At 41.7% G+C, this 144,179-nt stretch overlaps 2 protein-coding genes and 1 non-coding gene across 6 annotated transcripts; 1 reads left to right on the plus strand and 2 right to left on the minus strand.

Moving 5' to 3' along the window:
* Window positions 1–35,681: 35,681 nt before the first annotated feature.
* On the minus strand, window positions 35,682–100,219 carry Mbtps2 (membrane bound transcription factor peptidase, site 2). 4 transcript variants are annotated; one of them, XM_038316612.1, is made up of 11 exons: window positions 100,013–100,219; window positions 95,141–95,289; window positions 93,122–93,317; window positions 83,635–83,738; window positions 80,217–80,344; window positions 68,615–68,733; window positions 65,525–65,705; window positions 63,408–63,502; window positions 62,849–63,044; window positions 46,310–46,371; window positions 35,682–36,052 (listed from the first exon to the last, which is right to left on the minus strand). In XM_038316612.1, exons 1-11 carry the CDS (start codon window positions 100,085–100,087, stop codon window positions 35,957–35,959), a joined length of 1,401 nt encoding a protein of 466 aa, XP_038172540.1. In that variant the 5' UTR covers window positions 100,088–100,219; the 3' UTR covers window positions 35,682–35,956. The 4 variants fall into 4 exon arrangements, with proteins under 4 accessions (XP_038172540.1, XP_038172541.1, XP_038172537.1 ...); XM_038316609.1 differs by lacking the exons at window positions 35,682–36,052; window positions 46,310–46,371 and adding exons at window positions 57,212–58,877; window positions 60,832–60,907 and having other exon boundaries at window positions 100,013–100,216; XM_038316613.1 differs by lacking the exon at window positions 46,310–46,371 and having other exon boundaries at window positions 100,013–100,217.
* On the plus strand, window positions 50,068–50,174 carry LOC119805685. The gene has a single exon (XR_005283983.1). It is a non-coding gene; the product is annotated as a U6 spliceosomal RNA (small nuclear RNA).
* Window positions 71,520–75,636, minus strand: Yy2 (YY2 transcription factor). The gene has a single exon (XM_038316614.1). It carries the CDS (start codon window positions 75,017–75,019, stop codon window positions 73,910–73,912), a length of 1,110 nt encoding a protein of 369 aa, XP_038172542.1. The 5' UTR covers window positions 75,020–75,636; the 3' UTR covers window positions 71,520–73,909.
* Window positions 100,220–144,179: the final 43,960 nt, after the last annotated feature.

The raw sequence follows: 144,179 nt of genomic DNA on the forward strand, positions 1-144,179 counted from the left end.
CTCACTAGCCACTTTTCTTAGGGGAGGCTGGCGGGAAGGGAGGCGACTGGGAAAGCGTCCATAGCTAAGATGGTACTTCGGTGGTACCCTTTTCGGTGTGCTCCTATTTTGTTCCTATCGATAGCCACCTGTTTGTTGCCTCCTTCTCTGGAAACCAGGTCCTCAATTTTGTGACTTCTGCTCTGTGGTCCTTCGGAGTCAAGTCACTGGAACACAGTTGTCCTGTGTGAAAAACAGCAGAAGTACATGTGCTGGCCACACCCTTCATAACCTGCTCAGCACGGGGGGGGGGGGGGGGGGGCGGAAGGGGGTAAGCCACCTGCCTGCACTTAGCTTCACTATCAGCCATCCCCTGCTTGGATTTCTAAAGAATTTTTGAACAGAAGGTATTGAGGTCGAGTGAAAAGGATGTAGCTGGTCCTGCTCAGCAGATGACCGTGGGCTCCCGACTGAAACATGTCCTCCCCCAGAAACTGTATTTCACCTTGAAAAATGTGAAATAAGCAGAGATGAAGAACTTTAGGGTGCTTTGCCATTAATGATGGCAAAAGAGAGCCATGAAGAAAAGTGGAGTTTAACAAAAATGCCTCAGGAAGAAAATAAAATATCAGCAATAAATGGTCTTGATATAGGATCAATGTTGTTGAGATGATGTTAGCAGTTTACCACAAAGGTCTTCCAAAATCTACACAATCCTAGCAAGACTATTTACAACTTTTTTATTTTTTTTGGTTTGGTTTTTCGAGACAGGATTTCTCTGTAGCTTTTGGAACCTGTCCTGGAACTAGCTCTTGTAGACCAGGCTGGCCTCAAACTCACAGAGATCCGCCTGCCTCTGCCGCCCAAGTTGCTGAGATTAAAGGCGTGCACCACCACCACCTGCCCATTCCTAGCAAGACTATTAAAGACAGGGCATGGGAGCCGGGTGAGTAGTGGTAGCACACGCCTTTAATCTCAGCACTTGGGAGGAAGAGGCAGGTAGATCTCTGTGAGTTTGAGACCAGCCTGGTCTACAGAGTGAGTTCCAGGACAGCTAGGACTACACAGAGAAACCCTAACCCTAACCCTTGGAAACACAAAACAAACAATAAACAAAAACAAAAGTAAACAGAAACCAAAGGCCTCTATAAACGTCTCCAACCTATTTTGGATTTTGGATTTGAAGCATGTTCTCATGCCTGAATTTTTGCAATCTAGGCCCCTAACTTCGAGGGCTGTTTCAAAACTAATCAGTTAGGCTGTGATTAGCAACTGTATTATAGTTGACCAGTTAAATGTAATTGGTTAGCTGTTATGACATCAAAGAGCGCTACCACTCATCTTGCAACAAAAGTGCGAGGAATTCTCTAAAGTTACATTTTAGTCTTTGTGGTGGTTTGAATGAGAATGACCTCCACAGGATCATATGTTTAAATACTTGGTCTCCAGTTGGCAGAAGAATTCGAAACTTGTGTCCTTTTTGGAGGAGACAGATCACTGTGGGTGGGCTTTGAAGTTTCGAATGATGGCTCTGTCTCACGCTTGTGAATCACGATGTGAGCTCTGAACTACTTCTGCCGGCCTGCCTGCTGCCGTTCTCCCTGCCATGCTGGTCACAGACTCACCCTCTGAAACTGTAAGCCCCAAATGAACAGTTTCTACTATAAATTACCTTGGTCATGGTGTCTTCGCACAGCAATAGAAAAGTAACAAACACAAATATAAAATGCCCCCCACACACACACATGCCTAAGTTGAAGGCCTGGTCCTCAGGTAGTGACACTCTTTGTCACCAAATGTAATAGAAACTTTAGGAGGCCTAGATAGCTAGCTGAAGGAAGTAGATCACTATGGGTGTGTCTTTTGGGGGTATCTTTTGCCTGACCTCTTGCTGGTCTTCTCTGCTCCCTGGCTACCATGAGGAAAGCAACTCCACTCCTAAAGCCCTTCTGCCATGATGTTCATCTGCCTGATGGCCCCAAAACAATGGAGCCAGCTAACCATGATGGAGACCATAAGCCAAAAGAATCTTTTTACTCTCTTGAGTTGTTTATGTTAAGTACTGTGTCACAGCAATGAGAAATAACCCATTAACCATTTGAAACAGCTTCCTGGTTGACAATGTTTTCCACTGGCAAAATGTGGATAGTCTGGATTATTCGTGCACACCAGGCTGGCCTTTTCTGCTCTTGACCAAAATGGAGGACTGAAAAAGTAATAAATGCCTTACTGTCCAGGACCTGGTCATGTGCTCACAGACAGATGTATGCGATGAGAAACAACTCCCCAAACACTAAAATCCAGTAAACCACTCTGTAAACAGCCAGGACAAGACACAAGCAAAGCTACTCCATAATCATGTCTCCACAGAAAGAAAACGTGGACATTGTTCAAAGCACAAATATGACCAGACATCCCCCAGTCTTGCTAATAGTAGTGCCTCCTGCTTCTCTACCAACCCCACGTTTATCCTGGCTCTTGTTTGCCCCCACTTCCAGAGATATTTGCTAAATTTTCAGCCATAGACATAGCCCTGGCAGCATCCAACCCTGACTCCCTGAAATGCTCCCCAAACCACCTGATGCAAATCCCCTAAGTGAGCCTCTCTCTTTCTCACTGGCTCAGACGTCCCAAGGTCCCCAAGTCGTATGTTCTTCTAAAAGCATGATGTAAACAGCTTGTTGAACTCCAGAGATATTCCTGAGAGAATGCTGCTAGAGAGTAGTGAGCATGTAGACAATAGCATGACATTGCAGCTTAAAAGAAAAAAAAGGGAAAAAGAAAGGAAGGGAGGGAGAGAGGGAGGGACGGAGGGAGGGAGGGAGGGACGGAGGGAGGGAGGGAGGGAGGGAGGGGAAGGGAGGGTGGGAGGGTGGGAGGGAGGGGGAGGGAGGGAGGAAGGGAGGGAGGAAGGGAGGGAGGAAGGGAGGGAGGGAGGGACGGGGGAGGGAGAGAGAGAGGGAGGAAGGGGGTAGGGAGGGAGGGGGAGGGAGGGAGGAAGGGAGGAAGGAAGGAAGGAAGGAAGGAAGGAAGGAAGGAAGGAAGGAAGGGAGGGAGGAAGGGAGGAAAGATAAGAAACCTGTTTAGCAAAATGCTATTTAATGTCAGGCCTTAGTTCTACCAGAAAGTCACTTCCGCAATGGGCATACTTGCTCATCAGTCTTTGAGCTATGTTGGATATCAGCAGCAGAGTTTTTGCATAGTCCGAGGAAGACCTACACTTTGCACGGTTAGCAACAGAAACTACTTGGAAGAAGAATGTCCACGATGGTGATGGTGGTGATAGTTACAGTGGAGGAAAGGCTAAGGTGCTTAACAGGAAATGTCCCTAAGCTGTAAGAGCCACTGGAAAGTCATCCATCCTACTGTTGTCCTAACCAGGCCTCAGAAAGGGGTGGGAGGGTGGGAATGGGAGTAAGTGGCAGCCCTAACATGGTGTGGGAGGTCCATCTGTCTGTGTGTTGCCGGGAAGAACAATCAGCTTCCTTCCGACACTAAGAAGCTGCCTGACTACCAAAAGCAGTAATTTGCCATTTACTGCTTATATTTCTGCTTTTTAACCATTTTGCATGGGACCCCTGGATACACACACACACATATGCCCCTCCTCCTGTGTACAACTGAGGTGAAATCACTTCCTTTCTTCAAAATTTGGCATTCAGTATTAGGCTTAGAATGGCTGTAAAAATCTGGATCACTCCCTCACCATTTTTCCAGATGAATATGGGACTCGCCCAGCTATTTAAACACAACAGTATTTAAAATGCTGATTAAAACCCGTGGAAGTAAAAGAGAGGATTGGATCTTTGACACAGTGATTCACAATTTCAGCTGCACACAGGAACCACCGTGGGACTTTAAACACATGACTGCTGCCTGGGCCCCAGTCCTAGTACTTCATGAAATTAGTCTTAGGCATAGCCATTGCACTGGAATTGTTAAAACATAAAGAAACAAAAGCCAAGGGAGTCCCATATAGAGTCAAGAGTACCACTGCCAAATCCTAAAGCAGTGTATGTCATAATAGCTGTCACCCCACTTCACATTCACACAGATAGCCAGAATAAACACATGTGAAAAGACAGAAAGTAAGGAGTGTGGGGATGCAGGGTAACTCTTGTGGGTGTTACTGTTGGGGATGTAACAAGATGCATCCATCCTCTGTGGAAAAGAGTTTGGCTTAGTGTTGTTGCTCAGTGGTAGATTGCTTGCCTAGCACTCAAAAGAGGAGGAGAGGGATGATGAGATAATCATCATATGATCCAATACTCCCCTCTTGGGATACGTACACAAAATAATTGAAACTAGGTATTCGTGAGAATGAATGTTTATGGAAGAATTATTCACGATGTCCATCCATAGACGGAAAAAAGTGATATATTTATACAATGAGACATTTACCATTTGATTGTAAAATAGGGAGTGGGGGTGTCCTGATATGAAGAAGAAACCAAAGCATCATGTTAAGTGAGAAAGCCACAGAAGATAACCTATTTAGGTGAAAAAATTCACAACAAGTAAGGCTATGGAGATGTGTGGGTGTAAAATGGGTAAGTCTTTGCTATGTTATAGGTACAGATTTCCTTTTAGGGTGATGTCTTGTAACTAAATGGGGCCAGCAAAACAGCTCAGTAAGGAAAGAGGAAGGGTGCCTGCTGCCAAGACTGGCAACCCAGGACCCAAATGGTAGAAGGAAAGAACTGACTCCCAAAAGTTGTCCTCTGACCCCCACATCCATGCAGTGGCATGGGTAGAAGCCCAGGTTCTTTGAACACACACACACACACACGATACAATAAATACACACATTTACACACACCATATACATACATATTGCAAAGAATACATAAAAATATGTAAATTTAAAAATCTTAATAGAGCTGGGCATAATGGTGTAAGCCTTTTTTAAATTGAAGATAGTTTTTATACAGTATATTCTGATTATAGTTTCCCTTCCCCCAAAACTCCTCACAGATCCTTATCCTCCCCACCTCCCTACCTACCCAAATCCATGTCTCGTTTTGCTCTCTCTCATTACAAAATGAATAAGCATCTAAAATAATAATCATGATAATAATAAATTAAGATAAAATAACAGCAAACAAACCTGAATAGGACAAAATGAACAAAATAAGTAAAAAAAAAACACAAGAAACACACATGGAGGCAGAGACACACACATTTGCACATACAGAAATCCCATAAAACACAAAACTGGAAACCATAACATATAAACAAAACACCTATAAGATTTCAAAAATGCCCAGATAAAGCATTATATTAAAAAAAACAATAGCAACAACAAAATGCCCGACTCCAAAAGTACCGTTGAGTTGATTTTGTGTTAGCCATCTACTGCTGGGCATGGCGCTGCCCTTAAGTGTAACCACACTTTTGTTTGTATACCAGTGGCAGTCCCTTGGAGAATACTAACTTTTCCTTTGCAAGTGGTTATCAATTGGAGTGAGCTTCTAGGTTAGGGATGGGGCCATTTCTCCTGGGACCTGTACAGGTCTCACGCTGGAGCACAAGCCTTTAATCTCAGCACTCAGGAGTAGAAACAGGCAGATCTCTATGAGCTGAAGGCCTACCTGGTCTTCTTATCAATTTCTAGGCTAGTCACGGCTACACAATCAGATCTTGTCTCAAAATTTTTGTTTATGAAACCTAAATAGAACTGTACATGGTGGTGCATGCCTTTAGCCCCAGCACTCAGGAGGCAGAGACGGGTTGATCTCTGAGCTTGAGGCCCTAGAGTGAGTTTCAGGGCAGCCATGGCTACACAGAGAAACTCTGTTTCAAAAAAGAAACAACCCAAAACCTAAATAGATGTGACAGTTATACAGTATTGCAAAGCACACTAATCCTTCAGGAGACCGAGCTCCCATAGGCTAATTTTCTCTTTGAGGAGCCTGACCCTTCCCCCACTGTTAGATAGGGGCCCTCAACAGGGGTTTGGGCAGGGAAACACATTCGAGTGGCTGCACAGCTCCACCATTTGGAAATTTTAATAAATGAGCTTCTCCACCTGAAGCAAATTTTAAGAAGAGCAAATGACTGATGGGCCAGAGTTTAATGAGAAGTTGACTAACAGCACGAGGACCGTAGGGTAGTCTGTCTAACACTTCCGCGCCTTTACAGACACACATGCGAAATTACAGGAGCTGAGGATTTAAAAGCCCAGTGGTAAAGCACATCCTCTGCGAGCATGAGGCCCCTGGGCTGAATTCCCAGCACCAAGAGAGGAGAAGCTAAATAACTTAATCTTTATAATAACTCTAAGAGATTGGGATTATTATCCTCGTTTTGCGAGTGGGTTAACAGGTAGAGAAAGTTCACATACCTGTAAAGTGGTAAGAGCCAGGACCCAAAGCCAGACAGAAGGCTGCAAGATAGGGCTGTGGGCCTCCTAACTCTTCTAGTTCTGATTGCTTGGCCTCAGTTGTTCTAAACAGCCTCCCTTTTGAGTTCCCCAGCCACCCCTGCGCCCCTCCCCCATGGATGAGAGTCTGTCTCCCAGGCACCAGTAGGCACCTGCTGTCTCTCAGGATGTGTGTGTTTGGAAGAGATGCCCCATCTAGCTCTTCTCTGGGGGCTCAACCCCATGTCTGGAATGAAATTCCAGCCTGACCTATTACCAGCTGAGTAACAGGGACAGTTCATCACCTTACCTATTACTAGCTGAGTAACAGGGACAGTTCATCAGTCCCTTTGTGCTTCCTTCCCCCTCTCTAAAATGGAGCTAACAAAAGTACTTTGGTTCATAAGGTTGATATAAGAATTAAATTATGCACTTAAGAGGCAGAAGCCGGAGAATCTCCAAGTTTGGTGCCACTCTGGCCTACAGAGCGAGTTCCAGGACAGCCAGGGCTACATGGAGAAACCCTGTCATTAAAAAAGAACTTTTCAAAAAAAAGAATTAAATTTGTAAATGTATGGCAGGCACTGAGGGCACTCACTATCTGACACATGGACGTGTATCTGATAAATGGTAGGTACATTAAGGAGGACATCAGTGTTACTAAGGTGACATACCCCTTCAGGACTCCATACATTTAACCCTGTGTTCAGAGGACTTGGCCTGGTACATGGCAGGGCCTCAATATCTGTGACTCTTGAAGTGAACTGAGCATGCTCCTCACCCAAAGGACCAAATTTTCTGTGGCAAGAACAGTGAGGGAGATAAGAATCTCAAGCAATCCATGTTCCCAACAGGAGGAGGTTTATGCACGTGTTCCGTTTGTATCCCTGATCCTCAAGACTTCTGGGCAGGCCACAGCCCATTCAGAAGTCCCAAAGGTTTCCTTTTCATTACTTCAAGATCAGTGGTTCTCAACCTTCCTTCTGAGACCCCTTAATACAGTTCCTCATGTTGTGGTTACTCCAGCCATAAAGTTATTTTCGTTGCTACTTTATAACCGTAATTTTGCTACTATTAGGAATCTGATATGCAGGATGGTCTTAGGCAACCCCTGTGCAAAGGTCATTGGACCCCAGAGGGTCACGACCCACAGGTTGAGAAACTCTGTTCTAAATTATTTCTTATTAAATAGAAGTTCATGAGACATTTTAAGGCACCAATAATTGTCATTTGTGTTACCAGTGTTTTGTGCAGAATTCAAATACAAACCACAAAAGGGTGAGGAGTCAGTTCATGCTATTAACTTGTGGCCGTTGCCCAGACCTGTGACCTCACAGTCCCTACGGTATGTCTACCTGCCCCCAAAGGTTCCTGCAGCATGAGAACACCTGGCCACACACCTCTCGGCTCTGAGGTAGGGCATCAAGTCAGAGAAAAACTAAAGCAACCTTTCTGAAGAGAATCTCTACTTGCGACGCTGTTAAGTCCTTTTTTTTCCACATGAAATGACCTCCAAGCTACTGGGCTTCCTCCTTTCTCCTTACTTGAAGCAAAAAAAAAAAAAATGGTACAGAGAAGGCAGAGGTTTGCTTGTTGGGCTACAGTACTATCATGACATACATGGAAATGGTTCTCCACAAGTCCCTGGGTTGGAACACGGTTTCCAGTTGTTTGGGGAGATTGTGGGAGCTTAAGGAGGCAGTGTCTAGCTGGAGGAAGTGGGTTGCTGGCAGGGTGTGTCTTATAGGTTATAGCTACAGGGTGTTGTCAGTTCCGGTTAGAACAATCTCTGCTTCCTGATCTTGTGAGATGCTACCAAGGAGGCAGCGAACGGCCCCACCCCCAGCCCCAGCAGTCACGCCTTCCCAGCCAGGGAAGCCTGGATCCCTTGAACGACATACCAAAATAAATAAACAGCAATGAGAAAACTAACTAGATTACCTAAACACTTATTCCCAAGTAATGATGCAATAAAAAATGTAACAAAGCAAATCAAGTGGAGAGTGTGGTGGTCTAAAACTGAGCTCGCTGGCTTCTCATCTGAGTACAGCCTTCGATGCAGCTGTGCTTGAAGAGGAACCAAACTGCTTCGGCTCTAGAAAAAGAAAAAAGACATTGTGGTTGGATCAACACCTTTCATTGGCCCTCTAGGGTCCAAATCCTGCTTCTTTCCCTGATTTTGGCAAGTGACCTCACCTTTCTAAACCTAGGACTCTTCACCTGGAAAGAAAAGATAATGGTACTTCTTCTCCTGCGGGTTTCGAGAACTAAGTAAGTAAATGGAACCGGAGCACCCAGAATAGTGTCCAGGACAAAGAAATCATAGGAAGGAGAGCTGGTGTTATTAGTAAGCAGAGGCTGATGCTCAGCTGCTCCTTTCCTTTGCCATCATCCAAAAGATGAATTCCTGGCAGCTTAGAGAGTAACTCGAGTTTCAGTTATCTTTTCCCTCCAGCAGAGCGGAGGGATTTTCTAAAGCCCATGGAGGCTCTCCTTATCTTCACATGTCTTTGACACAATTCAATAGGCAAGCACAGTCCCAGGAGGTGACTGATATGTGATTGGCTGTGAGGCAGCATTTTGTAGGATGGCAGCACCCTGCCTTTCCCCCTGGTGTGGTCTCTCACATCCAGTGGCAAAACTCCACGTGCAAACTTTTAAAGGCTCAACTCTAGTGCTCAACTCCCCAACATACATAAAGCTGAATGTTCGCCCCTCCAGACACCCCTAGGCTTCAGCAAGCCAATGAAGAACATTCACCATGGATTGGACGCTAATCCCCCAAGAACTTGAGCTGTTTCCTTGCCAACACTCTTCTACGGCGAGACTACAGATCTAAAAGGGTGAGAGACAAAACCAAAGTCAGCAGCGCTTTAGTTAAATAAAGAATCAAAAACTAAAACCTTAGCGACCCAAGTTTCTAGAGCAGGGCTCTTCATTAAAACTAACCACCTCTCCACCCTACCCGCCCCCACTACAGGGTTTCTCTGTGTAGCCTTGGCTGTCCTGGAACTCACGCTGTAGACCAGGCTGGCCTTGAACTCACAGAGATTCTCCTGCATCTGCCTCCTGAGTGCTGGAATTAAATTTGTGCCCCACCACCATCCAGCTTAAACTAAACTTTGATCACATTGTTTTTTATGCTTTAACTTCCATCACTGAAAGACTAGAATGAGCCACAAAATTTATACAGTTCTGATCCTCAGAACCCAGTAAGGAGTATTCCATACGTAGATATAAGGCTAAGTATTATAACTCAGTGGTACAGTACCGGCCTAGTTTGTGCAATAGCCTGAATTCAATCATCACTACTGAATGAATGAATGAATGAATGAATGAACAAGTAGATAAATAAACAAACAAACAAATGCCACTGAGACTGAGTGACTAGTTCAATGCACCATACCATTCTGCAGCAGAGCTCTCTGGAGCAGAGAGAGCACGTGGGTCAGTATTGACTCAGTCAGTTAGCATTTATAGTCTGCCCCGTGACTGCTCAGACCTAGAAATGAAGGCTGGGGAAAAAAAGTGCTGAATGATTCATTGAATATTAAATATTCTTCTTCCTGTTCTTGGATCCCATTGCAGCTCCTTCAAAGCAAGGGAATTTATGCATGTTGACACAACTTTGTTTTAAAATCTCTGACTCCAGTTTCAATGTCTTCCTTTTGGCACAATCACTCCCTTGAGGGCCCGTCTAAAATCCGGATGTAGCCATCACTGCTAGCATTCACTCTGCAAAAGACAAGTCACTCTCCTCTGAGCCCCAAGTCTCTTCTCACTATATGGCGTATTGCCGGAGCTGTTACCATGTTAAACATATGAGTGCTATGCTAACATTAATATTTAAAATGTATTCATAATACCTAGTACTTAGTTCTTTAAGCGCTAAAAGTCTCATTTTTCAAGCTCTTTAATAATATATTCTTTTCTCTCTTTTGTCGAAAAGAGAGTTTGTTTCAAAGAATAACTGTTGACATTAGCACTCTACAAGTAAAAATACGTGATATTATTTTGAGCTTGCTTTGTAGATAGGTGTGCTGGTGTATGCTTTTAATCCCAGTATGTGGGAGGCTGAAACAAGCCTACCTCTGGGAGTTCCAGGTCAGCCTAGTCTACATAGAGAGTTCCAGGCCACTCAGAGATTCATAGTGAGATCTTGTTTCCAATAAATAAATTAATTAAACTTGATCCCTTAAAAAAATCTAGGTGGGGCTGGAGAGATGGTCTAGTGGTTAAGGGCACATGCTGCTCTTGCAGAGAACCTGGGTTCAGTTCCCAGCACCCAGATGACTGCTCAAATGATATGTAATTCCAGTTCTACGGGACCCGATACGCCCTTCTGCCCTTTCTGAGCAGCAGACACACAAACGGCACACATACATACATGCAAGCACTCACATGTATCATATATAACATAAATAGATACACTTTTAAAATCTAGATTGGATGCACATTAATTCTCTGTAACAAATTCAAATTAATATAAATGTGATGGCACATGCCTTTAGTACCAGCTACTTGGGAGGCCAAGGCAGTTAAATTCTCTGAGTCTGGGACTGAGGCCAACCTGGGCAACACAGAGAGATCCAGTCTCAAAAAAAACTTTAATAATTATAACAATAATTTAGAAACTTCGGGTTGTCATGCTTATACTAAAAGAAATGTTCCTTCAACACAAAATACCTACAGAATGGGGAGGAGTCCCAAAACCTCTGCTATAATAAAGCAGTCATGTGACCAAACAGATATTGTGTACTTTCTGCTGGGATCATTAAAAAGGAGCCACCCAGCTTCCTTTCTGTGCTCTTCTTGTCAAAATTGCACAGCCAGGCTATGGAGATGACCCAGCAGATAAAGGTGCATGCTGCCAAGCCTGCCAATCTGAGTTGGAGCCCCAGGCCCCACAAGGTGGAAGAAGAGCTCTGACTGCCTGTAAGGTATGCTCAACTCTCCACACCAACTTTGGCACTCACACGCAATAAATAAGTAAATGTCAAATAATTTTTTAAATATGCAACCTGATTCTAGGCATAATGTAACATCAGAAAAATGCAGATAAGTTATTGTCCATAAAAGGAATGGCCTTTAACTCTTACTACATAAGTCAAGGTCAAGAAATTCAAAGAAAGGCCAAGGAACCATTTCCAGATGAAGAGATTAAAGAACGGTCCCAGCTGAATCGCAGCATGCGGTTCAGAATTGCATCTTGGATCTAGAAAGCGAAAGAGCCATAAAAGTTATTATCAGGACATCTGAGCAAAGCAGAGCAAGGAATATGGATTACACAACTTGTGTCAGTGTTAAGTTCCCTGGCTTTGATCAGTACACTCTGATTAAAGAAAAAAAATCCTTGTTTAGAAATCACACACTATCATTTTCTCCATCCAATGCCAGGTGAAGGTTCTATGGTGATATGCAAGATATTCATGAGTATGGCAATAGGATCTGGACATTTCTGGCACCCTCTCCTCAGGGGGAACCCTGATGGCTCTTTGTCTTGGAGAGGGGTGGAGTGGGGGTATGGGTGGAAGGGAGGGGAGGGAAGGGGGAGGAGGAGGGGAGGAGATGGAAATCTTTAATAAAAAAAAATGAGAAAAAAAACAAAAATAAAATAAAATGTTAAAAAAAAGAAATCACACACTAAACCATTTCAGCAAAGGGACATAATGTCACTAATTTACTCTACACAGTATGGAGACGATATGAGCGTGTACAAATAGTCTGAAGCAGTGGTTCTCAACCTGTGAGTCAAGACCCCTTTACAAGTCAAACGACCCTTTCACAGGGGTCGACTAAGACCATAGGAAAACACAGTTATTTACACCACGATTCATAACAATGGCAAGATTACAGCTATGAAGTAGTAACAAAAATAATTTTATAGTTGGGGGGGTCACCACAACATGAAGAACTGTATTAAAGGGTCACAGCTTTAGGAAGGTTGAGAGTCACTGGTCTAGAGAAAGAAGTGAATAAAACAGATTGTCCATACTTGTTGAATCTACGTAAAGGGTATATAAGATTTTAGCATCTCTTTTGTGCATGTATTTAGAACTATGTGGATGAAAATCAAAGGTTATGTTGTCAAGTGTCATAGCGCACATCTGTAATCCCAGCACTTGGGAAATGGAGACAGCATCCGGAGTTCAGGGTCAACCTTGGCTCTATGTTGAGTTCCAGGTCAGCCTTGACTGCATGAGACTGTCTCAAAAACAAAATGAAGGTGGAGGTAGAACTATGGCTTAGCATTTGAGAGTACTGGCTTCTCTAGAAGAGCAGCCAATTTCACTTTCCAGAACCTACATGGTGGTTCACGACCTCAGCTCAGGAGATCCAGAGCTTTGTGGCCTCCATGGGCATCCATACACAAGTGGCACACACACACACACACACACACACACACACACACACACACACACACACACACAAAGACAAATATACCTAAATAAAAAATCAAACAAAAACCAGTGAATATACACAATGTAAGATATTACAGCTGGGCATGGTGGTATGTGCCTTTAATCCCAGCCAGTACTGAGGAGGCAGAGGTAGTTAGGTCTCTGAGTTCAAGGTCAGCCTGGACTATATAATGAGTTCTAGGACAATGAAAGCTACACCGTGAGACCTTGTCTTTGAAAAAAAGAATAGCACAAAACACTAATGCTCCTAAAGTGTATACAACAACGCGTTTCTAAGCCATGAAGATATGCTGAAATCTCTAAGCATAAGTGAACTAGACTTAGGGAGAGCATTTTTTTTTCTCAAGTACAACACTGGGGAAAAAGAACAGGAAAATTAAGATGCTATCAGAGCCTGTTCGTTGATTTCATTGAAGAACTCAGCACCTCCTTCCTCAGGCAGTTCACCTCAGCTTACTCACGTCTCTTAAATGTCCACTGTGCCACAGCCATGGTCTCAATACTTGCCCCGATTCTGGGCCTCTTTGAGAATCGTGCAGGCCAGCCCAACTCTGTGCCTAAGTTTTCTCAACTCCAGTCATTTTTGATACATTGATGGAGCAGAGACAAAGGGAATAGAGGGGGAAGGCAGCTCATGAAGGACCCCTCAGAATATGAGGCTATGCCCATTATTGGTCCTTCAGGCTGCTATTCATCGTGTGTGTGTGTGTGTGTGTGTGTGTGTGTGTGTGTTGCGGTGGGCTTGCACAAACTATGCAAGGGCTCTACAAGTCCAGTTCCAGTCACCTCAAAGCTGAAACATTACCATGTTTGTAAATAGTTGATGGAGGAGTGTCATCTGTCTATTGGTTAATAAAGAAACTTCCTTGGCCCTTTAATAGGACAGAAAATTAGGTAGGCAGAGTAGACAGAACAGAATTGTGGGAGAAAGCAAGCAAAGTCAGGCAGAAGCTTCAGGCAGACGCCATAGCTCTCCTCTCTGAGACAAACATAGGTTAAGATCCTTCCTGGTAAGCCACCACCTCGTGGTGCTACACAGATAACTAAATATGGGTTAAAGCAAGATGTAAGAATTAGTCAATAAGAGGCTGAAACTAATGAGCCAGGCAGTGTTTAAAAGAATACAGTTTCCGTGTAATTATTTCAGGTAAAGCTAGCTGGGTGGCGGGAAGCAGTCTGCGGCTCCCATCACAACAGAGTGGGTAAAGCTAGCTGTGTAGAAGCTGGGCAGTGGGAAGTGGCCCACTGTTCCTTCAACAAATAGTAAATTAAAAGGGAGTTTTCCCCACTACCCATGTTGCTAACCACTACCAGACACTTTAGACTCTTCTTTGGCTCTTTCCTCTCACTTCCCACATTCTAAGAGTCATTAAATCTTCATTAAAAACCCATTTTATAGCCGTCATCCCTCCTTTTCACTTATCTAAATCTAAGCCTTTCTTCTTTATTTCTATCCTGCACAATAACAAATGCCTCCCTTTAATTGAAGGCCCACCTACCTGTTTCAATAGTTCCAGAATACAAATGTAATGATGCAACAGCTCCCTCGCTAAAACCCAAAGGCTGCCAACTGACTTCAGAACAAAGGCTGAATCCTATATATGGCTTAATGACTTTTTGTGGTCTGGCTTTAGGCTGCCTTTCCTCACTCAATTAATATTATTCCTCTGAAGACATGGGGCTCTAACCTGCTTAGTTACTACAAGTCTCAGACACAATGTGGTCTTTAATGAGCTTATAATAAGGAAAAACCACCACCCAACATTTAGAAATAAGATTGCTTAGTAAGTAGTAAAAAAGATAACTCCACGTTCTCTCCCTGTTTTATTGGTATGTTACGTAAGTACAACTGTGTTTTCTGAAGCAGAGCAGTGTGGTCCAGTAGAGCCATATAGCCAACTTAAAATTTCCCAGTGTACACATTCAAAAATAAGTAAAGGGGCAGAGAGATGGCTCAGCAGTTAGAAGCACTTGTTCCCCTTGCAGAGGACCAGGATTTGATTCCCAACACTCACATGGTGGCTCACAGACATCTGTAACTCCAGTTCCAGAGTATGCTGACAGTTTATGTTAACTTGATACATGCTAGAATTGTCTGAGAGGAGGGAATCTATTGAGAAAATGCCTCCATAAGATCAAACTGTAGGCAAGCCTATAGGGCATTTTCTTAGTGATTGATGGGGCTGGACCCAGCCCATTGTGGGTGGTGTTATCTCTGGGCTGGCAGTCCTGGGTTCTATAAGAAAGCAGGCTGAGCAAGCCATGAGGATTAAGCCAGTAAGAAGCATCCCTCTCCATGGCTTCTACATCAGTTCCTGCCTCCAGGTTCCTGACTTTCTTGAGTTCCTGTCCTGACTGCCTTTGATGATGAACTGTGATTCGGAAGTAAAAGCCAAATAAACTTTTTTTTCCAAGTTGCCTTTGGTCATGTTTCTTCACAGAAATAGAAACTCTAAGTCACAGGGTATTTGATACTCTTTTCTGATCTCTGTTGGCACTGTACACACATGTTGCACATGCATACATGCAGACAAAACACTCACACAGAGAATGGTCTTTTATCCTGTCACTTGTATTATTTTAATAAAATGCTGAATGACCAGTAGCCAGGCAGAAAGTAATAGGTGGGGAGACCAGGCAGGAAACAGAGGCAGGTTACACAAGAGCAGGAGAATTCTGGGAAGAGGAAAGAGTCAGTATGCAGTCATCACCCAGATGCAGAGGACGCAAGATAAGCACACCTCGCTGATAAGGGTACCAAGCCACCTAGCTAATACAGAAAAGAATTATGAGTTAAGATGTAGGATGTAAGAGTTAATAAGAAGCCTGAGGCCGGGCGGTGGTGGCGCACGCCTTTAATCCCAGCTCTCGGGAGGCAGAGGCAGGCGGATCTCTGTGAGTTCGAGACCAGCCTGGTCTACAAGAGCTAGTTCCAGGACAGGCTCTAAAAAACTGCAGAGAAACCCTGTCTCAAAAAAACCAAAAAACAAACAAACAAACAAAAAAAGAAGCCTGAGCCACTAGGCCAACCAGTTTATAATTAATGTAGACCTCTGCATGTTTCATTAGGACTGAATGGGCAGGACAGAAACTTCTGTCAACAACCATCCAGGCTCTGTCAGGTGTGGGCCTCAAGGTAGCTCAGTCACTGGTTGACCACTCCCACAAGTTCTGCACCACCTTTAGCACAGCACATATTACAGGCAGGACAATTAGTAGGTCAAAGTTTTTGTGGCTGGGTTGGTGTGCCAGTCCCCTCTGAGAAGCCTTGACTGGTTAGAGAAGATGGCTGGCTTGGGCTCTGTATCTGCCATTACTAGGAGTCTTCATTAGGGTCACCCTTGTAGATTCCAGGGAGTTTCCACTGCACTAGGTTCCCATACCACCAGAGTCCCATAAGAACAAGTTACACAAGTTACACAGCCATAACACATATGCAGAGGACCTAAGTCAGACCCAAGAAAGATCCATTTTTGTCACTTCCGTCTCTGTTATCCCTTGTGAGCCCCCTGCTGAGTTGATTTTATGGACTGTGTTCTCATGGTCTCCTCAACCCCTCTGGCTCCTACAATATTTCCTCCCCTTTTCTACTCTGGCTGATGTTTGACTGTGGGCTTCTGCATCTGTTTCTATCAGTTGCCAGAGGAAGCCTCTCTGATGATAGTTGGGTTAGGCACCAATCTATGAGTATAGTAGAATGTCATTAGGAATCATTTCATTGACTTTTTTTCTGTCAGTCATATTTGATTTTATCCTGGGACTCTGGGCTGTCCAGACTCTGGTTCCAGCCAACTCTTTTTTTTTAAAGGGAAATGGAGAAGTGAATTTCGGGGATAGAGGATGTGTAGAGGCGGGGGATTGGAGTGGAGGAAGAGGAAACTTGGGTAGGGATGTAATGTATGAGAGAAGAGTAAAAAAAAAATCTTTAAAAACAATAAAATTGCTTCTTAGTCTCTTGACTAAGATCAAGAGTTAAAAAGAAGTGAAAAGAAAAAAGTAAAAACAGTTAAAAAGAAACCGAGAGGGCCAGTAGATGGTTCAGTGGTTAAAAGCCAGATGTGATGGCTTACGTCTGTAATCCTAGCACTCCTACACTGAGATGGAGGCAGAGAAGGGAGAATTGGCCAGAAACTCAAAGGCCAATTAGCCTGGAATGCACAGTGAAGGGACAGAAACTGTACAGGCCCTGCTCAAACAAGATGGAAGGTGAAGCTCGCCTCCCAAGAGTTGTCCTCTAGCCTCACACACATTCCAGGGCAAGCAAGTGCCTAAACACACACACACACACACACACACACACATACACAGAGAGAGAGAGGGGGGGGAGACAGAGAGAGAGAGAGGAGACAGAGAGAGACAAGAGAAGTTAATGTTAATACTTATTATTCTACCTAACCTATTCAACATATTGTTTATTTTGGGGTAAGGGTTCGATACAGGGTTTCTCTGTGTAGCCTTGGCCAGCTATCCTGGAATTCACTCTGTAGATCCACCTGTCTCTGCCACCTGAGTGCTGGGATTAAAGGCATGTGCCACCACCACACAGCTGTTAGCCTTTTAATACGCACAAAGAATAACAAGATCTTTTAGATTTTCTTTTCATCCCAAGCCTCTGAAATTACATGGTATCACCTCTAGAACATCTTTGGATGTTACATCTTCATGGAAAGGATTTCATCTGTAGTTATTCTTCATGAAGTTTCTACTGGGGAAGAAAAATGCACGTTTATATGCTCAAGTTGATTTAATATACCTAAAAATTTCCAGGAACTAAACTGAGTAGCCAAAATAATTTTCTTTTAACATTTATATCCTACATGACAAAACTTGATGTTTTTCAAAGAATTGATTTGACTTTGAAGCATAAGGATGTACAATCCACCTTTTGTAGGGCAGCAAGAGGTGAATACTTGCTGTCCATTTTCCTGCCCATTATAAAGACTCATGCTCACAGCTCCTGTAACAAAAGACAAGTTAACAAGAAAAATGTGGTAAATGAATTGGCTCATAGATGAGCTTGAAGAATCAAAGGACAAGCTTGAATTATCTGATTTATTTGGTTTTTCAAGAAAGCGTATCATGTAACCCAGGCTGACTTCAAACTTGCTGTATAGCCAAGGATGACCTTGAGCTTTTGATCCTCCTGCCTCCCAAGTGTTGGGATTACATGTGTGCATCTATAAGCCTAGTTTTATACAGTACTGGGGGATCATGCATGCTAGGTGAGTATCACCCATGTTCTATTCCTTCCTTGATTTAGCAGAAATGTGTAGCTTGACAAAAAGGGTATAAGTAAGTAAAAATAGATTGAGATAGAAACCCACCAATGCTTGTTTCTCAGATTCTCTCTGGTCTATTAATTAAAGCATTTCTTTTTTTCTAGGTATGAGGCATGGCCCATTTTAGAATTTGGTATCATAATTGACTATCACCCCCCCCCCAAAAGTCAGAAAATTTCTCTATGGCCACCTCTTCAGAAGAAAGTTATGAGAAGTTAAAGAAAAAAAATAAGTTTCATGACTGGCTTTGAGGAAGTGATATTCTAGCTTTTGTGACCTATCTTGGGCAAAAGGAAATATAATCTCTATGGATTGCTCCAAATAAAAATAAAGGATGTGCCAGGCAGGTGGGAGGAGGTCAAAAAGAGAAGTTACCTGTGAGGCTAGTCCTGAGGTTTCACTTTGGGGTGTGGCTCCCGAGCATGAACACGTCTACTGTCATATCTGTTCAAATTCAACAGCGCACTAATCTGTAGTAGCACACTATTATTTATTTTGTATTCACAGGAATATTTCATGATTGGAGAGCAATTCCAAATTTATCAACTTTCTCTTCCTAGTCAGGGCAAACAATTTGATAATGGTGGTTATTAATTAAAACTTCCAGAATATTTTATTCTTGTTGGAAAAAATGTACAAAACTACTAGTATTAATTTGTAATGTTAAAAAATGTTGAAATTCACATGAATTCTTAGACCTGTCTAGTTAAGTCAGGAATAAGCTTTCTGTTTTGTTGGCACTTCAGATTATCTGGCTCATAAATCCTGTTGTTATATTTGCTTTGATTATTGGGTATTTATTTAGTGTACATTCTTTTTGTTTCAAGAAAATCTTGAATTCGAGTTAATAGCCCAGTAAAACCTTGTAAAACTCTTTGTGGCTCAACAAACAAGCATTGGCAATGAACACAGGATTAAATCCATTGTCTGTTTCTTTCAACAGTTCCATAAACTAGTGATGAGTCACATTATTTGCACATATGCTGAACAGTTTTAACAATGATGTCCATGATGCTCTTCATAGAGTCTACTGCAGGGAACTGAAGCCAAGTATTTTCAGTACGTACTACACAGTAATATGAAGTCACCAGAAAAATACCACCCACAATAAAAGTAGAATTGTCCACTTAATCTGGAACACCACCCATTTTCCATTATATCTAATGGAACATCTTTTTTGGCAGATGTAAAAGATTTTAAAAATATCTGTGCCATAGCCGGGCGGCGGTGGCGCACGCCTTTAATCCCAGCACTCGGGAGGCAGAGGCAGGCGGATCTCTGTGAGTTCGAGACCAGCCTGGTCTACAAGAGCTAGTTCCAGGACAGGCTACAAAGCTACAGAGAAACCCTGTCTCGAAAAAACCTAAAAAAAAATATATATATCTGTGCCATATGATTTTAAGGCTATGAGTTACCATTTCTTTGTGAATAGGGAACTTCTTTGGAGTCAAAACATACATTAACTCAACAATCTCATATATCACAAAAATCATTTATTGCTCAAGAAAAGTACTTGAATTTTTAAAATTCATTTATTTATTATTTTACGTATTTGAGTGTTTTATCTGTGTATGTGTGCCATGTGTATACAGTGCCCTCAGATGCCAGAAGAGGGCATCAGATCCCTGGAGACTGGAGTTACAGACATTTATTTGCCATCTTGTGGGTGCTAGGAATTGAACCCCAGTCCTCTGGAAGAACAGCTAGTATTCTGAACCACTGAGGCATCTATCCTGCCCAGGTATTGACAATTTTTAAAATGTTGAGTATATTTATCCTGGACAGTAGTCATATATTCTGTAGGAAATTAATTTGAAGTTCAATTATTTTGTTTCTGTAAAATATTATGTAATTATTAGGATGTTTAACCTGATACGGTTCCTACTAAAACTAGAAGCAGTGTCCTTAGCAAACAGAGGACTCACCATTCTAACCCAACAGGAAAAACTGAAAGTTAAGACTGCACTCTTTTTACTTCCTTTAAATCTTGCAATTTGATTTTTTTTGCTTATTTTTTTGAGACAGGGTTTTTCTGTGGCTTTGGGGCCTGTCCTGGAACTAGCTCTTGTAGACCAGGCTGGCCTCGAACTCACAGAGATCCATCTGCCTCTGCCACCAAAGTGCTGGGATTAAAGGTGAAATTTGATTTTTTTAAGATTTATTCATTCATTATGTATACAGTGTTCTGCCTATATGTGTCCTTGAAGGCCAGAAGAGGGCACCAGGTCTCATTACAGATGATTGTGAGATACAATGTGGTTGCTGGGAATTGAACTCAGGACCTCTGCAAGAGCAGCCAGTGCTCTTAATTGCTGAGCCATCTCCCTGGTCAAATCTTGCAGTTTGAGATCAGAATCTCAGGTCAGCAAACCTGTGTAAAATTTGTTTCATTCTATTTTAAGGTTAGACTCCACTGAACTACAAATAGAATCAAGTATTTTATTATTAATTTATTAAATGTATATTTATTTTAAATCCCTCCTCTCCCATTCCCTTCTCCACCTCCCCTCCATGACCCCCAATTCACCCCTCCTCTGCTTTTGTACAAAAAGGGCCAGGCCTCCCATGGGTGTCAACAAGAATCAAGTTTTTTTTTAAAAATTGCACTTAGATTCCCACTTTCTCTGCTAGCTGTGAAGTCCATCCTCTGATCAGTAAACACAGCCTTTTCTCTGTGTTTCTATCAAATCCAGGTGGGCACTTCCACAGAGAAGACATCACCTTGAAGCAGATCCTCCTTGCACTGCAGAAAAATAAATCGGGGGCGGGAGAGAGGGTTCAGAGGTTAAGAGTACTTGTTTCTCTTGCAGAAGACCTGGTTTTGATTCCCAGGATCCACACGATGACTCCAGTAGCTGCAGTTCCACGAGAGCTGATCCCCTCTTCAGACCTCCAGAGTCACTGGGTATTTAAGAGTTACACGGACATGAATGCAGGGAAAACACATGTGCACAAAATGAAACTAAGTACAGAAATCTAAAATAATAGCCAAATGAGTTAGGTACTGTGACATATACCTATATTCTCCAGCTACTCTGGTGCTTGAGGCAGGAGGATCATTTGAGCTAAGAAATTTCAGACAAGTCTGTATAATGTAGTGAGAGACCATGTGTCAAAAAACTCAAAATGGCAAAATAAGATGAGTCACTGCACAGATTAGAAAACTACTTTTTTTAATTTTTGAAAGGCAATTTAAAATTCATAAAACTACTTTAATGCGTTCCAAGCTTTAAGTAAATAAGTAAATAAATATATTGTGGATTGGGGTGGTCCAAATTCAGAGAAAGCAGTTAAATTACAAAAAGGTGAGTCAAGATAGCTGGGATATTGTATTGTCTATTCTTGCAGCTTCTCCCTAAGTCCAGAGCTGAGTCAATGAATTGTTTTGTCTTATTATGTCTTGCTGCTCTGTGACCTGGCTGGGATCAGCTGAACCATCTGTTTAGGGTTTCTCATGTGCCGTCATGATGGTGTCTTGGACTAGACAGACTTGACTGGATTGCACTTTTTTTTTTCTCTGTAGCTTTGGAGCCTGTCCTGGAGTTAGCTCTTCCTAGACCAGGCTGGCCTTGAACTCACAGAGATCCCTGACTCTGCCTCTGGTGTGCTGGGATTAAAGGCATGCGCCACCACCGCCTGGCCTTGGATTGCACTTCTACGATGGCACAGTAATTCCTATGGCAGAGCTCCTGTATGTTTTGCATGATATTTCTTCCTTGGGTGCTGCCGACTTTGGGGTTTTTGTTTGTTTTGTTTTGTTGTTGTTCTCAGACAGGATCTCTCATCGGGCCCTTGGGTTCCCTGATTAGGCTAGGCTCCCCAGCCAGCAAGTCCCTAGGATCCTTCTGTCTCAACCTCCCTGCACTGTGGTGATGAGTGTGCACCACCAAATCTGGCTGGTTTTACAGCCTGCTGGAATTATTCGGTCCTCATGCTAAACTACCTTTCTAGCCTCTGCTCTTCTTCTTTCTGAGACAGTGTCTCATGGAGTCCAGGCAAGCTTCAGACTTGCTGTGTAGATGAGAATGGCCATCAACTTCTGCTTTTTCTACCTCCAGTTCCTGAGTGTTGAGATTACAGGTATACCACCATGCCTAGGTTATATAGTGTTGTTATGGGCTGAATCCAGAGAAAAAGAATAAAAATTATCTGTGGTATGTACTGGAGAGTTGGCTCAGTGGTTAAGAGTGCATGCGTGTGAAGAGACATCGTGACCATGGCAACCCTTATAAAGGAAATCATTTAATTGAAGTGGCGGGTTACAGTTGCAGAGGTTTAGTCCATTATCACCACGGCAGGCAGACATGGTGCTGGATGGAGAAGGAGCTGCTATGTGTCCATATGTTGGCAACAGGAAGAGGACTGAGACACTGGGTGGTATCTTGAGCATATATGAGACCTCCAAGCCTGACTCCACAGTGACACACTTCCTCCAAAAAGAGCTCACCTACTCCAACAAGGCCACACCTTCTAATAGTGCCACTCCCTTTGGGGGGCATTTTCTTTCAAACCACCACAATGTAGCACTTGCAGAAGACCTGTATTGCCTTCCTCACACAGGGTAGCTCACAACTGTTGTAACTACAGCTCCAGGAGATCCAATGTCCTATTCTGGCCACCATGGGCACCTTGGTACACATACACACACACACACACACACACACACACACACACACACACACTCAACATTTTAAAAACTTGTGATGTGGCCACATGCATGCCCCAAGCCCCAACACTATAGGGGATTGGGAGTTTTCCTTGCCAGTTTTCAGTCTTGCTTTGGTCCAGTCTCACTATGCTCCCTTTCCCCTCTTTGGAATGGCAATGTATAGTCTGTATCCTTGGATATCGGAAGTATGTAATTTGCTTTTCTGCTTTTGATTTCACACGGGGTTAGAGTTAACAGACTGCGTAGAGTCTCAGAGGAGACTTTGGACTTTTAAGTAGTCTTGAGACTGGGAGGACTTTTGAAGTTCTATTAAATACATTTGGCATTAAGATATAGCTACAAGCCTATGGGTGCTAGGGAATGGAATGTGGACATGGGGGAGTGGAGCATAGAGGATCATGGGAGCTTTCTGGTCACCAGCTAGCTCAGATTCAGTGAGAGACCCCCACCACAAGGGAATAAGATAGAGAATGATAGAACAGGCTGTCCTTGAATTCGGAGATCTGCTGCTTCTGCCTTCCAAGTATTGGGATTAAAGGTGTGCATTACCATGCCCAGCCTATGAATGAGCTATAGTTTTCTATATTGACATGGACACATATGGAAAATGTTTTCAGTGGCAGAGATGGAACCCAGAAGCTGCACATTCTAAGCAGATGCTCCGCTACTATCATCCCCAGACCCCATACACACAGTTTCAATTGGTCTCTCTAGAGAACGCCTCAGAAACTAGATAGTCATCAGTGACAAGGTCACACTGACATTTGAATCACTTCATATCTCATTTGAAGTGCAACCTTGTTGGCAAGCTAAAACATCCATACCTTCAACTTTCCAAATAAATTATTTGAGAAATATTTATTTTGTTTTATAATTACCATTACTTTTACTTGCCTTATTTCTGTGTGTGGTTGGGTCCTACACGTACCAGGTGAAGATGAAGTTGGTCTTGTTCAGCCCCTCCTTGGGGCACAGCCAGTACAATTTGCTCATCTGTGGCAGCAACCAGTGCATGGAACAGAACACAGACTTGCCCACCTTCTGGTCAAGCATGGCCACCTCTTCCAGGTTGTCTCCAAGCATCTGTAAGGTCCTGTAGTCCTTGTGGCCTGGAAGAGAGGCAGGAAGGCAATTCAGGCCTCCATGTCCTTGATCTACGGGCTCCTGCAACCAAGATTCCATCAGATCATGTTCTAATACTAGAAAATCAACGTCTGGATACCAATGGCAAACATGCCCAACAGTCCTTGGCATGGTATGCCTGCTTATAGTGGATGGGCTGTCACAATCTGGCAGGAACATGTACTGGATCACCTTCAAAGTTACCAAACTTTCTTACACCTGTAAGAATGGCCAAGATTAAAAACACTGATGACAACTTTTGCTGGAGAGGATGTGGGGTAAAGGGAACACTCCTGCATTGCTGGTGGGAGTGCAAGCTGGTACAGCCCTTTTGAATGTCAGTGTTGTTATTTCTCAGAAATTTAGGAAACAACCTTCCTCAAGACTCAGCAATACCACTTTTGGGTATGTATCCAAAGGATGCTCAATTGTGCCACAAGGACGTGTGTTCAACTATGTTCATAGCAGCTGTGTTTGTCATAGCCAAAACCTGAAAACAACTTAAATGCCCCTCGACCGAAGAATAGATAAGGAAAATATGGTACATTTACACAATGGAGTACTACACAGAAGAAAAAAATAATGACATCTTGAATTTTGCAGGAAAATGGATGGAGCTAGAAAACATTTAGAGTGAGGTAACCCAGACACAGAAAGACAGTTATCACATGTACTCACTCATAGGTGGTTTTTAAACATAAAGCAAAGAAAACCAGCCCACAAATCACAATCCCAGAGAACCTAGACAACAATGAGGACCCTAAGAGAGACATACATAGATCTAATATACATGGGAAGTAGAAAAAAACAAGATCTCCTGAGTAAATTGGGAGCCTGGGGACCTTGGGAGAGGGTCAAAAGGGAGGGGAGAGGCAGGGAGGGGAGCAGAGAAAAATACAGAGCTCAATAAATATCTATAAAATTAAAAAACCCCACAAAGTACCAGGCTTGAGGGAACCCTTATTTTGTTTTTGATTATGTGCATGCATCTGTATCTGGAATGCACATGCATGTCAGTTGCCCTCCGAGGCCAGAAGAGGGCTACAAATCCCCTAGAGCTGGGTTCTTGCCGTTCTCTTGGAGGTCTAGAATTCATGTCCAAGCATCCACATCAGGTGGCTCACAACTGCCTACAACCCTAGCTCCAAGTGATGTGATGGCCACTTCTGGCCTCTAAAGGCAACCACACACACATGCATCTACCCCCATACAGGCATATACGCATATGCGTAATTTTTCAATTTCAAAAATTTTTTCTAATGAACTTACAGAAAAATATAGGATAAGTAACTCCAGAAATCCCATATTTTACATGTCTGCTGTTTGATACTGATGTAGTCATTTAATGTGTCTGATCCCCGTTTGTGCCAGACTTTTTCTTTTGGACCATCAACCAGCTCCCAAATCATGACACAGAGACTCCTTATTAGTTATGAATGCTCAACCTAGCTTAGACTCATTTCCCGCTAGCCTTTTAACCTGTTTCTCTTTACCTTTTGCCTCAGGGCTTTTTACTTTTTTTTTCTTCTTCCTTCTGTATACCCTACTTTCATTGCTTCACGCGTCTGCTGGTGGCTGCCTGGCGGCTGCCTGGCTTCTCACCCCAAGTACGTTCCCCTTTTTCTCCCTCTCTCCTCCTTCTTCTCCCTGTTATTACATTCTTTGTGAGCCTTGCTTTCTCCTCCTATTTATTCTCTCTCCCTGCTAGCCCCACCTATCCTTTGCCTGCTAGGTATTAGCCGTTCATCTTTTTAGTAGACCAATTAGGTGCTTTAAGCAGGCCAGGTGAAACAAATGCAACACATCTTTACACAATTAAACACACATCCTTCCATCACTAAACAAATGCAGCACAAACACAGGTAACACATCTTTGTCCAGTTAAAATAATAGTCCACGGCCCCCATCTATAAGCACGTTTAGTTCCCTTTCCAGTTGGGAAAATTCTACATTTCTAAAACTTTCTGTCTTTCTTCTGGGTAGGGTCTTTGGAATTCTGTCCTTAGCATTACATCAGCCAGTCATTGGCTTTTATTTATCAAATGCTGAGGTGAAGATGAATGTGAGCAAATAAGAAGGGATGGTGGGAAGGTGTTTGACTCAGTTGTTCCTAATGTGAGCTTTGAAAGTTGAGTAGGAGCTGCTTAAGTGAGGAGAGAAGGATGTTCCAGGTAAGATGAGAGCCCATAAGACCCAGTTTGCTTAGGGAGCAACAACAGTGCATGGCCTGGAGAGACTTGATGGACATATAAAAGACATCAGGGCTGTCCTGAGTCTGGGCTTCTTAGTGTAAAAGAAATCCCAGAGTGACACAGTTATGTTTGTCGTAGTGTTTGGTTGGTTTTTTGAGACAGGTTTTCTCTGTAGCTTTGGAGCCTGTCCTGGAACTCACTTCTATAGACCAGGTTAGCCTCAAACTCACAGAGATCCACTTATGTCTGCCTCTCTAGTGCTGGGATTGAAGGCTGTGTTTGTGCTTTGTAAAAAGAGCACTGAGAGCAGAGAGCCCTGGGGGCAGAGAGCCCTGGGGGCAGGGAGCACTAGGGGCACGGAGCACTGGGGGCAGAGAGCACTGGGGGCAGAGATCACTAGGAGCAGAGAGCATTGGGAGCAGAGAGCACTGGGGGGGAGAGAGCACTGGGGGCAGAGAGCATTGGGGGCAGGGAGCACTGGGGGCAGGGAGCACTGAGAACAGAGAGCACTGGGGACAGGGAGCACTGGGGGCAGAGAGCACTAGGAGCAGAGACCACTGGGAGCAGAGAGCACTGGGAGCAGTAGCAGGCATGAGGGAGACATTTAGCAACACAGCTCCTACTGCAACCCAAATCTAATTATGTTGCCATCAAGCCTCTTAGGAGCAATGCCCTGAATACATTTTAAGTGCTTATTCAGTACCAAGACCAAAACACTCATGACAGAATCAGAAGTATCCAAACAGTTAGCTTTAGATACTCTTTCATTAACTCGGGCCCCATTACCTGCAGTCAATCTGAATACAATGAAATATTTTCAACTTTGAAAGTCTAAAATCTAATGTGAAGCTCCATAGCTTCCATTCTAAATACCTAGTCTAACTATATAGAAATTCAATGAGTTGCATAGACTTTTGGATCTAGTTAATTTTGTTGTGTGGTGTTTTTATTTATATGAAAGGGCTTTTATTAAAAAACAATAACGTTTACAAAAATTTTAAAGGAGCAATATATATTGTTTTATTTTTTTCTGGAAAAGTTTAAAAAGTTTCACCATTTCCTGCAGCCATATAACGGTCATGCTCTCACCTCCATACCATCTGGTCTCTACCCCGCCCCCACACAAACTGCTCTCCTCTCTCTTTCCAAGTAACCCCACACTTCCACTTTTATGGGTTGATTTATTTCTCCTTTTTTGGTGATCCAGTGAGTTTAATTAGGGTTGCTTACATGAACATGGTCATGTACTGGAGCACAGGCAATTTGCCCGTGGCTACGTCACAATGTATGTTTTGAGAAGCCAATGGTAGGCACTTTCAACAGACTTTGATGGAAACTTTAAGAAAGAAGGTGCCACCAGGCACATTACTTTCTTTCTTAAACTTAATCCCAGCACTTGAGAGGCAGATCTCTGAGCGTTTTGAGGCCAGTCTGTTCTACAGAGCTAGTTCCAGAATAGCCAACGCTACACAGAAAAACCCTGTTTCAAAAAAAGAAAGGAAGGAAGGAAGGGAGAGAGAGAGAGAGAGAGAGAGAGAGAGAGAGAGAGAGAGAGAGAGAACCTAAATTACCTTGATGCTCACATCCTTCATAAATGCAATTATGAACTAGCGCCCCAAAAAATTGACTCTGGTAGGCCTGCTATCTTTTACAAAAATAGATTCTGTGAAACCATATCTTATAGCTACAAGAAATGATGTTTCTCCCAAAATTATTATTTTTTAAAAATAAGTTGTTAATAGCATGCTTGCCTTGAAAAATATTTTGGCTGGGTGGTGGTGGCACATGCCTTTAATCCCAGCACTTGGGAGGCAGAGGCAGGGGGCTCTCTGTGAGTTCAAAGCCAGCCTGGTCTACAAATCGAGTTCCAGGACAGCCAGAGACATACACAGAAACCCTGTCTCGATAAAAAAAAAAATGAGGTTGTGCAGGCCAAAGAAATCTGCAGTTCTCAGAATCACTGACTTGCGATTCCTCAAGCTACCTCCGATCCAAATATTTCAGAAAGCTTTTGGACTGCTTGTTAAAGTCTCTGCAAAGAGCAGACGAATCTGCATTCCACACTGTCAGGAGCATGATTAATTAGCTGTTTGGATTAGCCAGCAGAATGTGTGTTCTTGGCTTGCTGTGACACAGGTACTTGCGTTTCTGAGCTTTGGTCATGCTTCTTGAGTTGTTATGCTTCTTGAGATGTTTCTATGTGCCTTCTTGTAGGAAAGAAAGAAGAAAGAGAGAGGGGGGGGGGAGTTTTCTCATGGCCACACCATCACACAGTGTTTTAGAGTCCCTCCAACTTTTAAAAAGAGATATCTTTTCAAAGAAAACCTTTGCATGTGCTCTCGTGTTTCCTTAGCTGAATAACCTTGATCTGGAAGTGTGCTCGAGTTACACGCTATGTCTTTGACAGAAAGTTTCTGAGCAATTGAGCTTTTTAATCAGATGATCCTGCTTTGTACGGAGAAAATGGAATTCCATGGGTATCTTGCTTCAGAGCAGGCTTTGTTCTATTATAGCTCTTATTTGCTTTGATTTCTCTCTACCCAAGAGGAGAGACTTGGAAAAAATCCGAGGACGGAGAACGGCCTTACAAATGAGCTGTTAAGAGATTTAAAAGAAAAAAAAAAAATCACATCTATTTTGAAAAACTACTGTTGGGATTTGAGCCAACTGAATATGTGCTGTCAGCGCAGTTACGTTTACCATTTCAGTAATCTAATAGGCTAGCATTCGTTTCATGGGCTATGATAACCTGTATCACAATGGAAAAATAACAACCACGTGCTTTGTGATTTTGTTTAACCAGATGAACCTGCTTTGGTAATGGAACTGTTAGCCCAAGTTGCTTTATTTAATAATTCTAAAGAAATTGTACCAGAAATATCCTTAACATCTGTAGGTTCAGATAACAATTCACTTGTGTTTCTAAGGCAGAATTAGGGTATTTATTTGTTTATTTGCAGTTTTGGAAGATCAACCCAGGGCCTCCCGCATGTTAGGCAAACACTCTACAATAAACCTTCAACTAAGGAGTGGCTTTGGGGCTCCTTATTCCAATAGTGCTTACCCAACTGGGTTTGTGTATCTGAAAATGGGGAAGATGTATACATTGCTTAACTATGTTAAGAGAAATTACTTGACACTTGGAAACAAGGGGAAAAGATGGCTTCCCATCCTTTTAAAAATCCTGACCGAAGCTTCTTTTAATGGTCTTTAACTCCAGGTCTTATGCAAGGATTACTCAGGTCTCCGCAGAAATGAACTGTTGCTGGACTAAGGCCCAGTCACATTAACTTGGATGAGTTGGCCCAGAAGAGATGGGAATGATATCCGTGCAGGAGGTGATAGCCCTAAAGGGAACGACTTAATTATACAGTTTTTGCCTTTCATTTAGTAAACTTATTTCAGTATTCAGTTCCTTTTGAATTCTCTTTTGAACTAGATTTACTTTACTGCTGTGTCTCTCATGAACACATAACGCCTATAACATGTGTTAATTCTATATTGAGTCATATATCTATAGACGTATCTGTACATGTAGGTTGGCTGATTTTTGCTTTGTTTTGGTTATTTGAGACAGGATTCCATTTAGCCCAGGCTGGATTTGAGCTTGCTATGTAGTCAAGGATGGCTTTGGTCTCCTGATCTTTCAGCTTCCATTTCTCAAGTGCTGGAATCACTACCATGCAGGTTTGGGATCATATTTTTAAAAATTATATATTCTCTTCATGAAGGAAACTGGTTTCACAAGATCTCCTAAGTAATTTACCTTGACTTAAGTTCATCTAATCTTACTTCTCTAGGGAATTAATTTGTAAGAACTGAACCATTGTGAGCTGAAGAGATGGCTCAGCTGTAAGAGCTACTCTCCCAGAAGACCCAAGTGTGATCCCCAGCACCCACGTGGTAGCTCACAACCATCTCTAACTCCAGTTCCAAGGGATCCAATGCCTCTTTGGGTGTTCATGGACACCAGGCATACATGTGGTACACAGACACATAAGCAATCAAAAAGTCATACATAAAAATTCATAAAAAATAATTTAAAAGAATTTAACCAATGCATGACATGAGATCTCCAAATTATGAGACCCATTTCTGGAAGCATTCTCATAGCTTCATCAAGCTTATTGTCCCAGGAAATAAAGAACAGATAGGTGCTGCCTAGAACACAGAGTTCATTCACTAGTTTTGAAATTCAAAGCTGATTTCTTGATGTGTTTTCAGCATGATGCTGAACATAAAACCCAGCCTTTTTTAAAAAAAGTTATTTATTTATTTATTTATTTATTTATTATGTATACAGTGCTCTGTCTGCATGTGTGTCTACAGACCAGAAGAGTGATGGAGGACTTTCATTGGTTAATTAATAAAGAAACTGCTTGGCCCAAAAGGTCAGAACATAGGTGGGTGGAGTAGACAGAACAGGATGCTGGGAGAGAGAAGACAGTCGCTTCAGGCAGTCGCCATAATGAGTTGCCATGCTTCTCCCCTCCAAGACAGATGCAGGTTAAGATCTATCCTGGTAAGCGACCACCTCGTGGTGCTATATAGATTACTAAATATGGGTTAAAGCAAGATGTGAGAAGTTAGCCAATAAGAGGCTGAAACTATTGAGGTCTTTAATCCATTTGGACTTGAGTTTTGTGCATGGTGATAGATATGGATCTACTTTCATTCTTCTACAGGCTGACATCCAGTTATGCCAGCACCATTTGTTGAAGATGCCCTCTTTCTTCCATTGTGTACTTTTGGCTCCTTTATCAAAAATCAGGTGTTCGTAGGTTTGTGGTTTAAGATCCGGGTCTTCTATACGATTCCATTGGTCAACTTCTCTGTTTTTATGCCAATACCAAGCTGTTTTCAATACTGTAGCTTTGTAATAGAGTTTGAAGTCAGGGATGGTAATGCCTCCAGAAGTACCTTTATTGTATAAGAATTTTTTGGCTATCCTGGGTTTCTTGTTTTTCCATATAAAGTTGATTATTGTCCTCTCAATCTCTGTGAAGAATTTTAATGGGACCTTGATTGGGATTGCATTGAATCTATAGATTGCTTTTGGTAGAATTGCCATTTTTACTATGTTGATCCTCCCAATCCACGAGCAGGGGAGATCCTTCCATTTTCTGGTATCCTCTTCAATTTCTTTCTTCAAAGACTTAAAGTTCATGTCAAATAAATCCTTCACTTCCTTGGTTAGAGATACTCCCAGATATCTTATGCTATTTGTGGCTATTGTGAAAGGTGATACTTCTCTGATTTCCCTCTCTGCTTCCTTATCCTTTGTGTATAGGAGGGCGACTGATTTTTTGGAGTTGATCTTGTAACCTGCCACGTTACTGAAGGAGTTTATCAGCTGTAGGAGTTCTTTGGTGGAGTTTTTGGGGTCGCTTATGTATACTATCATATCATCTGCAATGAGAAGATAATAAGAAGGTGAACTCCCAAAAAAAGATATAGTAATCCTCCTGGATATTGGAAGTAGACACGATCGCCAGGCAAAAATTGGGAACTTGAGGGTTGGGCGAGACTAGGCCAAGGGAAGATGGGGAGAGAAAAATGTGAAGGGGAGAACGGGGGGAGCTCGGAGGAATGGGGTGCTTGAGATATAGGAAGGGTGGATATGGGAGCAGGGAAGCATATATCTTAATTTAAGGAGCTACCTGAGGGTTGTCAAGAGACTTGACCCTAGAGGGGTTCCCAGGTTTCCAGGGAGACGCCCCCAGGTAGTTCCTTGGGCAGCTGAGGAGAGGGAGCCTGAAAAGGCCAGTTCCTATAGCCATACTGATGAATTTCTTGCATATCACCATAGAACCTCCACCTGACGATAGATGAAGAAAATGACAGAGCCCCACATTGGAGCACCGGACTGAGCTCCCAAGGTCCTGATGAGGAGCAGAAGGAGAGAGAACATGAGAAAGAAAGTCAGGACCGTGAGGGAACCTCCATCTGGCGACAGATGGGGAAGGTGACTGAGCCCCATATTGGAGCACTGGACTGAGCTCCCAAGGTCCTGATGAGGAGCAGAAGGAGTGAGAACATGAGGGAGAAAGTCAGGAACGAGAGGGGTGCGTTCACTCATGGAGACGGTGGGACAGAACTAATGGGAGATCACAAACTCCAGTTGGAATGGGACTGATGGATCATGCGACCAAACCCGTCTCTCTGAATGTGGCCAACAGCGGGGGGCTGACTGAGAAGCAAAGGACAATGGCTCTGGGCTCTGATTGTTCTTCATGGACGGGCTCTGTGGGAGCCTTCTCAGCTTGGTCGATCACCTTCCTGGACCTGGGGGGAGTTGGGAGGACCTTGGTCTTAGCATAGAGTGGGGAACCCTGATGGCTCCTTGGCCTTGAGAGGGAGGGAGGGGAGGTATGGGTGGAGGGGAGGGGAGGGAAGGGGGAGAAGGAGGGGAGGGAAGGGGGAGGAGGAGGGGAGGGAGGGGGGAGGAGGAGGGAAGGAGATGGAAATTTTTAAATATAAAAAAATAAACCATGAGAAAAAAAATAAAATAAAAAAAAAAAAAGAGGCTGAAACTAATGGGCCAGTGTTTAAATGAATACAGTTTCCGTGTAATTATTTTGGGTAAAGCTAGCTGGGTGGCGGGACTCAGCCCCGCCGCTCCATCTACAGAAGAGGGCACCAGATCTCATTACAGATGGTTGTGAGCCACCCTGTGATTGCTGGGAATTGAACTCAGGACCTCTGGAAGAATAGTCAGTGCTCTTAACCTCTGAGCCATCTCCCCAGCCTCAAACCCAGACTTTTTCAATTAAGGCATTTCTAGATTAAAAAATTTTCTTTGCAATACTACATGTCTTGTGGGTAGGCTAAAAAGGAGGTAGCCCTTGTTGTAAAGAGGAAAGAAAAGACACTCCTCACCCCTTTCTAGACTCAGTTGTAGGGAAAGAGAGCACAGTCTGGAGACAAGTCCCAATTTCCAACTGTCCCAATCTCTCTGCTCTGGGTTGAAATCTCCGTGCTCCAGGCAAGAAGTATGACAGCTGCATTGCTGAGAAGGCATAGGACTGGAGGATGGAGATCTAGATCCTTCTCTTTGGGGAGGAGGGAAGGAGATTATCATCTGCAGTTTTCTACCAGGTCATAGAAGCCATCTTCATGACCTACCTGATGCCTTCTTGGACAGGTGCAGAGGAAGGAATAGAACCATTCCAGGGCTGAACATTTAACTAAGCCATCCAATTAGACTATTTACCCACAAAGACATTTTAAATCATGGATCCAATTGAGGTTAATAAATTGGACTCCATCTTATCCACTCCATCCCTCCTTCAACACAGAGGGCAGAAGCCTATAAGGACATTAGAAAACAAGGAAAGGAAAAAGCAAGTTGTATTTTCTTCAGAGTGTGTCCTGAAGAAATTGAAAATCCAGTTCACTGTGTGTGATGTGTGCTCCCCATCCTTGTTCTGCCTCAGTAAAGGCACTGCTGGCTTCTGATTTCACAAAAACCCAAGTCCTAGTGTGTTTGTGACTTCTGATCTCAATTGGACACATCCATGTGCTTTCTACAATCCTTGCATTTACCCAGTTAAAGCTGGCCACAGACTGGAGTAGCAAGTGCCAGGAATATGACCACTGTGATTATTGAATTGGTACTCTCTCTTTATAGTTCTTCTAATATTTGTTTACTGTGTTCTGAATGTCATTTGTTGTCATTCAACAGATACAGCCTGTTCTTTTTCACTTCCTGGCTCCCTGATGTTGGCGCTGTACCTAATTGTGGCCACTCTATCATAAGTTTAAACTTTAGTTGGAAGCATTTAACTGATGATACATTATCTTTATTGAGTTAATTTTCCTTCTAGTGCAGCAGCTGCGAAAATCTGACATAGAGGTTGAGCTACAGACTCAGGAATCACTATGGTGGGCAGGACTCCCAGAAAAACTCTATAACAGACATATAGTATGAATGGGAAATCATTCTTTGTTGTTTTGGTTTGGTCTATCTTATCTAGGACAGGTGTTTTAAAGAAATAAAGTGACTGACACAACAAGAATCCCGTCTGTCTGTCTGTCTGTCTGTCTGTCTGTCTGTCTGTCTGCCTCTCTATCTCTGAAAGCTGGGTCTTACTGTATTACCTTGAATAAAACCTGAAACTCACTACAAAGACCAGGCCGTCCTGAAACTCACAAGAGCTCAGCCTGGCCTGCCTCTGTTTCTCCAGTGCTGGGATTAAAGGCATGTACCAACATACCCAGCTGAATGGTGCTTTCTCTTAATCCAATGGCTCTCAACCTGTGGGTCTTGACCCCCTTGGTGGGGGTTCAAACAATCTTTTCATGGGAGTTACATATCAGATATCCTGAATATAAGATATTTACATTATGATTCATAACAGTAACCAAATTAGTTATGAAATATCAACGAAAATAATTTTATGGTTGGGGTCACCACAACATGAGAAACTATTGAAGGGTTGCAGTGTTAGGAAGGTTGAGAACTACTGTCTTACTAGCTCATTTTCTTTTTAAGGAAAAGAAGTAACTACAACTAGGAACGTGAAGAAAACAAAATGTAAGAAAATTAGATTCATGGAAGGCATTGTAAACATTTTCAAATATTTTCTCTTTTAAGTCAAATGTCCCTCATCTTTCCTTAAGAAATATTTAAAAATTTAAATAAGAAAAATCAAAATTAATCTAAAATCTTCCTATGATTCCACTATTTAAAGATAAGTCACTTTGGAGGGAAAAATCCTTTCAAACTTATATGTACATATTATATTAATTACTTTTCCGTTTCTGTGATAAAAACACCAACACCAAAAGCAATTTAAGGAAGAAGTTTATTTCAGTTTACGGTTCTCATGGGATAAAAATCAGTCATGGCAGGAAGACATGGCAGCAAGTTGCAGGCATAGTGAGAGGAGCAGGAAGCTGAGAGGTCACTCTTCAACCACAAAAAAGCAGAGGAGTGAACTGGAAATGGGACCAGGATATGAACTCTTGAAGACCACCTGTAATGAGTGTTTCTCTGTCCTGCAAGCCAGTTCTCAAACAATGACACAGAGACTTCTTAATTATGAAAGCTCGGCCTTAGCTTAGGTTTGTTTCTAGCTAGCTCTTACAACTTGAATTAACCTATTTCTATCAATCTACATGCTGCCACGTGACTGTGGCTTTTATCTCTCCTTCTGCACTTTCCTCTGTGTATGGTTGGCAACTCCTCCTTCTTCCCAGATTTCTCTCTCTGCCTTGAAGTCCCGCCTCCTGCCCAGCTATTGGCCATTCAGCATTTATTAGACCAATCACAGCAATACTTCTTCACACAGCATACAAATATCCCACAACACCCACCCCAGTGATGCTTTCCTCCAGAAACACTGTACCTTCCTGTGACCTTCCCCAAACACTAACAACAACTTGTGACAAAATGTTCAAATAAGGGAGACATTTTCATTCAATCTATCACATTCTCCTCCCTGGCTTCCACAGGGTTATGATCGTATCATAACGCAAATTGAATTTAATCCAACCTTAAAAAAAAACCCATAGTCCTTTACAATCTCAATATTTTCCAAAAACCCAAATTCTCTTCTGAGACTCAAGATAATCTCTTAAGTGTAACACCCTGTAAAACCAAAAAAAAAAAAGAAAGAAAAAGAAAAAGAAAAATGGAATTACTTACTTCCAAAATACTATGACACAAAATATACAATAACATTCCAAAAAGGATGAATGGCGGCATAATGAGAAAATACTGGATCAAAGCAAAGCTAAAACAACAGTACAAATACCAAGTCCTGTACCTTCATGTGTCGTATCTGAGATTTTAGTTTTAAAGCACTTAGATAGCTCTGCCCTTATAGCTTCTAACATATAATTTTCTCGAGAACTGCTTGCACTCCCTAAATGCTTCACAGTTCTGGCATCTCCATCTTGGTGTCTCCATTGCAAGCCAGGTTCCACTTTCACAGCTTCATACAATGGCCTCTCATGGCGTCTGCCCTCTCAGGGCCTTCATGCAGGGATGCCCATGCCACATGCTGCCTGGTCTCAGTGGGTCTCTGCAACCACAAAGGAAGAATCCATGATCTGTTGGGGATTAGCCTCAACAAAAATACCACTTGCCAGGGTAGGGGCATGGGATTTTAGAAATATTAGTAAAAAATATGAAGATGCGTGTGAAAAGAATAGAACAGAAAAACATACAATAGTACCGGGAGGGAGTTCCAGTGATACTGAAATTGCCCACATTTAATTTCCAATTGCTCAAAAGACCTTGACCCCAAAAGGTAGGAGTAATATTTAAAAAAAAAACTGCATTAACTTGAAACAAGGAATCGAACAGACCAGTTGAAGACTGTGGGCTGCATCCATAGTTAAACATTCTGTTGCTAGAACAAAACAAGTCAAGCTCACACCCTAGACCAAAACATTCTGTAGGTAAACCACCCCTGGGTGGAATCCAATGTTATCTCCTTAAGGGAACTGGAACTTAATTAGATCCTTAGGACTTTTGTTTGAGGTAGAAACATCTACAGCTCTCTTACTGGAGTACAAGGGCTGAGTATTAGCCACACCTGTTGACCACAACCTTGAGAGAGCAGAACTCTCTGCTCTGAATCTAGGTGGGACCTTTGTTTGAGATAGAAACACAATAACCTTGAAGGAATGGAGGTAAGTTCCAACTCTCTGACCTTTGGTCAACGTGGAAATAGGCTCACATTTTTGGGCCTCCACAAGGATCCTTTTACACAGGCACCCTTTGTTTCACTGAAGGAGGCCTCTCCTTACCTGTGTTAATACCTTTAACAGTTACAGCCCCATTTGCAGCACATGCTTTTGCTAGACCATTTCTACTCTTCTTTTTTTCCTCCAAATTATATATTTTGCATTTTTCTGCCCCACTTGCTAATTCATTGGGGACTTGCATATGTATTATTACTAATAACTACACCACAGATTTAAACCACCACATATGTGTAGACAGTCTTTTTTTGCCTTTTAAAACATTTTTAAAATTTTATTAACCTTCCAAACCATTAAGTCTGTTTTTTTATTAAACTTTTTAAATTTATTTTTTTGTCTTTTACATAATACATTTCCTGTCCCTTCATATCTGCCCTTTGACCTTGCAACACTCCCCCAAAATAAAATAAAATAAAATAAAAAATAAAATAAAAGAGAAAAAAGGAAAAATCTCATCATGGAAGCTGTAGTGTGTCATAGTGAGTCACACAGTAAACCTTTTTATCTTTCAAGTGTTCATTGCAGAGGGTCATTGAGTCATTGGCCTGGTTTGGTGCATCTGATTTCTGCTACACTATTGATTTTGGGCCCTCAGTGTGACTCCTCTTGGATAACCTGTTGTCCTGTGTCAGAGAAATCCTGTAGTGATATATGATTAATAAAAACTCAGAAGATCAGAAAAGCAAAACAGCCAGCCACTGGCTCTTACTTCTACTTCAGTCTGATGACAATCCTGCCTTTAAGAATCTCAGAATGAGACTGTGTCTGAAAGCTGTTTCCTACCATTTTATAATCCTCTCTAGGGCTGGGATTAAAGGGTTGCACCACTGGGATTAAAGGCATGCTCTGCCCAGTTTCTATGGCAACAAGTGTGGCTACTGGGATTAAAGATGTGTGTTACCACTGACAGATCTGTAAGGCTGACCAGTGGGGCTGTATTACTCTTTGATCTTCAGGCAAGCTTTATTTATTAAAATACAAATGAAATTCCACTACACTACAGTTTTGGCTCTGCAGGACCAGCCCCTTCATGTGATCCAGTATAACATATAGATGGGGTGGATATTGGGGCAGGTCAACTCATAGCTCTGGTTCTGGGTCTGGGTAGTTGCAGGGCATTGCCCTGGTTAGTTGAACCCTTGCAGCTTTGAGCAAGGGGAGGGGCCAGTTCTCCTGCTTTCATGCCCTCAGTGTCAGCTCTCCCACACTGACACCCTCAGGACCAGCTTTCCTATGTTGCCCAGGTGAGGTGTAAGGGCCACTCTCTCGAGTTCTGCAGCTGGTGATGGGCAAGGGACAGCTCTTCCCCTTTTATGACCTCAGGACAGCTCTCCCATCTGCTACAGGTGGTGAGGGTGGAGGTGGGATGAGAAGGGCAGATGAGGGGCAGGGCCAGATCTCCCATGCTTGCATTTTCAGAGTGGTTCACCTGTACTCTCATCAATAAGGGTCAGCTCTGCTGTGCTACCCAGGCAAGGTACAGGGGCCACTTTCCCAAGTGCTGGTATGGGGGAGGGTCAGCTCCCTTGCCCACCACAGGTGGCAAGGTAAGGGGAGAGGGCATCTTTCCCTCACTCACTACCACATGACCAACGAAGGGGTGTGGCCAGCTCTCCCTCTCTCACACCCTCAGGGCCAGCTCACTCACTCCTCTGCCAACAGGGTCAGCTCTACTGTGTCAGGTATTGGGCAAGGGGCAGGGCCTGCTCTCCCAAGTGCTGCAGCTGGTGAGGGGCCAGAGCAGATCTCCTGTTCCGATGACCTCAGGGCCAGATCTCCCACCTGCCTCAGGCATACAGCTCAGCTGCCCCTCCCCCCCCTGGCAATAGGGTAAGTTCCATTGTGCTGCCTGGAGGGGGTGCAGGGCCTGCTTTCCTGCGTGTTGCAGCTGGTAAAGGGGAGGGTTAGCTACCTTGCCAGCTGGAGGAAAGAGGGACAATGGGGAAGGGCATCTTTCCCTCACCCCAACCACCACATGAGGGAGGTGGTAGCAGCTATGCCCTTCTCATGCCCTCGGGAATGGCTGACCCTAACCCCTGACTACACGGTTAACTACTACTGTGCTGCCTAGGCAAGGAGCAGGGCCAATTTTCCCACATGCTGCAGCTAGTGAGGGGTTGGGTCAGGTCCCCCACCTGCTTCGGGTGTTGAGGGGTGAGGGGAGGAGGGCGTCTTTCTCCTACCCACGCCACCACATGGCAGACTAAAGTGGTGTGACCTGCTCTCCCCTTTTCCCACCCTTAGGGCCAGTTCACCCTTGTCCCTGTGAACAGGATCCATTCTACTGTGCTGCCCAGGAGACAGGTGTGGGACCCTCTCTCCTGAGTGTTTCAGTTGGTGAGGGCAAGCCCAGGTCTCCCTAGTGTTGTAGCCAGTGAGGGGTGGGGCCAACTCTGTACAGCCCTGTCTTTTTAGCCTTTGGTGGTATTAGTAGCCATGAACATCAACACAGACTGTGGCTGCATCAGGACCATGAACCCATACCTGGGCCCCAGCAGCAGCCCAAGCCCAGATGTCACCATGGCGACCCACCTCAGCCTGCTCCTTACTACTTTCACCTCTTGAGATATGCCTCTGTCCACGGGAAAGGAACCATCGTGCTCTCCCATTCCAGTGAGGCACAGTCCTAATTAGTCTTAACAACACAAACCTGGGATCAGATAGGAGGGTGAAAGCTGAATGATCAGAGCACAGCAGTCAGCCACTAGAGACCTCCTACCTCTACTAAATCTCAGAGTGAATGCTGACCCCTGTCTACGAATCCTAGGACTAAATGGGGAGAATCTTGTCTCTATGAATCCTGAATGGGGCACTGAGATTCTGTCTCCATGTACCTTATATTCTTGTCTTCACCTCCCGATTGTGCTGGGATCAAAGGCATGATCCTCCCAAGTGGTGGGATTAATGGTGTGAGCCTCCACCACCCTGCTCTGTCTCTCTTTTCAATTGGTTCAATCTCACGTAGCCAAGGGTAGCCTTGAACTCCTGATCTTCCTGCTTCCTCCTCCCAAGTGCTGGGAGTAAAGGTGTGTGTCACCACTGCCTGACCTCTATGGTTAACTGGTGGCTAGCTCCGCTCTCTGATCTCCAGGCAGGCTTTGTCAGAACACAAAATATCACACAACATACCACACCATACATTAACTCACCATAATAGTGCCTGTCTGCCCTACATTGGAAGGTACCGGGCAGGCAGTTGTTTTCTTTACCCCAGGGACTGTGTGTGGGTCTCTTTGTTCCTTTCAGTCCACTATGGCATTGGGCAGGAATATCATGTAGACAGTCTTAACACTTCCTCTTTTTTCTTTTTCTTTTTTAAAGCAAGGCAGGGTTTCACTGTGTGTCTCTGGCTGTCCTGGAACTCGCTCTATAGACCAGGCTGGCCTTGAATTCACAGACGTTTGCCTGCTTCTGCCTCCTTAGTGCTGGGATTAAAGATGTGTGCTGCCACCACCTGGCTCCTTTTTCCCCCAATGGACTTTTTATTGTGCCCACTAGCTTTTCTATTTTCGTGTAGTGCTGAAAACGCAACCCATGGTCACAGGCATGTTGAGCAAACACTGTAGCACTGAAGTACATTGCCAGCACAAATCTGCATGTTTATTCTCTTTTCCTTTTTCCATTTTGATGTATGTGTGCATCTGTGCATACATGTTTGCATGTATATGGGTGTGCTTGCATGGGTAGGCCCAGGGAGATGTTCAGAATCATTCACCATTTCTCTTCCACTGTCTGTGCTGAAGGAGGGTGTCTCATTTCAATGCAGAGCTTGCTGATACAGCTAGTCTTGTTAGCCAGATTGTGCTGGGGAATCCCCTGTCTCTGAGGCTGAATTTACAGGTGAGCTACTACACCCAACTGCCATTTACATGACTTCTGGCTTCACACTTTTGAGGCAAACACTTTCATGTCTTTCTGTGTTCAGGTCTGGGGCAAGTGGTCACCACAGCTGTGTTCATAATTGCAATAATCATACCGTACCTAGAGGACAGCATTTCAAAGAACTGTTCCATAGCCTCCAACGCATGTGGTCTTTCCCCGCTCCCTTCTAAGGTGTTCCCTGGGCCTTGGTGGGAGCAACATAGATGACCTATTTGGGGCTCAACACTCAACAGTTTATTGGGTTTTTGGAGATAGCACTTTGACTTTTCTCTGCTTTAGCCATTTCCTACTGCAAAGAGAGACTTCTCTGACCAGGGCTGAGGGCATCATTAGTCTATGAGCACAAATATAAATACTTACAATTCCATTTATTAAAACATCAGCATCAGATTCTTCCCTAGAGCCTGTGAGCTCCTCAGTTATAGGCTTTTGGCTAGGTTTCCAGTGTCTGGCATGCATTCCTCCCTCAGAGCAGGCCTCAGATCCAATAAGAAAGTGATTAGTGCCAGACAGTGGTGGCACACAACTTTAATCCCAGCACTTGGGAGGCAGAGGCAGGTAAAATCTCAGAGAGTTTGAGGCCAGCTTGGTCTACAAAGCGAATTCCAGGACAGCCAGGACTGTTACACAGAGAAACCCTGTCTTGAAAAACATAACAATAAAACAAAACAAAAGAAAGTGGTTGGTTACTGTAATGACTATTCTTGGTTGTCAACTTGACTAAATCTAATCTGGATCCTTTTTAAAATTTTATTTATTTATGTGCACTAGTGTTTTGCCTGCGTGTGTCTGTGTCAGGGTGTCATATCCCCAGGGACTTGAGTTATACAGTTTGTAAGCTGCCATATGGGTGCTGGGAACTGAACCCAGGTCGTCTGGAAAAGCAGCCAGTGCACTCTCTGAACAGCTGAGCCATCTGAGCCATCTCTCCAGGCTCTAATCCAGATCTTTTGAGCTACAAAAGACATGCCTTTATTCTAGATCTTTTGAGCTGAGAAAAGATATGCCTTTTATTCCAGATCTTGAGAAGAGAAGACACCTTTAATCCAGATGTAACCTGGCCCACAACTTCTGCTATATAAGGACATGGAAGAAGGAAGTTTTTGTTCTGCCTGCTTGCTCTCACCTCATTAGAATCTACTTCTTCTGGATTCTGGTATACACTGAAGACAAGCTGAGACATCCAGCCTCGTAGACTGAACAGCTACTGGATTCTTGGACTTTGTTTGATTAATTGAACCAACCACAGCCTGTAAGTCATTCTAATAGATACCGTTTCTCTCTTATAGAGATTCATTCTATAAACTCTAACTCTAGAGAACCCTAACTAATACAGTTACCACAGAACATTCTTGCCATTATTGCACCCGTGGGAGTCTCTTGCCTGGCAGGTCATACTATACTGAGGCTCCACAGCTGGGAAAGCCTGCTGATGACTTTTCTCTCCAGAAGACTGCATAGCATCTTCCAGCACTATGAATGCTAGCCTTCAGGGAGGAATCCCTCACCTTGCTTTCCCTGTGTCCTACATCTAAAGTGCGTCCACCTTTTCTTTCTGAAACAGGAAGCTAGTGCTCACCTTTACCCCTAGCCTTGATAGCCATCGAGCCTCCAAAACCTGCCTGTCTCTGTCCCTTAATGTTGGGACTACAGGAGTACATCACCATGCCCAGTTTTACATGTATACTGGGGATCTAAACTCAGGTTCTTAACGCTCATGTATCAAAATCACCGAGGCACTTCCCAAACACTTCCCTTGTACTTTTTACTGGAAGTATTTCTGCATATGTTATCTAATAAGAGACCCTTTATGTAAATACAATGCTGCTTTAAATGAACCAACTTAATCTTTTCATTCCGCTGTTTTGGTAGTTGGATAGTTTCCAGTTACTCATTTTGTAAAAATTCTAGTATAAATTTAGCATTATTGTGTTAGGATACATTATCACAAAAGAATTAACTTAAAAAAGCATGGACTTTTTTTAGGTTGGTAAATACAGATCAATTGTATTCCAAATTAGTATTGTCAGTCCACACTGTAATGTGTCAGTCAAATTATTTTACTTTTACTTACGTGTATGTGTGTCTGTGTCTGTGTGATGGGGCCCTTGGACACCAGAAGTAGGCATTGGATCTGTCATTGTGATCCTCCTGATATGGATGCTGGGAACCAAACTTGGGTCCTCTGAAAGAGTTCTCAACTGCTGAGCTATCTGTCTAGCTCCATGTGTAGCCCAGGCTGGCCTCAGACTCATAGGGATCCACTTGCCTCTGCCTTCTGAGTGTTGGGATTAAAGGCATGTGCCACTACTGCCCAACTATATTATATTTTCTTTATGCAGAGGTGGAACTTGAATAAAACTTTGTTTACTGCCACCCCTTCTCAGAAATTATTTTTTGATCTGTTTTAAGGTGAACTTTAGCTTTATTAACATTGGCAAAAATCTTCCTCCACACCTGAGATATAGATATAAATTTGGAATAAATTATATAGCTAAGTCACTTTATACAATTAGTTTGCTTGGTTAAGGAGATGGCTCTGTGGGTAAAGTGTTTGTGCTGGAGGGAATGGAGAAAGCCATGACAAAGCTCCCAGAGCTTCAGATCCATAGAGAAATGGCAAAGCCTTCCTCTGGTCCAAGTGTGGTTGCCTATAGTGTGTGAAGAAAATGCCCACCATTCCTCCTTAGATGTTTACAGCCTGAAGACTGCTCCCCTACAGAGACTGCTGCTTAGATTAGCTAAACCCGAGTCCTCGATCCAGCTGTGAACCATAAACACTTCCTCCTTATTTATCTGTCTGTAACAATTCGGCCTCCTTGTCCAGTGGATGCAATAATCCTGCTTTTCTGTCCAACTGCATACAATGAATACGCTGAGGTTCCGGAACTCAGCTGGATTCCCCAGAACCTATGTAAGAATCTGGCATTGTTAGCAATATTCCTGATCTCTGTCCATAATTGGCTAAAGCACCACTACCTCCAAATTGTGACAAAAACATGAGCCAAAAAAGGGGATGATCCTTTTTGTGTCTAGCGAAAAAATCAAGGATAATGCTCTTATAACCAAAGGGACTATTTTTTTTATATTTATTTATTTATTTATTATGTATACAATATATTGTCTGTGTGTATGCCTGCAGGCCAGAAGAGGGCACCAGACCCCATTACAGATGGTTGTGAGCCACCATGTGGTTGCTGGGAATTGAACTCAGGACCTTTGGAAGAAGAACTCAGGACCTTTGGAAGAACAGGCAATGCTCTTAACCTCTGAGCCATCTCTCCAGCCCCAAAGGGACTAATAAGAGGAAATCATTAACACATTGATTTGACCATAGTATCAAAATATGACACAGGAAGAGCCAAAGATACTGGATGAACCATCCAATCTTCTGCTTAAGTTTAATGAAGCAGGGACAGCCTTGTAGAAATGTGATTAGATTTAAAAAAAAGACCTAATGATTACACATGACGGGGGGTGGTACAGTGGGGGACAGCATCAAGGCCTGTCCAGATTCTTCTTGGTTTCATAGTTGTATTATTTCTTTCTCCTGAGTATGAAGTAGCGCCTTTTCTGGAATGGGTCACAAGGGTTAGCAATAAACACCTTTATCCACTGAGTCGTCAGTGGCTTTATTTTTAAAATACTGCACAAGGGGCGGGGGATGTTAGAGAAATGGCTCAGGAATGCTTGCTGTACAATCAAACAAGACAAGCCAGATCATTTCTTTATGGCCAGCTCTTAACACAGGAAAATAATGCAAATTAGAGCAAGCCTTTTTGCTATTACGGTTGGTTTTGCGGAAAATGGCTTCTGGTTTCTGCCACAGTTTGGGGAAAATTGTACCTAATAATTTTAGCAATAAGTTTGTTTTGTTTTATGTCACTATGTATCCCTGACTGTTCTGGAACTCAGTATGTAGAAAAGACTGGCCTCAAACTCAAGAGAGATTCCTCTGCCTCTAGCACCTAAGTGACAGGATAGAGGCATGTGCCACCATATCCTGGTTTTTTGAGACAGGGTTTTTTTGTGTAGCTCTGACTGTCCTGGAAATTGCTCCATAGACCAGAATGACCTTGAACTCACAGAGATCCGCCTGCCTCTGACTTCTGAATGCTGGGATTAAAGGTGTGTACCACTACTGCCTGGCTTCAAAAAAATTCTTCATATACATATTTTCACCTTTTAAAAGATTTATTTAAATTTTAACATCATTAAAAAAGATTCATTTATATGTATGAATGTTTTGTTACATGTATATATGTTTACCACATGCATGCCTGGTGCCCATGGAGGTTAGAAAAGGGTGTCAGATCCCCCGGAAGTGGAGTTTAGGATGGCTGATGGGAACTGGACTTGGGTCCTGTGAAAGTGTAGCAAGTGCTCTAAAGCACTGAACTCTCGCTATAACTAACCCTATATGTTCACTCTTGCTCCATGTGTGTCCTCCCTACTATGGTAACAATTCTTTGACTCTGCCACACCTGAGACTTGAAGAGAAACCCCCGGGGGGGGGGGGAGAGGGCTAATCTGATACACTCCTTTCACCACAGAATTTTCTTATACACTTAGGTTTAAAAACACACTCTAGGGGGCTGGAGAGATGGCTCAGCGGTTAAGAGCACTGATTGTTGTTTGAGAGGTCCTGAGTTCAATTCCCAGCAACCGCATGGTGGCTCACAGCCATCTATAATGAGATCTGGTGCCCTCTTCTGGGGTGTAGGTATGCATGCACGCAGAACACTGTCCATAATAAATAAATAAATAAATAAATAAATAAATAAATAAATAAATAAATAAATAAATAAATAACACACTCTACCAATATATGAGGGAAAGTATTAGGACCTTGGTATGAAACCTTTTCCTCCTTTATTCTAGTTATTCAACTAGGATGCTTTCACCTGTGGAGTAACAATATCCAACTAAAAAGGGCACATGCAGCAAGTTTAGTTATCTGATCTAAAAACAGTAGAAGGCCATAGTCCTAGGCTAAACAGTATCATCAGCCATCCAGGCTCTTTGCATCCCTACATGTAGCCATCTCAAACAATTGTTTTTGTCTACTGGCTGATGGATGCAATATTTCTCCTGTAGTTTCAGTTATATGAAATTCTTATGAAAAAACAAGGAGGAAGACTGGAATGGGGCTCACTTCATACAGTGCTTGCTTTGCATATCTCTCTGGATATCTCGCCCTCTCTCCCTCCCTCCCTCCTCCTCTCTCTCAGTCTTCCTATCTCCTGTGTGCCCATGTGCCCGTGTGTGTGTGTGTGTGTATGTATGTATGTAAGGTACGCATGTGACACAGTACAAGTACAGAGGTCAGAGGACAACACTACATGCCAGTTCTCACCTCCCCCCTTAGTAGAGACAACTGTTAGCTACTACATACAGCAGGTTATCTGGTCAGAGGGTTCAGGATTTTCCTGTTTCTTCTTCCTGTCTAGCTTTAAGAGTATTTGGGTTACTGGTGAACTGTACTGCATACATCAACTTTCCACGCATGCTGGGGACTCGAGTTCAGGTTCTCCTGCTTGCACTGCAAGTGCTTTCCCTGCTGAGCGGTTTCCCCAGCCTTGCCCTGAAAAAGTCTTGTTTTTATCAAGACAGAAAATCTTGTTCAAAGCCTCAGGGGAGAATGCTGCTAAAAAGCTCACTTGGCAAGATGGGCTACATGACTGTCCTACCTGCAGGGTTGCAAGGACAGAGAGTAGCTGGCATTTTAAATTTCTGTCACAGGAATTACATCCTGTAGAAGAGAAAAGAGAGAGACGACTTATTTTGCTATGTGTTGATCCATATTTTGACAGACTTTTACAGTTTTTTAAAAAACCTATAAATTAGATCGGTTGCACATACCTGTAATCCCAGCAGCTGGGAGGCTGAGGCAGAAGGACTACTTTTTTTGTTTTGTTTTTTGAGACAGGTTTCTCTGTAGCTTTGGAGCCTGTCCTGGAACTAGCTCTTGTAGACCAGACTGGCCTCAAACTCAGAGATCTGCCTGGCTCTGCCTCGTGAGTGCTGGGATTAAAGGCGTGTACCACCACTGCCCGGCAATCTAAATCTAGTCTTAAATCTAGCCAAGCTAGGCTACATAGGAGATACTCTCCAAACAAAATAGAACCAAACCAAACCAAAATACAACAAAACTACAATATAATATTATAAGAGTACTATAAGTTCAATGCAACTATCTCATCTGTAGATTTTCTGTTTTGAAATTTAAGAAACACAGCCCGGGACTTGGGCTAAGCACTTGCTCAGAATCCATGAGACCCCAAATCCTATCTGCAGCATCGTGCGCGCTCGCTCACACACAAGCAAATACACACACACATGCACACACACACACACACACACACACACACACACACACACACACACATGCACACACTGTATTAAGCAGGCTATGGTTCCTTGAGTGTTCTGCTACTGGTTTCAGGGTTTCAGTGAGATGATCTTTGCCAGGCCATATTCCTCGAGGCAGATTTGTCTGTGAACATATGCTGTTTCCTGGAGGTGGGGTATGGCTGTGCTAATGAAAAGAAACCAAAAAGTCTTTAATTTTCAAATGTCATCAGTGGGTGACCACTAAAATCTGGACTCAAAATATGTCACTTTACTTTCCTCTTTTTATACTTTAATATTCAGAAGAATTATATACCATTCCAAACTGAACACTGTATGCCAATCCAGTAAGAACCACAAACCAATTCAATAGGAAGTATGTCCTATTCCAAAGGCACTTGCTTGCAAGCATGAACCCGAGTTAAAACCCTAGCACGCACATAAAAAGCCGGGTGCTGCCTGGCCTGTAACCCCAGTGCTGACTGAGGTAGAGAGCTGAGAATTGCTGAGGCTTCCGGGCCTTCAATCTAGCTCCAGATTCAGTGAGAGACCCCCCCCCCCCAGGGAAAAATGAAGAAAATGATCAAGGAGGAAAGTCAATATCATCCTCCAGACCTTGTATATGCATGGATATGTGTTTCACACATATGTGCATACATACCACACACATAGAAACAAAGAGAAAATGTTGATACTGAAAACAAATCTAAAATAAAAAAAAGCAGAGATGATCATTAATGTACTTTTTCAGAAGATGTTTATAACATAATTTAGTGTTTTAGAACAGGGTCTCACTCTATAGCCTAGGCTGGCCTTGAATTTTAGATGATGCTCCTGCTCCAGCTTCTCCCATGCTAAGATTACAGGTGAGCTACTGTGCCCATCAAAGCTGGCTCTTTGTCAAAAATCATTTTGTATAAAAATATTTTAAAGAAAAATTTCGAGGCCTGAGCCAGGACCTCTGCCAATCTGGGTGTGAATCTGGGACCTCCAAGGGAATGGGCAGGAACAAAAGACCTCTGAGGGGCCAGGTGTGAGTCTGGGACCTCAGAGGGAATAGGCCTGAGCCAGGACCTCTGTGGATCCAGGCGCTGGCATGGCACATCAAAGGGAATAGGCAGGAACCAGAAACCTCTGCAGGTCCAAGGATGAGTCTGGGACTTCTGAGGGAGTAAGCCTGAGCCAGGCCCTCTGCGGTTCTGGGCACACCCGAGCCCGGGAACTCCGAGACAGTAGACTGGAGCCAGAAACCTTTGCAGGACCAACTCCAAGCCAGGGACTTCTGCAGGAGGGGATCCAGACCAGGATTTACAGAAACAGGTCAAAGTGAGTAACCTAGGCCAAAGTAGGCCTGAGGCAACAATCTCCACCTTGGGCTGGAACAAGACTGAGGCAACAAATTGCATAGGACTGGGACTGAACCAGCTACCTAGGCCAGAGTGGGCTTGAGGAAACAAGCTCCATGGGAGCAGGACCCAGGAGCCAATCCAGTCTGGGACACTGGCGGACCAGAATTGAGCCAGCAACCTGGTCCAGAGCAGACCTGAGACAGCGAACTCCACTGGAACAGGTACAGGGGAGTAACTGCTGAGTGAGTGAGCCAGAGCCAGAGACCACTGAGGGTCCGGATGTGAATCTGGGACCTTCAAGGGAGCAGACCAAAGCCAGGACTCCTGTGGGTCTGGATTTGACTTTAGGACCCCTGAGGAACTAGGCCTGAGCCAGGACCTCTGCCAGTCTAGGCGTGAATCTGGGACCTCTGAGGGAGTAGGCAGGAACCAGAGATCTCTGTGGGGCCAGGTATGAGTCTGGGACCCAGAGGGAGTAGGCCTAAGCCAGCACCTCTGTGGGTCCATCCATTGGCCTGGCACATCAAAGGGAATAGGGAGGAACCAGAAACCTCAGCGGGGCCAAGTGTGAGTCTGGGACCTCTGAGGGAATAAGCCTGAGCCAGGTCCTCTGCAGTTCTGGGCGCACCAGAGCCTGGGAACTTCGAGGCAGTAGACTGGAGCCAGAAACCTTTGCAGGACCAACTCCAAGCCAGGGACTTCTGCAGGAGGGGATCCAGACCAGGATTTACAGAAACAGGTCAAAGCCGGTAACCTAGGCCAAAGTAGACCTGAGACAGCAAACTCCAAGGGAGCAGAGCAAAGCACAGGAGCACTGAGCTATCTCCAGGAACATGGAGTAACAATCAGGGTAACTAGAACTGTGACACTCACTGTACCATGAGGAACAACCATCTGAGTTTTGGATTCACTGGCCCCCAGAAGATTATTTAACAGAATCTCAGACAGTGCCAACCACACCTATAACAGGAAAAGATGAGTAGAAAAGGTAAGAACACACACAACACCACAAAGAGCTACACAATACCAGTAAAACCTAAAGACCCTACAACAGCAAGATTTGAACAAACAAATATAGATGAAGCAGAAGGAAACAACCTAAAAAAATAACGTCAGGCAAAGAGACTGTTTAAAACTCTTAAAGAGAAAATGATATATTCCCTCAAAGCAATGGAGGAAAAGACGAACAAAAAATTGGAAGACACCAGCAAATCCCTTAAAGAAAACTAAGAAAAAGCAATCAAACATATGAAAGAAACTATTCAAGACTTTAAAACTGAAATAGAGACAATAAAGAAAACACAAGCCAAGAGAATTATAGAAACAGAAATCATGAGAAAACAATTAGGAACCACAAATACAAACAAGAACAGAAGAATACAAGAGATGGAAGAGAGAATCTCAAGCACTGAAGATACAATAGAGGAAACAGACTCATCAGTTAAAGAAAACATTAAATTTAACAAAAGCCTAACCCAAAATATCCAGTAAATATGGGACACCATGAAAAGGCCAAATCTAAAAATAATAGGTATAGAAGGAGAAGAAGTTCAACTCAAAAGAACAGAAAATATATTTAACAAAAGAAAACTTTCCCAACCTAAAGAAAGATATGCCTATGAAGATAATAAGAAGCTTACAGAACACCAAATAGACTGGATCAAAAAAAAAAAAGCCTCCCCTCACCACATAATAATCAAAACACTAAACATACAGAGTAAAGAAAGAATATTAAGAGCTGCAAAGGAGTGCTCACTTTTGCAGCACATATACTAAAATTGGAATGATACAGAGAAGATTAGCATGGCCCCTCTGCAAAGATGACATGCAAATTCGTGAAGTGTTCCATATTTTTAATCAAACACTAAAAATACCGAGTAAAGGAAGAATATTAAGAGCTACAAAGGAAAAAGGCCAAGTAACATATATAGGTAGACCTATCAGAATTACACCTGACTTCTCATTAGAGACAATGAAAGCCAGAAAGTCGTGGTCAAGCATGCAGACATTAAGAGACCACAGATGCCAGTCCAGACTACTATACACAGCAAAACTGTCAATCACCATAGAAGGACAAAACAAGATATTCCATGACAATCTAGATGCTCAGTCATGGCACAAGGACATGTGTTCAACTATGTTCATAGCAGCTTTGTTTGTCATAGCCAGAACCTGGAAACAACCTAAATGCCCCTCGACCAAAGAATGGATAAGGAAAATGTGGTACATTTACACAATGGAGTACTACACAGCAGAAAAAAATAACGTTATCTTGAATTTTGCCGGCAAATGGATGGAGCTAGAAAACATCATTTTGAGTGAGGTAACCCAGACACAGAAAGACAATTATCACATGTACTCACACATAAGTGGTTTTTAAACATAAAGCAAAGAAAACCAGTCCACATATCACAATCCCAGAGAACTTAGACAACAATGAGGACCCTCAGAGAGACTCACATAGATCTACTCTACATGGGAAATAGAAAAAAGACAAGATCTCCTGAGTTAATTGGGAGCAGGGGACCTTGGGGGAGGGTTGAAGTGGAGAGGGGAGAGGCATGGAGGAGAGCAGAGAAAAATGTGGAGCTCAATAAAAATCAATAAAAAAAGAAAAAAAAAATATTAGGACAAGTACCAAGGCATCCCTTCAAACCTTCAATTGAAGTTCAAACTTCAAAGTTTTGTTGGAATGACTTTATTATCTTTGCCTGGAAATCATTTGAGTGTAAGCTTCAAACATGCCAGTTCACTGGGAGAAAAAACTACTTTTTCTGAAGGCCTATAAATTAAACTGATAAAATATTGATAGATTAGGGCTGGCAAGACAGCTCAATGGGCAAGGGTGCTCTGTTATCCTTATTTTATGAATGATATATTTTCCTCATAATTATTCTTTGGATATTTCATAAATCTTGGTCATGTTTACCCCTCCCGTCCTCCTCTCTAATACACTCCTCTTTTCTACCCACCCAATTTTGTTTCCTCTCTCTAAAATATATAGAGTACAATTTGTGCTGCCCAAATACACTGTGTAGCAGCTTAGTTTCTCAAGTCCCATGACTCAAGTAGTCAGTATCTTCAGTAATGGGGTCTTACTTCCAAGTTCTGGAGTGTAATCAAGAGTACTGGCAACAGTCTATAATCTGCAGGGCAGGAGTCTATGGGACTTCAATGCCCAACAACTCCAAAAGAGGTAACCCATTTCTGGCAGTGGACATTTTATTTGTTAGCCAGTGGTATCCATTTCAACTGTTTTTTTTTTATTTTTCTCATTTTTTTATTCAAGATTTCCATCTCCTCCCCTCCTCCTCCCTTATATATGTGTATGTTTTCAGAAGCTTCTACAGTAGATTTCAATATTACTCCTTCAAAATGCCTTTGTATTTGTTATCTCTCCCATATCCCCTCCTCTATCTTGCCCTCTCAGCCGCCACCCCTTTTAACACTGCCCATATCGTTATTTCACTTCGACCCTTTATACCACTGTGTTCTTGCACCCTTTCCTTGAAATCAGATACACTGATTAATGAAATGGAATTGAGTAACTACATGTAAGACCACACTATGACAGTCACCTAGTTGTTGACAAAAAAAAAGCCAAAATATACTGGAGAAAAGAGAACATGTTCAATAAATGGTGCTGGTTGTACTGGATCACTCACTACATGTAGAAGAGAGAAACTTAATTTTTGTCTCTCACCCTACAAAACAACTCAAGTCTAAGGATCAGCACAAAATCAAAAATCTCAACATAAGACCCGACACTATGAGTCTCACAGAGGCATAAGAAAGGACTTTCTGTACAGATCCCTGACAGCACCAATAGTAAAATACATCACATGTTGGTTTAAGAGTCAAGTCTTTGAAAAAATCATGAAATTATTAAAACAAAAAGTATTAGTCAAAGCTTGGAGTGGGGAAGGCATTCAAAACATATCAACAAAGGTGAAAGAGACACAGGCAAAGAGTGACAGACAGTAAAATAAACAATGTAAAGATAAGCATTACACTTAAACAAAATTGAGGGAAAGCAGTAAGGTAATCTTTCTCATGAAAAATGGGAAAAAAGGCCTGGAGAGATTGCTTAGTACTTAAAGCACTTATTACACAATCACCAGGCATATGGATGAAGTTATGATACCCGCTGGGTGGGCCTGGCGCCAGCTCTTAAAAGGTGGAGACAGGATCCTCTGAGAAGTTGACGAGCTATTGACAAGCCCTGAGTTCAACCAAAAGACCTTGCCTCAATTAATAAGGTAGAGGGAAATTAATAAGGTTGACTTCTGACATTAGTCCCAGGCTATCACATACACGAGCACATGTGTGCATATACACTTGCACACACCTAAGCTCCCAAATACTTAATTCAATGTGTATACACTTCACACATACACTTAAAAACTGAAAATGAGAAAAGGATATGGCTAAATAAAATAAACTGACAGATAAACATATTTTGAAATGTTGATATTTTTCTAATCAAAAATGCAAATTAAAGATGTTATTTTGCATATCTGCCTATCAGAAAAACTCAACAAAACAATGTGTATACATAAAACACTGCTCAGATTTCAAGATGTCCAATGTTTCATCTAGAATTTTCCCGAGTTTCTAAATTTTATATAATCATAGATATAAACAACTATTTCAAGTATATTCCTAATGCCTTTACTTATTGTGCTGGCTAACTGTGTCAAAGGGTAGAGTCATCTGAGAAGATGAAACCTCCTTTAAGAAAATGCCTCCATAAGATAGGGCTGTAGGCAAACCTGTGAGGCAGTCGTTTAATTAATGATTGATGGAGGGGAGCCCAACCTACTATGGGTGGAGCCACCCCTGGGCTAGTGGTCCTGGGATCTACAAGAAAGCAGGTTGAGCAAACCACAATGACCAAACCAATAAGCATCACCCCTCCATGGCCTCTACATCAGCTCCTGCTTCCAGGTTCCTGCCCTGTTTGAGTCCCTGTCCTGACTTCCTTCAAAGATGAACAGTGATATTGAAGTATAAGACAAGTAAACCCTTTCTTCCCCAAGTTGCTTTTGGTAATAGTGTTTCATCATAGCAATAGTAACCCAATCTAAGATACTTATAAAGTACAAAATTGTAAAGAACTGGTATCGCTTTTTATCATATTTAACACAGCAGTATTATACAGCCATTGAAATAACATTAGAATATTAATAAAATGGGAAAATACTTAATATACTGTCAACTTGAAAACATAGCTTACTAGTTATGTATATCCTTTTTTCAATAAATCATTATTTCATTAACCCATTTCCTATGAGCCTGTATTTCTATTTTCAGTATAAAAATATTTCCCCATTTCAAAAATAATGTAATTTGTACCCCAAATTGCATTATTGAATTTTCCTTCAATTCTACAGTTTCCAGACACACTTTTCTGTAGTGTGGAGCTGTGGGCGGGCCTACTTTTCATCCCACCCGGCTCCTGCATGGTTAGCTTTACACCCGAAATAACAACATACAAATTGTATTCTTTTAAACACTGCCTGGCCCATTATTTCTAGCCTCTTATTGTCTAATTCTCACATCTCTTGCTTTAACCCATATCTAATAATCTGTGTAGCACCACGAAGTGGTGCCTTACCGGGAAGTTTCTAGCATACGTCCATCTTGGGCTGGAGCTTCATTGCCTCTCTGGCTCTCTGAGGAGAGGCATGGCAGTCTGACTAACTTAGGAGAGGCGTGGCATCTGTCTGAGCCATCTACCTCACTTCCTTTTTCCTGTTCTGTCTACTCCACCCACCTAAGGGCTGGCCAAGGCAGTTTCTTTATTAACAAATGAAATCAACAGATAGAAGACACACCTACATCAAACCTTTTTGCTATGTACTTCCATAATGGAAAGGGGGTGGCCTGTATTTGAAGTACACATTCTGTAAATTGCAGTGTTACCTGCACTGTAGCTGTCTGGTGATACATAAAACCTAAAAAGAAACATTACAACCCATTAAATTTATTAAACAAAGTGGTTGAAAGGTAAGAAAGGAATTCTGTAAGTATGGTTTGAAAGTGAGGAACCTAGAAAAGACAGTAAGTAGACTTGCTAGACGTGGTGCTACATACCTTTAATCCCAGCACATGGTAGGCTGAGGCAGGCAGATCTCTGTGGGTTCCAGGCAAAGCTGTAAGCCCTATGTAAAAAGGTGAGTCCAGGTAGGTGAGAGATGGAGCTCAGGACTAGAATACTCGCTTAAATATGCATGATGGCCTTGGGTTGGATCCCCAGCCCCCCTAACCCCACAAATAAAATAAATCCTATATGATGAAAAACAATATGCTGACTATAACTACATACTTTAGTTGAAATGTTTTTTTTTTCTTTCTTTGCTTTCTTCCCCACCTTTCTTTTTTCAGCTGGGTTCTCAGGTGGCTCAAGCTAATTCCTGATACTCCTTTCCAAGTGCTGAGATGGCGGGCGGGGGGGGGGGGGGGATGCCTCCACTAGCAAAGCACCGAAAGAAGAATTGAAAGCACATAGAAACTTGGAGAAGAATTCTGTCAAACATTAACAATGGGCAGGAGGGACGGCTCTGTAGGTTAGAGCACTTTCTCTGCAAGCAAAAGGATCTGTCTGAGATCAGACTCTGGCTCCCATGCTAAAAGTTGGGTGTGGCCATGCACTGCTGTTACTCAAATACCCTTGGGGGTGCAGACAGGAGAATCTCTGGGGTTTGCTGGCTGCAAACCTAACTCATTTTAGTTAGACACTTTGTCTCCATGGGATAAGGTGAAGAGTCATACAGAAGGACATCCAATGTCTTCTTCTACATGCACATGCAGCCTCCCTCCACGTATACAGTTTTGCAATAATATACTGTAAATATGTTAATATAATAATATTAGCACATACCAGACAGACAGACAGACAGACAGACACACACACACACACACACACACTCACACACACACACACTCACACACACACCCCAGTAATGAAATGTCGCTGTCCTCTTTCCTTAAAGCAAACATTTCCAAACTTATAAACATGGACATCTTACTTAATAGATTTCTTTCTGAGGCCTGTAGTAACTGCCGCATACAAATTATATAAATGGAAATGGAAGGCCACTTTTAGAATCAAGAATTTAATAACAACCAAGATCGCACTTTACATAAGGGGGAACATTTCTATAGAAAAAAGTATACTAAAAAGTGTAAATTGCTTCTTCTCCTTTTGGCTATGATCAAGTATTAAAAAATCTGACAAGACAGATGATGAATGTAAACTGCTGGTTTACGTGTGTTCTTTTATTGCTAAACATCAAATTCTGACAATTATTATACCATCAAGTTAAAGCCTAAAAATGAATTACAGCTCACTCAAAAGTTATTGAGAAAATATCTGTATGCCACTAGTATGCAGATGCTCAATAAATACCAAGGGACACAATGATGACAGAGAGTCACATCACTATAAAGCATATGTTTACAATTTGTTGTGAACACAATGACTAAGAATTGATTATCAAAAAGTCAAGTTTAACTATATGTCTCTTCAAGCTGAGATGCTGAAAATCATATATACATTCTTTATAATTACATCTGATTAAAATAAAAACCTTGAAATGTAAACAATACAGAATAGGAACACTGAGAATAAAGTCTTACTGTTGTACAAAGTGACAACACAAAGATACTTCTTCAAAATCCCCAACATAAATCATTTCCCAATATAATTCATTTTTCTAATTGCTCTACAGAAACTAAAATGGATCTTTCTCCATAAAAATGATAATACATCAGGGACATAAAGGCCTTCAAATTTTTTTATGTTAACATATATGTACAGTAAATACTCAACAATTTTTTTAACAGCTTACTTAAATAGAAGCATGCTTTTCTATCCATAAATAAACACCAATCACCATGCATTCAAGCAAATTAAGCACTTCTGCTATCTCATGCACTGTGCAGGGAGACAAAGCTGAGTATGAATGACACAGTCCTAACAGTAGAAGAGTCCACAGTGGAGCTGAAGAGACAATATGTAACATCTCCTTTCTTAATCAATGAAGCCATTTGTATACAAATATGCTGAACTTCCAGGAGAGAAGGTCCCACACCCTGAGCCTACAGATTAGCTGACAGAGGTGTTCAGCAGCGAATAGGAAATGAGGTTTTGTTTTGTTGTTGCTGTTGCTTTCACTTAGAAAATGATGTTAGTGGATAGAATTTCCTCTTATCAAAATATTTTCATGGCCTATGGGGTAATTTAGTGGTAGAATGGTTGCTAGCATGTGTGAGGCTAAGCTGGGTTCTATAAGTACCACAGTAAATCATAATTGTTTTCCTCAGTATTGAAAAAATGATTTAAACACATACATTTTCATTAGTAAACTATTTAATACATGTGATCAAGTTAATTATATGAGTATTTCATGGCATTGTCTGTTTTACCTGAAAAGGTCTGCATTTTTAGTATGCAAATATATTTTGGTCCTGAGTGACCTTAAACGACAATAAATACAATATTTTCTGGGATTAAAAACTAAAAATTAGCAAATGCGTATGCCTTTAGTATTGTTAGCAACGAATGGCCTAACATTAATAAAATCTCAAAATGATATTCAGTGTATGATTTCTATTAAATAATGAAGGCAAATTTGTAATAAAATCTAAAATATTTCTAAAAATTAATTTAAAAGTTTTGGGCCCCTTAAGATAACTAATGTTCTGAAAAAGGTAACCTCATGAAGTACCTTACTTCAGGAAGGAGGTATATATCTGGCTATTAGTGAATGAAGCATTGCCTTTCATTACTTCTAATGTGTGTGTTTCATCAAATGTATATTTTTCATGAAAGAAAAAATATGTGCATATATCCCTAAGACTAACAGTTTCACACTGGCCAGCCTAAGACTAACAGTTTCACACTGGCCAGCTGACTCTGAATTTCCCAGGGTTCCACTGCTACCCACAAGACCGACTGAGGTTCTTTAGGGCTCAAGAGTGTGTTACTAGACTCTGGAAAATCCCTATTTGTGCAGTCATTCTCACTATCCTACCAAGTCTTTGTGTACTCACAGAGGTAGCTTGGGGGAGACAGAAAACAAAGATCAGGTGTTTAATCCCCCAACAGAGAGAAACATACTAGATGCTGGTGAGGACAGAGTATGGCTCAGGGGTGAATGCTATTGCAGCATAAAGGAAAAGGCCTACCCCAGAAGAGTTCCAAGCTGCAAAACTCTACAAAGTGGATACTAGACTTGCTGCAATGTCTGTTCTGTTGTGATCTGTTAGAGGACTCAGCTTAGATCTGAAATTCATGTTTAACTGCCTGAGCTCAAATGCTGCTCTGGGAGATTCTTCCTGCAGCATACTCTATAGAACAAGTGTGGAGATCTGAAAAAGGCAATATTTGTGCCACAAAACTATCTTATCTCATCACAGGCCTTAGCTACTTTCGACTTTGTCCATTTACTTGGTATCACTTGCACAGAGTTTTTGCTTCCATGTTAGCAGATACTTTCATAGAATTTTACTGGTTTAATTGTAATCAGACCTTGGTATTCAGAGTATAGAATAATACACCATTAAACTTTAAAATACTTTACAAACAAGATAAAGATAAGCACTATAAAACCAAGAACACTTGCTCAGTCTTCCATTTAACCAAAATCCAGTGTCCCTAAATCTTTAATGATGCGTGTGTGTGTGTGTGTGTGTGTGCGCGCGCGCGCCTATGTGTGCCTGTGTGTGTGTTTGAGACCTGGAACCCACTATGTAGCTAAAGACCTTGAATTCATGATCCTTTTGCATAGCCTCCCAAACACATAAAGGCAAGTGCTGGGATTATAGGTGTGCACCCCCACATCACTTTAATGGCACTTTTCAATAAATTTTTCCTGGGGCAGGAAATATAGCTTAGTGGTAGAAAGCTTGCTTAGCATAAGTAGCATAAGTGAGGCCCTGTTTCAAACTCTAGTACCACACACACACATACACATATATACAATTTTACCACCAGATTCTGCTTTCCCTTTTACTATTCCAAAATGCTATATAGTCACACAAAATGGTATTACATGAATGAATTTTCACTTGTTTACAAATTGTTCCACAAACATTCAAAATTTGCACATTCAATCTTTAAAACTAGAATGTAGCCAGGAATTACGTTTTTTCGTTTTTTCCACTCCTTTTCTACTACAGTGTTTGGATTCTCTAGATATAGGAGCTCAAAGATGTTGGTCAAGATGTTTTAAGGAAACACTTTACATTTCATACCTAGTAAGAATTTCAATGGCAACAGATATTCCCACTTAGCTGTAGTTCATACATTCTGTTGGACGAGAGCAAATATTACCGTGCTGTAACCATCCAGAGTCCCAGTGTCACATTGGCAGCTAAAAGTACACTGCCACCAAGCAAGATGAAAAATCCTATGAGATCTTTAACGTCATTGTCTCCAATCACTGAGGTAAGGGTAGCATCCAGGAAAGAGTTTAAAATCCATTGACCATCTAAGGCAAAGCAGGGCACGGCATTAACAATAGCCAGAGCTCCAGAAAGAGAAATCAGATACCTGGGTAAAGATGAGTTAAGGAGCTAGCTGCCAAGTCCAAATGGAAACCATCTTTTGAGAAGTCAGAAGACACTGGACAGGGAGATGAGATTACAGTAGACTTCTCTACTGTAAGTGTAACACTCTTTTCTATAGCTCTAGTCTTTAAGACAAATAAGTTAATAGTACTTTGAAGTTCAAAAACTTTGAATAGAAAAATAAAGGCAAACTAACAAATCTAAAATGGATTCTGAAGAAGATTAAACTTTTATAATCCTCTAATGATACAACAAAGGGAAAGAAATGTAGCACCAAGGAATAAAGGGAAAACTGCCAGCAATCTTAGGGCTTAGTGCACACTAGGCAACGTTCTACTGCTGAACTATAATGCCAGCCCCCACATTCTTACTTTTTAAATCTTGAGACTGGGTTTTGTTGCACAGACTGGTGATGTTCTTGTCTTAGCCTCCTAAGTGTTAAGATTACAAGTATGCACCAACACACCAGTCCCCAAATTACTTAAAAATTTTATTTTATGTGTATATATGTGTATTTGTGTAAATGTATGTGTGCACATGCATACTGAAGGCCACAGGGTCAGAACAGGTGTGTGGATCCCCTGGAATTGAAGTTATCATTGTGAACTACTATGTGGGTGCTCAAAATAGAACCTGAGTCTTCTGGGATAGCAATCAGTGCTCTTAATTGCTGAGCTATCTTTCCAGCCCTCAAAATTACTTTTTTTTCCTAGACAGGGTTTCTCTACGTAACAGCTCTGGATGTCTTGGAACTTGCTCTGTAGACCAGGCTGGCACCGAATTCACAGAGATCCACCTGCCTCTGCCTCCCGAGTGCTGATGGATTAAAGGCGTGTGCTACCACTACTTGGAATTTATTAATAAACTCAAGTCTGGCAGAATGGTGTTGCTATATGCCTTTAATCCCAGCACTCAGGAGGTAGAGGCTGAGGCAGGTGGATCTTTGTGAAGTGGAGGCCAGTCTGGTCTAAAGAGCAAGTCAGGACAGTCAGGGCTATACTGTAAGACCATTTCTCAAAAAAAACAAAAAAAAAAAAACAAAAAAAAAACAACTTCAAGTTGGGGAGAATTCATCACCTCATCTCAGGAGTAACTGAAGCTTCATCCTTTATAAACTTCTTGTAAATTAACTCTCAAGCTGCACCTTTCTGCACCTTCTTATAGGCATCTTTACACATTTCCATTATGTTTTCTGTAAATATATATGCTTTTGTGGGGCTAGAGACATGGCTCAGCAGCGCAGTAGTTGCTCTTGCATAGGACATGGGTTCAATTCCCAGTACCCACAAGGCAGTTCACAACCATATTCAACTCGTTTCTCACACCCTCCTCTGGCCTCTGTGGACACTGCATGAATATGGTGCACAGACATACCAGAGGTGTCTTGGTGGAAGAGTGCTCTTTGGAACTCTGAGGAAAACAGAAGTGGCAACAAAAAACTCCTTTGAGGAGAATCTGCGCTCTTTGCATGCTTCAGGCACTGCCTTTCTGGGATCCAAGTTGTTGAAATGCCTGCCTGCTGTTCTTCCCACAATCCTCCTCTCTGTATATTAGCCTTTCTGCATACCCGATGAGTTTTCTCCACTGACTTTCCCCTCACATGCTAAACCGTAAAACCTAATCTCTTTCAGGTTTTTGTTTGTTTGTTTGTTTTTTGAGACAAGGTTTCTCTGTGTAGCCTTGGTGCCTATCCTGGAACTTGCTCTTGTAGACCAGACCTGCCTCTGCCTCTTGAATGCTGAGATTAAAGGCATGCACCACCACTGCCTGGCTAATCTCTTTCATCTTTAAAGTCTCTTTCATCTTTAAAATCTCTCTTTTTTTTGGCTGTAAGGAATTAAATAATAAGGCCTATATTTGTAATGCTTTATTCAAGGTAAAAATGATGAAGCTATAAATAACACACTTTAATGTACTTTTCAAACCCGAAAGGATACTTGACAAATGTCTCCACAATCACTGGCAGATCTATGCTTAGAAAGTTGAAACGTGGGATAAAACTTGTGATGCTCACTAAAAATGAAAAAAGGAATAATAAATATTTCCATATCAGATAAGCAACAACACTATAAATTTACCATATAGTCAAAATTTGTACTACTCTATTAACATGGATGAGCAAAACTTTCCTACACATGTGCAAGCAAGCTATATACCTCATATATAAGGAACCAGGGCCAGGCATTCAATTCCATTACTTGGGAAGTAGAGGCAGGAGGATCTTTTTGAGTCCAGCCTGGTCTATAAAGCAAGTTCCAGGCCAGCCAGGGCTATACAGTAAGACCCTGTCTCAGAACAAAACAAACAAATAAAAAAAAAAAGAAAGAAAAAAAGAAGGGGGAAGGAGGAAGAGATATCAGCTAATAAACATCTACTAAATATAGTGGAATTAAAAAACTCATGTCCCAATGTATACTTATGTTTTAAGGTTACAGCTAAGATAAAGCAGACTACATACCAATATGACTACCAAATATAGAGTGTGACTTGAAATTATGTTATATCAAAAGCATTCTTATCCTTTCAAAGAGGAGTATTCTAAAAATTACATTTGTTCCAACTATTATGCTATTTAAAATGATTGCTTTTTTATTGCTAACATAAAGATTAACACGAGGGGATCTTTAAAGTTCCTGTATGTTGTGGATTCTATAACCCTGTTTTGGTCTAAAATGTATCCAGTCATTAGGCAAAACTCACAGTCTACATTTCTAAATTAACCCCAACTAGAACCATTTCTTCATTTATTGAGAATAGCTGCCTGAAGTCACTTAACATCAAATCAATAAACAAGAAAACCTATACAGGTTGTCTCCTATTATAGAACTCTAAGGCAAGCTGCATGGGGTGGCACACACCTTTAGTCCCAGCACTCAGGGGACAGAAGCAGGCAGATTTCTGAGTCTGAGGTCAGACTGGTCTACAAAGTGAGTTCCAGGATACCTAAGGCTAGAGAGAGAAATCCTCTCTTGAAAAACAAAAAGTACAAAAACTATGAAGCAGTATTGTGCATGATGGTGCCTGCCTTTACTCCCAGCATTTAGGAGGCAGTGGCAGGCATATCTCTATGAGTTTAAGGTGTGCCTGGTGTATGTAGCAAGTTCCAGGCCAGCCGAGGCTACATAGTAAGTCTCTAACTAAAAGTAAAAACAATAAACACAAAAAAGCCTTTTAAAAGAATAGCATAAAATGCAAATATTCATCTACTGATAAATGGATAAAGGAAATACGGTCAATCAAGGATGAACCTTGAGAACACTATGCTACATGAAATAAGCCAGCTGTAAAATATTCAATTTATATGAAATGTATAGAACAGGCATGTTTATAGAAACAAAGTATATTAGTGGTTGCCAAGGGCAAGGGATGTTCATGTTGGACGGGGGATAAAGCTTAGGTGGTAGAGTGTTTGCCTAGCATGTATGAAGTCCTGAGTTTTATGCCCAGGGCCACATAAAACAGGATGTGGTGGTATACCCACTATAACCCCAGCACTCAGGAAGTGAAAAACACGAAGATCAGGAGGTCAACTTTGTCCTCAGTTACAAAGGGAGTTTGAGGCCAGTCTTGGCTACATGAGACCTTGTCTCAAAAGACAAAAGCATTTATGTGTCATGCACTTTTATGTATTTTGGTAATCTCAAGAGCATGCAGCTCTTGCCACCATTTTGGAGAATCTGGATACATTATGAACTCAGAAAACATCACAGATTATCTATCTGACTTGGGCAAAAATCATCAGGAAGCAAAGAGTGTCATTCTCTATAGGTTAATTCTTTTTTCTTCTATTTTAACTCCACTTAATGCTTAAGAACGAGTTAATAAAATTTTGATAGATAAGTGATCAAATTTATAATAAATGGAATCAACACAAGGATTTGTATTGAGTTTTTGCAACTGAGAATATATATGATCTTAAGGATTTTTTTAAGAGTCTATTCCAATAATACCCACCTGTGTAGTGAAGATGCAGTGGGTGTCCTACATAGAGCATATCAATTTGAGGTGGATGTTTCACTTTTATTAATCGAGTGTGAGTTTCCAAAGATGGTACTATACAGAAACTTGAACTTGAGCTGGTTTTGCAATCTTTATTGCTTCTACAAACTTGGGTAGCTTCAACTGCTTTCCGGGCAGGTAGACACGTATGCTAAAAATACAATATTAATCAATATTAGAAATTATTTATTAACAAGAAAAATCTAGGTTGCATTCCTTCATGTTTTTCTTGTCACCCAGCAGATTAGAAATTGCTTTCATATAAAAGGAATGCTATTATTGTACAACTACTATAAATTAAATTTCAATATTCTATTTTTGCTATATGGATATCATACCAATGTAGATTTTTAGATTCTCAGATAAAATGTGATATCTGAAACACAGAGGTCTTAATTAAATGACACAAAGTAAATAGAATAAAAAGAGAAAGCTTTATAACTTTTGTTTTAGCTTTACCTATTTATTTTAGTAATCATATCAGACAAGTAGAACTGCCTTGGGGACAACTTACCAAACGCTTATTAAAGTTATTTCTGTAGGAAAAACACACATCTGTGAGGCTGTGATTGTTACAGCATTCAGTAGAACCATCTAGTCGTTTGTATGCTAAAAAGAAACACAGTCCTTATTAGAATCTATTTACATAGAAGTATATTTGTTTAAAATTCTGCTTTTTAAAGACATAAAACACTCAGGAGGCAGAGGCAGGTGAATCTCTGTGAGTTCAAGGCCAGCCTGCTTGAAAAAGGGACTGTGGGGAGTAAGGGACTGTGACAAATGTTTCAACCTTAAAGAATCAGATGGGTCACTAAAAAAAATTCTTAATATTAGTGAACAAGAGAATACTAGACATCTGGACATCTACCAATATCAAATAAAAGTACCAAGCATTACCTATGAAATACTTTAAAGGGAGGGAAGGAAGGAGAGCTAGAGGCAGAGACACAGGCAGATAGGGAAAAGGGAGGAGAGGGAGAGGAAAGAATCCTGAATCAAGCCTCTAAATTTGAAAAAGACAAGAAAGACTGTAAAATTTGAGAAAACAAGTGACTCAGTTTCAATAAACACATGGCCTTTCAAAAACAAGGGGTTTTGTGATAAACTGAAGAGACTTAGGAGGCATAATAACACTACAACGTTAAAAAAACAATTATTAAAAAATAGGGAAGTGGCTGATAAAATAGCTCAGTGAGAAAAAGTGTTTGTCACTCAACTATGTAAGCCTGATGACCCGAGTTCTGTCTCTAGAACCCACAGAAAGGTAGAAGGGGAGAAACAACTTCATAAAGTTGTACTCTGACTTTCATACAATTGTAACCCCTCATACATGCACACAATAAATAAATCTAGAAATAAAGAAAATGTTTCATACTAAAAGGCTCATGAATATATGGAAAATTAAATCTGGAAAGAATTTGGGAGGTGACCTTTTCGGAGTTAACTAAGTTTAGCAGGTTTCCGGAAGAAACTTGCTTCAGCCTTCCCACCTGCTGCACTGGCCAACAAAACCTACTTCCCAGGTCTTTTTGGAAGTCAAGACAACTTCCCTAGACTTCTGCTATACAAAACACACTAAAAAACACTATCTCAGATAGATTTGGACATGTTAGCACCCACACATGACTTCTATAACTGCTTTTGCTTAGTTATATTTTAGTAAGAAAAAGAAAGGGATTCTTTTCTTTTCTTTGAGATCCACCTGTCTCTGCCTCCCGAGTGCTGGCACTCACCACCACATCCAGCTGATTTTACACATTTTTACAATTACTTTTTTTCTATGGTACTAGAGATAGAACTCAGGTCATTGCACACATTATACAAATCTTCTATTGGGGCTAGAGAGATGGCACAATGGTTAAGAGCACTGGCTGCTCTTCCAGAGGTCCTAAATTCAATTCCCAGCAACCACATGGTGGCTCACAACCATCTGTAATGAGATCTGGTGCCCTCTTCAGGCCTGCAGTCATACATGCAGGCAGAACACTGTATACGTAATAAATAAGTAGCTACCTTTAATCTCAGCAGAGGCAGGTGGATCTCTGTGAGTTCGAGGCCAGCCTGATCTACAAGAGCTAGTTCCAGGACAGGCTCCAAAGCTACAGAGAAACCCTATCTCGGAAAACAAAACAAAAGAAAACAAAACAAAAAAAATCTTCTATCACTTGAGTTATACACTCGACCCAAACAATAGTGTTTTGAGTTCTAGAAGTCAAATATAGTATTATAAGCCGGGCGGTGGTGGCGCACGCCTTTAATCCCAGCACTCGGGAGGCAGAGGCAGGCGGATCTCTGAGTTCGAGGCCAGCCTGGTCTACAAGAGCTAGTTCCAGGACAGGCTCTAGGAACTACAGGGAAACCCTGTCTCGAAAAACCAAAAAAAAAAAAAAAAAAAAAAAAAAAAAAAAAAAAATATAGTATTATAAAAGAAATTATAGGTTCAACAGTATATAATACAGGAAACAAAATACCCAATATACCAAGAAGAATATCTATTAGCTTGAGCCTATTTATTTTAATAACTTGCTTTAAAACAATTGGAAAAAATAAATCAATAGATATGGTCTCAGGGATAGTAATGGAAGGGACTGGTACTTGAAACATTATGTTATATCGAGAGAATGCACACACCTCTAACTGGGAAGCTTAATTGTTGTAATGTTGATGCACTTATACAGTAACCAATTTGGGGCTCATATGCAATGGTATCTAAACATTCATTCCAATCTTGCACGTTAGTAACAGGGCAATCCTGAAGATGAGTGACAAGGTCTCCCACAAAAAGGCCTCTGGGTCCAATGGCAGGTGAGTCCTTGGAAAGAAGGAAAATCAAATCAGACAATGTATAATAGCAAGCTATAATCAATCAAAACTAGCCATGGTAATAGACACTGCACTAATTAAAAATAGAATACTTTTTAACATTTTGATTAGTTCTTTGAGAATTTCACTTTGAGAATTTTGAGCCTATTCACTGCTCCCCCAACTCCCTTTAACAACCCTCTCCACTCTCCCATTCCTTTCCATTCAGCTCAGACCTTTCCTCAAATTAGAATCATTTTGAATAATGGCATAAAACAATCCATCTCTAAATCCAAAATTTATAGTCACACAATTTTAATTGCATTCACCAGTTCACCAATATTATAAAGTATTCACGACTTAAAAACTCTATTTATTGATTATTAAGATTAAAATACTTTAATCCCAGCGCTCAGGGAGGCAGAGGCAAGCGGATCTTTGTGAGTTCGAGGCCAGCCTGGCGGTCTACAGAGTGAGTTCCAGGACAGCCAGAGATACACAGAGAAACTGTGTCTTGAAAAATTTAAAAAATAGTAAGGTACACAATACAGGCTTAGTGTGTACCAGGTCCTAAGTTTGATTACCAGCAGCACAAAAAGGTGAAAACCAAAAACAGTGAGAAGCTGGAGAGATGTCTCAGTCGTTAAGAGTACTGGCTGCTCTTCAGAGGATCTAGTTTCCATTGCCAGCACCCACAGAGTGGCTCATGACAGTTATTAAACCCAAGTTCCAGGGGATCCAATGCACTCTTCTGGCCTCCGTGGTAGTAGGTTTCCAAGCAGTACACAGACACACTGGCAAAGCACCTACCCATGCACATAAAATGAAATTTAAAAGTTAAAAAAACAAACTTTTTAATGTAAAAAAAATAAAAAAGCCAAGACACAATGAATCACTCTCCAATGGATGGCCCCACATCCAGAAGGATAGAGAAGGACAGTACAAATTGAAGCCCATGGGTTAGCAAATTAAAGTGGGGGGGGAGTAGACATGAAGTTGTGGGGGATGACAGAGAGGTGGGGGTAGATTTGCGAAGAGGTAAGGGGAGGAGTGAATATGACCCAAATACATTATATGAACTTGTCAGAGAATACTATTTTTAAATTAAAAAGAGCCAAAACAGAATAAATGTGTATTTAATAAACAAATTATGTAATTCTAAAAACAAATAAATAAGCTGGGTGTGGCGGTACACTGGGGAAACACAGTTTGAGGTTGCCAGGGCTACACAGTCAGACTCTGTCTCAAATTAAAGAAATTTTTAAAAAGAAAAATAAATCTGTGCACACCTTCTGGGGATAAACAACAACAAAACCTCTAATGAACAGAACAGAAGCTGGGGAGGCAGCTGTTGGTAAGTGCTTGCTGTGTAAACAGGAAGGCCTGAGTCTGGAGCCCCCCCCCCCCCACACACAAAGCTATAGTGGCTTATAAGTCTGAGGAAGCAGAGACAGTAAGTTCCCTCTGGCTTGCCGGCCAGCTAGCATAGTTAAATGGGTAAGCTCCAGGCTCAGTGAGAGACTGTCTCAAAAATGAAGGAGGAGAGCTAGAGAGATGGCTTAGTGGTTGAAGCACTGGCTATTCTTCCAGGAAACCCAGAGTTTGACTCCCAGCACCCACATAGTAGCTCACAATTACTTGTAACTCTAGTTCCAGGGAATCCAAAACTCTTTTCTGCCTTCCATGGGACCTAGGCAGGCACCTGGTGTGTGTGTATACATATACACAATCATATGTGTATGTATTATGTAGGCAAAACTCCCATACATATAAAATAATAAAATTTAAAAGATAAGTGTAGGGGGTAACGGTGTGGTGGTGTATAGCCTTAATCCCAACACTGAGGAGGCAGAGGCAGGAGGATCTCTATGAATTCAAGGCCAGCTTGTTCTACATAGTGAGTTTTAGGACATCTAGGGCAATATAGTGAGATCCTGTCTCAATAAATAAATACATATTAGGGGGAGAGCATTAAGGAAAACACCTGATGTCAACCTTTGGTCTCCAAATGCATCAACACACACACACACATGAGCATACTCACTTGAACACAGATTATAAACATATACAAAATACCAGCTAATTAAAATTCAAGAGAGATGGCTCAGCAATTAAGCTGTTCTTCCAAAGGACCTGAGTTCGGTTCCCAGTACCCATGTAAGGTAGCTCTCAAGAAGCTCTAACTCCAGCTCCAGGCTGGAGACACTCTTCTCGACTTTGTGGGTACTGTTGCTCTTTCAGAGGACCTGAGTTCAGTCCCCAGCATCTACATCAGGTAGCTTACCACCACCTCTAACTCCAGAAGCAGGGGATCAAACACCGTCTTCTAAAAGGCCTTTACTGGCACTCACATCTGTGTAGCATATATAAACATCAATAAAATTTTTATAAATTCAAGAGAAACTCTTATATCCTTAGTGAACAAAACCACAGGATAAGTCTTTATATAATCACCTCCCCAAATATACAGACAAAGGCAATTTTCCTCTTGAAAAGATAGAGTCTTGACAGCATCATAGTAGCTACTAAAACACAGAATTAGCAGTTAACTTAAAAACACCTACAAAATGAGAAGGGGAGGGGAGAAAAGGAGGGGAGAGGAGCAAAATATATAGCTCAATAAAAACAATTTAAAAAACTCCTACAAAATGTTTTGGCTGGGTAACCTAGGTTTAATTATTCTTCTTAGTAGTATTGAAAAACAGAAATATAAAAATAATAAAGATACACAAAGCATTTTTATCAATAAACCACATACAAAATCTTGATATTACCTCTTTAGCTCAGAACGAAAAACAATTTTCATGACATTAAAAAAAATCCAATTTATTTCCCAACACTATGTTTGCATTTGAAGGGATTTTAAGAATTATAACAAAGCACCTGGTGAGAGGACACCCTAGGCGACCCATTATTTACCTCTGCAACTTCAGTGATAAGTACCCCAACTCCAGTGTAGTAAAATGGTAAGAGAATTACTGGGAGTAGAAGAAGAGCTAAAATACCAAGGAGAGCAAGGACAAAATTATGCCATATACCTGAAAAGAGAGAGAACAAAAGGAGTAAGTTCAACAGTAGCAAGAAGAACAGTTTGCTGGACTTTGTAACGCACGGCATTCTAATAAGATTATAAATAGAAAAGGGTTGCGAGGCAGAGGGTTCTATTAACTGTTAAGCAGATAGATGCTCACTAAGTCTGCCTTCACTTCAGATACTAAAATCTGACGTGTACATACTATAATTCTGAAGGCTCTATGAGATTATGATTTAATAAAAATACAACACCTAACTATGCCGTCTTTATAAAATAAATATACACACCCTTAATTTAAACATGTTCATGTTCTTTGATAGAAACCTCAAGCATATACAAATAAAAGTCAGGGTGAAGTTAGAAAGCAAAATTCTTAGGACTGGGGAAATGGTTCAGTAGGTAAAACACACGCTGTGCAAGCATAGGAATTTGCACTGAGATCCCTAGAATCAGCATAAGGGCCAAGCACAGAGGTACCTATCTGTAATTTCAGCAGCTGGAGTGAAGACAGCAGATCCTGGGGGCTCACTGGCCATGAGCTCTAGGTTCTGTGAGAAATACTGTCTCCCCAAATTTTGGGGGATGGGGGGAAGGTGTGGACATCATTCTTGGACTCCACAAGTACATGCTTGGGTCAGTGCACCTGTATATACATTGCATATACCACACACACATACATATGCACACGTGCATACGTGCGCGCACGCGCGCGCGCACACACACAAATTTTAAAGATTTTTGAAAACGTATCAATTTAAAAATTTTAAATTATATTATTTTAGTTATTATTTTAGTGCATGTGCTTGCTCATGTGTGCTACACTATACCTTCACATGGGAGTCAAAGTACAATTTGTTGACGGTATTGCCTTCTCCCATGTGAGGCCTGGTGACTGAACTCAGGTCATGAGACTTGGCAGCAAATGCCTTTAACCCCCAAGTTGTCTCAACATCTCAGTATAAAATTATTTATTACATATAGTTAGCAAATATGGAAAAATACCAAATTATAGCAGTATCATTGATTTTGTCTTAGATTTGATACAAATGAAAATATTATAAACTCATCATTGAAAATATTTTAATTAGTGGGACAATGGTGGTGCATGCCTTTAATCCCAGCACTTGGGAGGCAGAGGCAGGTAGATCTCTATGAGTTCAAGGCGGCCTGGTCTACAGAGAATTCCAGGAGAGCCAGGACTGTTACAATGAGAATCCCTGTCTCAACTCCCCAAGTCTTTAAATTATTGTGCGTATGCGTGTGAACTTGTGGAAGCCAGATATATAGAGGATCCCCTGAAGCTGGAGCTGTAAGCGGTTGCAAGCTGCACTATGTGGGTGCTGGGAACTGAACTCAGGTTATCTAGAAGAAAATGTGATTTTAAGGGCTCGGCCATTTCACCAGCCTGTAAACCTACCTATTAACGATCACGATGTTTTAACAGCATCGTGATAAACAGCATGGTTTTTTTACTGTTTGTATATACAAGGATGCATGTGCAAGAGCTGTGAAGAGCTGGCCCTAGGAAGGCGGGGCCCCTAGAAAGGCGGGCTTTAGGGAGCGGGGCCTAGGAAGGCAGACTCTAGGAAGGCGGGCTTTAGGGGGCGGAGCCTTAGGAAGGCGGGCTTTAGGGGATGGACCTAGGAAGGCGGGGCCCTAGGAAGGCGGGCTTTAGGGGGCGGGGCCTTAGGAAGGCGGGCTTTAGGGGGTGGGACCTAGGAAGGCGGGCTTTAGGGGGCGGGGCCTTAGGAAGGCGGGCTTTAGGGGGTGGGCCCTAGGACGGCGGGGGAGGGGGGCTAGGAAGGCGGGCCCTAGGAAGGCGGGTTCTAAAAAGGCGGGCTCTAGAAAGGCGGGCCGGGCTGAGGCAAAAGTGCCCAAGTATTGCTCCACAGGGCTTCAGTTAAGGTCCGCCTAAAGCTAAAATAGGCCTCAAAAGATAGGGGTTGGGGAAAGGGACGGTACTGGTTTATTAGACAAAAAAAAAAAAAAGGGAAGAGTAGAGAAAAGGACAAATTAGACCACAAAACTAAAGATCTCCCTGCAAGAAAACAACCGAGAGACCAAAACAAGAGTCCAGACTCTGAAGTAAGAAAGTCCGACTAACCATGCATGCTTCATGGCTATCTCCCTCATACAATCCAGAGGATTTTTTTCCGAGACAGGGTTTCTTTGTGTAACAACCCTGGCTGTCCTGGAACTCACTGTGTAGATCAGGCTGGCCTCGAACTCAAGAGATTCGCCTGCCTGTACCTCCCTAGTGCTGGGATTAACAGGTGTGTCCCACCGCCACCCAGTCCGGCTTTCCTGAGGAATATTTTTATCAACTATTTCGTAAATACAGTTTTTTAGTAGCTCTAGAAACATATAAAAAGGGGGGAATTCCACCCCATCCTATTTTAAGTGTAAATTACTTTTTAATGCGATGAATTCATATTTTTTGTACAAACAGAATAATACGTAACAGTTCACGGGGCGGGGGGTGGTCATGAGTGAGACCAACCTGGGCTACATAGGGTAACAAACCCTGGACCAATAAACTGTAGCAACAACAACACTCCAAACAAATAGAAACCCCAATATGGTCAATCGGCTCTGTTATAATAAATCTTTCCCACTTTTAATAATATACTCAGCTTTTTTATACTACTTTCAAAGCTTCATCAAAAACAAAAACAAATAAAAAGGGGCCATGCTATTACTAAATTGGTAAGGGTTCTTGCTGCCACGCTGATGACCTGAGTTCCATTCCCAGGTCCCACATGGCAGATTCCTTTAAGTTGTCTTCTGATCTTCAAAGGTATGTCACAGCATGCACATGGCCACACCCACCTCTTTCCTAACCTCATCAAACAGAATATTAAAAAATAAAGATAAATCAATATAAACCTGGAGGGTTATGCCTATAATCTCAGCCTTTGGGAAGCTGAGGCACAACTGCTGTAAGTTACAGGCCAGCAAGGACTACATTGTGAAAATTCAAGGCAGCCTGGACTACAGAGCAAGATCTTGTCTAAAAAACAAGCAGAACAATCAAAACCAAGGAAATCCCCCTCTTTATTTCACGCACTAGCATTTTCTCTGAACAAACTAATTCATAATACTGCCCTGTCGCTAGTAAAAGAAACAGGCATGGACAAGTGAACAAATGTGGGGTCACATGACAGCACTGGTTTCTCGACTTTATGGGTACTTCTCAATTGTCTTTCAAGCTTGCAGTTGGTACTATTACCCTCTAAATTCTGAATTTGCCAATGATGGCTAGGCGAAAACGGACATGTGTGAAGCAGACACGTGTCACTCATCTAAACAAACTCTTGGCCGTTAATGCTTTGTTTACTAGTATACTTCCGAAATACTTCTTACCACTTTTGCTTTCTCAAGAGCACAGTTTTTTAATAGTGACACAAAAGACAGTTTGGCTAAATAATTTTTGTCACTGTTCCGTGCACTACCAGATGTTCTGTTGGAATTACTATTACTGATGTTACTGACCTGACACCAGCAACACTTTCCTCTTATTTTCTAGCTAACATACTCACACAAGCAAGCTGTTTTTAACGCTCCAAACCGTTACTTTATTTTTGCTTTTTCTATCACACAAAAGTACACACCAAACATGCAATCGATTTGAAGACAAAATATTATTAAATCAAACACTATTCTCAATTGATCAAAGAAATTATACTCAACAACAGCACCTTAGGCAGTATAAGGGGAAGGCATAAAGTGATTAAAAGTTGCTTAAACTGGCTAATATGATTAAATCATCTAATATTCTACACTGTATAATACAGCTAAAAGAAATTTACAAAAAATGTCTTGACATCAAGGAATACTGCTAAAATTAAGACAGCAAACAAACCTATAACATTTATCAGAATATGTATGTACAAAACTGCCCATGCTTTAAAGACTATATTTTACAACATCAACTCCACAGAAAACATATATACAATTACTAAGCACATTCCTAAAAGTAAACATGAGCACTTAGAACACACAATTAAAAATATTAGTAAGTAAACTTCATATTAATAAGAATGCAAAAGTCACATTTTTAACACAGTTGTATAAAGAAATGTAATTTGACAGGAATTTCATGAGTGATTCTCCTGCCAAAACCAAACTTCACAAAAGCACGACTGCAAAATAAGACAGGCCACTTATTGAGAATATGGGTTTGTGAATTAGTTGCCTGTTAAAACCAAACTTCATAGAAACACCACTGCAGAACAAAACAGGGCATATTAACATCATTATGTTGTGAGGTTCATGAATTATTATCCTGTCAAAACCAACTTTACAATAACACTGCTGTAGAATAATACAGGACACCTTAGCAATATGAGGATCATGAATTAGCAAGTTTCATAAAAACGCCACCACAGAATAAAGCAGTCATTTTAGCATATGAAACCATCTCTTGTTCAAACTTTATAAAAACACATCAGAGGAAGACAGAATACCTTAGCAATATGAGGTTTATGATGTAGTATCCTGTTGAAAACCAAACCACACAAAAAAAAATCACCTCACAGAAAACACAGAGCATCTTAGCAACAATGAGGTTTGTGAGTTATTCTACGTTGAAATCAAGCTTCTCTAAACACTTCAAAGCAAAATAACACAGGCCATCTTTAGAAACAAAGTGGTTCATGAGTTAGTCTCCTGTTGAAAGCGAGTTTCATAAAAACACCCCTGTGGACTAAAAGCGGTCACTTTAGCATATCTAGTTTGTGAATTAGTATCTTGTTGAAACCAGTTTCATAAAAATACTACTGCAGAAGACAGGGTATTTTAGCAATATGAAGTTCACGATTTAGTCTCCTGTTGAAACGAAGAACTCCAGCAAAAAAAAGTCATCTTTAGCAACAATATGAGGTTCGTGAATTAGTTGAAACCAAGCTTCGAAAAGTATATTAGTACTAAACACATAGCATCAATGTGAGGTTAGTCTATCCTGTTGAAACCAAACTTAACAAAACTTCACTGCAGCACAAAATGGGGCATCTAATCAACATAAAACTTTTAACTTTTACTCTATCAAAAGATAAACCTCAGATCTGTAGAATTCATTTGCAATAACTTTCCTAGAAACTATTCAAACAAGAGGCATATTATTCCCAGGCACATCACTGTAAAATACTTCCCAGGCTTCAGAAGGATCTTCTCACTTCTTTTTACTTGCTCTTAACATGTGTTAAGAGATGCGATTTCAAGTTGGTCGACTGAGCAAACTTCCTGTTGCAGCCATCAAACGGGCACACAAACGGCTTGTCTCCGGTATGAATTCGGACATGAGTGCGCAGATTGAAATCAAGGGAAAAGCGTCTTCCACAGCCTTCAAAGGTACACTGGTAGGGCTTCTCTCCAGTGTGAACCAGCTGATGACGCTTCAGCTTCGAACTCTCAACAAAAGCTTTGCCACATTCTGTACAGATATGCACTCGAGGCCCATGGATGTTTAAGTGCTTTTTCATAGAGGAGTTATCCTTGAACATCTTCCCGCAGCCTGTATGAGAGCAAACTATAGGTCTTGGATAGTCTCCTTTGGGCTTTTTGGGCTTCATGCTTGTAAATTCTGCCAGCTGTTTGGGATCAGACAGGTCAATGCCAGGTATTCCTTCAGGAGGAAATTTTTTTCCCGTCATATACGCAGAGTAATCAGGAGGTGAGTCGTCAGCCTGCCTTTTGGGCACGGGATTTTTTTGTCCATTGGCCTCCCACACGGTGGAGGGTAATTCTCCCTCAAGAACTTCTATTCCCACCTGCTTCTGCTCCCATTGTTTGCCGCCCAGGTCACGGCTCACACCTTCTTGTACGCCAGCCTCGATAGTGGTCGTCAAACTACAGAGATTCCCTTCATAGCGACTGAGCTCACCTTGATCGTTCTCTGCCGCCACGAAGCCTGACAAGGAGGCATTGGTCGGCTGGAGATAGGGATCTTCATCAATACCTGGAACAGCCATTTGGCTTTCGAATTCAGAACTGAATAGCAGGTTGTCTGAGTACTGGAAGTCCACCACCTCCTCTCGTGTCTCGATGATGATCATATCCTGATCGTGCTCCCCATTACTCAGGGTGCCCTCAAGAGGCTGCAGAGCGATAAAAGGAGAGTGGCAGTGGCCACCACGCGCCCAATCGACACTTGTGTCTCCGTACACTTCGATGGTCGGGAATGAGCTGGTTTCCACAGAAACCGCTTCTACATTATGTGGCTTCAGGTCTACAAAATCAGCAGGAATCTCTGCATTTTCTGTGGTGATACAGAGAAGATTCTCTGAGGCCATGGCTGAGACCCACGTAGCGGTACTGGGTAGCAAGCCGGTGGGAGATGGCTGTGGAGTAGAAAAATAATCAGGGAAGAAAAGCACGCACTTGCGTGCTTAGAAACAAGGACAACAATGACAAAACAACATAACAATGACAAAACAACAGAATTAAACAAACCCGAGAGCTCGACGAAAAGCGTGCGCTTCGGAGAAGAGCTGGCCGTCGTCTGAGGCGAGGCGTTAAGTGCTGTTTCCCGGCAGACGCATGCGTTGGACGTCACTGCACACGTCATTAGACGCGCGCCACTGGATGCGTCATTGCACTGAGACAGACCATTCAGCAAGCATCTTCTGCGCATGCCTAAAGCTTGTGGAACTTTCTGGTGGCCTGCGGACCCTGCGTTGGCTTTCCTGCTTGCTGTCTTATCTAATTATTGACTAAAAATAATTTTCCTTTCTAGGTTCTTTACTGGTTTCCTTATTTTATTTCAGTTGATTTTCTTACCTCCCCTCAGCCAGGCTTATATCAGATCTAGAAAATGTCTATTCTATTTTAACTTTACACTTTGTGTGTGCATGTTATAAAAGCACCCTACCACTGAGCTATAGACCCTCAGCCCCTTTATAATTATTTATTTTCCCTTATCCAACCATAAAATTTACTAATATACATGCCATCAGGAATAGTTGATTATCTTGTCATTTTATATATATGTTTATGCATATAAAATTTATGTATGTGTTCATACACACATATACATTCATATACATATACACATACACATACATACATACATATATACATACGTGTGTGTGTATTTAGTTAGTTTTTCAAGACAGGGTTTCTCTGTGTGGTCCTGGCTGATCTGGAACTCGCTTTGTAGACCAGGCTGACCTCAAACTCAGAGATCTGCCTTCCTCTGCCTCCCGAATGCTGGGATTAAAGCTGTGCGCCACAACCACCTTTAATATATTTGTCCTTTAATATATTTAATAAATATGTGAAACATCCAACTACTCCTTTTACTAAATACGACTTTACTTGCCTTCTTGAAATCTACCACATTTTGTGCTCTACCACCCCCCCATACACACAAATCTACCAGTGCTATATTTGCTTAACAAAATAAAACCCAGTTTCTGCAAGGCATATACCTCCACTCTCAACTCTCTGAAGCTGGAGGTAAGAACTGGTATTCAGCCTGTACTACACAGTAAGACCATATCTCAAAGAACAAACAAAACCCCCAAACCCTCCACAAAAATCCAACTACAACAATCAAAACAATTGAAAAAAATATTTGCTGAGTGTTATGCATACCACTTTAACTTTTGAATTATAATACTTTGGAACGTTAACTTTATGCTATGCATGCCACTTTAACTTTTGAATTATGATAATACTTTGGAAAGTTAACTTTAAAAAATACATCCTAACTGATGGAGGAGGGTCATCTGTCTATGTGTTACTCTCATTGGTTAATTAATAAAGAAAACTGCTTGGCCTGTTAGGACAGAAAATTAGGTAGGCGGAGTAGACAGAACAGAATTGTGGGAGAAAGAAAGCAGAGTCAGGCAGACACCTCAGGCAGACGCCATAGCTCTCCTCTCCGAGATGGATGCAGGCTAAGATCCTTCCCAGTAAGACACCACCTCGTCGTGGTGCTACACAGACTACTAAATATGGGTTAAAGCTAGATATGAGAATTAGCCAGTAAGAGGTTGAAACTAATGGGCCAAGCAGTGTTTAAAAGAATACAGTTTCTGTGTAATTATTTTGGGTAAAGCTAGCCGGGTGGCGGGAATCGGCCCGTAGCTCCATCAACAGAATGGCGCCCACTGTTCCTTGTACACCTAACTGTTGTGTATATCTAAATATTTGTCTCAATATAAACATTACTAGTGATTTAATCTTTACTGTATAAATAAACATCATTTACTATGTATTATAACTGCATTGTGCTATAATATCAAAAGAAAAGGACTAATACAGATGACATTCAGGAATTATTTGATGTTTAAAATGTAGTTAATACATTTTTTGACTACTATGGCATACATCATCTCACTTTATAATCTTTTATTAGAAAAATTTATTCAGGATTTTATTATTCTACCTATAAAACTTTAAGGGAAAATCTGTATCAACTTTTCTAATTTCTTCTCTTGTAATTAATAGCCTGTTTAGTTAACTTCAGTTATTTTCACATTCTTGTAATTCTTCAGTTTTCTGAAAACTTTTTTCAGAGATGAACAAAAACGCTAAAATGATAAAATTTTCTGTGTATCAGATATTATTCACCAATCTGAATGCAGGTTCTGTCAATAGCTTTTTCCCTGTAGCTTAATGTTTTATTTATTTTTCTAGAATAGCTCTTATTTAACACTCTGACTCTTCTGTAATTTCTTATTTTTGATTATATCCTTAGTTACCCCATCATTTCTTTAGTTTATGTGTGTGATTATTTTCCCTTTATGTATATACATGCACCACATGTATTATCTGGGGTCTGTGAAGTTTAAAGAGCTCATCAGATTGCCTCGCCCTAGAGTTAGAGATGGTTGGGTGATGTAGGTGGGTCTTCTATCTATCCGTTGCTTTCATTGGTTAATTAATAAAGAAAACTGCTTGGCCTGATAGGTCAGAACATAGGTAGGTGGGGAAGACAGAACAGAATGCTGGGAGGAAGAAGGCAGTGAGTCAGTTGCCATGAAGCCAGCTGCCAGGTCAGACATGCTGAATCTTTCCTGGTAAGCCACCACCTTGTAGTGCTACACTGATTATTAGAAATGGGTTAATCAAGATGCGAGAGTTAGCCAGTAAGAGGCTAGAGCTAATGGGCCAGGCAGTGTTTAAATGAGTACAATTTGTGTGTAATTATTTTGGGTAAAGCTAGCCGGGTGGCGGGTTCTCACTACAGTTGGAAACCACCATGTGGGTGCTGAGAACTAAGTCCTAAGCTAGCTAGGTCCTCTGCAAGAGCAGCAAGTCCTCTTAACTTCTGAGTCATCTGTCTAGGCCCTATCCTGCTATTTCTTAACTATTTTATACTTGTCTTCATATTTCTTAAGTTGATTGCCTGACTTATTTCCATTTCTAATTTTATAAGAACTGTGTATGGCATTGAATTTTTCTTTTAGTAATGCTTTATACTGTATTCTAGTAAAATCTCATTATTACTATTTTGAATAATTAATCATAACTAGTATCATCAAGTTATTATGTTTTTTAATTAAGTGGATCCAATGTGTAATTAAGACAAATTTCTGTTTTTCTACTATTATTCTTTAGATTAGAGACTTGTGAATATATGGATTTTTTTTGGTTTATCAACTTAATGGGCATTTAAAAAGAAATTGTCTCCTGTGTTCATAACATACAATCTAACTTATCTATTTTTATAAAAGTAATTATGAGATTCCATGGTCATATTTTTATACATGAGATGAATATATTATATTTATATTTGTCCTACTTTATCTATTTTGTTTCGTGCTCTGATTTGGTATTTCTTAAAATACAAATCATGATGATTAGTTCTCATAGTAGATTATATTCCTTATTATTAAGTGACTTTTTATTATTTGCATAGAATACACTTTCCAATATTTGAGTAACATTCACATATTTTTATAAACATCACAAATTTGAGATACTTTTTAAATCTAAACTAAGGGCTCTTTTCTAGTGATGGGGATCAAACCCAGGGCCTCACAGATGCTATGTGAACACCCTACCAGTAAACTATATCTCAGCCTGACATTTTAATAGTAGAGTTTATCTCATTTAATAATAAAAAGAATATATTTTCATTTTTTAAAAGTTGGCTTATTTCATCATGATATAAGGACTTTTTTCTATTGTCTACTTTCATTTCCTATGATCACTTGAAATGTTTAAATGTATTTTTCAGATCATTTACTGTATATTATTACACTCAAATCACTATTTCTGACTTTATCTCAATTATCTGATTCACACTACTAAGGAAATGAGGGGATTAGTATGCAGACTTATTGCTTTTACTTTGTCTACCTCCAAATTTTCAAAGAAAAAATGAATTTTTGAGTAATTTACTTTATGTGTATGAATATTTTGCCTATGTGACCTATGGAGGTCAGGTCATTAAGCCCTTAAACCGGAATTAAGGATAGCTGTGAAGCACCATGTGGGTGCTGAGAACCAAATCTAGGTCCTCTTTAAGAGTATCAAGTGCTCTTAACTGCTAGGCCATCTCTCTAGCCCCTAAAGACATTTTAAAACATATATTTTATTTATTTTGTGCAGAACATGTTATGGCATGAACACAGCATTCAGAGACAACCTGTGGATGTTGGTTCTCTCCTTCCTACCACATAGGACCTAGAAATCAAACTGAGGTCATTAGGCTTGGCTTGGCAGAAAGTGTCTTTAGTCATTGAGCGATGTTGTTAGCCCCCACCTCAATTCTTTATTTACGGGTTAGTTATAACACAGTGTGTTCAAAAATTCTATTTCCATACTTGTTTAGCCTTAGCTATTCCATTTAATGAGACGTAGGGTTGTGGTAGATTTGCCTTGGGTTCCTGTAGCTGAGATGAATCTGTTTTTCCCAGAATTTCTCCCCTACATAATTATATATCCCCAGGTGAGTTTTTCTGGCTGGCTGAACTCTGACAGTGCTGAGTTCAGCGTCAATCCTTGCATACCATCTTTTCTTCATTCTTGAATTACGATTTATCATGTGACTGACCTTTTATGTTCTCTCTTGACTTTTGCACATTTCTTTGTAGATTTCATAGATGTGGTTTTAGGTTTTGACCATTCCTTTGCTCCAGTAAACATGAAATTTTCTCCTTTGCTTTTAATTTAAATTTTTACTAATTTATGTTGGTTTTTAAAAAATTGTTTTTGGCCAGGTGTTGGTGGTGCATGCCTTTATTTCCAGCACTCAGGAGAGAGAGGCAGATGGATCTCTGTGAGTTCAAAGCCAGCCTGGTCTACAGAACTAGTTCCAGGACAGCCAAGGCTGTTCAGCACAGTGAAATTGTATCTCAAAAGACAAACAAAACAAAACAAACAAATAAAATTGTTTTTGAGGTAGTAATAAGAAGCTGAATTTATTAACCAAATGTTGTTTTTCTCTAGAGTACTTTCAATAAAGTCACTAACCACAGAAAATCAAAACCCAAACAACACATAAACATTTAAAAAACAATGAAATCTATTTGTTACCTGCACAAAATATCCTTAGCTGCTGGACTGGTGATATAAGTTGCAAATGGTTGGTTAACAGATCAACAAATGCTCCAGGATAAATAATGAAGAGAAAAATTCCAAAGCCATTAAATCGAACTTGTTCCCTAAGAAAACATGTAAGAAATCACATAAAAGGAATTTACTGATATTATAGTATTTGTCAAGTTAATAATGATATAATCTTAAAAATTTTTAAAAATAATTCCCTGGATAAATAAAACATATAATAAAAACAAATAATCATAACTTTAAAATAGCATAATAAAGTTTTGGTCTAGGCTCTAGAGAACTCTGAAATATACTTAAAATGCTAAATGTTTAGGATTTTGCTATTGTTGAATATTTAATTGAAATTTGATATAAAGATACAGCTAATAATTCTTTTAGAAATCAATGGCAGAAATTTATAAACTATTTTCAGAGAAGGACAAGGGGAAATATATAACTCAAATACATGATTCAAACACATTTGTCTTAGTTATTATAAATAATTCTTAAGATTTATGGAAGTATATTTCTGTTGAGCACTTAAAAATAGTTAATGGTAAGATAGTCCCTAAAAGAAATAGTTTTTCCACCATTTCATTTCTAAAAAGTCATATATCTAATAGTCTCACAGAACCAAACAGGTACTATGAAGAAAGCACTACCTTAACAGTAAATGTACAAGACAACTACATAATTCACTCTTTGTTAGTAATGAGATTTATAAATAATCCACAGTCCATAGTGGCAGACCAGACTATGCACGTGAGCTATAACAACAACCAGTCTACCAAGATTGTTATGTGGATAACCAACCACTTTTCTGGTTGGATTTAGGTCTGTTCCACAGAAGGGAACTCATGGTTGCTACTACTAAACCTGGCTAAAACTCTGAACATGGAGAGGTGTGGTGGTTTAGTAAGAACGGCCACCATAAGCTCATATATTTGAGTGCTTGGTAACCAGGGAGTAGAAGTTTGAAATAATTAGAAGCAATACAGGCCCTGTCTCTCCCTTTCTCTCTGCCTGAAGATCAGAAAGTAAAGCTCTCAGCGAGAGCTACTGCTCCAGTGCCATGTGTGCCTTCAGATTCCCTGCCACTGAGGACAATGAACTAAACCTCTGAACTATGAGCAAGCCCTTACTTAAATGCTTTCCTTTAGAAGAGTTGCTTTGGTCATGGTCTCTTCAAAGCAATAGAACAGTGACTATGGCAGGAGCTCACAGGCCCTAAGGAAGAATCTACTATTAGTGTTTGGCTAAATAGACATAGCATCAACCTGCCTTCTAATTAATAATCTTTATATCCATAGATTAGTGCTATTCTCAACCACCATCACAGATAGTTGCTATTTAATTTTTGCAATGGATGGCAGTTAAATGGAGACTCACAACTGGTCAACGTACAGAGAATAAGTGACTATGGAGTGCTCACGTGTAGTGGGACACCAGATATCAGATATCACACACCCATTCCCTCGAGCCTCAGGGAAACATTGTACAAGAGGAGGCAGGAAGATTGTAAGACCCAGAGTTTGGGAAGGAGTACTGCAAAACACTGTCTTTCAGATGTAATTTGGCCAGCACACTCATGAATTCACACCAGCTATGGTTTCCTGCACAAGACCACAAGGTCAAAACAATTAAACAGCACAGCACGAATGGGGGAGAAGTTCATGAGGCATTTCCCCAGCTGAGAAGTTATTGGCAGCTGATGGTTTCTGGTGGATTGCCAATGCGCCAGTGGATGGCACTACAACCATGCACATAACAGGTAGCACTAACTGAACTTATTGCATTACTAAGGGGAGAACTTGGGAGGGGGCTGGAGGCTAGGAGTAAGGGATGGATATGATCAAAATATATCGTACACGTGAAATTGTCAAAGAATAAATAGAAAAGTATTATATTTTATAAGGTATCCAAGTTGTTTCACAAACATACTGTAAATTATGAAACTCTTAATAACATGATTCTAGACGTAATACCCTAAAGATTACAAGGCTAAATATATGGAAGAAAAATGAGATTTTAAAAGTTAACCAGGCAGGCGGATCTCTGAGTTCGAGGCCAGCCTGGTCTACAAGAGCTAGTTCCAGGACATGCTCTAGAAACTACAGGGAAACCCTGTCTCGAAAAACCAAAAAAAAAAAAAAAGTTAACCAGGGCTAGTGTGACTGCTCAGTAATAAAGCTGCTTGCTATTAAACCTGACAACCTGATTCTAGGAACCCACCTGTAGGAAGAGAAATGATTCCTGAAATTGTTCTCTAATCTCCACACATATGGTACATGTATACACCCACGTCTACACTCACATACACATGCCAAAGTTCCTTTAAGGTAACTGCCTCTTTAAACCAGTAGTGTGCACATCTGCTCAAAATGCTGTGTTAAGACGAATGTCTATCATCAGAAGCTAGATTTATTCATAAGCAACTGGAAAACAATAATGATTCATCTTCTCTAGAATAGTGATTTGTCTTCTCCCTGGTCCCTATACACAAAAGAGAAAACCTGTCTGTCAGCATGCTTCTGATTATGCCAGGAGTTGCCATGAGCTATCAGGGAAGTAGTGACTACCCTTGCCTTCTGGGTAGTCAAAAACATCAACACAGCATGATAGGTCTCATCTTCTGTCTTCTGCCTGGGTTTCTGGGTAAGCTTAGATATCGTTGAACCTAGCACTTCTAGATTTTTATTCTAGCAACATGGGGGCAGGAACGGAAATAGGAAACTGTTTCAGCCAATAATGTAGAGCCATGTACAGTAGCACATACTTACTTTCCTAATACTTGGGAGACTGAGGCACGAAGACTCTGAGTTTGAGGCCAGACTGGGCTAAAGAGACCTCTCCTTCTGACTACCCCCTCACCTCAGAAAACATTCTGAGTAGTGGCAGAGGGTTGAATTCAGTGAAGACCAGAGTACCAGTTAGCAAGATGGTTCTGTGGGTAAGGGAACTTCCTGCCAATCCTGTGACCTGTTTCGGGGATCCATATGGCGGAAGGAAAACAGTAACTCCCACAGGTTCTATGACTTCCACTAGCATGCCACAGCATGTACATGTATGCACACACATACACAATAAATAAATATATTTTTTAAATAAAAAGGCTAGATGAAAAACCCTGAAGCACCAAGATTATAATCATGCTGGCATAAACCAAAAGACAGAAAGACTTAAACTACAGATGATCACATGACTGGAAAGACACATCAGCAGTATATTAGTTTTTTTCTATAAAAGAGACACTACCCCAAGTAATGAATGCTAAGGATACATTTAGTGATATCTACCAAAAGAAAAGAAAAAAAAATCCTCAAACATACCAGATTTGAGGAATAAATCTTCTTAAATGAAAAGCTTCTTTGCATATAGTAGAAAGGAAAAAGTTAAGTCTTATTACCTAATAGCTGCTATACCGTGTCCAATTTCATGTACAACACCACTAATGAGGACTGCAGCGAAGAAGTAAGTCAGCTGATTGACAGGTAAATTTATACCAGGAACCTGTTCACAGACATAACACAGCAATTATCAGTGTGGGTATAGCAGAGTCCTGTTTGTAAACCAAGAGACATGACCTTCACTCTGTCTTAGTTGAAACCTCCAAACTGAATATTCCTTGACCTAAAAGTATTGTGACCATTAATGATCAATTTTTATTTCTATCATAATTAACGAAAAAAGCAATGGTTTGTTTTGTTTCAACCTAGGCAATTCCTATAAATTAGGTTTACTATCAATTTAAAGAAAATGGGAAGGACTACATCAAAAAGTTACATATCTAGATTCCTGAGAGATTCACCATAAGACAGAATAAGGGTGTCCTGGGTACCGAGAAAGCAGGTTGATAATGAAGGTGGCATCCATCCTTAACTTAACCTAATGGTTGGAGGCTCAATTTGGGAACTCTTCTTAAAATTCTTAGTCTTAGCCAGAAGTAGTGGACACCTTTAATGCCAGCAGCCAGGAGGCAGTGGGGGGGGGGGGAATCTCTGAAGTCAAGGTCAGCCTGGTTTACAGAGCAAGTTCCAGGACAGCTAGGACTATACTAAGAGACCATGTCTCGAAAAAAAAAATCTTAGTCAAAAATTCTATCTTCCAACTGTTCTAAGATGTAAAGATCTTGTGCTGAGTCATACAGGTCATTTTTGCCACAGCAAATCAATGAGGCTCTTTTCAATATGCACAAGTTACAAGAGGTAAGAAGAAAAGGTAATGGAAGCTATTATAGAATGAAGTGCCTGGTCAGTGTTGGTGCACCATGCCCTTCATTCCTCTTACCCTTATCAATTTACCTATCAGAAAAATAGAAGCTAAGATGCACAACTTAATGCAATGTAGACTCGTGGACAGATGAAGAAGCATGAGTTGTTTTACAGTCATGTACTCTAAAAAGATGTTTTTCATATAAATCAGTGCATGCATAAGGAAAGCTTTCTAATTATCCAGGCTGAACAGTAAAATTCTCTGATAGCCAAGAGAGCCTAGCAATAAGGCAAATCATCTATTAGGGAGAGAGTCTGAACATATGGAACACACACTTCTCACAGTACAAGACTTAGAACCCAAAAGAAATCTCTCTGCAGAAAATCCCTTCCCACATTTACGAATTATCATTTCAATACTAACTAAAAAGGCTTAATACAGGCAAACTGGGGTCTGGAGAGATGGCTCAGTGGTTAAGAGCATTATACTGCTCTTGCAGGAGAGCCAGGTTCAATTCCCAGCACCCACATAGGGGTTAACAGCTGTAACTCCAGGTCCAGGGGATCTGACACACTGTTCTGACCTCCATGAGCATCAAGTCCACACATGTGCATACATGCAGACAAAAATAACCTTACACATAAAACAAATAAATCATTAAAAAACAAGACAGGCAAACTTAAATAGAAGCCTAAAATCCTGCTCACTTTGCAAACAGAACCATCCTCAGTGCTTTGCTGCATCTTTCCTGTCTTTCCCCTATACATCTACTTTAAAAAATTATACTGTAATTATAATTAATAATTATATAATATAATCTATAACCATTATAAATTATACTGTAATTATAAACATAATTTTGAAACTTGTGTTTTCATTTAATATCTCTTCATGAGTATTTTCTAGTTCTATGTTTATTTTCTCTCTCTTTTTTTGAGCCAGTCTTATATATACAGTTGAGCCTACCTATTAAAAAAGAACCTCCTGCCTCAGTCTCCAGAGGGACTGAAGGCTGGGACTATGTCTGCATTATACCATACCTAACTCAATGTGCCCTTTTTGGGGGGCTGCAGAGATGGCTCAATAGTTAAAAGTACTTGTTATTATAGAGGATCCATACCCATATCTTGGCTCAACAATTCATAATCCCAGTTCCTAGGAATGTAGCAGAGATGTAGTGTACATATATGCATTCAGGTAAAACATTCATACATATAACATAAAATAAATAAAAAATTTAGATTTATGTGTATGAGTGTTTTGTTTGCATATATATATATATATATATATATATATATATATATATATATATATATATGAAACACATATGTGTGAGGTGCCCATGGGGTTAGACGAGGGTCATCAGATCCCCTGGAAATGGAGTTATGGAGGGTCATGAACCACCATATAGGTTTTGGGAATCGAACCTGGTCGTCATTAGTGCAACAAATGCTCTTAACATCTGAGACACCTCTCTAGCTACTACATTGTTTTTAGAGACAAGATCTCTCTCACCAGAACCTGGAATTCAATAATCAGGCTAGGCTGCCTGGCCAGAAAGTTCCAAGAATTCTCCTGCTTCTACCTTCTTGCATTGGAATTGTGAGTGTGCACAATTGGGCCTGTTTTTTTTTTTTAATTTTTGTTTTAGACCAGCATCTCAATAAGGTTTTTAATAGCTACATTATATTTTGTGGAATGAATTGTTGGTCATTTAACTATTTTACAAGTTTTTGCTTCTTTGTAATTATTTTTGTGACTTGATTATTCAATTCTCAAGTGTGAACTTTTGTGTGTGTGCAAGTACACATGCCTCTACACACACACATGCAGAAGCCATAGAGGGTGTCTTCCTCTATGTCTCTCCACCTTAACTAATTAATTAATTGCTGCATGCATGTGTTGGGCATATATACATGGTATAGTTTGCCTGTGGAAGCTGGAGGACAACATGAAGGAACTGGCTCTCTCCTTCCGACATGTGGGTTCTGCGGATAGCACTAAGGTCATCAGGTTAGTGGCTAGTGCCCTTCCCCTCTGAGCCATCTTGTTGGCCCTCTGTAGGCTATGTTTTCAGACAGGGTCTCTTGCTGAACCTGAAGCTCCACCATTTCAGCTAGGCTAGACGGCTCGCAAGCTCCAGAGATGAGCCTGTGTTCACCACACGGTAGTGGGCTTGCAGGCTGCAAAGCCATGTGGGTGCTGGGAATCTGAACTCAGACCCTCTGGCTTTCCCATCAAGTGCTCTTATTTCCATTGAGCCATCTCTTCATTCAAAAAGTGAGTGACAAATCTGACTTAGCACAGTGGGAATTTTTTTCAGTTTATCACTATGCAACTTCTTATACTTGTTTACTTCTGCACTGTCAACATTTCTTCATGACCCCTTCAATCCTGGGCTTTCAACTGCCACTGAGGCTCCACCTTCACCAATGGCCTCTTCTGGCCTCTCACAGTGCCAAGCCTCAACGGCTCTCCATGACCCCTTCATGCCTTCAAAACCTGGGTGACCCTCACACTACCAAGTTCAGCTGCCAGCACAAGGTACAACCTAGGCTGCCTCTGGAGCCCAGCTTCTGTGTGCTCTCAGGAAATACTTCCCAGGTTTCACCCTAACAATGCTGGTCTGTTCTTAATCAATGCCAGATTCTCAGCTCCTGCCAACTAGCATCGAGTATCCAAGCAATGCAAAAATTTGACTTTAGGAGTTCTGGTATCTTGTTAATCACAGCTGATTCTTCAGCCCCAGCTACCACAATGCCACAATGCCAGACTCTTAAATCAAAACAGCAAATGGCCGTGATAGTCTTTAATCTGCACTCTGAAATTTCACAAGCCAGACCTCCATCCCCTGCAATGCTCTCAAAATTCTTTTTTTTCTTCTCCCGAGACAGGGTTTCTCTGTGTATCTTTGGCTGTTCTGGAACTTTGTAGACCAGGCTGGCCTCGAACTGACAGAGAGCTGCCTGCCTCGGCCTCTCGATGGCTGGAATTAAAGGTGTGTGCCACCATGCCTGGCTCTGCTGTCAACTTTCTTCCAAGCTTCCACAGAACAGCCCACTGAGCTTTCAACACTCACTGGCTTTTCTAGCCCAAATCCAAAGTCTAGCCACAATCTACCCAAAAACATGGTCAGGTCTGTCACAGCAATACCCAACAATCCTGACCTTTGTCTTAGTTAGGGTTTATATTGCTGCAACAAAGCACCATGACCAAAAACAAGCTGGGAAGGAAAGGGTTTATTTGGCTTACACTTCCATATTATTGCCCATCACTGAAGGAAGTCAGGACAGAAACTCAAACAGGGCAAGAACCTGGAAGCAGGGGTGCTACTTATTTTACAGGCTGGCTCCTTATGCCTTGCTCAGACTGCTTCCTTTTTTTGTCTTTTTTTTTTTCTCGAGACAGAATTTCCCTGTAGTTTCTAGAGCCTGTCCTGGAACTAGCTCTTGTAGACCAGGCTGGCCTTTTTTTTTCTTTTAAAGATATATTTATTTAATATGTAATAGTGATCTGTCTGCCTGCAGGCCAGAAGAGGGCACCAGATCTCATTATGGATGGTTGTGAGCTACCATATAATTGTTGAAAATTGAACTGAGGACCTCTGAAAGAGCAACCAGTGCTCTTACCACTGAGCCATCTCTCCAGACCCTTAGCCTTCTTTCTTAATGAACCCAGAACCAGCCCAGGAATGGTACCACCCACAGTGGGCTGGGCCCTCTCCGTGCTCATTAATTGAATAAAAATGACTTATAGCTGGATCTCATGGAGGTAGTTCCTCAACTGAGGCTCCTTGCTCTCTGATGACTATAGCTTGTGTCAAGTTGACATAAGATTAGCCTGCATGGATACATACATCTTATCAAACTGCTCTCTTAAAAAAACAGACTTCGCTATATCTTTAGGCAAGCTCATTTTATTCAAATCTGCAATCTCAGTAGTCTATTCATGACTCAACTGGCTTTTCCTGATGTAATTCATATATTTGTTGTTTTATTTGAAACAGGGTGACAAGTAACTTGATAGGGAGACAAGCTTGACCTTGACCTTACAGTGATCCTCCTGCCTCTGCCTCCTGAATATTGGGATTATAGACATACACTATCATGTTCAGCTGTGTTCCTGTATTCCTCTTTCTAGTCTGTTAACTACACTTCAAACACTAGGATTGCTCCCTTGTAATACATGTCAGAAATGTATCATCCACTTTATTTGCCATATAATCTTACTTTGCTTTTAATTTTTGGTATTACAAAATCTTAAGTTATCAAATCTATTAATATTCAACATCTCCTAAAACATCAAGAGTGACTGTAAATGTAAACCATGGGCCCTGGGTGATGACGGTCCGTTAGTTTAGATTTACCAACAGTAACAAGTGGACCACTCTGGTTGGGGCAGCTGTGTTTGTGTGGGAAGTACTTGGGAAATCTCTACATTTCCTCTCAATACTGCTATAAACTTAAACCTGCTCTAAAAATAACATCTTTAGAAATGAAAAATAACTAAGAACAAAGATATACTGTTTACTGTTGCGTAAAAACATCCCACAGTTCTGATGTTAGCTTTATATCTTCCTCATTCCATAGTCATGTGAATTAAGAGCATGATTTTTCCTTTGCTTTCCAGGCCTTTTGTTAGCCTGAGTTTTGCTGCTCTCTCAATCAGACTTTGTTTTGGGCTGCACAGCAGATGTGTAATCAAAGAGGGGTCTGCAGCATGCAGCTCACTCATTTTCAAAATCCACTGATTCCAAGTGTCTGTTCTTTGATTATGAAACCCATTTTCATAATCAACATTCTGAATGTGTGTGTGTGCTATCTTGTTATCTCCAATTCTCTTTACTCAGACCTTTTTCTTTCACAAATATCAGTGTCCCCCGTGCTCCACCATTTCTCCATTCCCAAGTGGGTAAGTCATCTGTTCAGCTTAGTAGCTTTCCTGTTTCTGATACCTCTTTAAACGTATTTCCTTAAGATTAGCTCTCATTCGTACTATCTAGCTCACAAAATAACCGACACCAAAGCACAGCTTGCCTTTATTTCAAATAACTCAATTCATTTTATGCAACCAGCTCTCTGTCCCTTCTCTTCTGGATACACTAATAAGTAAGACAAGGTAAGAGTCTGAGTTCATGACTGACGATAGCGACAGATGGCAGGTCTTATTGGCTGGCAACAGTACAAGATGACCATCTGTCTCTGATACGATTGCACAGAGTATTAGATGTACCAGAACACTGAACACAGAACACTCTTTCAACAGCACACAGTGCCAGGGTTGTGGGAATTAATACTGAACAAGGCTGCAGGGAATCAGAGGAGAAGCCAAAAGTACATTCCTTAAGCTCCAAGGGCTAGTTCAAAGATGAGACAAGGCACTTTCAAAATTATATGAAAATATGCCTAGTAGACTACTGGGCTTCTGGCTTTTTAATGGTTCCAAAGCACAGCACACCTGGTATTTTTATAAACGCTGAATAAACTGAGAAGCAAAGAGAGGAATAATTTCCTCTCTACATGACAACTGCCATTGGAATTCCAGCAGGCAGACAGGCCAATGATCAGGATTTCTCTAAACAGTCTTCCTTCAGATTTTCTCTCAATGGGCTTCCTATCCTCTTCTTTCTTGAACACTAACTAATTGTATAACCAAAAGTCATCTTTAATCTGTCCCCATAACCTACAGTGTAACATTAAGTTAATTACTGCTGAGAATTGTAATGAAAAGCCATCACTTGTATTCTGTATTTCTCCCCTTTAGAAACCGTTTGAAAATTCAATACATACAGACAATGTGTTGGGAGCAAATCCACCCTCCATTCTAATCCTCCTACTCCTTCCGTATCCCACCACCACCTTTCCCTCCCAACTTGGTCTGTTCTTTTTTTAACGCACTGAATGCTCTTAGTGTTGCCACTATGTGCATGGGTGTAGGACCATTTTCTGTTGGGTCGCCTCTCAGGGGCTTTTATTCTCTTTGCAACAAACTTAGCTTATGTCTTTATTATTTCTAGCATGAATCATTCCATCTGTATTCTTAAATGGTCTCCCCATCTTTGATCTAACTGTGGTGCATTTTGCACAGAATGCTAGGTAAAAGAGAAAATTTCTAGAAAGGTCTTTCACAGTTTAGGCACTACCTATATCACCCATCTTATCTTCTACTTTTCATACTGTTTTCTTATAATATGCTTACCTAAACTTTTACCACAGTACTCATAAGGGCAGGTTAAAATTATGCATACTTCTTTGAATGAATGAACCAACCTATCTCCTTTCCTCCTTTTCTCTCTCTCTCTCTCTCTCTTCCCTTCCCTTCACCCTTAAATGGCACCCAGGGCCCAATGCATGCCAGACAAGTGATCTATCATGAAGTTATGCCTCCCAACACTTTCTTTTACTTTTTGCATAGGAGAGGTTCTCACTAAGTTGCCCATGCCATGTTGGCCTTAAACTTGCTTTGTAGCCAAGACACGTTTGCAATACTCCTGCCTCAGCCTCCTGAATCATTGGGATTATAGGCCTGCATCACTAGGCCTGGCTTTTATTTGTCTTTCTAAAAGAGAGAAACATAATGTGCATAGACTCTTATCATCATGGAGATAGACATACTATTTACTAACTCTGATCATGGGCAAATGATGCAATGTCTCTGGGCTTTCACTTTTCTTATCTGTAAGTCAGGGAGAACAAAATAAACTTCATGCATGTATCCTGTCTATTAGCCATGTGATAAGAACAAAATAAAACATCTACAGAGACTTCCTATGGAAAACATTGCCTGTTACCTACTTCTTCATGATCACTGGGATAATTCTGTCTTCCATGTTACAGTGATCCTTCCATTCCTGGGTGCTGAGTTCTCACTGAGTCCCATCTTCCTTTTCCAGGCTATATGGACTGTCCTCATCCTTCTGCTCTCTTCTTTCCTAGTGTCAGGTACACCTTACACTCCATTTGTGACCACAGAGACTTGTATAATGCCCAATCAAATAACAATCATACCATCTCACCTTCTAGACTAAAAAGTTCCACGAGTGTGAGCACTGGGTTTTGTTCCCTAGTTAACTGGGACCCATTACATGGCCAGGAAACATAGGCATTACATAGGCAGGAAACGTTCATCTCACAAACATTTACTGAAGAAATACATCATGTCTTACGCAGCTTTACCTGAAAAATCGTCTCAACTTCTTTTTTTTTTTAATATTTATTTATTTATTATGTATACAATATTCTGTCTGTGTGTATTTCTGCAGGCCAGAAGAGGGCACCAGACCCCATTACAGATGGTTGTGAGCCACCATGTGGTTGCTGGGAGTTGAACTCAGGACCTTTGGAAGAGCAGTCAATGTTCTTAACCTCTGCACCATCTCTCCAGCCCCCTCGTCTCAACTTCTAAGAAAGAGTTGTAACCATCTTTACTACTCTCTATAAATTACATGTAAGTTTTTCTCCGTTGGCCCAACTTAGCAGAGGTCATAGAGATATTTCTTTTTTTTCTGAAAAATCTGTTCGTAACCCTTAAATGTCTCATTAACAAGGGATATGATTAATACAATATTTATAACTCATGGACTAGAAACTACAAGTATAAAAATATAATTTAGAAATACTTAAATAAAAGCTGAAAACATACAAAGCAAAAGTGAGCCAATGTCGAGCACTCTGGCAAACTGAAGGTGGCAAACGGTAAGAGATAAGTGCAGGAGTGACAGCTCAGGAGTAGAGCACTTGGTGGCCAACCATGATGCTGTACTTTGAAACACCAGTACTGCCAGAAGCCTACACATGTGCTTTAAAGTAAGAATTACTAGAATACCTTACAAGCAAAGGAATAAAACCTAGCACATATTGTTTTTAATATTAAGAAATCACAAGGTGGAGACTGGAGAGCTGGATCAGCAGTTAGGAGCTTTTGCAGAGGACCCAGATTTGGTTCCCAGCATCTACACAGTGGCTTACAACTGTCTTTAAGTACACTTCCAGGGAATTCAATACCACTTTTTGGCCTCTGGTACCAGGCATGCATATAGTATACATACATGTAGGTAAAACACTCAAACACAGAAAATAAATTAAATTCTAAAAAACAAAATCACAACATATGTGTAATGATTCTTATCTGAAATCTCAATACTTGGAGGTTTGCGGGCAACTTGGGCTATATAACAAATACTAGGCTAGTCCAACTAACAAAGTAGTTTCAAAGAAATATCAGTGGCCAAAAATGTCTTATGCCTTTGCCCCTAACTCTAGACTTCTACTTTTAATTAAATGGAGATTATTGGTTAAATTTTGAAAACCATGAAAAGGACAGGGAGTGCTGCACAACATTACGATGTAGCTTACTTTCATGTTCTAGAGATCTCAAGTCAGAATGCCTACTCCTTGCAATAAATAATCATTTCACATCTCAAGTAGACAACCTGAGTTAAGGGAAACCTGTAATGGCTGTCTTATTAGTGGTCAATACATTCTCTTTACAGGTATTGCCACTGCCATCAAATATTGTGACAATTTCTGCTAATCTTGTACTAATGGTTTTTGGTCAAGTGTGTAATTTGAAAAATTATGAGGTGTTTTACTTTAATGTTTATGTTATGCACTATAGGTATACTAGCCAGAAAAATAGATCTATGTTTTCAGCAGTTTAAAGCAAAAAAAGAGTATACTTACCACAACTTGCAACACCTGTTCATTGTGAAGAGAGGAGGAAGAGGAAGAGGAGGAAGAGGAGGAAGAGGAGGAAGAGGAAGAGGAGGAAGAGGGAGAGTCAGCCATCATCTGTGCCAGAGTCTGCATCAGTGTTTTTCCAAGGAGAAAGAATGAGCTGAACATGGCAATCACACCAAACACCATTCCAAAATTGAACCTGGCAACAAGGACAAAACAAACATGTAAGTGTACGATTCTTAACAATGCATATATTAACAAAACAACTAATTGGCCACGTTTCATTACTTTTAAACAATGGGTGAAATTACAAAAGCTGGCCTTGTTTACGCTATCTAAACTATCTGACTGACTCATAGGCAGTTTGAACAAACTAAAAAACTCCAACACCCAAAACGCTGAATATTATTGCTAGTTTTAAAAGGGGGCTAGAGGGTTTCCTTTCCATTTGCTCATTTATATAGCACTGTTTGATTGTGTTAATATAGTTAGGAATGCTCTTAAGATTGGGGCACACATTCATTTTTCACCCATTCTACCATCTTCATCTTATTTTAGCTTCGCTTTGTGATAAACTAGTTTAAATACCAATACAGTATCAAATCTAATACTTTTATTATTCTGTTATTTTAATAATTAAAACTACTCCTTTACACTTGGAACTAATCTGTTTTCATACATTCTGTTGTGAAATTGAAGGTTGTAGAATTGTTTATAATATTGTTTTTATTGTTCATAGAATTAAGTATTATCTATTTTTAATTATGATTTTTATTTACTTTTTTTTTACAAATCATGGTCTAGGCTTAATCAGTTTTATTAGTCTTTTCAAAAAACTGAAATTTAGGTTTGCCTATTTTTATTACTGCATAGTTTTTTATTATCTAATTGTTTACATTAGTTTGAACACATCTGGAACTTACATTTGTTATTTGTGAGATATATAAGAGACAGAGGAAGGGAGGGAGGGAGGGAGGGAGGGAGCGGGAGCGACCGAGAGCAAGAGAGAGCGAGAGAGAGAGCGAGAGAGCGAGAGAGAGAGAGAGAGAGAGAGAGAGAGAGCGCGAGAGAGCGCGAGAGCGAGAGAGAGCGAGAGAGAGAGCGAGAGAGAGAGAGAGAGAGAGAGAGAGAGAGAGAGAGAGAGAGAGAGCGAGAGAGAGCGAGAGAGAGCGAGAGAGAGAGAGAGAGAAGGTCTCAGTAACTAACCTGGCCTGGAACTTGCTATGTTGTCCAGATTTCCCTCACATTCTCAATTCTCCTGCCTCGGTATTCTGAGTGCTGGGATTTTTTAACAAAAAGCTTTATTTTTTAACAAAAAGTAATTTAGAGGACACTATTCAAGCACTCCATATTCTCTGAACTAAGAACCTGTTATGAAGAGCTGGTGGCATGGCTAGAGGTTAAGAGCATTGGCTGCTCTTACAGAAGACCCAGGTTCAGTTCCTAGTTTCTAGGACCACATGATGGCTCACAACTGTCTGCCACTCCAGTTCCGGGGATCTCATAGCTGCCTGGTTCCTGGGAGTACTGCAAACAGGTGGTACACATTCAGCAAACATACAAAATAAAAGTAAATAAATCTTAAAAAAGAAATTGTTAGGACATTAGGTATTCCAAAGATCATGTAAAATACAAAACCATAAATTTCCCTCAATGCCTTATTTACTTAGTTATGTATATATTTATTTTTACTTTATATGCGTCCTCTGGAAGAAAAGCAAATGTTCTTAATGGTTAAACCACCTCTCCAGTCTCTCTTATTTATTTTTGTTTGTTTGTTTGTTTGAGACAATGTTCTTATGTAGCTCAGACTGGCCTCAAACTTGAAATCTAACTTAGGATGGCCTCAAATTTGTGATCCTTCTGGAATAACAGATATGTACCACTATAGTCAGGTACCATGATTTTTAGTGTATGAAAAAGCACAATGATACAATTATTTATATATATATATGCTATTACTGATGATCATAATTTAATTAAATTACTAATTTAACCCCCAAAATTAAAGATGAAAAGTACCATTGGTAAAGCATCCTTGCTTTCCGCCGTCCCCAACTGTAAAAGGCACGATTAAAAACTGAAGTTTGCCATCTTATATGAAAAGGAGAGATGCTCAATCCATTGGTTTTCAGCCAGTCTTCATAAGAATGTTTAAAATACACAGATGACTAAGAGAAAGAAAAGTTCAGCATCATTCAAATTTGAAGAACAGATTTATAACATAAGTAAAGAACTAAATAAAGATTAAACCATAAACAAAATAAGTACTTTGTATATGAAACCAAGATGTTAGTGGCTCAACAACATTGATTCTCAACCTTACTAATGCCGAGACCCTTTAACACAGCTCCTCGTGTTGTGGTGACACCCAACTTTAAAATTATTTTTGTTGCTACTTCATAACTGTAATTTCGCTACTGTTATGAATCATAATATAAATACCTGTGTTTTCCGATGGTCTTAGGTGACGTGAGGAGAGGGCCATTTGATTCCCCCCAAAGGGGTCTCAACCCATAGGTTGAGAAACCACGGGTTGATAATATTTTTTGAGATAGTTTCACAAAACTCAGGCTGGCCTCATTTCCATGTAGCCAAGGACAACCTGGAATTTCTGATCCTCTTGACTCCACCTCTCAAATGCTGAGATTACAGGCATTTGACATGTTTGGTTTAAGTAGTGCTGAGAGTAAACCTAGGAATTCATGCATGCTAGGCAAGCACTCCACAAACTGACCTACAATCCCAGCCTGAAATGTTTATAATCTTAAAGCCTTACATTTACCCTTCAAAGTATCAAAGGTCCAGATTAACTGGGTAGCTGGGTTAGGGTCCAGGGAAATACAGTCCAAAAGCGAAATCTGGTTATAGCCTACAATATAAGTACGGTTTTAAAATTTTAAGGGATTTAAAAAAAAAAAAAACCAACTGCTGGGGCTGTGCTTCTGTTAGTTACTTGTCTAGGTACTATGATAGAGGGTAGTTTTAAGAAGGGTTTAATTTGACTCACAGCTCCAGAGTGTAGCCCATCACGGAGCAGAAACTCTGGTGGCTGGAGCTTGGTGGTGGAGGCAGCTAGTCACATTATATCCACAGTCGGGAGGCAGAGCAAGATGAGAGCTTGCACTTAGGTGCCTTCTCCTTTTCGGTCCAGTCCAGGAACCCACCCCATGGGAACCCACATTTAGGGTTGGCTTTTTTCCCTCATTATCCTAATCAAGAAAATCCCTCACAGCCCCATTCAGGGAATTGTTTCTGTGGTGACTCTAAATCCCACTAAATTAACCATCAAAAGTGGCCAGCACAGTGGTATGCCTGTAATCCCACTACTTTCCTTTAGAAGGAAAGGCAGAAAAGTATCTCTGCAAGTTCACAGCCAGCGTAGTTGACAACGTGAGTTCCAGGCCAGCCACTAGCACACAGAGGAATGCTGTCTCAATCCTATCTCCTCCAGACAGACAACAAAAACCCAAGAATATTTAACAGAGACTCCATGAACCATAAAGCTTAAGATACTTACTAATTCAGCCCTTAAAAAATCCCAGCCTTGCTAGGCAGTGGTGACACACAACTTTAATCCTAGCACTGTGGAAGCAGAGGCAGGTGGATCTCTGTGAGTTCAAGGCTAGCCTGGTCTACAGATTGAGTTCCAGGACAGCCAGAGCTACAGAGAGAAATCCTGTCGCAGGGTGGAGGTAGGGGGCAAACTTGACCCCTGCTTAGAACAATGAAGTACATAGAAATATGTGAGTCAAAAATGCAAGCCACATATAATTTTAAATGGTCTAGTAGCCAGATTTTAAGATGAGGAGATTCATTTTCATGTATTTGTAATCTATAATAGCCAAGCTATCATTTTAATGTGTAATCATTTTAAAAACACTGAGACACTTGTTTCTAGTATTCTTTGAAATGTGGCATCAAAATTATACTCATAGCACATCTCCATTCAGAAAAGCTTTTTCAACCAAGGACAACGGCAATGAATGTGAACTCTACAGCATGGACGGGCTCACTGTGAGCCTTAACCTTCACCTGGCGATGGATGGAGATAGAGACAGAGCCCCACATTGGAGCACCGGACTGAGCTCCCAAAGTTCTGATGAGGAGCGGATGGAGAGAGATCATGAGAAAGTCAGAACCATGAGGGACGCGTTCACCCACTGAGACAGCAGGACAGAACTAATGGGAGACCACCAAGTCCACTTGGAATGGGACTGATGGAACATGCGACCAAATCGGACTCTCTGAGGGTGGCTGATGGTGGAGGCTGACCGAGGAGCCAAGGACAATGGCGATGGGCTTGGTCTCTACGACATGGACGGGCTCTGTGTGAGCCTTGTCAGTTTGGTTGCTCACCTTCCTGGACCTGGGGGGAGTTGGGAGGACCTTGGTCTCAACATAGTGTAGAGAACCCTGATGGCTGTTTGGCCTCAAGAGGGAGGGAGTGGGGGTGTGGGTGGAGGGGAGGGGAGGGAAGGGGGAGGAGGAGGGGAGGAGATGGCAATTTTTAATAAAAAATAAATAAACTGGAAAAAAAAAAGAAAAGCTTTTTCAAATGCTAGGTAGCCACATACAGCTAATAACTACCACAGTGAAAGAACAGGTTATTTTACCTCCACACAAAGGAAAGAAGTCTTTCGAGATCATTTTTAGACTCCCAGTGGATTCAACAGAAGAGTTAGCTTAGTGTGAATCAGTATTTCCTATTTTCATCAAGCCTCAAGTTAAACCACTTTTGGCCAAATGAAAGTACAAAATTTACCTACTGTCCTCTCGATCTCCACAGCAGCTCTTAAATTTCCCCAGGGGTTACAGTGCTAGCTGCTTACAAACAGTCTCAAGGGTCTTATCTTTTCGAAAGCTTGACTAAGGTAGATCTATAAATACCAAGGCAGTTACAGAAAGCCCCGGAAGTACTGTCATCTGTATGAAAAATGCATTTGTCCTACAAGGCCATGCCAGCTCTTTTCCCATCATAAAGATTGACCTGAGACTAAACGCCAGTATCTGTAATTGTCTCTACTGTCTTCTGACACCATTTTAAGTCTGCTTGTTTCCCAGGACGTGACAAGGAGATTGGCACACCTGTGCAGCAGCAGTCTCCTGTGGAAAGCTAGAAAAGTCAAAGGCAGAAGACCAAGAGAAGGTGAATGCTCTTTAAAAAGGCAAGGTCTCGGACACTGGAAAGATGGCTTAGCCCATAAAGCAGTGGCTGCTCTTCCAGTGGACCCAGATTCAAATTCCAGTACCCACATGGTGGCTAAGAACCAGTCGTAACTCCAGTTCCAGGGGACCTTACCATCTCTTCTGGCCACCAAGGGCAATGAATGCATGCAGTGTACATACAAGCAGACAAAACAGTCACATTCACCTTTTTTAAAGGTAAGGTCTCTCCATTCCCCAGACACTGCGCAGTGTGCCTTTACTCAGGGGTTGACACTTTCATGAAGATAGAGGATGCCCCAGAAATTAAAGCCACATCCTCATCACCCACTTACTTGTCCAGGGACAGACTGCACAAGTCTGATGAGTTCCTTTTATTTAGGAATTCTTTCCACATATGAAGCAAGAAGAAATCACATGGCTTTTTTTTTAACCTAATCAGCAAATTACTGCGGCCTGTGCTGCTAAGCACTATGCCCAATCCACTGCATCAGTGGTGCCCAAACAAATGTACAGGGGGATCTTGGTAAGCTGCAGATTCCAACTGTACAGGGCTGTGGTGAGACCTGAGAGGCTGGCACTCTAACAAGTGCCTGATCATCCAAGTGTTACTGGTCGTTGGCCTTCAGATCTATGTGGTATATTATGGAGATCCATTAATATAATCCTCTCCATAATTCCAGGTGACCCTTCCTGTTGCTGTTTAAAGACAAGAAATGGAGGCATAGGTAGTAATTTGCCCAAGGTCACAAAGGTTGGGAATTGACAGAGCCTAGCCCTCCTAAGGACAACACTTCATAGATCTGGCTTTAAAGTTTAAGTAAGACAAAGAAGCACAGGGACCATTTCATTTTACTGTTATGGAAGACACAATGCCATGAGGCATTTTGTTTAAAAGAACACATGAAGGTTTTACTATTCACGATTGTAATTGTTAAACCCTTGGGAATATCTACGCTTGTGTTCTCCACACCCATTCCATGCTAAGGGTGTCTAAAGCATGTGCTCAGATAACTGGTGAAATTTCTTCTTACTATTGCAACACCCACAACTTTCAAAAACCACACGGCATGTCCAGGGTGTGTAGTAGCAAATGTGGCTACCTAAATTCTTGGGACTTTAAGCATGCTACTTTAAAGCATGGTCTGTGAGTCAGCCCCGTCTGTAGGACAGAGGAACTGGTTGGAAATACAGAATCTCATCTTTCCTTCCAGACCTGCTGAATCAGAATCCAAATTTTAACAGGAATCTCGGGTGCTCGTGTGCACTTTCGAGTTAGACACCGGTGATTTAAATCACGATTTGATTTCGATTCATCCCAATACCAGCAGGGGCTCAAGGGTCGTAACCCTAGCACAAAGACGGAAAACAATGCCATTTCCTAAGCGGATGTTTTAATTTCTTTCCTCCTTCGAGCCCTGCCTCCCAAGCCCGCACCACAAGCTCCTCCCGGGAAGAAGCCAAAAGCTGCATGGACCCGGCGCCCGCAATGCGGCTGCGGCGCAGGCCGCCACACCCCTCCCGCAGCATGCCCCGCTTTATTTACTCCCCCGGACGGATGCACCACGCGGAAGGGTGCGCGTAGACACCACCGGCAGAGCGGGTTCCAGTTCCTCCCGCCCACCAGAGGAAGCTTGGCAAAGGAGGAGGAAAGGCCTCGGGTAACACAGGGCCATGAGCACCAGCCTTGGACTCCGCCGGCTAAGGCCTTAGGCCCGAGGCCCTCACCTTCAACACCAAGTCGGCCAGGTAGACGGCGGTCCAACCACCCACCACCACCACCAGCAGCGACACCGGAATCATGGTAGCAGTGGATGGACGGTGGGCCCCAGCGTCCTCCTCCTGCGATCCACAACCAGTCGACCGCCCGGTGCCTTACAGCTCCAGCATCCGCGCAGGAACCAAGTTGCTACCGGGTCCCTTGCTCCACTGGCAACGTTTCCCTCCGGACCCTTCCGGTGAGTACACTCAGCCGGTTTGGTGCGTGCCGGAAAAACCTCGAGTTTCTTTTCCTGGGACGCTCCGGCTCAGTAGATTTCGGCTGCTAGAGTTCTAGTGTTTCTTTAGGCTTGGCCCTCCCTGCTGTCTGCTTTCCCTTCGCACGGATTTTAATCTCCGGTTTGTTGTGCTTTTTTGTTTGAGGTTATCGAAAATAATGATAACATCCCCACACTCAAATCAACCACGTCTCTTTATAACCGGTTTGTTTACGGCCACATCGTAATGGAGATCTCAGTTGTTCGTGTCGGTGTTTTAATAAGTGTAACTGTCTGTCTGTGTACCATAGTCCAAAAGGTAACATTTCTATCCCTGGAATTTCCTTCCAGCTTCCCTTCCCTGTTATCTTTACCCCCTGTCCCGTTCTAATTTTTTTAATATTTAATTTTGCATAAATAGAATCGCACTGTTTAAATAGGGATTATTTCACGCGACATTTTAATTACTACTTTTGTTTGACTTTTTTGTTCTGTTTTTTTGTTTGTTTGTTTGTTTGTTTGGTTGGTTGGTTGGTTTTGGTTTGGGTTTTTCGAGACGGTTTTTCTGTAGCTTTGGAGCCTGACCTGGAACTCACTTGGTAGACCAGGATGGCCTCGAATGCATGGAGATCCGCCTGTCTCTGCCTCCCGAGTGCTGGGATTAAAGGTGTGCGCCACCACTGCCCAGCTGAGACCCTCTTTTAAAAACAAAAACAGCCAGGCTAGGACAGCCAGCGCTGTTATACAGAGAAACCCTGTCTTGGGGGCGGGGGGGAAGGGGGGGGAGCCAGGGTCTCACTACGCAGCCCCGTCCTGGCATTCACTATGTACACCAGACTGGCCTTGAGCTCTCAGAGATCCACCTGCACCAAATACCTGGCTGTTGATTAAATTAAAAAAAAAAAACCAAACAACTTTTCATTAAAAAAAACTTGATCGAAAAACCAAAAAAAAAAAAAAAAAAAAAAAAAAAAAAAAAAAAAAAAAAAAAACCTTGAGGTTGGCGCTACTGTTCCATATTGGATGGAGCTTTAGGGCTGGCAAAATTACTCATCAGGTAAAGGCACTTGCTCCCAAGTCTACCTACCTGAGTTCAATCCCAGGGAATGACTTGACAGGAGAGAACCAGCCCTTGCAGATTGTCCTTTGATCTACTCACACATGAAATAAGTAAGTAAATAAGTTAGATAAAACTTTTAAAAATTGGAGCATTGACCATCTATCAGTGAAGTAGAGTGTAGTTGTCAGCTTTGGTTGCACATTAGCTTCACCAGGGGCCTTTCAAATTCCTGATGCTTATTGTATAGCCTGAAGCAATTCAATCAGAGACTCCATGAAACAGACCCAAGCCTGTATCCTTTACATCTCAATCACGTCACTGTGTAGCCCAAGTATCGAGCCACCAAACTAGATAATCTCCTGAGGTAAGAACCTCAGGGTTTTGAGCATGCCGGGGATACACTGTAACTAACCCTGAGCTACCCCCTCTAGCTGCATTTTCTCTTTTTTTAAAACGAACTGTCTGTATCCCAAACTGACTTCAAATCCCTAGACAGCAAAAGAAACTTCTGGTCCTCTTTATCTCCACTTTCTGAGTGCTAGATACTGCTGTGTGCTGGGATGAGTATAAATGTGAGACAAAGTTACATCTGTTTTATTGGGACTTCAGCTCCAGAGCAGAAAGAAGGGAGCTAACTCTGGACAGAGGCTATCAGGCTGCCTTAGTTGAACAAAAGGAGCAGCATGCTTTTACTGATTCTTTTTGGGGGAGAATGTGGGGTGATTTGGCAATTGTCTGGTTATCATGGAAAGATAGGGGTGCACCACCACTGCCCAGCTATATTTTAAATTTTTAACTTTATAACAGTAAATTTTAAATGGTATTGGATTTTCTAATCTTTTAATCCCTCTAACAAAAAATGAGAGACATTGGCTGAAACAATAAGCTGTATAAATATATTTACTGCTCAAAATTTCACAAAACTAAATAAACATGATTGAAATTTTATTTACATACTATTTTCAAACATTCTTCTATATAAATGTGTTACAATTTGTACTTTTGAATTTCCCAGTCTATTGGTACAATGTTACATTTGATTTGACCTTTGTTTGCTTTTATATAATGGCTCTGCGGTTTTAACCTTGTTTTTTTTTCCTGGAAGGAAACTATTAATTTAACAATGGAAATGGCTTCTCTTTTGTTAGCCTGGAGCTTTGTCTGGACCACTTGCTGGGACAAGTACCAGCTACTGTGTGGCTATCTGCTAACCCGAGACTTAAAGGAAATGAGTTGATTGTGATTTTCAGTTCCCAGCCTAAAAATTTAGTTATTCATCTGAGTTGATTTTCCTACCAGGAACCCAGCAGTCAAAACAAAGCACTGAATTGAATCCTGCTGGCTGCTGGAATTTAGCAGTTGTGGAAGCCAGTTGGTGGCAGCTGAAAAGGCAAGATCGGAGACAGAATGGCTTTGAGGAACGCTGGGATTAAAAAAGATCAAGGTATTTTTCAGTAAAATAAACTTGAGACTTAATTTGCAAAACATTTTGGATTTCTGTCAAGGAACTGTTTTAAATAAAGGACATAACTGAGCTTTTATTCATAGAATTTTCGTTTCTTGCATTATTTTTAGAGGGACATCAAGTATGTATTTTGGCTGAGTGCAAACAGCAGCATATTAAAAATTGATACTTGGCAGAAACAATGTCACTATCTTCTAACTTCTGTGATAAAATACATGAAATATAAACTTTTTAAAACTGCATAATTTTAAATTAAAGAATTGGTATTCAGTAGTCATTGAATAATATATTCATGTTTTCAAAGCATGCTGTGTAGTGAATATATCATTTGTATTTTTCAATCAAAATATGAGAATTCAAAAATTTAGAGTTTGCTATTACATGTGTGAATATTTATTTCTCATCAATTTAAGCTGATCATTTGCTTCTGGGGTTATTATTCTTTACATTTTTGATGCTACATCTGACCAACCTGGATTAAGTAGTGTGTGCCATCAAAACGAACTCAAATTTAGTGGATGTATTTACTTTTTAAAGATTTATTTTTATTATTTTTAACTTTGGAGGCCAGAGGTGTTGTATCCCCTGGAGTGGCAGTTACAGGCTGTAAACCACCCAGCCTGTGTGCTAAGAATCAAACTCATGTCCTTTCTAAGTATGCTCTTAACCACTGAGCCATCTCTCTAGCCTCCCCCGGCCACTGGATTTAAACAGCAAATATTTATGATTTGTGTGTACCACATATCTTCATGACATGTCAGGTTGCACATATGGAAACATGACAGTCACAGTGGAGACTGTAATTTTGTCATGGCCATAGTTCCAGATGAGGTTTAGGATTCATCAGGTCAAGGAAAAGATGACTGGGGGTTCCAGCACTGGCTGTGAAACGCTGATAGCCCACATAGGCAGCGTTACTTCTACTCCTGCTTCATTTGTGCAGACGAGCGAGCCCAATCCTGTGTGTAGCTACAAGATGAGAACAGGCCAAGTAGGTTCTTATTTTCGCCTAAGGGGGAAGGAGGAGTAGCAGATAGAAACTGCCTGACCCTGCCATCATGAGACACTCATAAATGCCCACACTGTTATAAAGTGACAGTTGTTAAACATTCCTTCTGTTGAGGAGAAACTGACTAGCTGAAGATTCGTCTTCAGAAGCAGCCCCACAAATGGGAGCTGTGATTACCAGGTGAAGGAAAATATTTTCTGAACCTGTGTTAGGAGGAAGTCTTTTTCTTTTTTCTTTTCTTCTCCTTTTGCTTCTACTTAGCTTTACAGTCAGTTGGATAAAATCTGTCCTTCCACTTTGTTCTACAGATGTTCTACAGTGGAGCAGTGGATTGGCCTTCAAGAAGCCAGTGATCTTGGTCCTTCCATCTTCATTTATTTTATTGTATGTGCCACAGTATGGGCACCTTCTGGAGAAGAATGAAAGAATCTTCAGCAGCTATTATATCAGAAATATGTGCACCATGAAAACACTTTTCCTCAGGTTAGAGCAATCCAGTTGCAGTCTCTGTAGGTAGTTTTAATACCTTGACATATCTTTCATCTAAAGTGTATACTTTTCTTTTTATTCATGATGACTTTTAATATGTAGTGGTTGTGATTCTATCTTGTTAAACATATGGCAAAAATACTTCTAAAATCTTTGGACATCGTGTAATTTGTCTTTCCTGAGGCTGGCTTACTAATGTTCTGTTATGAGAGAAGTATACTTGCATTCTGATTCGAGTACCAAAGGGGATGGACAAAATAAAAATATATGCTTACGATTCTTGTCACTCTTAGACTTCATTGAGTTTGCTATGCTATTGATAGCAATAGCATGACTTGCTTCTTCATGTATTTTCCTCTCCGTGTATGGGTCTTCAAGTTGTTATATTAATAGCTGCGTAAGAGCTCAAAAATCTCCCAGCAAGCAAGCACAAGCAGAGCTGAGTTCATCAATGATTCATCATTTGTCCAACTTCAGCGTGCCTTGCAGTTGTCTCTCCACATCTAATCTATGATGTCCATATAAAGTAGCACAGTTAGTAATCTTACAGCCTTTCTATACACTGCTGAATACAATTAAAAATGTTTTTACTAATATTTTGTAAAAGGGCTTAAATAGAATTCACAACTTCAGCAAATCACAGAAATTCTTCATCTTTATTTACTGAATAGAGACAGATGTCAGTCCAGCTGTTACTGCTTTCTATGCAATAATCTTTGCCTCATGATATTCATGCCTGGTGTAATCCATTACCTTGTTTGTGAGCTGGGCCTAGTGACAGGCTTTTCACAAAGAAGACATGGTAAAAATCATATGCTTTCACATCTTTAATTAAGAAAATAGTTAATTAAAAACAATGACTTCCCTCTTGTTACTCTTTCTCTGTATTTTCTCCCTTGCTCCTGTACTCTTTTCTCAGCTGCTCTGTGAAAAAGACTATGTGGCGTATACCCAGCAGCCAATGAGAAGCCAAGTCCTTGGCCCAACAGGTGGTGAGAAACTAAATCATGCCCAAAAGCACTTAAGTGAGAGCCTGGAGCAGCCTGAACTCAAAGACCTCTCTCTACTCGGATGAAGATAGGGGATTTTTGGTTTTCAGTTTTTGTTTTGTTCTGTTTTGCTTTGCATTGCTTTGTTTTGCCTTTTCAAGGCAGGGTTTCTCCATGTAGTCCTGGCTGTCCTGAAACTTGCTCTGTAGACAGACCAGCCTGGCCTCGAATTCACAGAGGTCCACCTGCCTCTGCATCCTGCATGTAGGGATTAAAGCAATGCATCACTACCACCCAGCATTCATTCATTCATTCAGTCATTCATTTTGAGGCAGGATCTTACTATGTAGCTCTGACTGACTGTCCTGGAACTCACTTTGTAGATCAGGCTGGCCTTAAGCTCACAGAGATCCCCCTGCCTCTGCCTCCCAAGTGCCGGGGTTGAAGGCGTGCATCAACATGCCTGGTGAAGATATGATTCTTGACTTCACTGCAGAAAACTATTTCAGGACTAGCCACTTTTTACTTATTTTTTTATTGGTATGATAAGACACTATGACCAAGGTGACATTTAAAAGAAACTTTAATTTGAGAGCTCATGTTTTCCCAGGGTTAGAGTCCATGATCATTATGGTGGGGAGCACGGGACCAGGCAGCCAGGCAGCCGGGCAGCCAGGCAGGTATGACCCTAGAGCAGTAGTTGCGAAACCTTACATCTTGAGACACAACCACAAGCCCGATAGGACCACACTGTATGGCATAGGCTTTTGAAATCTTAAAGCCTGCCCCAGTGACATACCTACTCCAACAAGGTCATACCTCCTAACTCTTTCCAAACAGTTCCACCAATGGGGAACCAAGTATTCAAACATATGAGCCTATGAGAGCCATTCTCATTGAAACCACCCCAGCCAGTAAGAAGCAAAGTTGTTTGTTGGGAAGAGATTTTAAGCATGATAATGTGGAGGGCATGACAGAGGCACACAGGAAGACGATAAGGCACAACCAAATGTAGGTCTGGGCTTTTTTAGCAGAGTCCTACTAAGTGTCTTTATAATAGACCTGTAAATGATTTTGGTGACTCCTGATGTGCACTATATAGGGTTACCATTGATAAGGCTGAATTCTAGGTCACAAGGGTTGCATGGCAAGTTTGTTTTTGAGGTAGCTGTGCATGTCTGTCTGCCTGTCTCTGTCTCTCTGTGTGTATTGCATATGTGTACAATTGCATGTTCCTTTGCACACACGTGGAAGCCAAGGACGACATTGGATGGCTTGCTCTATCACTGTCTATGTTACTCCCTTGAGTTAGGGTCTCTCACAGAACCTGGAGCTAGACTGGTGGTCAGCCAGGCCCCAGAAATTCTCCTGCCCATTCCCATAATCTTGGGATTACAGGTGAATGTGACATGTAAAGATGCTGGGTTATGCATGACATGGGGCATGTATGGATGTTAGAGGAGGCCGCTAGTTAGTTTCTGGTCACTTAGCTCCAAAATAATCACACAGAAACTGTATTAATTAAATCACTGCTTGGCCTGTTAGCACTAGCTTCTTACTGGCTAATGCTTACATATTAATTTAACCCATTTCTATTAATCTGTGTATCACCACATGGCTGTGGCTTACCAGCTAAAGTTCCAGCGTCTGTGTCTAGCAGGGCTACATGGCTTCTCACTAACTCCTTTCTTCCAGCATTCTGTTTAGTTTTCCCCGCCTACCTCTATTCCCTGCACAGGCCCAAGACAGTTTCTTTATTAACCAATCATACAGCACACAGAAGGGAATCCCACATCATGTGGAGGTGCTGGTATTTACTCCACATCTGTTTGAGATGGTCTTATGTTGTTTATCCCTGTGTAAGACAGAGTAGCTAGCCTTCAAGCTCCTAGGCATGCATCCACCAGCTTCAGGGCATTTTCCTGTTTCTACTTCCCACCTTGCCACAGAAGCTCTGGGATTCCAGACAAGTCAGTGCTTTACCCACTGAGCTATCTCCTCACTGTCCAAATTTAAAAATTCTTATTTGAAAATATTTCCATATGAAAAGTATATTGTCTTCAGCTATGAAGATGATGGTTTAGTTGGGGAAAGTGTCTGTCATGGAAACATGAGGACCTGAGTTTGGATCTCCAGCACCTATATTGAAAGCTGCTTGTCTAAACTCCTGTGTTGGGGAACCACAGCTGGGTGGCTTTCCAGAGTGAACTCCAGATCCAGGGAGAGACCCTGTCCCAAAACAAAACAAAAAAAGGTGGAGAAGTGATTGAGAAGTCCACGTGAGTACATGCACGCACATACTGATGGTACACATATGAACATGTGTACCACATGCACAGATGTAAACAAGATAAGAACAGGAGCATTGTCTCTAGGCAATATTCACAATGAATTTTGTTGGAATTCTTTACTCACATAGCAAAGACTTCAATGAAAGACCCTGAAGTAAGTGGCTCATTTTCCTTCCCATGCCCCCTTAATTCCCCTTGTCTTTCTGTTCTGCTTCAGTAGCTCAGTCACTGTTCTATTGCTGTGAAGAGACACCAGGATGAAGGCAGCTCTTAGCAAGGAAAGCATTTAATTGTAGGGCTGCTTACAGTTTCAGAGGTTTAATCCCTGGGAAGCATGGCGGGGTGCATGGTGGCACAAAGCAGACATGGAGCTGGAGAAGTAGCTGAGAGTTCTATACCCTGATCTGTAGGAGGGGATGGGGAGAGGGAGGAGAGAAAGAAGAAACAGGAGAGAGGGAGTAAGAGGGAGAGAGAGAGAGAGAGAGAGAGAGAGAGAGAGAGAGAGAGAGAGAGAGAGAGAGAGAGAGAGAGAGAGAGAGACTGGGCCCATCATGGAGTTTTGAACTTCAAACCCCACCCCAAGTGACACACCTCCAACATGGTCACATCTAATCCTAATCATTCTCCAGTGAACAAGCATTCAAATATAAGAGCCTATGACTCCATCCTTATTCAAACTACCACAGTAGCCTATATGGGCCTGTGTTAAAGGGAGAAGTTACTCTCTATCTTAGAGCACACATCTGTGGACTCCAGATATTCTTGGGCCCTAAGGTGAGAAAGGATTGTTAAAGACTAGAAGTACAGTTCTGTAGAATGATACAAGGAAAGTTCCACCAGTTATTGCTATGTCTTGTGCTCACCACGGTGCTTTACAATGTTTAAAATTACATTCATCTGTATATGTGTCTGTGTATGTTTGTGGGCATGTGTGTGCCACCATGTGTGTGGGCATCAGAAGAGAACTTTGGGGATTAGGCCTGACAACCTGAGTTTGATTCACAGATCCTGCAAGGTGGTAGAAGAGAACATCTCCTAAGAGTTGTCCTCTGACCTCCACACGTTTGCACACATGTTCCTGTGTTCAAACGCACATACATTATTCATACCCATACACACAGAGACACACAAAATGAATGAATGCATATTTAAAGTTAATTTTCTGTTTCCTGTTCTATTTCAGGATGATGAGATGGCTTAGTGCTAAAGGATCTTGCTCCCAAGCCCAATGACCCGAGTTTAAGCCTCAGAATGCAAGGAGCTTGAGCCTCATGACCAACATAGAAGTAGGAGTCAGTTCCCATAAGTTGTAGGATGCATTGTTATGAGGTAATTCCACCATAGAACACACATGGACACTCTTAAAGCCAAATAGAAAGTCTCTATTGTCAGCCAGTGGCTGCACATGGAACTTGTCCAAATCATGCAGCCCCAAGCATCACCATTCTTTGTCTTTTATGTATAAAACCCACATCCTGGTTGACTCACTTCAATTAGTAAGAACCGTTAACAAAAATTGAAACTATAGAAACCAAAAGAGCACTGCTAGTGCATTTAGGGACTTTCCTGGATCCTGGAACTATGGATTTGGTTTTTGATGGTTTAGGTCTCTGTTCCCATCTTGGCAGGTATTGGGGCCTACGTGCTAGGTCCTAAGGTCAGAATGGTATGTCCAACATGGTATCAGTTGTGCTAAGTCTAGGGTCTTGTGTATATGCTGCTGTGGCATATATATGTCCATCTCTGAAAGAAATGAAACGTAATAAACTTCTTTAATTTCACTCATTGAAATGGAGAAAGGAAGAAACAAGAAGAGGGAATCTGAGAGTTGATGGAAAAGAAGAAACGGTTGAGTGAAAAGGTAAATCAACCCTGGATTAAGATAGGAAGTAGGCCGAGATGAAGGAAGATACTCGTGCTAATTAGTGTTTTGAGGTTTGGTTAGTAATAGGTACTGTGTCCACTATGAGGGATTTAGGTAGGAGAAAAAAAAAAACTGTCCTTAGGATACTTGTTTTTTATTGTGCTTTCAAAAATTTGGCCTTTAAATGCCTTTGTCAGATTCTATTTTTTTCTTTTATTTTGACATATTACTCTTGTACAGTCCGGTGTACAACTTTAAAGGTTAATCTCACTGAATTTTGACACATATTTATAGCTGTTTCACCACCACAGAAAACATTCCAGAACCACACGTCTTCCTCGTCCCCTCTTCAGTCAGCAGCTCACATATCCCTAAGGGCAAGTATAATTTTATCTTTAAGTACACAGTCTCTAGAGCGAGATGACCTCAGTTTAAATTGTAACCCCACTATATCTCAGTTGTGCAATTTTACAAATTTCAACATTTTTGTAATAGTTAATCTGTCAATGTGACTGAATTCAGAATTATCAAGAAGTCACACATTGAGGTGTGTCGTGAGGGAGTTTCCAGAGAGGTCTAAGTGAGAAAAGAAGTCCCACCCCGTCTGTGAGCATTGGCTTGCCGCCTGGACTGAAGCAAAGGGAATGTGGGCTGAGTACCAGCATCCACCGCTCTGCAACCTTGTCCTTTCAGATGTGAGTCCCTTCCAGATGTGAGTCCCCATCACACTCTCCTGCCACCAAGAACACTGTCATACCTTCCCACTTAAACCATGAGCCCTCCCATAAATCCTTCTTCCCTTGTTTTCTGGTTAGTATTTTTTCACAGAAACAAAAGTAACTAATACATTTTTTAAAATTTGTACAATGCAGATAATGTTAAGTGTTTTGTCTTAGTTCAGGTTTCTATTGCTGCAATGAAATACCATGACCAAGTTGGGGAGGAAAGGGTTTTTTTGGCTTATACTTCCATATCACCATTCACCATCAAAAAAAATTCAGGACATGGACTGAAACAGGACAGGAACCTGGAGGCAGGAGCTGATGCAGAGGCCACGGAGGGGGGATGCTTACTGGCTTGCTCCTCATGGCTTGCTCAGCCTGCCTTTTTATAGAACCCAGGACCACCAACCAGGGGTGGCACAACTCACAATGGGCTGTGTCCTCCTCCATCAATCCCTAATTAAGAGAATGCCTTACAGGCTTGCATACAACCTCATCTTATGCAGGCATCTTCTCAATTGAGGTTCCCTTCAGATGACTCTATCTTTGTCAAGTTGACATAAAACTATCCACCACATGGGGTTTTTGTTTGTTTTTTTGTTGTTGTTGCTTTTTAAGCAAAATAAGTCTTCCCTCCATCATCTACTGCACTATCAAGAAAAGGGATTAGTGCAGTGACATACTAAAGCAGAGATTTCATCTCATGCAATGTCTCTCTCTTTATTGCCTTCTCCGTACTCTAGCCTCCTGGGAAGGTTGTCTTGTAGTTCTGGTTGTAGAATGTGGCGCCTTCCTTTTCCAAGCCTTCACATCTGCTGTTTCCCACTCTTCCAACCTCTCTGTTCAGGCAGCTTCTCACTGGAGTCTCCCCCTGCCCCCAAGCCTGCCCAGCAGCACAGATGTTAGCCATGCTTATTAGCTCCTCTGCTCTGCCTGAGCTCCAGCCCACGATTTCGGCAGTCTCTGGTAACAAGGCTCTGTTACAAACCTTTTCTTATTTAATTGCCTGTCTCTCTCCCTAGACTGATCTTCCTGAGGTTGGGAATTTCATGCCATTTCACTGTCTCCAGCACCTAATGTGCCTCGCATATAGGAGTACACATTTTGTTTTTATTCAACGAGCATGTATGCAGCTCGGAAAAGAACGAAGGGCACAGTGAAAGAAATTTCTTTTGAGGCGTCTACTGTACAGAGATGCCTTCAAGTCTTATGAAAATGTGATATATGTACAGCCCATGCATTTTCCAAAGGCTTCTCTGCTTTCTGCTGTTTATTTTCATTATACGAATCTTTCCTTTGTTGGGCTTTTATGCTCCACAAACTACATTTCAAGACAGCCTGCAGGTTACCCATGTAGTCTGAAGAGAGACTTTTTTTCCTGTGGCTATAATAAGACAGAACCGGATTGCTAATGTCTGCAGCAATTCAAAGGATACATCCTGAATAATGATCAGCTCTTATGGCTGACTGGATGCCAAGGGACAACAGCATGTCCCCCAAGGGGGAGTGGCAGGTTCTGTCTTTGTAGGCTACAGTGCTCCAAGTTATTTGTTTATGGCCAGAAGACTAATTGTTAATCAATGTGTTTCTGAGTGAAAAGGGGGCCCAGATACTACATGCTAATTTCCTTTGTGAGCGGGTGTCAATTTATGCGGCTCTAGCTTGAAGGCTGGAAGAGTCAATCAGTCACAGCTGACTAGTTGCTCTGCATGAAAATATGAACAATAATGCTTTCTCTCTGGAATCTGAGGAAGAAAAATCTCATTAGAACAGAAACCAGTCCTAGTTCCCAGTGAAAGGTAGAGAAGGCCAATTGATGAAGGATCAGAAAGTGAAGGCTTGCTGGTGTGAAGTAGGGATGGGGTGTTGGGGGAGGGGGAAGTCCTGGAAGAGAGAGACCCTGCTCTTCCGGGGTCCCAGCATATGGATTTGTTTACTTCAGGAGGAAATTACCAACTGAGGCCCACACTCTTGCATCTCACTGAAGATTTTGATGATGAAGAAAAAGTCTTTTTTTTCTAATGAGAAATTAGACTCAAGTTGTATAGGCTTAAAATATTGGTGCTAGTAATTGGCTAGGTTTAAGAATACAGGATTTCACAATTAGATTCTCATTTAAGAAAAAGCACCATGCTTTATTTAGAAAATTAGTTATTAGTCAAAATGGATTTACTTATGAGGCCTAGATTATTTGGATTCATTTCACATCAATATTTTCTAGGAGCTAGATTTTTAAATTGAAAGAGGAACATAAGCAAACATAATAACATATTTAATGAACTGCTCAAACAGCCAGGAAAATTCCATCCTGGCCAAACTGTAAAGCAGAAATTGCTACTGAAGGAGTTGAATGATTTCTATTTTCCCCCAAAGTCGCAATCATTGTAGGTAATCATTTATAGAGTAAGGCATTTACTTATTTTTTATTTTCTGATTTTCTTCTTGTATAATCCCAGCTTTCTTAAAAATTTTCTCTGACTTTTCTGACTAACTTAAAGCTGTGGTTGGCAACATGGAATCAGTTGTTTATCAAATGAGATAAGAAATCCCTTTGGGTTGAGTATGTGTGGTGTGGGAGTCCCCTCTGTGTGCTGAATAAATTAATTAATGAATAAAAAAACTGCTTTGGACCTATAGCAAGGCAGAACTTAGGTAGGCAGGGAAAGCTAGGTGGAATGCTGGAAGAAAAGAGGCAGAGTCAGAGAGAAGCCATGGAGCCACCAGAGCCAGACGCTAGAAACTTTAGCCAATAAGCTACTGTCACGTGGTGATACACAGATAAATAGAAATGGGTTAAATAAATATGTAAGAGTTAGTCAATAAGAAGTTAGAGCTAATGGGCCAAGCAATGTTTTAATTAATATAGTTTCTGTGTGGTTATTTTCGTTCTGGGCGGCCAGAACAAACAAGTGCCCTCCTTTCTACATATGTGTGTTCATGTATGTGTTGGGATGCTAAAACAAACACTTTTAAAGAGAGTTTGGAAATTGCACTTATTTATTTTTGGTTTTCCAAGACAGGATTTCTCTGTAGCTTTGGAGCCTGTCCTGGAACTAGCTCTTGTAGACCAGGCTGGTCTCAAACTCACAAAGATCCTCCTATCTCTGCCTCCCAAGTGCTGGGATTAAAGGCGTGCGCCACCACCACTCGGCTGGAAATTGCACTTTAAAGGCCTGAACAGGGATGTGGAGAACTCTTTAGATTTATTAGTTCCTTCCAAATTGTATATACCTCATTCTTTGCGTTGTGCCCCTTTATTTCTCAATGATTTCAATGTTGCCTTGAAATTCTCAACAGAAATGTTTGAATGTGATAAGGGCCTTGGGGTCTTTTCCTTTGCACATTTTGTCATCTATTGGATGTTGACTGAGATTTCTGTTCTGCCCAGTCCCATGGTCGTTCAGCCCCAAAGAAACACACAGAGGCCTACATTAATTATAAACTGGTTGGCCTATTAGCTCAGGCTTCTTATTAGCTCGTTCTTACATTAACCCATTATTCTTATCTGTGTTAGCCACGTGGCTTGGTACCTTTCATCAATGAGACATTCTTATTTTGCTTCCTCTCTGTCTGCGTGATGACTGCAGACTGACCTTTTCTCTTCCCAGAATTCTCCTGTTTTTGTCTCTACTTTCTGCCTGGTTGCTCCACCTATACTTCCTGCCTGGCTACTGGCCAATCAGCGTTTTATAAAAAATAATACAAGTGACAGGATAAAAGATCACTGTCCCACAGCAATTGGAGAGTGAACTACTCAAAAGGTGGGACTTGTTCAATAGTCAGATAGAGGAGACTGAACAGGGCAGAGCCTGGGTAAGGAGGCAGGGTGTTTCGGAAGACAGAATCTATAAGATATATAGATATGAGACAGTTTATTAGGGTTAGGAATTCTTGTGGTTATAGAGGTGAAGGAGTCCCACAGCAGGCCCCCTGCAAGATGGAGACTTGAGGGTGTCTGAAAGGCCCTGAACCTTATGGTGAAACTATCAATTTTAGGCCAAGTCACTAGAAATCAATGGTGAGGTGGTTCATGGCAAGCTATTCATATATATTCTAGTATTTAAAGGCCAGAGAACATGGAGCCCTAATATCCAAAAGCAGGAAAGAAAAGGATATCCAAGGTTTAGGAGACAGAGGTAACATCTCTCTTCTGTGTCTAGGTGTCCAGCTTTTTGTACAATATCTTCTTATATTAAGGGTAATCTCTACTTCATTCATTCACAAATCTCTGGAAACAACCTTACAGATATACCCATAAACAGCGCCTCACCAGTTCGCTTGGTATTTTTAGTCCCCTTGACACTTAAGGTTAATGCCACACAAGAAAGTGATGGAAGTGGATGTCGCAGTCTGTATGTGGCGGGTGAAAGGAACTGGAAGGTAACGTGCTGAAAGATGAGAAGTGGCTTTTCCATAGCATTTCCAGAACTCAGGAAGAAGTCCTGGAAAGGCATTTCCATGGTAGCCCATCTGCTGCCCATGCTTTCACACACACCCAGTGCCACTTTTCCCAGGCTTTTCTCTACACTAGTGACACTGCCAGCACCCTTCCCTTAGAGCGCTTGTAAATGAATGTAAGCCCCATCACTCCCTGGGAATTTCCAGTACGTTAGCTAATAGAGAGAAACACACATGGTCAGCAATAGTTGGGAAAGTTCAGTTTGTCATCCCCCCACAACCAGGTGGGACATATCTCTACAAATCTAAGTCAAACCTACATTCTGTCGTGCATCAAGAACTTGGAGAAGCCAGTCCTGACATAGGGAACCTGTTCCTTTAAGCTCAGTGACTCAGTTCTTCCCAGTTTCTTAGGCTTTCCAATATTCTCTAAGAGTTCCAACTAGACTTAACAATATTCTGAATATGTTACAGTTTATGTTTATGAACTAAAAGGTTCATGGTTTGAAGGCTTGGTTCACAGCTAGTGTTTTCAGAGAGGTGACTCTATCATCAGGGCTGACCTAATGAGTGAAACTGTCCATTGTTGAGGTCATAGTTAAATGGGGTTTTAGGAGGGGGGTATGTGACAGGAGGAAGTATATGATTGAAGGGACTCTGGGTCTTTTATGATACTCTCTGCCTTTTCTGTGCCTTGAGCCAAGACACTGTAATCTACCCCATGGTCCTTATTATCATGACATTCTGCCTCACTGCACACAGGTTGAGAAGCTACAGAGCCAAGTGATTGTGAACTCAAATTATGAAAGCTTCAGACTTTGAAATCATTTCCCTCAGGCATTTGTCAGCTCAATGAAAAGAATAGCAAATACAACAAAGGAGAAGCCTTCCAGACCGGAGTAGGCCTCATTGTCTTTTGTAAAGGGAATGAAATACAACATCAAATAGAATTCTGGGTCTAGATTCTGGGTATGCTAGATTCTTCTCTCTCATTCATACCTCTGATTCTTCCAGCTAGAAATGATTTCTTTTTAGATTTAAAAGATTGTGTGCATGCATGCCTAGCTGCCTGCATGTGTGCATGTGTATGTGCCAATGGCATGTGTATGGAGGGCATACATGTTGGTTCTCTCCTTCCATTAGGTGGTTTCTAGGGTCAGGACTCTGATTCTGAAGCTTGGTTGCCTGCTCCTTTTCCTGTTGAACCACCTCCCTAGTCTGAGAAATTATTTCTCCCGTCCAAGTACGAACCGGTCCAGCCCTAAAGATCAGATTCGATCTGGCAAGTTCAAGGTGGTATGGCCATAGACGAGAAAACCCCTTCAGTGACTATAAAAGCCCTAGGACAGCCCTGGGTTTGATCCTCAGTGTAACAAAACAACAGCATACAAAACTCAGGGAAGATTTGACTGACTAAATTTGCATAGCTACTCCAGAATATGTACTACTGGTTGAACCTTTCAGTGTTAATCATCTATTCCTAGATTATAGCTGAAAACGAATTTTCACTTACTGACTTAACAGTTCTTTTATTTTGTGTGTGTTGCTGTGGATTGAACCCATGACCTTGCATATGCTTGGCAAATACTGTAGCACCGAATTATATCCTCATTTGGACTTTTCATGATATCATTTCTCATTACAAGAGAGTATAAATGTTGGGAGCCGTGAACCTACAGATCCTGAATTTCTTGTAAACATCTTGTTTTCCCCTGATCTGAGTGCCTACAGCTGCTCTGAGCATGAGACCCTCAGGAGTTCCTGATGGCAGGAGAGTGGTTTCTGGTGGGTTTGGCTGGGGCATGGCTATCCCTATATAAGCTGGCTCTGGACACAATAAAGGGGGCATTTTGGGGGCATTCCTGTTTCAAGGATGACCCGTGTCTCTCTGTCTGTGAGTCTTTGTGTGTTTCAGTCTCCAGCCCCTTGCCCGGTTCAGGAACTACGGTATGGCGGTGCATAGAGTGCAGATGGGTGTCATGCACCACATATAAAAATTCTTAAAGGAAGTGAAACAGCTCACTAAAACAAATCCATCTCAGAGTAAAGGAATGTGTATATGATTGAGAAGCTAAGGATGGGACTCTGCAAATGACATTTCTGAGTTGCTAGCTGTCCCCGTCAGGCTTTGTATAGCTGAGCACTAGAGATTATAGGGCTGAACAAAGGGCAAAAGACTTTGTCTTAGATCTACTGTTGTGAAGACAGACACTATGACCAGGGTAACTCTTAGAAAGGAAAGCATTCAACTGGGGCTTGCTTACAGTTTCAGAGGCTTAGTCCATTTCATCATGATGGGGAGCATGGAGGCATGCAGGCAGGAAGGCATGACTCTGGAGAAGTCATTCTACATCCTGATCAACAGGTTAAGGAAGATACCTTGGCGTGGGCTTTTGAAACCCAAAGCTCACCCCTAGTGACATACTTCTTCCAGGGAGTCCATACCTACATCAACAAGGCCACATCTACTAATCGCTTTAATTCTTTCAAAGAGTTCTGCTCCTTGGTGACTAAGAATTCAAATTTATGAGCCAATGGGGGCCATTCTTATTCAAACAACATCAGACTTCTTCCTTACAGCCTACGGTATCTATTAAATGGCCTTTGACTTTCTCAGTAGTGGTTGGTTCCACCAATAACTGGTTCCAATTTTTCAGGAGGTATTTTTATTAACATCTAATAAATGTGCAGGGGTGTTCATTATGGCATTAACATACATGTATATGATATACGTTGCTGTATATATTCATCCTCCATTACTCCTCCTAGCTCTCACATGTGGGAGAAAACATATTTGTTTTTGTGGGACTTAATTCACTTAACACAATGGTATTCAGTTGCATCTGTTTTTTAAAATTAAAAATAGTACTTCTAAGTTTTTTCCCTTTTAGCTTCTCTAGAGTTGACCTTTCAAGGACTTCTCAGAGGTACGGGTCTCAGTACTACAAAATCTTCTCCATACCTTCTGAGGCACCAAGCATCAGTCAAACAGATCCCTTTCCGAGGTCTGTCCAGCCTTCTTTTGATCTTCCACCTGTTAGTACCTGCCTCCTGCAGTTTAACATAGCTGGCTAGCTCAGTGTTTTCTTTCTGCTTTCTTGCTAAATCACCATATTCGGTTTGTCACTTAAAACAATTGGCATGTCTTCTGTATTCTGATGGAACCTGGAACAGTGTAGTCAGTGTTTAAAAGTAAGAACGGAAGCAGGGAAACATACTAGGAGTTTGACAGAGATCTTCAATTCAAAGTTGGGCTGAGAAGTATGACTGTTTTGAATAGCCCAAAATCCAAAATGAAAAGCCCACTTCAAACAATTAGGAGATTTCCCTCCAAGTCTAATTATCCCAATGATCTGACAGCAGGCATTGGAGAAGCAAGTCACTAAGTGTTTGGGAGTGACAGACGGTGGGTAAAGTGGTCTCCACAGATGGCTTCAACCGTCCCTTTCCCTTCTGCCACATACATACCACTGTAAGATTCTGCCACATACATACCACTGTAAGATTCATTTTCCCCTCCTCGTCTAATCTCTTGCATATCTGGCTTTATGTTGAAAATCTTGGATTCTTTTTAGTTTAGTCATTGCCTTAGTTTTGCTTCTGGCTGTGATGACAAACTCCCCTAACAAAGCTTCAGGGAAGAAAGAATGCATGAATGTGTGTGTGCTTGCTAGTGCTTATCTGGTTCTTGCCTTAACTCTGTCCAGGGTGCAGTCCATGAAATGGTGCTGTCCACATTCAGGGTGGGGCCTTCCCACCTCACTTAAGCCTATTAAGAAAATCCTTCCCAGGCATGCTCACCGGCTCACCAGACAGGCCCTTATTAAGTGATTAGAGATTGTTTCAAGTTAATAAAAACTACCCATCACCAAGAGCCCTGCACCACGCCATGCTGCTGGTAGGGAGTGGGCAGGACTCAACCAGGAGCTGCCTGGGCTCTCTAGCCCAGGGCTGCAACATAGCAAAAGCCACACTTCCTCACCATGCCATGCAGCTGGGGGGGAGGGAGGACAGGACTCAAACAGGAGCCACGTGCTGGGGGTGAGTGGGTGGGTGGGTTGGATACCATTATGGTGAGCGAGTACAGGGTAGGGAGGTGTATTAGGATTCAGGCATTATGCTGGCCTCTTTCACCTGGCAAGAGAAACCCAGGCAGTACCCTGACCAATACAGGGTCCTTTGGCGGCTACATCACTATGTAGTCTCTATGCAGAAACAAAGAGCGCTTTAAGAGACAAGCTCCGCCCACTCCCACTCTCTCTTTCCCAATGATCTTCCGAAGAGCTGGTCTTTGCCTCTTCTTCCTCTCTGTATTTCTCTCTCTCTTCCCTCCCCAAGTTACCTTTATCTCAATAAAGCTCCCACATAAACTCTGCTCGCATGGCATATCTGTCCCTCACCCACCGTGGGCTCTTACTGTTAATGGATTATTAAAAATTGCTGTGGATCCCCGGCGGCAGGCAGCAGAAACGCTGCAGGTCCCCAAGCAGTGGCAGCGGCGGGCCATGTGGTGGCAGGCAGTGGGCCCTGAGAACAGCCAGTCCCAGACAGGGAAGGCTGCAGGTCCCTGAGCTGTGGCTGGTCCCAGGCAGGGAGACACGCGCGCAGAGGGAGCCGGCGGCAGAGGGAGCCGGCGGCAGGCAACGTAAGACCATGCCGCAGGTCTCCGAAGGTGGCTGGTCCCCGGCAGCGTGTCTTGTGGTGGCTGCGCACACCATGCAGAGTGAGGGAGAGAGAGAAAAAGAGAGAGAAGGCAAAGACTGCCTCTCCGAGAACTCAGGCAGGAAGCTGAACTTCAGCCTGCCTCAGCAGACGGTGGAGGAAGTGGGCGTGGCTTGTCGCTTAAAGAGACAGGACAATCATTACACTCACCTGCTGCCTGGCCCATCGACCCGCCAAGGCCTCTCTCCTGCCAGCCGTTTTACAAGGCTGAAGAGATGGAAGTGGAGCTGTTCAGGGCTAAGAAGAAAGGCAGATCTGAAGAGGTGAGGGTGGCAAGGGACAGGCTAATATGAAAGGTCTGCTTGCCACAGGACTCCAAGGTCATGTCTAGGCCTGGGCTACTACCAGGGTTCAGTATTGATCCAAATCCTGAAGCAGCTAAGGGGCCGAGTTGCTGTCTGTCTGTGGCAGAGTCCTGTAGTCTGGGCCACCAACGCCACCTGGAGCAATGTTGGTGTCTGAAGGCTGTCCTGCAGCGGGGGGCATGATGATCTGAGTGGCCTGTCTGGGGACCTGGTGTCATCTGGGCCAGGGCTGCTGCTGAGGGCTATGTCTGGGTCCATAGCCCTACCAAGGCCAGGGTTTGTGTTGCTGTCCATAACTCCTGATACATTCAAAGGCCATGGCAGTGTCATAAGTATGATTGCCATCTAGGGCCATGTTGGTGTCTAAGGGCCATGCTGCTGTGGAGTCCATGCTGAACCAAGTGACAGGGGCTGACACCTGGCTATGGTGACAGGAATTCTGGCTGGTTCTGGGTCCATGGTCCTACCACAGTCTGGGTCTGTCCTGATGTCTGTGGCCCAGGGTGCCACCAAAGGCCACATGGATTTCTGGGTCTAGGCTGAAACCTGTGGTCATGCGGGTGTCCAGGGGTCATGACACCACCAGAGTCATGCTGATCTAAGTGGCCTACGCTGACACTTGGGGCCACAGTGTCTCCCAGTCCAGGATTGTTGCCCAGGGCCATACCTGGGTCCATGGTTCTGTGGCAGCTAGGACCTGTGCTGATGTCCATGGCCTGTGTTATCAGGGGTTACAGGAACCATGCCTGTTGAAATCCGAGGGCCATACTGAGTTGGCCATGCCCCCCACTGGCCCTGGCCCTCACTGGATACTGAAGCAGGAGAGCTGTTCCCCTCTGCTGCAATCAGGAAAGATGATCTCACCCCTCACCATGGGCATGCATCTTACCCTCTTGTCAGGAACTCTAGTGAGCTGGCCCTGACAGTCTAAGAGCAACATTGCTGACCCTGCCCTTCCTCATTTGACATGTGGTGGCAGGGTGAGGAAAAGATGCCTCCCCCAACCCCTTGCTACCTGTGGCAGGTGAGAGGATTAGCCCTGGGATCATGAGAGTTGGAGAACTAGCCCTGTCCCTCACCTGCTGCAGCACTGGAGACAGCAGGCCCTGTACCCCACCTGGGCAGCACACTAAAGCTGTTGTCAGGGGTGCAGGTAAGCCCTCCCTGAGGGCCTGAGAGCAGAAGAGCTGACCCTCCTCCTTCCTTATATGCTCCCTAGAGCAATTGAGAGGGCTCTGCACCTTGCCTGGGCAAGATAAGAGCTAGCCCAGGCAAGCTGGTTTGAGTGTGGGTTAATCGGACCCAAGGCCTGAGAGCAAGAGAACTGGCCCCCCTCCTTGCTGCAGGCTGCATTGGGTGGGTTGGCTGAGGCAGTGCTGGAGAGCTTACCTGGGTGGTGACAATGGGAGAAAGTTAGCACCCAGGTCCAGAACCAAGGTTATGAGTTGACCCATCCCAACATCCACCTCATCTCTGAACTGTTGGAGCATGAGAAGGATGCACCTACAGATCCCAAACTGCAGGATTCGCATGACACAGGACAACAAGAGGATATCCAAGAGGAACCTCAGAGAGAGCCCATTATCGATGGTGTAGCAGAAGCGAGCTTTGAACCAGACCAGTGACTCATGGGAGTGAACTCTTGTGAGAGAACATGAAAGGACTAAAGGGTGAATTGTATGACAGACTAGGCCACACTACAGCTTCCGCGATGAGATTCTTCTCCTTTATTGTTTTGTTTTGCTGATGTGGGATTCCCCTCTGTATGCTATGAATATGAATATGGTAATTAATCAATTACCATTGATTAATAAAGAAGCTACTTTGGCCTATGGCAGGGCAGAATGTAGCACGGCAGGAAATCCAAGCAGAAACAGGAGGAAAGAAGGTGGAGCCAGGGAGACGCCATGTAGCTGCCAAAGGAGAAAGATGCTAGAACCTTATCTGTAAGCCACAGCCTTGTGATAAAATATAAAATAATAGAAATGGGTTAATTTAAGATGTATGAGTTAGCTAGGGCTATGCCTGAGCTGTTTGCCAAGCAGTGTTGTAATTAATATAGTTTTGTGTGATTATTCAGGTCTGGGAGGTCAGGAAGCAGAATCACAGTCTCTGTTTACATTTTGCTTTGCTTTGCTTTGTTCTGTTTGCTTTTTCTTTCAAATTTTGTTTTGGTTTGGGGGGGGAGGTTGCAAAGGCAGAGTGCAGATGCAGGGGGTGGGGGACGGACAGGGAGATGGGTGGGATCAGGATGCACAATGTAAAATCCACAAAGAATCAATAAAAGTTTGAAAACAGCTGGGCAGTGGTGGTGCACGCCTTTAATCCCAGCACTCCAGAGGCAGAGGTAGGTGGATCTCTGTGAGTTCGAGGCCAACCTGGTCTACAAGAGCGAGTTCCAGGACAGGCTCCAAAGCTACAGAGAAATCCTGTCTCGAAAGACAAAAAACAAAAACAAAACAAAAAAATGTTTGAAAACAAAGAACAAAACAAAACCTGGTCATCACTGTCATCAAGAATACGGGAAATTGAGGCGTCCTCCTCTTTGTATATTTTCTTCTCGTATGTACTTGTGTTAACTCACAGTTACTGTACTGTGAGACCCCACATTGAGAAGCCACGTGAAGGAGAGCTGAGGTATATGGGTCAGTGTTGCTTGCTGAGAAGCCACTAGACAGCCAGAATTTACCAAGGAAGTCAGATAACTGCAACTCCAGATAACATATGGGGCAGAAGAACCGCTCACTAAAGAACTACTGAAAAAAAAATGGCATTGTCATTGCTTGAAGTCACCAGGGTTTGGAGTGGTTTGTATGCAAAAAGAGAGAACTGTAACAGACAGAGAGCCCCATTTCCAGGCATGGGGCGGCTATGGTCCCTAGGAAGAAACTTGGCCCTGCATTCCTAAGTGGTGGTCGAAGTAGCTGAGAAAGAATGTTAATGCTGGCATCAAAGTGTTTGGTTTAGGCTATTACAACAAGGGGGGAAATGTGATTATACCATCAAAGTTTAAGAAGGTCCTAAAGTCTTTCACTGGGCTCCATGGGAGATGGGAGGTGAAGCCTTTAGACACCGAATGGAGGGAGGCAGCAAAGACAATGGGCTGAATTGTCCTACAGACACTGATAGGAAGTCCTGGGGTGAATGAAGATAGAAGGGAGGGTGGAGCAGGAGTTAGAGAGCAAATCACAAGTGACAAAGTGCCACTGACAATGAGAGCCAGGAAGAGTAGGTGAGAAACTCAGCCAGGGCTGGCTTGTCTGTGGAAAGAAGAGCCACAAGAAATCCTGGTAGCAGGAGGGCAGAGACTTTTACTATAGGTTGCTTAGTGTGTAGTAGTTGTTATAAACGTTTATGGCTTTTTAGAGTATGTTCTATGGAAATCACTGTAAAATGGAAAGAGAAATGAAATATTCACTGAAAAATATTTTTATGGATAGAAAGGAGTGCAGTCGTGAGCCAAACCAAATGTTAATTTGCCTCCTTTCTTTTTCTTAAAAAAAAAAAAAACACCTTTTTATTGCTTCTTTGTGGATTTCACATCATACATCCTGATCCAATTCATCCCCCCCATCCCTTAGTATCCATCCTCTCTGCCCTTGCAACCTCCCCCCTGCAAAATAAAATATATTAAAATCTAGAGACAAACAATAAAAAAACAAAATGAACAAATATAAACCAAATAAAACAAAATTTTGGTGTGGAAGCAGTAGTGGGGTCCAGTGAGTCACACAGCACACCCTTCAGTCCATACAGCCTTGCTTGCAAGTGTTTGTTGCAATGAGTCATTGGTCTGGTTTGAGGCCTCTGGCTTCTGCTACATTATTGATACTGGGCCGTCACTGGGACTCCTCTTGTCTATTCTGTTGTTGCCTGTGTCATGGAGATCCTGCAGCTTTGAATCTGCTGAGCTGGTCCCTTCACAGGTTCCAGCAGTCCATAAATGGAGTGGATGTTGGGGTGGGCCAACTCATAACCCTAGTTCTGGGCCTGGGTGATAGGTGGGTTGGCCAGCCTGTCTGCACCTGGCGGGCTCTCCAGCACTGCCCCCAGCTAGCTTACGCAATAAAGCAGGCAGCAAGGGCTAAGGGCCAGTTCTACTCTCAGGTCCTCAGCCCTGGTTCACCTACACCCAGAGCACCAGGGCCAGCTCTACTGTTTTGCCCAGAGGTGGTGGTGGGGGCACTCTCCTGAGTGCTGCCTTTGATGAGGGTCAGTTCAACTCCCCCCACTCTCATGCACCCAGGACCAGATCTCCTGCCTGCTGCAAGTGGCAAGGGGGGAGGGGAGGTCCATCTTTCCCTCACCTATGCCACCACATGGCTTATGGGAGGGCAGGCCAGCTTTCCTGCTCTCATACCCTCAGGGCTGGTTCACCTCTATGCCGCCAGCAACAGGGTCAGCTCTTCTGAGCTGCAGCCAGTGAAGGCAGGGAAGGATGAAGGCAGGGAAGGGAGGGGGAGGGCCTCTCTCTCTCTCTCTCTCTCTCTCTCTCTCTCTCTCTCTCTTTCCCATGACACCTCGATACAGACAGATAGTGGTTGCCTCGGTTCTTAACACATCAGTTTTGGGTTCTTTTATTCATTACCTCCTTCCAGGAATTGTGTTGGTGTCTGGAAGGAACAGAGGGACTTGTATTCATAAACAAATTAGTATGGTATTAAAAGCAGCTCAGTTGTTTGGGTAGTTTGGGCATGTAGATCCATGTTAGAGTGTTTGCTTGGCATACATAGGTTTGACACCCCAGAATAGAAAATAAAAGAGGAAAAGAAAACCCAGAGATCAAAGTGCTCAATAAGAAAATATTCAGGATCCTATATAAAAAGAATTAAAGTATCACAAGCAGAACACTGGGATTAAACCTCTATGTTGACTCTTTTTTTTTTTTTTTTTTTTTTTTTTTTTTTTTTTTTTTTTTTTTGTAAAACATAATCTAGAGTTTCTTTGCTTTGGAGAGCGCTGTTTCCCCTCAATTAGATGGAGGAAGCAGGGCTGTATTTCCAACCTGGAAACAGACAAGGTAACAGCAGTAAAAAAATGTATTAGTGATACTCAGCAAGAGCCAGAAATCTTAGCAAGAACTGGGCAGGAATCAGGGGTCTCTAGGACTCCGCAGACATTGGGACAAGGCATGGACTTCCTCACAAGGTTGGGAAGGACTGAGCCAAGCTCTTCCAAATCCAAAGAAAAGAAGTAAAGGACAATCACATTATTTTCCTCTATTGAACCCCAAGAGAGAATTAGACTGCAGTGGACTATGGGCATGAATTGTATGCAACAAATTCTTCCATGTAGCTTCTGTTCCAGAAGTGCCCTCTAGCATGGACCCTACTCTCAACTCTCTGTGCAAGAATCGAGACAGGCATGACTAAAATTATTTTCTGTGTTCTAGAATTCAAATGGAGAACGCCAGTTGAAATATCAGGCTTTTAAATATATTATCTCAAATCAGGTACTTCCTGAAAGTCAGAAAAAAAAAAGCTTTGGTACTAGGTATAAGCCCTGGCTTATTAATTGTGGATTTTTAAAATCTCACTTCCCAGTGCTTATTTCATAAGAGTTTGTTGGGATGGGAATGGAGAGATGGCTCAGCAGTTAAAAGCTCTGGCTCTTCTTCCAGAGGACCACTTTGTTCCTTAGCATCCATGTTGGGCAGTCCATAGCTGCCTGTAGCTCCAGCTCCAGTGTATCTGGTGCCCTCTTCTGGCCTCTGTGGGCACCTGCATGCATGCGCACTTAATCACCCTCCCTTTAAACACACAATTAGAACCAAAATAGCGAGTTTTAAAAAAAGTTTGCTGGACAGTGGTGGCGTACACCTTTAATCCCAGCACTCGGCAGGCAGAGACAGGCGAATCGCTGTAAGTTCGAGGCCAGCTTGGTCTAGAGAGCGAGTTCCAGGACAGGCACCAAAGCTACACAGAGAAACCCTGTCTCACACACACAAAAAAGTTTGTTGGTGACCGCGGAAGTGACTCAGTTCGTGAGGTGCCTGCCACACAAGCAGGAGAACTTGAGTTCAGGTCTCCAGAATCCACATAAAAAGCTAGAGGTGGCAGCATGCTCTCGTAACCTCAGCTTCAGAGTAAGGGGTAGAGACAGACAATTGCTGAAGAATTGTCAGCCAGTCTAGCTGAACTGATGAGCTTGGTTCACTGAGAGACCTTGTCTCAAAAACTTAAGGTGGAGAGTGAGTGAAGGAAGACAGTGTTGCCCCTAGCCTCCACATGCATGTGCACAAACAGTACCCATGCAACATATATGTAATATGTACATGCGTGCGTGCACACATGCCACACACATTTACATTTCCCTGGGTAGCAGAGTTGTAAGGGGCAGTTTAAAAAGATCTTAAAGCCCCTCTGAGAAAGAATTGCATGATTTGTGGTAAGTTACACTTCTATATTCCTCAACAGTCCGCCCCTCCTACTTCTGGCACCCATCTCTTGGTTCCTGACGTTTTGTCTCCCTTTCCTTCCATAGCACAGAGTTCTGAAGGACACACATGAGAATTACTCTTTTCTGGTGGTAAGTTTGGAGTTGTTGCCACAAGCTGCCCTCATCTATTCAGATGGTTACTGCTTTTCTCTACCTTGCAGACAGTTGTCTTGAAAGGAAGTGAGCGTATTATCCATTGCTCTACACAGAAACAACATGTCTGTTTTGAGCTCCTAATTTGGAATGTCGCTGACAATATTAAATATATTGCCTATATGTTTAAATATGCTATTAACTATATTACATTTAAATATAAAATATACATTTTCTAGAAGCCTGGGTAGCACATCTAAATGGATCTAAACAGCCTGGAAAACTAGAACATCAGAGCCAGGGGACTGCCAGTTTTTTTGTGGTTCATCCTCTCACGCAAGGGCAGTTCTTATCACTTATCAGTATAGAAAGAATGCCTTAGTTGGTGGCTTTTGGATTGCGTCCCAAAACTTCAGTTTCTATTGCAGCAGTGCAGAATGAAGTCTTCATCTTTTCCAGTAAGTGTTCAGTAGTCCAAGAGGTTGAATGGAGTTCTTGTTGGTGATGATTTACGTCATTAGTGTCACCCATTGTATGCCATTAAAGTGAGTCAGCTTGAGATGAGGTAATGGCGAGCCCAGAATTGGATTTTATAATTAGAGAGTCATCATTCGGCTGAATATGTTGTATATCTGCCCGGCGATTCATACACCATTGCAGAGCAAGTCCTAAATGCCAGACTTAGGTTACTTATTTATGGTGCTGACAGCCCGAAGGCCTTATGCAGGCTAAACCTGCGTTCTAACACTCATTCTACTTCCAGCCCCTGGATTGAATATAATTTTTGAGCTTTGAGAATTTTTCTATTTCCCTAGACACGGATCATTGTTTTTGCCACAATCAGAGGGAGATTCACTTTCATCATTATAACCTTAAAATGTTATTGGTTCATAAACAGTCCTCATAGTGTAGCTCAGAAAAGAACCCTGAGTGAATTCTCTATGTATAAAAGTCCTTCTGAAAGTGAAGTTTATACTCGGCACTTCACATGTAAACAAACAAACAAACAAACAAAAATATACCCGTTTGCCGTAACTAAAACTGATTGGAGAAAACTTTGTGTTTCGGATGTTGATGTGGGGTAAGTCCAAGAGTTAAGAGCAGAGTTACCTCCTGTCAGCATTAGGCAGGCAGCCATAAAATCTCTCTGAAGTAACTCCAGTAGAAGCAAGACACTTTCGTTACATATTTTCAAAAGTTCACAAAGACTACATTACATGGGAATGGGGAGTGTAACCTGAGTGATAACCCTATCCTAACACACGCCATGTCTGAGCTTACCTGACCAAGGGCATCCCAAGTTCAGAGACCACTTTCCCCACAAATATTTGGATTAGCTACTCTCCATTTAGGATTTTGTTAACAGAACATGCCCCTGTTCAGACAAAGTAGTTCTTACAGCTTAATGGATGCCACCATGAGCTATTGCCACAGAGCTGGGTAAAGACCCCAGGTGGAGGGTAGTCACTGAAAAAAAAAAAGGACGGTGCCTGCCATTCCTCTCCACTTCATCTATATGTTTCCTATTGCAATGTGAGCTGAAAACTAGTTTTGGCTTTGGGCTATGGTCGCAAAGCTTGGGTCTGGAACCCTGACTAGGGGTGGTGAGTTGATGAAGAAATGATGGACACATGTAGAAAACATCTGGAGTCGGGTGCACCATGGATACTGTGATGGAGGTGCACCTACTTCCTTTACATCCTATGACCTCAGCAGTGTTTGTTATATACAGCAGGGGAGGGGTGGGTAGGAGGTGGGGAGTATTGCTAGCTAGACTCAGTAGGATGTCTCTGTAGATGAGCAATCTCAAGTCATAGACATCCACAAGGAGGAAGCTGTGGTTGCTAGTTTTTGCATACACTAATCAAAAATTTGCAAATACCCATACTTGGACTAGAGGAAGAAGATTTTGTCAATCCTGAGCTGGACCCATATGGGGATAGGTTTTGCCAGTTTCCCATGGGCCCAAGGCCTTGGTTTTTGTCATGATTGTGCCTATGCCAACAATACACATTCACCTGGAACTTCATTCAGTTTGGGCTTCTTCCTCTTCTTACAACTATGTTTGCAAAGTTCTTTTGGACAAGAGAAAGTATAGTGATGAAGAGAATGGATTCCAGAGCCAAGCTGCCTAGCTTCAAATTCTGGACCTGCTGCTAAATTAGTTGTGTTGTCTTAAACAAAGTTCTTAATTTCTCTGCATCTCTTCTGACTCCTAGCAAATGCCACTTAAACATTAACTGCAACTATGACTTCAATTCTGTCTGTGAGGATAGGGCTCGTCAAGTTTTATCAAGATGCTTGTGGTCAGGGTATCTCAAAAGCCCACCACAGAAGCTACTATGTGGTCTCTTACAGAACTGTGAGGGTAGAAGGGGCATGGGTGAGCCTTGGGCTGGTAATGCCACCTTTCACCTGAGTAGGGTCAGGGCAAGCCTGGAAGTTCCTAACATGAATTCAGGGGTGAAGCCCTAACTGCTGGCCAGATTCAGACCTCCAGAAGGGCATAATATGGACTTTCATATTATTTCATGCATGAAGACAGTGTGTTGAGCCTGCAGAATTCAGTCATGGGGAACTTTCTATAAACATTTGTCATTGTAAAGACTTTTTCAACCACTTAGTCCAGTACAAGAATGAGTCATCCAAGCAAGGGTATTAAGATCCCCATTTGCACAGGGAAATGAGATTTGGGATTGGTCTGGCTGACATGTCTGGGATGGTCGATGGGGAATCCCTGGGCCTCAGCATTTCCTTTCTAGATACAACCTCTTTTTTGCTGTGCCGTGGCAGAAGCTGTCACCTCATTATTCACTAATCATTCCTCTTTCCTTTGTCTCCCTCACACTAGGAAAATAATAAAAAATATCCTACTTGACCTTGTAGGCAGTCATGTGACCCAGTTGTTATCAAGGGACTACCAGGAGAACTTTTCTGAGAAAGACTTCTCCCTATACATGAGTTCATTTTCTAATTAGAAAATTCATGACAGATGTGTCTTAAGGGAGGAAATGTTTAACTTGGTTCACAGTTTCAGAGTGATTTTAGTTTGTCATGGAGCAGAAGGCATGATGTTGACAGTGGAAGGGGGTAGTCTCTTTACGTGGCACAAAGGGGAGAAATCATGACAAGATTCCTGGGATACTGTATCCATGAGGACTGGTTCCCAGTGACCTACTTCTTCTAGTTAGGTTCCACCTATTAAAGGGTCTACTGTCCCCTAAATAGAATCACAAGCTAGGGAACCAGATATTTAAAACAAGACAAAGCAAACCAAAACCATGAGCCTGTGGGAAACACTTCAGATGCAAACTGTAATACTCTGTTTCCTGCATTTGAGGACACACACTAACATGCAGAAATGATGCAGTTATTTTGTTATTAGGCAACACACCCAAGAACACAGCCCAAGAATGGAGTTGTGTGAGAATTCTGAGTGCTGTGAGAAAACTCCAAGAAAGCAGGAATCTTATGACCTCAGTTTCCCCAGAACACAGAACTGTTCTTGGCATGTGTTTCATGCTCCTCCCAGGTGTAGTGGATAGGAGTGAGTTCATGTTGGCTGTTGTTATTCAGGTGCCTCTATGGGAAAACATGATCTTGCCACATGTGGCTCATCCTTGTGATTGTGTACTTCCCCCATGTGATCTTCTTAACCCTCAGAGTATAAATTGTCCGATGCTCTGAATAAAGTTGACTATTGCGTGAGACCTTAGTCCACCTCTTTTTCGGGCCTTGCTCTCCCAGGTTCCCATCTCTAACTAGAGCAAGTGACACCATGGACAGGGACCTAAAGTCAGCTATGAGGCCCCTCAGAGAAGGAGGTGAGGGAGAATAATGGTGCAGAAACCAGAAAGGATTTTGTCTTATGCCAAGCTTGTGTATCATTTTTTTTAAAAAAGAGAAGCACAAGAATAATCGCTGGTTTCTAATATTTATTTATTTATTTTTATTTTTTGTGTATGGGTGTTTTGCCTGTGTGTATGCCTACTTATATGAGGTGTCAGGTCCCCTGGAACTGGAGTTACAGATGGTTGTGAGCTGCCATGTGGGTGCTGGGAATTAAACCCGGGTCGTCTGGAAGAACAGAGCAGCCAGTGCTCTTAACAATGGAGCCATTTCTCCAGCCCCATAATTCCTGTTTCTAGAAGAAAGAACATTAGATGAAGAAATATGGAACAGAGTCTGAGAGAATATTGGAGAGGCAATAAAACAAGGTGAAAAGATCCCTGTTCAATTTTGGGTTAATTCAGATTTATTAAAATGCTTAAGAGAGACGTAAAATGCTTAAGAAAGATAAAGAGGATATTAATCACGAGGAAGAGATGGCTAATTCCTTGAATGAATATAAAATGGATGATCAGACCTTAAAGTTGGTAAAAGAGGCAAAAAGACATCCCCCCACTCCTTCAGGCAAAATTGAAAGTCAAAACAGTACCACCAACAGCTATGCTCAGGGCCTCATTTAGATATGGATCCTCCATTGACTGACCTGAAGCAGAGGCTGAGGAATTTGATAACCAATCTAATCTTGAATTCTCTCCACTTTCTGATGAGGATTTAGGAGAGCCTGTGAAATACTAAGTTTACAACCTAGGCAAGCTAGGGCAGGGCAGAGAAATGGATTTCCTTTACCAATTCCTCCCCAGCCTCATGAGTTGCTCTTGGTACTTCCAGTACAATTTCAGCAAAATCCAAGTGTTTACCTAATTATGCACTAGCCAATCTATTGAAAATTCTAGGAGGAGAGGCAGCATTGGACAGTCCTCGGATATTATTTTGAGAGGCAAGAAAAGAACGACAGCCATTTGAATCCAGACTAAGAGGCATTTGTGTATTATGTGGCTCCTTCGCCACCTTATACTTATTTCTTTCCCCCACTAAATTATCTCCCATAGGTATTACAGCACAAGGGGGTAAGCCTTCAGAATGGATTCATTTATACCATAAGGGCCAAAAAGTCCTAACTGCTTACCTTACACCTCTTGTTCAATTAGTAAATCAGGGGAGGACCTGATATCCACAATGATATGGACTTGATCCTTGCTGTGTTAGATTGCCCTTAACTAACAATCAGTTTTAAAAAGCGTTACAGAGCTCTATGGATTTTCAAATTTCATTTGCAGATTGCTATGGAAGGATAGTACCCAGCTGGTGAGCTATGGGATTTTCTCATACAAACTGAATTTGTGATTATGAAACTTGCCCAACCTTCTCCCATTCCACAGGCAGATACCGATTTTGTTGATGACTCATCTAATGGTATGGGGATTCATGGTTCATATCATCAGTCTATAAATGGTTCTTTTTCCTCAGCCCACCAAGTGGAACTGGCTCCTTTGACTCATCTATTATGGTTAATTCATAAACCTTTAAATACTGTTTCAGAGTCTGCTTATTATTTCTAGCAGCAGACTGATACTCCATACACACTCTAACCTCCCTCGTTTTATTGCAGAAGGAAATAAGCAAGCTGATGCATTAATTTATTTTTCCAGGGGGAAACTGGGAAGGGATCTATACCTGTCATTACAGATGGATCCACTGAAACATGATGGATTCCTCTTCCAATCCTCCAGCCCTGGACTATCAAGGACACTGTGGAAATCAACAAAAAGATAACAAACCTCCATCCTGTTAAAGAGCAAAAAAGGAAAGTGATGTGGGAGTCCCCTCTTTGTATTGTGATTACCATTAATGAATAAAGAACTGCTTTGAGCCTAGAGCAGAGCAGGGCAGGGCAGAGCAGAGCTAGGTGGGGAGGTGTAGTGATGAGGCGAGCAGGCCTGCTTTTGGTCCCGCCCGGCTCCCGCATAGCTAGCTTAGCCCCATAAATAACAACACACAGACTGTATTCATTTAAACACTGCCTGGCCCATTAGTTTCAGCCTCTTATTAGCTAATTCTCACATATCTTGCTTTGACCCATATCTAATAATCTGTGTAGCACCACAAAGTGGTGTCTTACCAGGAAGGATTCGGCATGTCTGACCTGGTGGCTGGCTTCATGGCGACTGTCCCAGAGAGGAGAGGTATGGCAATTGTCTGAGCCATCTACCTCACTTCCTTCTTCCTGTTCTGTCTACTCCACCTACCTAAGGGCTGGCCTATTAAATGGGCCAAGGCAGTTTCTTTATTAATGAATGAAATCAACACAAACAGAAGACTCTCCCACATCAGGGAGGACTGTACTGAATGTGGGAGAAAGAGGGGTGGAGTCAGGGAGACACCATGGAGCCTCCAGAGTCAGACATACCGAATCATTGCCGGTAAGCCACTGCCACATGGTGATGCACAGATTAATGGAGATGGGTTAACTTAATATGTAAGAGTTAGCCAATAAGAAGCTAGAGCTAATGGGCCAAGCAGTGTTTTAATGAATACAGTTTCTGTGTTATTATTTCGGTTCTGGTCAGCCAGGATGAACAAGTGGCCTCCATACAACAGGTGATATCGACCATATGGCCAGAAGTCAAGTCTGCCCTCGTGGAACTAAGTTACAGTCCTATGCACCAAGAGAGAAGTTGTTTTACTAATGACTGTGTTTATGACTGAACCTTGATACTTGATAGACTCATTTATCCATTTGAAGAAGGGACTGCATTTATTTTTTCCTTGGGATTTGAATCACTTCCCCTTTGCATAGGCCATCATAACACTTGTGTTCCTATTAAAGGCAAATATGGGCTTATGTTCTATAAGATACTAGAACTACTAATCCTATGGGTCTCTTTTTAAGCTATTCTCTGGAATTTTCTGATGTAACCAATAGTACAGGACATAGTTTGTATCTTGGTGTTTTGGGGGGGGCAGGATATTACATAGAATGCTTTCTCTGTTCTAATATAAATTGTTTGCTTATAGGATACTCATCAAATGAAAACTAAATTTATCTACATCTCAAATCAAAACCATTTGGATATCCTACAATGTTGGGGACCATTGTCCTAAAAAAAAAAAAAAGATAGCAGGGGTCATTGCCCTAAGGATGTTTGCGGAGAACCCGCCCCACATCCCAGCTATCTTGAGAACTATTTGTTTATGGAACCCGCCCCATATTCCAAATATCTTGAAAACTGTTAATAGAATCACATGTTTTGGCTTACACCAGGGGTGCTGACTGATGACCTTCGCTACCCTGGCAAGTTTCCTTCCTACCCCTACCCCCACTCCATGCCAAGTTCCTCATTTAAGGGCTATATAAGCTATAACCATCACCCTAATAAAAGGAGACCTTGACAATAGAATCTTGCTTGGTCTCGTTTCTCTCTCTGGCCCATGTCTTGCAGGTGGCGCCTGAATAGCTGACCCGCTGGCGGGGTACAGTGGCGCCTGAACAGGGGACCTGAAGCACGGCCAACTATCAGACAACAGAGGCACAGTCCTGGGACAAAGAAAAGTAAGGTCCTGATCAGCTGTGGTACTCAGACAGGTCTGCAGGACGAGGTAGGCACAAGTTCATTGTCGTCTATAGACATGAGACTATCACTTTCAAAGGAAGAAAAATTCATACAAGAATTTAAACAGTCACTCAGGGAGAGAGGAGTAAGAGTTAAAAAGAGAGATTTAGGGCTGGAGAGATGGCTCAGTGGTTAAGAGCATTGCCTGCTCTTCCAAAGGTCCTGAGTTCAATTCCCGGCAACCACATGGTGGCTCACAACCATCCGTAATGGGGTCTGGTGCCCTCTTCTGGCCTGCAGACATACACACAGACAGAATATTGTATACATAATAAATAAATAAATATTTAAAAAAAAAGAGAGAGAGATTTAGCTGAATTCTTTTGTCTTATTGATGAAAAATGCCTCTGGTTAATTTTAACCAGCCCAGGAATTCACCCCCAGACATGGGACAAGGTAGGGAAAGATCTTAGTAAAATGTTAAAAAATGGAGACTCTGTGCCAGAGGCTGTTCTCAGTTACTGGGCTCTTATTAGAGATGTAAAATAGAGAAAGAAATGTAGAAAAGAGGGACAAAATTTAAATCGGGAGTAAAACTTTGTAAATAAGTTATAATTGGGATAAGGAAAAAGTATTCAGTTATATATGTTGGTAACTAAAGGGAGTAAGAATGGAGCAGAAACAATGGCAGAGTTATTGAGAATCAGTAAGCGTGATAGATGTAAAATTGCAACTTTTATTGCATACTAAATGAGTAAAAAAGTAAAGAAAAAATGATTTTTTGGCCCGAGAATCAACAAGCTACTGCTGAGTTTGAGGAGCCACATGCACAGTCAGCTAACCTAACTCACCTGCGGGTAAAAGGCAAGCAGAAGCAAGAGTAAGTTTAGAGAGCAAATTTAACCTCACACAGTCTATAGAACAGAGGAGAGGATTCAAAAATTCTCCTAATTTTATGATTTACAAGTTAAAATAAAAAAGATAGTTAAAAATCCGTCTGCCAGAGCTTGGGAAGGCAGTCTAACAGGCAAAGTGAGCCTGTGTCCTACCCCCTGCCGTGCAGTGCAGCTTCAGCTGAAGGAAAAAAGACAGGTTTAAATTAAGGTAGCCTCTGAGATAAGCAAGTTAAAATGCTTCTTTTCCATTTCACAATTTTGCTTCTTTGTCAAAAATCTGCTGTTTGTAGGCAGGTGAATTTGTATCCAAAATGGATTGATTTTAATACTGTGGCTCTGTAGTAAAGTTTAAAGTCAGAGATTGTAATGCATTCTGAAGTTCCTTGATTGTACAGGATTTTAAAATTGTTTAGGCTATCCTAAGTTTTTGCATTAAGTCTGTAGGTGAGTTCCGTGAGGAATGTTGCTATAATTTTTAATGGACATTTACACTGAATCTGTAGATTGCTTTCAGTGAGATTGTCATTTTTGCTGTGTTTCTTCTACTTTCCCAAGAAAATAGGAGATCTTTTTATTTTCTAATGTCTTAAATTTTTTTCTTAAAAGAGTTAAAGTTCTTATCATACAAGTTTTTCCATTTATGTGGCCCACTCTTGGGTGGGAGTCTAGTTATCTCAGCTTGTGGTCCTTTCCTGCTGCCAGGTATTGCTTCAGGGTGGACTGCTGAGACTCAGGCCTCTTACTAAATTTATCAAGGGCCAGAGTTATACTCTAACAAATGATAATGGTTAAAAATAAAAAGACATTTCCCCCTTCACAAGCAGAGATGACAGGACCCAAAACTTCTGTCCTGCTTGCTTAGAGTTACTCCAAGATATTTTATGGTATTTATGGCTATTTAAAAGGATGATGTCTCATTTATTCTAGATGTAGAAAAAAAAACATTTGGGTTGTTTTCAGATTCTGGCTATGATAAAGTAATTCTGCTGTAAGCATAGCTGAGCACATGTCCTTATGGTATGGTTAAACAACTTTTGTATTTAGGCCCAAAAGGGGTATTGCTGAGTTTTAAGGTAGATATTTGCCTAATTTTAAAAATATAACCAAACTGTGATCCAAAAGTGGCTGTTCCAGTTTGCACTTCCAGCAGTGGAGTTTTCTCTTTACCCACATTTTCTTAAGCATAAATTGTTAATAGTAATTTTTAATCTTGGTCATTTTTACAAGGATAAGATAAAATCTCAGAGTTTTGATTTGCATTTCTCTGATGGCTAAAGGATGTTATGTTTGAGCATTTTTTAAGTGTCTCTCAGTCATTTTTTAAGTTCATCTGTTGAGAGTTTTCAGTTTAGGTCTGTAACAAATATTTTTATTGGATTAATTTTTTGATAACTAATTTCCTGAATTCTTCATATGTTTTTGAAATGGGTTTATGATAAGTAAAATTTTTTCCCATTCTATAGGCTGATATTATGTTTGTCATACAAAAGTTTCTCAATTCAGGAGATATAATCTATTGTTTATCTCAATGTTTGTGCCACTGAGGCTATGTTTAAGATGTGGCAAAGTGTACTTCTAATTTTTTCTCTGTGAGGTTCAATGTAATTTTTATATGTTGAGGCCTTTGACTCATTTAAACTTGAGTTTTGTACATGGAGATAGATGTGGATCTATTTTTTCTTCTACATGTTGATGTCTAAGGAGGCCCACATCATTAGTTAAAATGCTTCCTTTTTCCATTTTTCTATGTGCTAGGCAGACTTGCAACTTAAGAGGAGGATAGCTTATAAACTTTTAATTAGATATACAATGGTTAAAGTCCTAGTTTATAATATTCTTATGTGAGATATTGAGCCAATAGGTAAAATTCTTACAAAAAACAATGAGCCAATTTCCAATAGAAAGCTTAAAGAAGCTGCCTAACAGGTACTCAAGCAGGTAAAGTATACAATAATGTACAAATACAATATATTAATTATGATTCAGCTATGGCAAGTATGTGTATTAAGTACAAAACTTATTCTACAATAGTTTTATTTAAAAAAAATGCTGTTTATGGCTAAACCTTCCCAGTTTTGCCAGTTAAGATATTAAAGTCTTAATTTAGAGCAGTAGCCTGTCTGGTACAAAAGGGCAGGATAAAATCTGGAAGATGGTTTGACAGAATGTTGACTATGATCAATGTTTCTTATACTAAACAATAGATTAATTGATAATTTTAATATTGATTCCTGGACAATTGTGTTTGCTCAATTCAAAGTCCAAAATAATAATCTTTTTCCAGATGATCATTGCTACAATTCACACGACTGTATTTTGCTAATGTTATAGCTAAAAATCCCTCAAAGGATTTTATACTAAATTTTACAAATGGCTCTTCCAATGGAAGAACTACATATATGGTTAATAATTAAAAAAATTATGGAGCGTACCAAGGCTCCTTGAAAGCAACTTATAAAAGTTGCAAACAGATCCCGATGCAAACAGATCTGACATAACACCAAGCTGTCCTTTACTAAGGCAAGGTAAAAAAGCCCTTGCAATGCATTGTGAAAAGACCCGACCTATATATATTTGGGGTCGAGGATATATTTGTGCCTTATTTCACAGAAAGAAAATAAAGCTGGACCTGATGATGTTGTAGCTGCAAACACCCCATAAAGGAGTTCAAGGAGAAACGTATTGGAGAGGAATCCTTTATCCAGTCTTCCCTGCCCCCATGGAGACGAGTGCCTGAAAGCAGGACCTGCTAAGGCACACCACTCTACAGGGTGTCATTCTGCCTCCAGAGATTCAGCTGAGATAATTGCCAAGATATGCTTCAGGTAGCTGAATCCAGCTCACCTCACCCAGGAATCCCACCCTCCCTGAAGCACAAGTGCTGAGCTGCTTCCAAACTTGAGATGCAGACACAGATGCCCTGCTGAGATGACCTGACCATGGTGACTACAATTTTCTGCAGTTTGACCCTTATTTATTTTTGTAGCCTTCCCAGCTTGATGTGGGATTCCCCTCTGTATGCTGTGAATACTATTGGTGAATGAAGAAGCTGCCTTGTCCTCTTGATAGGGTAGAACTTAGATAAGTGGGGAAAACCAAACTGAATGCTGGAAGAAAGGAGGCAGAGTCAGAGAGAAGCCATGTAGCCCTGCCAGAGACAGACACTGGAACATTATTAGCTGGTAAGCCACAGCCATGTGTTGATACACAGATTAATAGAAATGGGTTAATTTAATATGTAAGAGTTAGCCAATAAGAAGCTCAAGCTAATGGGCCAAGCATTGATTTAAATAATAGTTTCTGTATGATTATTTTGGAGCTAAGTGGCTGGGAACGAACAAGCACCCCCCCCCCCAACACCAGCTCTTACATTTCTCTCTCCACAGTACTAGACACAACTATTCTGAGCCACTAATTGAGCCTTATTAAATATTTTGTCCGCTTCCTTACACTATAATTCAGAATCTCGCCAGTATCTGTTCCTGGGTCCTAGTCACATACCTGTACCCCATTCCATGTGGATGTCTTTCCAGATCCAAGACATTCATATTATTTTGGACATTTTGGTTATTTTGGTTTCAACAACTGGCCACTGATGGCAAAGACACTTCCTTTGGTCCTAAGTCCACCTGTTTTGCTTAATTTGCACCTCCACAGTAAACCTTCAGCTAAGGTGACATTCCAACACAGCTTGCAGCTAGTGGGAACACATCCAACCTCTAAGACAACTCTGGTGATTTGGATGGGATTGGGTTCCATAGCCTCATCTATTTGAATAGGTGGTCCCTGGTTGGTGGACCTGTATTGGGAAGGACTAGGAAGTATGGTCTCATTAGAGAAAGTGTGTCAAGTATGTTTCATTAGAGAAAGTGTGTCGCTGTGGGTGGGCTTTGCGGTTTCAAAAGCCTATACCAGATCCAGTGTCTCTGCCTCTTTCAGATGAACTGTAAGCTCTTAGCTACTGCTCCAGCACCATACCTGCTGTCATGCTTCCTGCTATAATAGCCATGGACCCTCTGAAACTGTAAGCAAGCCCCCAATTAAATGTTTTCTTTTAGAAGTTGCCTTGATTGTGGTACCACTTCACAGAAATAGAAAAATAACTAAAGCAGGTCCCACATGAACTCTAGTTTTTGAACATCTTGTTCTGAGCACTTTGTCTCTCACTCCTCAGAAGTTCTTATACAGCTGAGTTGTCACTTTGACCCTGGCCAAGAAATCTGATCCTAATCCCTGCATGGAATCTGTTCACAAAATTGTCTGGGAAAAGAATTCTGGATTCTAAGAGTCAGAAGATTTTGGTACTACCCTGCTTCACACAATTCAAACCAAAGCAGGCTGCTACTGTTAGTTATGGACTTTTTATTATCTGTGTTTAAAATGGGGTGGACTGCCTGGCACTATCATTTATTTCAGTAGAAGGTGATTTTAAATTCGCTAAATGTAATACGGTTATAGATTATATAATAAAGGAATTATTCAAACATCGAAGGGCATTTCTATAATCTATTCATTGCGCTTCTAAAATTTGAAGTTTGCAGACTATAATGAAAATTTACTGTAGACAATTTTAGTTAAAAAAAAGTCACAACTCTCCACCCTCAGGATTTACTAACACAGAAGAAAGAAATTACAGAAAGAAGAATAAAAGTACCAAACACTAACCCTGGCCAGCTGTTAACCATGCTTTTTTTTTAAAGTGAATCAAATGTTGGATTCCAAAAAATCTAGTCAATTTCTGGACAAATACCAGACGCTCTTGGGGAAGTGACAGTGCCATGTCCAGAACGGCTGTTTAGATTTTTATAGCTGTGCTGCTGCTCCTAGAAAGAAGCTTGAGGAATTGGGTTGCAAAGGCACGAGCTTGTGTGGTCCTACTTTTTGTCAAAGGGACAGCTGCATCTTTTCAGTTGGTTGGTCCTTTTCTGTGTTTTCGGAAGCACAGACCTTGACTCTCTCCCTGGTGTGATGCGGAGTTTTAATTGTCCACTTAATACAATCAGTCATCATATAGGAAGGGAGTTTCAACAAGAGATGATCAAGATGAGGTTGGCCTGTGGGTATGTCTATGGGGAATTGCCTTACAATAACAGATGTGGTGGTGCACGCCTTTAATCCTAGCACTCAGAAGGCAGAGGCAGGTGGACCTCTGAGTTTGAGGCCAGCCTGATCTACAGAGCAAGTTCCAGGACAGCCAGGGCTGTTACACAGAGAAACTCTGTCTCAAAAGATTAAAAAAAAGAACTGAATGTTGAAGGGGAAGCCTAGCCAAAAACCTTGTTTTGTAAGGCGTGTCCCCCTTGGTCTAAAGGCGTGTCCCCCTTGGTCTAAAGGCGTGTCCCCCTTAGGCGTGTCCCCCTTAGGCTAATATTGACTTATAAAATCTTGCAGGCCTGTGGCCCGCCTGCTCTTTGTTTTCCTGCCCTCCTCGCTGGAACCTTAGATTTGTAAGTTCCCTTTCCTTTCCTTTATTAAAACTGAATTATATATATTAAAGCTTGTCTGGTGAATCATAACTGCCGATCAACCACGCACCTTCAGAATGTAAGCATGCATTTACTCTCTCTGCTTCTTCAAGTCCTGCCACCCTGACTGCCTGACTATGATGGGCTGGAACCTGGAACTGTGGGCTGAAGTAAACCCTCTCTCCCCTTAAGTTGCTTTGTATCAGTTTATTTTATCATAGCATCAGAAAAAGAAACTCAGACATCTGGTAATTATGCCTGTCCCTCTACAGGGCCACAAGCACAGCTTCATAGACTCTGCATAAATCAGTAGACTCTTGCATTGGTAGTTGGTCCTCAGATAAGTTCATCTGTTTTCATATCTGAGCACTTCTAGGGGCCATCTTTGTCCACAGGTATACTGGAGGCAAGTCTGTTCCCAGCGACTCAGATGGTGCTGGCAATAGAGATTTCCTAAACTATGCATCACAATGTTTATCCCTTGGATGGGTTGTGAATGTCCAATTCAGGGGCTTTAAATGCATCCACAATGTGGACTACCAATCACCACTGTCTGTACCGCAAACTTTTCCATCTTGAACCCTGTGCACACACTAACCAGCTCCTCTCCATGCCTTAGCTTCTGGCACTTCTGGTCTGCTTTTTTACTTCTCCGAATTTCCCAGTTCTAAATATTTTATCTACATAGAGACATACTACCCTTTTGTCCTTTTGTGTTTGGTTTATTTTAGTTAGCATAAGGTCTTTGAGTTTCATTCATATGCAGCACATATCAGGATGGCATTTCTTCTAATGGCAAACTTGAGTTCCATGGCATGGGAGCAGATTTTGTTGGACATTTGCTTTGATTACACCTTTGGGCTGTTCTAAATAGTGCCACAATGGATATTAGTGACACGGGTCGTTGTGGGGACCTCTTCCACTCTTCTGTTCATATACTCAAGAATGAAGCTGTCGGATGCTGTGGCCTTTGCATGTAGACATGGTGTTGGTATCATCAACAAAGAATGCAGGGGTTCGTAGTAAATCACACACATCCACAGAATTAAGGCAAGAGTCCAGAGAATTGTCAGAAGTACAAGGAGAAGAAAAGGTTGGAGAAGATGACCATGGAGTTTTCCTTTAAGCTTCTGTGAGTTAAGCAGGCCCAAAGGGAAGATAAGACCTTTAGGAACCTGGAGAACTCTTTCTTTTTTTATTTTTAATTAAAAAATTTACATTTATTTTACATACCGACCACAGTTTTCCCTCCCTCCTCAGCCCCCCCCCTTCCATCTACCTCTTCCTATCCACTCCTCCCCTGTCTTCATTGAGGAAGGGGCAGGTCTCTTGGGCGTGCGCAAAGCACGGTGCATCAAGTTGAGGCAGGACCACGTGCCTCCCCATGACAGTTGTGTAGCTCAGTCTGTTTGTGGGCCTCCTAGCAATGAGATCAGGGTCTGTCCTCGGCGGTTGCACTGGCTTTTGGGAACCTGTTCCCCACACTGGAGAACCCTCTTTATAGAGAGAACTGAGGCGCTTTAGGGAAGGAGGGGAATCGGGGAGACTAAACAGGCAGGAAGGCAACAGCAGTGCTTCTGGAGGCTTTAGCAGGAGGATCAAGGTCTTGGTCAAGCGATGATCATGCAGGGAAGTACTGGAGTCCATAGGAACCAAGAGGCCAGAAAAAGACTCGGTGAGGACCATCAACTAGAAAGCCTTGCTCTTGGGGTATGTTTCTTCTAAGCTGGAAAGAGTCATGTATCTTTCTTACTGGTCCTGGGAGAAAACCCAGGATGGACCCTGGTTTGTGAGGGAGTGTTCAGATAAGGTCAGACCACGCCTGCTTGTGCCAAAGAATCTCTGAAGCGATTTCCTTTTGGAGACTAAAATGGGCGGCCAGAAGCTCAAGATGGTCTGTGTTCCTAGATGGCAATGCAAACAACGATTCCAAAGGGTCACAGTTTTCTTAGACATCTGCACGAGCCCTGAGCAAACTTTCCTGTTCTAAAGCCAAGAAACACACATCTTAAGTTCTAGCTGATGACGAATTCTCAACTGCTTGGCTTAAAAATCATTTCAGAGGCCGTTCTGGGCCACTGAGATCAGCAATTCCATGAGGGCACATCACCAGGTGGCATCTTAATCCTCCCGCCATCAAGCCTGCTGGGAAGAGTTTGGGTTTATCATTTGAGCAGAGGCGATGAGAGTATAAGGCACTGTAAGGATGCTAGCCAGAGGCAGGGGCTCTGGGACTCGTGCAGGGGAGGGTATCTCTACGCTCAAAATTGTGCAACCAACCCCTTCTGGTTCACCAAAGAAAGCTATTCAAATCCAGGATGGCACAAAACATGCTTACCTGGAAACCTCAGCTGCTTTTTTTTTTTTTTTAAATAAAGGATGACCTAATTTATTTATTTGTTTGTTTATTTATTATTTGTTTTCTTTTAGAATATTGTATTTCATTATTAATTGTGTGCACATACGTGTGTGAGTGTAGGTTTGTGTACCTGAGTGCTGTGCCTGCATTCGCCCAGACATTTTTCAAAGGAATCTTCTAATGTAGGCCAGTTCGTTCTCTCTGGGACCAGAAGTGGTGAAGCCCAGCCCAGCCTAATCTGTGAGCTTCACTTGAACTAATTTATACTAAAAATAACATCCGCATATAATTACAAAAAGCTTTCTCTACTGCCGTATCCTTACTAGCAAGAGCTATAGCACTATATACTGTCCAGAATATCCCCTGACGCTGCTTTGAATTGGCAAAATGCTTAAACTGAGGAGGCAAATTTAACACAATGAGGTAATTTAGGTCATGATCTACAGGGAAGTCCTTTCTTCAACTGGTCTAAAGTGAACCTGAGTACAGGGACAGAGCTTAGTTCTAGAGGGCTTGCCTTACCTTGCACAAGAAAGCAAGAAACTATGAAAAGAAAAAAAATTGAAGTAGGCCTCACTAATTATAAAATAGGTGCAATGTGGCCACTTAGACTCAATGAGAAATCTCACTGCTCTCAGATTTGGGCTGTGTATGCTCTTAAGATAGATGTATCTATCTGTCCATCTATGTGTCTGTCTGTCTATCTATCCATCTGTATGGATCTATCTGTATGTATCTATCTGTCCATCTATGTGTCTGTCTGTCTATCCATCTGTATGGATCTATCTGTATGTATCTATCTGTCCATCTATGTGTCTGTCTGTCTATCTATCCATCTGTATGGGTATTTGCATGTATAATTTTATGCATGTCACATGTGTGAAGAGATCCATGGAGACAAGAAAAGTGTGTCCAATCTTCTGGTGTTGGGAACCAAACCTGGGTCCTCTGTAAGAGCAGCAAGTGCTGTTTACTTGAAGCCATCTCTCCCGTCCCCACATGATGTGTGCTGGCCTTTTAATATCAGTTCTCATCTCTTATGGGCTTGCACATACTCTCTGTCGATGCAATCAACCCTCCTTAATGCTCCTGGGTGCTTTTATAAAGCGCTCCCTGGCTCACCTGATGCTGCCACATCCAAAATCCCAATGGCGCTTCTCTGTTCTCTCCTATCTGCGACTCTCCAACTTCCCTTTAGTATATAGGAAACTTGTCAAGGGAACATTTTTTTCTTTCACTTTCCACTTGTCTAGTATGTCTTTCATTTAAGAGTTACGAATATATATGTGCAGAAAGAATGAATAAATTCACAGATATAGAAGTGAGTTACATTTATTTTAGTACGACTGACTTTTTGGAATCCCTACTCCAGAGAGTGGCATGTGCGACAGTACATCTGGAGGAAATGTTTTTGAGAATCTGATTTAAAATTTTAATGTTTCAAGAAATCTCGTTTTTCTTAGTTTTCTTACTATACGCTCTGCTTTTACTAAATGAGTGAATTGATCCTATAGCCATACTGATGAATATCTTGCATATCACCATAGAACCTTCACCTGGCGATGGATGGAGATAGAGACAGAGCCCCACATTGGAGCACCGGACTGAGCTCCCAAGGTCCTGATGAGGAGCAGAAGGAGGGAGAACATGAGAAAGAAAGTCAGGATCGCGAGGGATGCGTTCACCCACTGAGACGGTGGGACAGAACTAACGGGAGATCACCAAGACCAGTTGGAATGGGACTCATGGAACATCCGACCAAACTGGACTCTCTGAATGTGGCTGACGGTGGAGGCTGACTGAGAAGCCAAGGACAATGGCGATGGGCTTGGACTGACTCTACGACAAGGACGGGCTCTGTGTGAGCCTTGTCAGTTTGGTTGCTCACCTTCCTGGACCTGGGGGGAGTTGGGAGGACCTTGGACTTAACATAGTGTAGGGAACCCTGATGGCT

This window comes from Arvicola amphibius, chromosome X, assembly GCF_903992535.2.
Source record: "Arvicola amphibius chromosome X, mArvAmp1.2, whole genome shotgun sequence".
Classification (NCBI taxonomy): domain Eukaryota; kingdom Metazoa; phylum Chordata; class Mammalia; order Rodentia; family Cricetidae; genus Arvicola; species Arvicola amphibius.

What these genes read in the sequence shown, in the direction of transcription:
- Yy2 (XM_038316614.1), bottom strand. Translation starts at nt 75,019, where the DNA reads ATGGCCTCAGAGAATCTTCTCTGTATCACCACAGAAAATGCAGAGATT.
- Mbtps2 (XM_038316609.1), bottom strand. Translation starts at nt 100,087, where the DNA reads ATGATTCCGGTGTCGCTGCTGGTGGTGGTGGTGGGTGGTTGGACCGCC. An exon ending in GCAAGGATGCTTTACCAATG is followed by an intron (nt 93,318 to 95,140) that starts GTACTTTTCATC and finishes CCTTGTTGCCAG; the next exon opens with GTTCAATTTTGGAATGGTGT. An exon ending in TTATCACTGAAGTTGCAGAG is followed by an intron (nt 65,706 to 68,614) that starts GTAAATAATGGG and finishes CTTCTTTCCAAG; the next exon opens with GACTCACCTGCCATTGGACC.